The 144,179-nt window shown below is 44.9% G+C and overlaps 1 protein-coding gene across 1 annotated transcript; it reads right to left on the reverse strand.

Moving 5' to 3' along the window:
* Positions 1–18,263: 18,263 nt before the first annotated feature.
* EFHC2 (EF-hand domain containing 2) lies at positions 18,264–119,490 on the reverse strand. Its single transcript, XM_074983402.1, has 15 exons — positions 119,395–119,490; positions 108,232–108,420; positions 104,063–104,213; positions 86,707–86,930; positions 78,802–79,053; positions 76,954–77,064; positions 75,968–76,106; positions 60,239–60,404; positions 57,326–57,468; positions 45,526–45,722; positions 39,171–39,304; positions 31,057–31,254; positions 30,265–30,357; positions 21,786–21,891; positions 18,264–18,743 (listed from the first exon to the last, which is right to left on the reverse strand). Exons 1-15 carry the CDS (start codon positions 119,434–119,436, stop codon positions 18,648–18,650), a joined length of 2,241 nt encoding a protein of 746 aa, XP_074839503.1. The 5' UTR covers positions 119,437–119,490; the 3' UTR covers positions 18,264–18,647.
* Positions 119,491–144,179: the final 24,689 nt, after the last annotated feature.

The raw sequence follows: 144,179 nt of genomic DNA on the forward strand, positions 1-144,179 counted from the left end.
AAAGGAAGACATTCCACCCAGCTGTTCCCTTCAAAGGCTTTACCCCTTATTTTCCCCTATAGCTGCCCTAGTGATCCCACAGGGATATAGTGTTATGTAGGATGCTGAATGCTGACTATTTATCATGGCCCTACTCTCCAAGGGCCCATCTACCTTGAATCATTTTTCACTTGGTGTTATACATGTTGCTGCAGAAATAAATCAGAACAGAGAACACCAGATGCTCCTGCATCACATAGCTCTGTCTTAATTTATTGAAGGTGTTTTTTTTTATTCAGCATAAAGAGAAGCAGTGTGGTTCTCACTAGACACAGAGCAGCAGGGAGAATGATTTAGCTCCACTGAATAAAAGTGGGAATAACTTTCCAAAAGAGGAATTTAAAAGTAAAAAGCACGTGAGCTTGGAAACGCCCACGGGGTGACCAAGCGGTCAGTTTTCCAATTAAAGCCAGTGGGGAGCAAGCGCCAAGAAAAACACATTTTGTGCTTAAGTGTGTGTCTTTTGTTCTGGGCACATAATATCGTTTTGTTTCTTGGACTAGGTCTTGCTCCCGGCTAGAATAACTAAATATCAAGCTATAAATCATAGGGCTCTGGCTTGCTTTTCTTTCTTCGAGGTTGCATTATATAATAAAAAGGTCAAGCCAATGCAAAGCGAGTTGTAAGCTGCAGAGTAACAAAGTACAAAAGGCTGTAGGTCTTTTCTAAATACCCTTCAAGAAAGATAGGGTGAGTGCTAATGTGAAGATCTCCTTTCATTAGAGACCACACAAATCCTCTCAAGGGTAGCAAGAGTTTCTCCTGTCCTTGTTTTACATAACACTCTTGGAATAGTATGGCACTAACAACACTCTCTCTCTCTCTCTCTCTCTCACACACACACACACACACACAAAACCCCTTAATCTGACCTCCCTCTCTTGTGCATGCATAGGCATTAGGAAAGTCTTTTCCATCATCATATGGGAATCTGTTGCAGTGCCAGCACTAAAAGACCTCAGCTCTTCCTGTCCAGAGCCTTTAACCCATAACATCCTTTTTTCTTCTTGCAACTCTCTGTCTCATTCGCTGTCCCTCTTGTCCACTGAGGCTATGAAGTTGTGCCATTCAAGTAAAGGGGAGCTTCAGAAGTGAGTTGAAGGTGTGCAGGGTCAGTCCCTGAAGGAGGCAGGGACCCTCTAGACCAAATACTACATGGTTGCTTAGTTGAGGACTGGCCAAATCAGTGTCTCATGGACAACCTTAATCTGGTATCTCTTAACTGTCGGATGCTTAACTTTGCCTTCTTCATATTCTTGTAATCTAATATAATGTCCTTCCTATTGAAAATTATAAGTGGAAGAGATGAACTAAGAACTCATGATTGCCTCTTGCTCCTAAGCCTTTCCTTCTGTCAGGGGAGAAAGTAAGAGTAGGACCAACTGCGATCATTCACTTGATTTAGCAGCCTAGTTTTGTGCTTACTAGTTAGTTAGTTAAAGCTTATGACACCTTCTGGCATGTAGGGCAGCAACAAGGTCCTCCACTTCTGTCTCTCTTTGGCCATTTTCTCCAGTGTGTCCCAGTTGTAGTTCATTCTCTTCATGTCTTTCTCAACACTATGCCACCATGTTATCTTGGGCCTCCCACTTTTCCGTCATTCTTCAGGAGTCCAGTGAAACGCTATCTTTACAATGACACCGGTCTCCCTTCTCATCACATGCCCTATCCATCTCCAGAGTCTTCTTTTGATGATAGTGGTCATGTCCTCCTGGTGGCGTTGCAGGAGCAGCTCATGGTTGGAGATTGTCTTAGGCCAAAAGAAGTGAAGTATCTTGCAAAGGCTAGTGGTGTAAAAGAACGAGAGCTTGGCAAGGTCACACCATCATCCGTCAGCACTCTGAGCCAAATAGTAGTGCTGATATGGCACAGCTCCGGTACAGCTTAAGCTTGATAGGGACACTGCACTGTGTAGATCTCCATAAACTGCTCCTACTTCTGAGGACATTTCCGACCTTGCTTGGTCTGCTCTGGTTGACATTCTTGGTGCCTCCATCAGGGCAGATGATGCTGCCTAAGTACGTAAAGCTGTCTGTGCTGGGTAAATCTGCATCATCTGTCTTGATTAGTGCTGGTGAATCTATGTCCAGAGTCAAAATCTTTGTTTTTTTTTTCTTTTCGTTAACTCTTAGTCCACCCTGGCATCCAATGGTGCATAGGCGTGATTGCACTTACCAGGGAGGCGTTTTAATGGGGAGTTAGAGGCATACTCAGGGCAGCTGGTATGTAGAAAGCTCAGAGGTGCAAGAACATGATTAGTGCTGATGGACTGCTCTGGTAATTTAGCATCTTGTCTCTAACAAGCTCTGGACACTCACAAACGCCAGATTACAGAGTTTGCCAGCTGAGAGAGTTCCCGATTAGAGAGGTTCAACCTGTAGTTGGACTAAATCTGCAGATGTTATCACAGAGTTGGATATCTGCTCTAAATGCTGTGGGTGGGGCCCCCAGTTAGGAACTTGTCTATGCAGGGGGAATTACGAGTATAACTGTAACGCTATAATTATACAGTTATAACTTTTTTAGTGAACACGCTTATTTGGAATGACGGTGGCCTTTTTTGGCTTGTTTATGTTGCTTGAACACAACTGTTCAGGGTGATAACGATCTGCAGGCACATCATTAGTATCTAATTCAGACTCTTTTAAAATGTGGTCTGATGTATAGTGAGTGAGCGAGACAGCACAAGCAGTCAGTAAACACAGAGCTGGCCCAGAGGTGGGGTCCAGCAGGTGGACGGAGGATAAGGTGGCACATTGACAGCAGGGCCCAGCTGCCGGGTGGTGGATGCTATAGAGTACGAGGCCCTGAATCTGCAGGGCCCAACACAATTGCCTTGCTCACCTTGCCTTAAGACTGGGCCTGAGTAAACTAATTCTAATAAAGGCCTAGTTCCATCAAGGAGCTTAAGCACATGCCTAACTTTAAGTGCCAGAGCAGCACCGTTGAACTCAGTGCATCCAGTCTTGCACTTAAAGCGAGACATATGGTTATATGTTTTGCAGAGTGGGGGCTTTACCAGAACCATCACAGATACCACTTAGGCACAGTTTCATTTGTGGTTTGGTTTACAGGACTGCTCCGCATTGCTTTGCCATTCTCTCAGCTGCTGCATTTCACTCACTGGAAGAATACTCTTACCCCTTAAGAGGAATGCCAAGCACAGTGGTGCCAATTCAGTTATTTCTTGGGGGCAGATTCTGTTCCAGGTCCCCATCCAGCAGGGATTCCATTCTGGTCCCCTACTCATACTTATCCTCACGAAGGGCCTGGGTCTCTCTTGGCCTTGCCTTTTCTTAACCACGCATTGCATAAGCTGGTGTCACCAAGAAACCAAGCTCTTAGTAGACTCTCCTGCACTCCACTGTAAAGGCACAGACTCCCCCGCGCCAGGCCATACAGTCACATGGCCCAGCCAACCCTCTGTCTGCAGACGAGGCAGAAGGCCAAATCTGAGTGGCACTGTGACCCCAAGTGCAAGATCTCAATGTCACTCACTGAAATTTGGCTCCATCTCTATGGAGGGGTGGCTGGGTCAAATTTCACTGGCTTTGCAACCACACGGCCAAAATGACGTTTCAAAACCACTCCAGCAGCAGCCGTACACTGATTTACTCTGGGACCACTGCTTGTCCCCAAGCATCCGGGCCACACACCTCTCTACAACCCCAGCTTTGCTGCCTACAGGACTTCATGTAAACGACAAAAATCTCAGGAGATGGGGTGGGGGGACATTTACTCCCCTTCATTGGTCAGACTGCCCAAATGTGATGATTTATAAATGAAGACTAGAATTACACAGGTTACTTTGCAGCCAATTAAAACAAGTGTTAAGCAAAGGACTAGAGAACATGAGCTATGAGGGAAGACTGAAAGAACTGGGCTTGTTTAGTTTAGAAAAGAGAAGACTTAGAGGGGACATGGTAGCAGTTTTCAAGTACTGAAAAGAGTGGTTTAAGGAGGAGGGAGAAAATTGTTCTCCTGGGCCTCTGAGGCTAGGACAAGAAACAATGGGCTTAAATGGCTGCAAGGGAGGTTTAGGTTGGATAGCAGGAAAAACTTCCCGGCAGGGTGGTCAAACACTGGACTAAGTTGCCTAGGGAGGTTGTGGAATCTCCATCACTGGAAATATTTAAGATCAGATTACCTAGACATCTATCAGGGATGGTCTAGAAACTCTGGTGCTTGGTCCTGCGGTGAGCGTAGGGTACTGGGCTTGTTGACCAGTAAAGGTCCTTTCCTGTTCTAGTGTTCTATGATTCTATGACCCTTTTAAGGCTGTGATAAATTACTGTAGTGTGCATGGTTCAAACATTTATCCTGTGCCCTTGTTTTCTTCTCCTTGGTCATTTTAATTAAGATGAGTCCCTTTGGCTTATACTTTTGTAAGGTGTGTTGTTGTCTTTGCCCAAGAGAGATGCCATTTATTTTCAATGAATATATGAAGATTTGTGTCCCTTCAGCTTATGAACGTAAATGTGATTTAAAATATGTGCTTGGTTTGCTTGAAGTCTTGAGCATGGTTTGTTTTTTAAAGGCCTGATGCTGGAAGTACAGCTGAGCATAGTTTATATGATGATGAGTTAGTTCCCATTAATTTCCTTTGACAGGAAAAAAAGGAGAAGTAAAATAACTGTAACATTTTCTCAGAGGAAGGGGAGAAGAGCCATCTTGGAATCAGCCTTCTCTCCAATCTCACAGACTTCCACATCACCCCCTTAAAACACCTTTTATCTGGTGATATGTGTCTTCAAAGGGAGAAGCCAGGGCAAAGAGGGGACTCAGGCCTGATTACAAAAGCTTGCTGCAGTTTCACCCCTCAAACCTCTGAGGTTTGGCCCACACGGATTAGTATGATCTGATGCCCATAACCACCCAGCACTCTTTGCCCTCACTGCTGGCTCAGGTGCCTTAAGGAAACCGATGGCAGTTAGGCTCCTGCATGGCAGACTGCCTGTGTGAAATCCAGTGTGTACCCTGAGGCACTGAGATTGGTGGGGATTCCTCTGGGTTCTCAAGCACTCTGTGGCTTGGATGAGCCATGCTCACTGCCCATTCTGTAACGGACAGTAAGACTCTAAATAATCCGACTGCAGCTGATGAAGTGGGTCTGTGCCCAGGACAGCTTATGTTCCAATCACTCTGCTAATCTATAACGTGCCACAGGACTTCTCGTTGTTTTTCCTCTGAATAATGGGCATTATTGCCACTATATAAATCCATGGTTTGCTTGTATCCTGAATACTGTGTGAAGGTGTGGTCAACTCATCTCAATACAGGTATATTGCCATTGGAAAAAGTTCAGAAAAAGTTAACAAACTTGATTAGGGATTTGGAATGGCAGCCATATGAGAAGAGATTAATAAGACTGGGACTTTTCAGTGTGGATACGTGACCGCTAAGAGGAGAACTATAAAATCATGACTGATGCAGAAAGCCTGAGTAAAGAAGAGTTATTTATGGTTTCTCATAACAAAAGGAAGCATTTCTTCACACAACACACAATCAACCCTTTGCCAGAGGATCTTGTGAAGTCCAAGACTATGACAGGGTTAGGAAAAGAGGATACGTCCATCAATGGCTATTAACCAAGATGGACAGGAATAGTGTTCTTGGCTTCTGTCAGAAGCTGGGAATGGGAGACCAGGGATGGATCACTTGATGATTACACCAGTTCTGCTCATTCTGTTTGGGGCCCCTGGCATTGGCCGCTGTCAGAAGACAGGATACTGGGGTAGATGGACCTTTGATCTCACCCAGTATGACTGTTCTTACGGTCAGGGGATGGAACATGAACCATGAGTCCACTCCAACCCTCATTTGCAGGGTGTGGTGGACTCTCCATGCGTCAAGGACACAGAGGAAGTGAAATTATCTTAAAACACAAACCATTTGTGATGCCTGACACAACATGTGAGTTCAGAGAGAAAATGGTCTCTTGCACTGTTTCTGAAGATGACAAATTAAGTCCATAGTCAGAGGCAGGGTTATCCACGGGTTAGATCACTGAAGTGGAACTCAGGAGTCCTGGCTTTATTCCCAGAATGACCAGCGTGACCTTGTGTAAATCACTTCACCTCTCTAGTTCCTCTTTCTGCCCTTGTCTTGTTAATTTAGACTGTGAGGTATCTGGGGCACAGACCGTCTCTCACTTTGTGTCTTAGAGCTCAGTGGAGTCCCTAGGAATACAAGTAGTAAATCATAACAAACCTGCAACTTCTGTCTTTGCACAAAATGTGTTCTCAGAATTGGGTGGCAGAACACTAAAGTTATGCCTACACTCACCCAGAAGCTCAATGGCTGATACGCAATTTTAGGTATGCCAGCTGCATACCTAAAATCAGTTTTTGAGCCGTTGACTTTCATCCATGGCAGATGTTGACCCCATGAAGTCATGCGTGAAACGGCACCCTAGAAGAGCATACCTTCGCGGTTGATCTTCCATAATCAGTGTAGATGGAACCTAAGGCTCAGTTCAAGAGGTGTGAGCCTCTTTACATGCCTGAGTTTTCCACAGAATGGTGTCATTTCTCCCAATGAGTGTTCACAGGTACAAAGACTTGGGAGACCTGTCCATCTTTAGACTGTCACACATTCACAAGTTTTCAGCACACAAGTTGAACAATTCCTTTTGCTGCTTCACTGATAAAGGACAAACACAATGTTCCTCATGGTCAAATGCTAATAAAAGACTACATCATTTGAGTTCCTCTTTAAAGGAACTTCTTTTCAGTCAAGACAGAAGTAATGTGTCAATAACACTTGTTGCAATTTCTTTCATTACTGAGCCCATCAATATACTGTGCTCAGCCTCATTCATAAATAAAGTATTTCACTGCTGACTATGAGGTCACCAGGTATATATCCATAACAAAGCTTCTGAAGCACACAAGATTGACTTGAATCACTGCTGGTGATTCATGCAGCTGACCTCTGGTCAGATCTCGAGGGACTTTCTTTGCACTTTTACAGCACACTGTGCAGCTTTGCTAAACTGCAATTCTAACTCCCCAGCTCCAACACCTGCAGAAACACCTTGTATTGGGCCTGGACTCCCTGTAAGGTTCATTTAAGAACATTCACAGTCAATGCCAGGCATGCACTGACTCCTGTTTTAACTGGGATGTCCTTGCTGTGAAGTCAAGCAAAGTCCTTGGTGAAATCAGGCCCACTGTCTAAGGAAATTCATTGGGAACAAGGGGGACCCTGTCTTTTGTGTTGGACTATAGTGTTTTTTCAGCTCCAGTATTTCACTTTTATTCTGTCTCAACTTTCCATGTTCGAAATCACCCTGTTGCAATGTTATGGCCCCTTTAAATGATTATACTGTGCAGAATGTTCTGTAGGGGGTTAAATACTACAATGTTTAAATGTAAATCCATTTGAGTTGGTGTAGCATTCAACTTATTGTTAGCACTAGATGAATACAAGCAACATAATAAAAAGGAGGTGCAATAATGACTTACACTGTATATTGTGCCGTAAACTGAAGACATGGTTGAAGTTTTATTTTCATGCTTTGGTTATGAAAATACAGTCTGCTTCCACAACAATGGCAGATTGTTTGCTATCCTTAAGTGATACCATATATATGCAGAGCATTCTAATAATGTTCTCTGGTGGATAGGAATTATTGTTTTTGAATATTCTTGTATAGTTTTTTCTAAAGTTACTGAAAACACTCTTTCAGTTTTAAGCTCTGACATTCACCGGGGTCACAATCCATTGTTATGTCACATCTGGTGTGTGATCCTGTGTCTGAGGGTGAAGGGAGGCAGTAAAATAACACTCATTTACACTGAATGAAGGTCAGATCCTGTTCCCACTGAAATCAGTAATAAGGCTGGCACGGACCAGAATGCTGCAGGATCAACTCCTAATGACCATTGGGTTTGTCTTTTCTGACAAAGCCCTTTGCTCCAAGAGGATGCTTGTTTTTCTACTCAGAACAACTTATTTTTGCCTCAGTGGGTTTTCTTTTCCTCATTTCGTATTTTCCTACTGGGAATCAGTGGGTGCAGCTCTGAATCTGCTGAATGGCCAAAAAATGTTAGTGAGTGTGCCATGTGGAAAGCATTGAAATGTATTTGCCTGTTTGTCTAGAGATTGCACCACTGTTAGAGACAATTATGCATGAATCAAAATCCAAACGCAAAATAAAAAGGACAGTTAAGTTTAAACAGCTCTAAAGATAACAGAGAATACATTTGCTTTCTGCTAGTTGCACTTGAACAGAAAAATGTTTGATGGAGATCTTTGTGGAGGCTCTGTTTGCACGATAACTAGCTCTTCGAAACCCTTAAACACCAACCCCACCCCATAGATGTAAAGATCACAAATGCCAAATAGCACTGATGTCAAAAAACTTGCATCTCAATGGCCATTTGAGACACAATCCCACAATGTTACCAACTTTCACAAAAAGTGGCAAAATAGGAGCAAAAAAAAAATTGGGGGGGATGAATAAAATCAAGGGTTACATAAGCAGGACAAGTTGTATGTGAGGTGGGGGGATGGAGGGAAATTGATCCATTGCATATACTCTGGCTTTTCATGTGGAAATGGGTTAATTCAACTGCAGAGGTCAAAACCTTTAGCTATTTTGATGAATTCAAAACATATACACAACATGAAAGTACTTTAGCAAAAAAAACGCCCCAGTTACAGTTTGTCTCATTGAACAACTGATTAGTTAATGGAATGGAGTCTTGGCATCTTGCAAAATAAATTTCAGTGCATTTGTTTTTTAGAAAAAGGCAAAGCGTTGGTGTTGTTCGCAAATGACTTCATTAATCACTCCCTTAGTTCCAGATCCAAAGGAATCCCGATTGCAAAAGGTTTGCCTGTATTAACCTTCAGGTTGCCATCAGTGCCCACAGACTTTTCCATCAGATTCGTCTGTCTGCCAAATAGGAAAAAGCCAGCAGCAAAAAGGTTAAAGAGATGTAAAATTCCAGACACTGGTACTGCTGTTTTTTAATGCACTACTTGAATAATCATAGTGCAGGCGATTTTTGTTCCCACTTTCCACAAAGGGGAAAGACAAGGTGAAGAAGTCTCCAGAGCTTTTAAAATTAAGCCTCTTGCTTTTATTTAGAAAGGATGGTTTTTCTTTTGACTGTAGACAAATTCAGAATGCATCACTATTGCCAGACCACCTGGGACATGGGGAGGATGCGAGATTTCCAGATGGGTTTTAAGACAATTCATTTATATTTATATAGCCAGAATAAATGTTTTTCCTGAGATAGCATTTCCTTCTGCTGTATCTAGACCACCAACAAAAGAGGGAGGCATAGAAATTCTACTGCATTAATAGTCCTGGTGTTTACAGCTTTGGCATTTATTAACTTGTGGGAGCTGTTTATTGAGTCATAAACAGTACTAATGGGGATATTATCTCTGAATTATAGAAGCATGACAGTATTTGGGGTAGTTAAGAGAAAGGTTTAAAGCAGTTATATAGTTTCAATTTATAACAATTACCACCATGATCCCAAAATGGGAATTTAATTGCTAATTGTTGGCTATGAAAAAAACTACAGCAATAACTTGACACACAGCACATGCACGAGTGCATAAACAGGCATGCTCATGCTGCTATAATGCCTCCTTTCTATCCTACCTTCTAATGTAGTGTATTTCTATTACAGTGACTAAATTCATCACGTCCTCCATTCAGAAGTGAAATTTAAAAACACTAGAGGACACATTGCAGCTCTGCTTGCATGCAGAAGTTGGGCTGGAAGAAAGTTGTAGACAGAAGATTGTTGTAATACACATCTAAAGTTTATTTATCATCACGATGCCAGGAAACTGATGCTTGGAGAAGTTAGAAAGCGGTGCTCATAAAACTTCATGATAGATGCGTTCTGAGTCTTATTGTCTACGCTGTGACATAGTGCAAAGTGAATGTTGTCTCGATTGTCAACGCTGGAGTTGTTCATGTGTGAAGATAGGGTCCTGTAGGTAGACGCCAACTCTCTGTAGTGCCTGGCCCAACCTTTGTGGATGGTCATGGTGTATGCAAGTTGGACAGGGAACTGACATCTCTGCCACACAAATGGAAACATATGGTTACTAGGTTGGAGTGTGGTGCATGGAATAAGCATGATATGATTTGTTCCTGCAATAGTTGCCTCCAGGAGCTGTCCATTTACCACCTGATTCACCAAGAGACACGTGCTGTCGCAAAGACCATTATGTGGAGCTAAGTTCCATAACAGCATGATCATCATCCCTGATTTGAGATGTAGGACGTTCCAGAACACTGAAGAATTTAGCAGACCCCTGTAGAGTTTTGTAGAATGTCGTAGAACACGACAGAGCCTTGCCCAGACAGACGGATGAGCGCAGCACAAATAATAGATATGATGCTTAAATTGTTTTGCTAAATAGGGCTGGGCTTAAGATCATGCTTTGATGAGCTGGAGCCGAGAAGTGCAGCATGGATGAGGAGAAATCTTGGCTCCCCTAAAGTTAATGTGAGTTTTGTGGTTGACTTCAATAGCTCAGGAATTGCATCTGTGGTATCTGAGCCCAAATCCACTTCAAAGCTCTTTAAAGGCAAGTATTCCTGTTGGCCTTGGTGAGCTTATGGATCCTGGAGACCATACTGAGAGTCCTGAGTTTCCTCTAATATGTGCAAGTGGAAAGTTTCTACCACAGAACCTTCAAGATGTCTTTCTTCTAAAGCTGCATCTACGCTATGAGATAAAATCAAATTTATTTATACCAATTTTCTAATACTGGAATTTATAAGATTGATTTTGACCATCCTCTCTTCCACTGTGCTCCCCACAAAGTCGAGTCATTGCTGCCACACACAAATTGGCTAACATTGACTTTAAATGCTTGACACCATCTCCCCCCGTTGCATTGTTGTCGTTCCCCACCTGATCCCTGAAAATATGTCGATCCCTGGAAATAATGCGGAGACCCTCAAAATTAGAAGAAAGACTTTTTGGTTCTCCCCCACATTACTTTGCCAACACGGGTGCAATGAGTGTATTCTCAACTGGCCATCCACTTGTCCCACCTCCCATCATTGCATGCATGTGATCCCTGACAATAATGTGGGGTCCCAGACTGTCTTGTAAAGTGAGAAGAAAGGATAGGAAAATGCAAGGAAAAAGAATTTTCAGTTTTCGCCCAGCATCACCAAGCCCTGGTATGGGCGAGGTGGGGCTGCAGTGGGGGACCAGTTGAAGTGGTCCTTCCCTGGCAGCAGCAAGCCCTTTAGCAGCTGTCAGAGATGTTTCCCTGGCAGCAGCAGCAAGCCCTTTAGCCTCCAGGGGAGGCTTTTCCCTGGTGGCAGCGAGGGCAGGTATGGGCCAAGGTGGGTGTCAGTAGTTGTGGGGCCAGTTGAGGTGGTCCTTCTCCACAGCGGCAGCAAAGCCCAGAATATCTTTCCCGCCCTTGGAGCCCTAAACGCGATTGGCAGCATGGGCAGCACCAAACGGCAGGCACATCCTTTTATTGGGTTGGGTAGGGGGCTACCCATGTGATGTGGCTGAGTGTGAGAAAGACCCAGATTGTGTGGTGCCTGTGGGGGAGGGACAAATGTCAACCACTGAGAAGAAGTTTCTCGGTGTGTTATGCAAGCACGAACCCCTGCACAGCCTTGTTGACACGTGGTATGGTGGATCGGGGCTGGCACCAGGCAGCGCAGAAAAAAATAGCAAGTGTACAGACAGAGCCGTGAACTCCCTGCAGGGGCTATCTGAATAGGCAGATGCACTCACAGTGCTAATAGCATGGAAAGAAAGCAAGGCATTTCTCAGGCTCTCATACTAACATGAGCCCCCAGCTAAAGGCTCGCTGCTCCTGCTTGGAAATTCAGCCTCTTCCTGTTACTGGAGAGCAGCAGCTAGAGCAGAGCAGTGAGGGGCACTGTGGGTTACATACAGGAAACCTCTGGAGGCAAATAAATTCGATTTTAAGACATGGCACTTCCACACTGGCTTTTAATCGAACTTCTGAATTCGAGCTTGACGCTACACCCGTCAGGTAACTGCGAGTTTGTAATCTTGAGATAAGTGCACCCAAAATCGAGCTAAAGGTCTTTACAGTGAAGACAGTCATGTGGTAAAATTGAGCTCACTGATTTAAATTCAAATTTATCTCTTAGTGTAGACGCAGCCTCAGTTTTCTCTTTTAATGAGGAAATTTTCTCAACTACCCTCGATAAGACTGTGAATTTGTACTATTAAGGGATATTTCCACCAAGTTGCTTGCTGTTGGCTTACACTGTGGGCTGAGAACTGGCTTCTCCACATTTTTACTGATGCTAATTCTCAATGTAAGACTATTACGCTTGGTCTAAGCTCGGAAAGTAAGTCAATTGCAGATACACAATTCTAGCTACAGAAATTGCATTGGTAGAATCGACTTATTTGAAATCAATTTACCTGGCTGTCCTCACCAAAACAGTGAGAAGTGCAGGAGTCAACTGCCAACTGCTGATCTGTCAACTTCATGTATCCCTACCAGGCATGTGAAGTTGAAGCCCAGAAGAACAACCCTGACTGGGTCGATCTTCCTGGTAATGTAGGCATAGCCTTAGCTAAAGAAAGGGAACAGGAAGAGCACATACATCTCAGCTGAAGGGCTGTTAAGGACAGTCTATTTATTTATTGATAGCACATACCGAAACAAAACAGAAATTCCAGATGTTTCAACCAGTCAGCTGTGCACAGCAAAAGCCTATATAATCTATAATCTTAACATGCTCTACCTGGAAATTCTCTATCTTCCTTCCTTCTGTTTGTTAAACTCCCTCATTGTCTTGTTTTGCTTTATGCCAAAGTCTTTTGAGGCAAAGATGATTTCTTCCTATGTGTGTTACAGTGACTCACCCAATGAAGGCTGGCTTCTAATTAGAGTTTTGGGGGGCACAATCATAATAAGTAAGAAGAAAATAATATCCTTTCAGTTACTCTCCAATGACCTTTTGTCGCTAAAATTTCTTTTTTTATTTTCAAAATTTGTGATACTGAATATGGACCATCTTTTTTTTAAATCTTGATAAACCCAACTTGGCTTAAGGTGCTATTTTTCCTTCCTGTGTTTTGAACTACAGTAAACCCTGGAGATACACACAATCAAGTTGTGCATGTCTCTGGTTAATGCGACTGCCATCCCTGACAGGAGCAGGTAAACAGCTCCTGTCAGGGGCAGCTGCCTGACTCTTTCCGCCCCTGACAGGAGCAGTTTCCTGCTTCTCTCAGGTGTGGCAACCGCTCCTGTCAAGGGCAGCAGCTGAAAGTCAGGCTACCATCCCTGACAGGAGCAGAGAGAAACTACTCCTGGCAGGGGTGGCAGCCACAACTCAGACTGCTGTCCCAGACAGACAGCGGCTTGCAGCGCTGGTTCTCCCAGCTGGGGAACCTGGCATACACCGTGCCGCAAGCTTCTGTCTGTGTACCCAGCGCACAGACAGCTGCTTGTGACACTGGTTCTCCCAGGTGGGGGGCACACAGCTGGGAGAAGCTGGGGACCATGTGACTGCCCCCTCAGTTCCCCAATTTACGCAGAATTCCATTTAGGTAGAGGTTGCCCAGAACTCAATCACCGCATAAATTGAGGGATTACCGTACTGTATTAATGACCCTCGTGATAAATGCCAATATTTATCCCCAAATGTTCCAAGTGTGGCTCTGAACCCTGCCTCAAAGAGAGGGCTGGAACAATGGGCAGAGGAAGCAGCTTTCTAGGACTGAGGGGACGTGCAGCACCTGCTACCATTGATATGGGGCCCTACCCCCACCAAGATACTAGTTTTATTCTCCTGAATAAATAAATATATAAAATTGGAGACACACATCTCCTAGAACTGGAAGGGACCTTGGGAGGTCAACTAGCCCAGTCCCCTGCCCTCTTGGCAGGACCAAGCACCAGCCCAGACAGCTATTTGCCCCCATCCTGAAATGGTCTCCTCAAGGATTGAATTTGCAACCGTGGGTTTAGCAGGCTGATGCTCAAACCACTGAGCTATCCCTCCACCCTGGATGACTTAACTGAGAAAATAGTCACAGATGGGGAGCTGTGTTAGTCTGTAGATTCACAAATAATAAACAGTCCTGTGGCACCTTACAGACTAACACATTCCTTAGGTCATGAGCATTTGTGGGTAAAACCCACTTCCCCAGGTGAAAAAAAATGGAGTGGAAAAACAGTTCATGCGGCAAGGAGGGGAGATTCATTTACACATTTGACATGTTGAACCTTGGTGTGAACAAGTATCAGAGGGGTAGCCGTGTTAGTCTGGATCTGTAGCAGCAACGAAGGGTCCTGTGGCACCTTATAGACTAACAGAAAAGTTTAGAGCATGAGCTTTCGTGAGTTAACTCACTTCTTCAGATGCTGGTCCAGCATCTGAAGAAGTGAGTTAACTCACGAAAGCTCATGCTCTAAACTTTTCTGTTAGTCTATAAGGTGCCACAGGACCCTTCGTTGGTGTGAACAGAGATTTTAACTATTTCATTCATTACAAGGACAATTTTCCCACCTCTGATAGCTGCAGAAATGGGACACATCCTACTTAAATTGCTTCATCAACTGCTCCTACTAGTGACAGGTAACCCCTTTCTCTCCTTCCTTCCCTCCCCCAGACTCCCGCTACATAAACCTGAGATTCTGTTTTTGCACTCTATTTCTTTTTTAAATCTGAGGAAGTGGAGTTTACCCATGACAACTTTACTTATGGCTCTGCAATTCCGTTAGCAACTGTGAGAGAACTGAGGAGGGTGTTCACCAGAAATGAGCGAGCAAGTTGTTATTGGGGAATGAGGGACATTGCTCTCCTGCTGTTGTTAAGTGACTGAAGCTTCAGCTATCCTTGCATTAAGATCTTTGCAGGGTCGCCATGGGAAGTTTGTACCCGGGGATACTGAATTACATTCTGAGCTAACAGGCATATCAAAAAGAGGGTCTACCCATTTATTTAGGTGGGGAAGGATGTTCCTTGGCAGGAGGGGGAATAGGATACTGCAGGGGAGTCCAGTGAAGGTGGTTGGGGCTCAGGGGCAGGAAAGATAGGGAGAATGGGATGTGGGGGGTCAGCTGGTTGGGGGTCTGAGTGTGGAGGGGCTGCTGATGCAGGGGGTGAGACTCAGCATGGGAGTTTGGGGGGCTTGGAGAGGGTGTTCTGGGTGTGAGGTTGGGGCTCCTGAGATGAAGGAAGCTCAGTGCAGCGTGCCAGGTGTCTGAGCTGGGAGAGGTGTATGGCTGTGATCTTCAAAAAGAAGTTTTTTCTAAAGAGATCTTCTGAACGAACGTCTTTCAAAGGAGCGCTGTAGCGGAACCCTAGCCCACCGGTATCCCTGCAAGCCGGATGCTTTCGTAGCTGCTCAGGAGCAATTCAGATGCTGCCCAGATGATTAGCAGAGCCCCCACAGCTAGGCTTTGGTTTCTACTGGTGGTGCACATCTGCACATGCACATAAAAATTTATTCTGCACATGGATGGAAAAGGTTAGAGGGAATACTGGACCCCAACGAGCATAAAGATTCCCACTGTCTGATCCTTTGCCAGAGGAACTAGTTGCCAGGTCTGCTGCTGACCAGACTGCTGTTATCACGGTCCTGCCACTGTACCCTGAGGCTTGGTCCTAGTTCCTGCCTCTTCTGACAATTTCCACTCCTTCCTCCTGCTTCCTCACCCCAATTACAAAGCCCAGCCCTCAGCGTGAATTCTGGCTTAGCCCTTGGTGGGGCTCTACTGTGGCCCTAACCCTCGGCTCCTGACTTTGACCCTGTCTTGGCTTATGAAGCTGCCCCATTGTGGCACATTGAGACACATTCTCAGGTACTGAGATGTTCTAGTGAGTCAACAGAGGGTACTTTACAAGCTCCAGTCAGCACAGTAGAGGGGCCAGTAGCTCAGCACGCATCACTTCTTAGCTTCAGCCCTGCAAAGCTAGGATAGCTATAAATACAAGCTATATTTAAGGTATGACAAAGGCTCCTGTCCAGACACTGTCCGTTAAGATCAATAGCACGGATTGCCTTCCCCTTCATGCAATAAGTACTTCAAAGTTGTGGCCTTACACCCTCTGCAAACATAAGCTTATGGTAACAGTCGTCATTCAGGCATCTCGTGAGCAATATGAAGATAGAGAGGGAGCTGGGGGCAGGATTAGAGAAGGAGTGGAAATTGTCAGAGGAGTATGCTTTATGTTACATTATACAAGCAATAAGGCTGGCTGACGATTGTTAGGGGCCTTTTCATGGCCACTTGTGAACAGAAGATCTGGTGAAAATTATTTGTACTGTGTAGTTCCATACAACTTTGTTGAGAGCATCATGAACATAATGAGAAGGAATGAAAATCCTTCCAAGAACCGTTTCTGTAGTTATCAGTGCTGCCTACGGCATGAGAGTGAAATGAAGGCACAAAAAGAAGTGGAGAGGAAATGCATTGAGTATACACAGAACAGCACTACAGAACAGTCAAAAAGCTGGTCGTTCTCTATCTCTTTCCAACAAAAACAAGCTTCATGAGTTATCTACACAGAGATCTTGTCAAACACACGGTAAGATTTTTCATGTCTAAAAGAGATTAATGAGAGATTTGATTGCAGTGCATAAATAAGTACCTACGTAGGGAACAAAAATTTGGTAATAGAGGGCTGCTCAATCTATCAGATAAAGTATCAGAAAAAGGGCAAGAGCTCTAGATGAAGAAGCTACATAATTTCAGACTGGAAAAAAGGTACACCTTTTTAATGATGAGGCTAATTAACTCTTGGAAGAACTTACTATGGGTTGTGGTGGATTTTCCATTACTGGCAATTTTCAAGTGAAAACTGGATGTTTTGCTGTAAGATGTGTAAGTTTGAACAGGAATTAATTCTGGGAGGCTCTGGGGCCTGTACCACACAGGGGTGAATGCAATTGCCACGACTTACTGGTATGCTGGGGTCCTTGGCAAAGTGGAGCGGAGGGCAGCTGCGGGCTGCCAGAAGAGGCAGGGCCTCCAACAGAAGAGGTGGGTTGGGGCCAGCCCTTGCTCTTAATGGTCACTGCTGTCATGGTTGCCAGGACCCCCAGGGCTGCCACAGCAGCAGCAGCAACAGCTGGGAGCCCTGCAGCTCTGGTGGCAATTTGGAGGGCCTGAGCTCTCAGCTGCCACTGCTGCAGTCATAGTGGCTGGGAGCCCAGAGACCTTTTAAATTACTAGGCTTCAGGGCAACTGCCCCATTTGCTGCTCCCTGTTGATGGCCCTGCTGCACCCTATCATCAGGGCTGTTAAGAGGGAGGTGGGAGGGAAATGCAAAAGGCCAGTGGCGTTAAAGCACCGCAGCAGCTTTGTATGGGCCAGTACCTATGGCTGGCTCTTACCAGTATGGCGCACTGGCCTACTTTTGCCTCTGGTACAACACTGGCTGCATGGTCACCATCTCCCCTTTTGGCTTAGGAATCTATGGGATTATGGAATGTAACCTATGTTTAAAATGTATTACTGCAAAGCACAAATCTGATTTAAATAATCTGTTTAATTTACTGTTGTTTCTAATACAGAGCCATATTTTTCTGCCTATGTCCAATACTCGTCTTTCTCCCTGAATTGCAATTCAACATAAAACCATGTAATCAGCAGTCAAACAACTGAAAAATACTGGCACAGAACTGGGAGTCAGGCCTTCTGAGCTCTAATCCCATGCCTTCTGCTGACTCACTGTTGCCTCAGGCAAGTACCTCCACATTTCCGTCACAGCCTTCCAGGCCTTCCTACACTGGGATAGTACATACCAACTCCCAGGGGTGTAGTGATAATGAAGTCATCTAAACATGGCTTTGAACTTGTACAGTGCTATATTCCTGCAAAGGACTGCTAGGAACTCCACTTAATCATCACCATCATGAACAATGGGCAGGGTAGCTATTAGTTTCAATTAGGAAAGTGCTGTTTTATACCAAGGCAGCCCATTTACTAAGACTAAAAATACCAATTCATTTCACACAGATTGCCCAAAAAGTTTTGATGTCTATCAATGGATGTAAAGCAAAAATCAAGAGCTCAGATTTTCTGTCCTGCACTGTCAAGATATTTACTTCTATATTGGTAGGCTGTAAATATCTCTGATACCAGGGAAATATTATGCTATATGAGAACCCCTCCATAAACTAACAGGCTTTGATATAAACAACACTTAAGATTCATCAGAGATACTCTGATATAAAAATAAGCAGCATAAAATAACAGGTGTACACAGTGTTTAATTGTTGAGCTGATACAGTCTGACAATGTTGTCAATGATCATTTTTGTTTGTTTGCAGATGAGAATGTTTTAGAGTCAGTCACATTTTGCTACATTTGATTCTCCCTGTAAGATTCCTGATTATTTGTGCAGTCTACATTTCACCAAACGTGAAGGTCAGTTTAAAGGATATTTTTAATTGTGCTCATGTACCGACAGTACAGTATTTTGTATTTTCAAAGAATTACAAAAATACATGAACTATATTTCTATACCGCAGTAAGATATTTAAATTCAATAAAATCTGTATCTATGATTCTTTTATTTTTAAGGAAAGTTTATCTGTCAAGATACTCCTGGTGAAGTTGCAACAGTAATTCAAAAGAAGTGACCTGCACAGATCATATTATTCTTCAGTGCCAAAAACATCCTCTATTAGGGGTAAATATTTGATCCTTTTCACTGGAAGGGATGGTGGCTGCCCACTCCAGTCATCTTCATACTGAAACAAGAGAACAAACTTAGAACTGCATTTTGAAAACAAAAATTAACTAGAAATGTCACAGAATGATGTTAAACAAGTTATTCATTTCTACATAGAAATCACCTGTGACAGAAACCAAAGCATATCCCTCTGAAGAAAATGGTATTGTTGATTTTGGTTAATTCTGCTAATGTTTTAATTAAAAATGTTCCCTCACTTTCACTTCTGCACAATTTTTTTTAATTATCTACTACTTTTACTTCAAAGACATGCAGCTCAGCTAAGAGAACAAGACATTTTTGTAGGATTTGTCAGCTTTCAAACTAGCTGACAACATACAAAAGAAATGTAAATCCAAAGATCAAAAGATCAAAAAATAATTGAGAAAGAATACAAACTGAAATTTTTGTTTGTCAAAAATAATCATCTTACACTGTCATGTATTAAAACACACTGAGATACAGATTCAGCTGAGAAACTTAAAGAATCACTAAAAGCATTTAAATTTCTTTTGGTATCTTCTCTTCCTTTCTCTTTCTTCTTTTGTTACTCACCTTTTCATTAAAATGCGCTCATCTAAAATAAATTCAGTATTATATGTTACAGCTAACCGGCAAAATAATACTTGGAACAAATAATGCCACCACAGCCAATCTGGACATAATTTACTAACTTACTTCTTAATGTCCTATGGTACAGGATATCACACAGAGTTTTGGAATGCACAACTTTGTTTTGTTTAGAACAACTGCAGAAGTGATTCTTTATCTAGCAGATAATGAATACACCTCAGTGTCTTGAAGCAGAGAATGTTGTTTTTTTGTTGTTTTCCATTTTGTCTTGTGTTTGCACACTGCCTAGCACAGTGGAGTCCTGGTCCCTGCCTGAGGCTCCCTGGCATTATGGTAATGCATATATAACACTTTCTATCTTTTTGACCTTGCCTGCAACCTTGCTCCCCTCAAGTCCATTCACTGTGCTGCTGGTAAGATAGTCTTCCTGGTCTGTAGTTCTAAGTCAGCTTGCTTTCTGTAAGACCATTCCACTGGCTCTACTCCAAAAACAGATTTCTTTTCCTGACCATTACTGTGTAACCCTACCTAAATTAGTCCTGGTATTTTATTATATTTATCACAACCTTTGCTCCACTAAAGATGCCAACCATGAGCTACTGTGTGGTTCCCAAGTCCTTTTGCTTTTTCTTCTTTGCTGTCTCAATCTGAGTGGAAAAAAATACCTGCCACAATCCAGAAAACCAGTCCTACCTCAAATCATGTCTGCCATGATGTCTACAAAACACGGTCATCTGACAACAGTGAGGCACGTGGCAAGCTGCGATCACAGCCACTGGCTGGCTTATTATGATTATAAACTGAAAACACTGCCTCTCCTCACTACCACCACCCTTTATGCCAGCCTCACTTCAGGCACACCACCTACAAGAAATCGGTCAATCCTTAATGGCTAGCCTGAAGCCATTGGGCAGGCAGACAACATATATGAAATAAATAACAAGCCTCATATTTTTCTGCCTCTTTCACCTTCCTCCCCTTCATATGGTGCTTGTCTTCTTAGTTTCGTTAGTGCTTGGGGTCAGAGACTACATCTACCTCTGTGTGCACAGCACCTAGTACAACAGTGCCCTAAGCCTAATGAGCATCAGGAGGTGCTATCACAACACAATCAACGAGTAATATCTTTGGGTAGGATTCTTAACACTCTAATGACTGTATCTGAAAAGTATGCTCGTCAAAACATGCAGGACACAATTTTTAAATCTGAAATATACCCTGTATAACGTGGGTGTTGCAAAAATATGTTCAGAATCTTGCTTCGGTGCACACAAAGAAGAAAATTCTTCCAAATTAGAGTCCAAGAAAATGACACTGAGAAAAGTTTAGCAACTCTGAAACATTCTGCCCTCCCTAGATCCTACAGACAATTTTATATGCTCCAGAAGAGTGAGCAAGTAGCGAAGCCACTATGTTGTCCAGTATTAAAACAAAGCACTTGCCTATCACTGTGAAAGAATATGCAGCTGCTGAATTTAAAATGCAGTGAACCCTACACTTCCAAGGGTGTGTTTACACTAGGTGCTAACTTTGAAGTTAGGCACTACTGCAAAGTAGCCAGCAGAGAGTCTACACCCATTTTTCCCTTACTTCAAAGCCCAACTTCAAAGTCCTTACTCCATTCCCAGGAATGGAGTAGTGCCCTACTTTGAAGTTATTTTTGTAGTGTAGCACAGCCTATGCCAGCAAAAATGGAGGAGATTAAATTAAATACATTCAATATCTGCAGTCAATGGCTGGGTCAGAAGAGTGACGTTATATTATACTCTAACACTTGGTATTTCTTTGAGATGACATTTATTAACAATCAGTTTGACTGGATTATGCGCAATTCTACTTTAAATCCTTCTATTCTACAGCAACACAAGACAGCAAGGTCACATGTATCTTCACAGTTTGTTGAAATGCCGTTTCAGCTACCCTAAGTACTAGGCTAACAAAGACTTATCAGTTGATTTCTCCATGCTATTTCGATTACCTACCATGGAAGTTGCGTATTCTGTGCAAGGTTCCTCAGAGTTATAGACAATTGTAGCTACGTTTTGCAGGATGAGTGGCGCTTTTAGACGCTCCTGATAATTGTCACTTCTGAACACAAGTTTTGTGTAACAGAAAGCATAAGCACCAGATAGCCATGCCCTTGTTCATAGGAGAAGAGAGCCATCTTCCTGCCCATATTTCCCTAGAAATCCATTAGAGATGTGGCATCCACTGTGCACAAGAGTTCATAGATTTCCCCTGCCTTACACTGGTTCTCTACTTCACCCAGTTCCTCACAGCAGAAATAAAATGTTGGAAAAAACTTGGCAGACAAGTCCCATAAAGATCAAGTCCCAGATATTCTTTGCTGGATAAACCAATGATGTTAATATGTTTTGGCTGAATGACATTAGCTGTAGCATGAAAGAGACTCTTGGGTTTTGTGCTCTTCTTTTTTTTTGTTTTGTTTTGTTTTGGTTTTTGTTTTTTTTAAACATCTTAACCTTACCTTCAGAGGAATCTTTATTGTCTGGAAAGTAGGAATTGGATTCTCTCTCCAGTTCAGCCCATTGACAAACTTCTTATAATCTACTTGTTCCTTGCTGTCTTCAAACCTAAAAACAAAATATTTACATATAATGTTGACTCCACTATTACATATTTTAATATATGTTGCCATATTTTACATCACACAAAAATAAGTTAAATTTTTATAATTTAATTTAAAAAATATAGAAAAAGAACAGTTCAAGGAGAAGACTGCAGAATATATGTTTCTATTATGCTATATATCACACTGCATGCAAAATTTTACTTTTCATTATTGTCTGTCGCATAGGAATTTTCATTGTCCTTAAAGTTTATGAGTGTTCAACTCATTTTATTTTTAAAACATTACTAATAATCAATTTTTCTTCCCTATATGATTATAGTGATCAGTGGCTGCCTTACAGTTTTGGGATAAGACATGAACATACTCTTGGAAGCAGCCTGTAAAATCCTGTCTTTGGCTATGTCTACACGTGCACACCACATCGAAATAGCTTATTTCGATGAATAATGTCTACACGTCCTCCAGGGCTGGCAACGTCGACGTTCAACTTCGACGGTGGGCAGCACCACATCGAAATAGGCGCTGCGAGGGAACGTCTACACGCCAAAATAGCACACATCGAAATAAGGGTGCCAGGAACAGCTGCAGACAGGGTCACAGGGCGGACTCAACAGCAAGCCGCTCCCTTAAAGGGCCCCTCCCAGACACAGTTGCACTAAACAACACAAGATCCACAGAGCCGACAACTGGTTGCAGACCCTGTGCATGCAGCATGGATCCCCAGCTGCGGCAGCAGCAGCCAGAAGCCCTGGGCTAAGGGCTGCTGCACACGGTGACCATAGAGCCCCACAGGGGCTGGAGAGAGAGTGTCTCGCAACCCCTCAGCTGATGGCCGCCATGGCTGACCCCGCTATTTCGATGTTGCGGGACCCGGATCGTCTACACGTGCCCTACTTCGACGTTCAACTTCGAAGTAGGGCGCTATTCCCATCCCCTCATGGGGTTAGCGACTTCGACGTCTCGCCGCCTAACGTCGATTTCAACTTCGAAATAGCACCCAGCAGGTGTAGCCGTGACGGGCGCTATTTCAAAGTTGGTGCCGCTACTTCGAAGTAGCGTGCACGTGTGGACGCGGCCTTTATGTATAGAAGAGAACCTACTGGTACTACAGACACAAGAGAATACCATACACAAGATCTGATTTATTTTGCAACTTTGATTTTAAATTCTTTCATAAAAATAAGCACCCATCCACAAAACTCTGGGCATCCATTTTGCGATCATCAGTGCTGAGTAGAGGACAAACTTCCTACATTTTGATTAAGAAGCAAGCATATGCCATAAAAGTTAACTAGCATTAGCCTTTGATTGCACATATATCTTAATATGGCATCTGGTGCACACACACTGAATTTCATAAGTCTTATGATTTGTGATTTGTTTTTACTGGCAACTTGTAGTATTGCTTTCACCCCTAGATTATGTTGACATTCTACAGTTTCATTAGTTAGAACCTTCGAGGTTTGTATGTTCTCAGTACACAGGTTGCCCTTGGCTGGTTTGTGAAAGTCAAGCAGCACAGACTTAAGAGTGGGACAAGTTAACTGAGAAGGCTTTTTACACAGGAAAAGTGGAAGAATGTAACAACTTAAACTTATTCTTTCATCTAAGGGTCCACACAGGTGCGATATTGTGACACTCACTGACTTTAAAAAACATTCAGTGGAGACCAAAGTCCTTTCATCTGAATGTGAAAGCACACTGAACAGCTAAGAAAGCTATCTTTGAATTAGTACTCTTAATAGGAGCTAAAGTTTTAAAGCCTGGGTACTGATAAGTAGGCTGCTAAATCCATATTTAAGGAGCTATGTAAAAGTAGCTTGTACTTATTTCAGACTCATTTTGGTACATGGGTGGGGCACACAACACAACTCCACTGAGTCTCCCGGACTGCAGGTGAAGTTGAATAAGGAGATGCCCTACTTCTGAGCTATGAGCTGGGAACCAAAGGTACTAGATGGACTAAAAAGAGATGTCCTACACTTGTATGATCAGAGTTAATGAGTAGACACTATAATGCTTTTCAATAATAGAGGAAGATCGACTTGCCTCATCTCAAAGAGCTAAGATCACTTGAAACTTTATTCATCTTTAGTTTATTTCTACAACCTCTCAGGTTACAATACAGTGTAAGAATTGGAGAACGATTTTCTTTTTCTTGGCGGAAGTCAGATGATTCTTACTTGTCGCCCATGCAAATTATGTTCACCTTTGATTACCCCAACGTGTAGAAGCCTGCTACATGGATTTATGAGACTGTTGTGACCCAACCCATCAAAAAAAGTTACCTTTCCATCAAGGAAAGTTGCAACCCAAGAGTTCTTTTTCTAGATAGTAATATTTACAGAACTTGAGTTCCTGTGTTGTAAAAGAACACTTTATTAAAATGTTGATCTGATAGCTGTAGAAAGTGCCATGTCACTCTGACTTAACACAGTATTTGTCAAATGTGCTATGCTGCCAAATTAGTTTGTTTGATAGTGTGTGTATATTCTGGATATTATTAAATGTTTAATTTGGCTACAGGAAAAGGCTAAAGGGACTAACAAAAGCTGGCCTGTACAACTGGTCATTCTGACCTACCCGGCGGTAAATATATTGATGAGCATGTACCCAACAAATGTAAACTGCTTGACCAAGTCTGTCACCGTTCACTGAAAAAATCAAGAAAATGTTTACAAAAAGTAAAGTTCTAAATATTGATACCTGGAGTTCCCCACGGTCACAATGTAAACAAGGGTGTCTAAGATGCCAGACATGTTGAGCTAGAGAGAGTATAGCAGGATAACAGGTGAGCCTTTCAATGTCCTGCTCCCTGCCTCCAGATCTTTTTTGTTGTGGGTGGGAAATTATGCTCACCCTTACTGAAGGGAGCATCTCACCCCATACATATGGGTTTGCAGGGTAGGTTGTTGTGTAAAAGACACCAAGACACACACTCCAAAAGAGAGAAAAAAGGCAGGGTCCTAGCTTGTGATGGGAGGGATATCCTAGGGACAGAATTATTGTGACCCATATCTTATTGTTCTGGACCTTCTGAGGATCAAAGATGCCTGTGGGTCTTGTTCGCCTTTCTTGCTAAGGCAGACGAGATGAAGCGCTCAGAGTGCTCAGTGTGAGACTCTCAGGGTGGTACCATGTAAAACCAAATTAACATTCTTGCATTGTTCATATTAAAACTGAAGCACAATATGGTAGTTTCACCTTGTGTGGGCTCATATACACAAGGAAACTTGGGAGCTGTTTGATGGAACAAAAAAATAAAAAACATCTAGCAAACAGCTGCATTTGTTGCTGCATTTTCTATTCAACACGCACGTGATGTAGTCCACATAAAATTTGGCTTTATCTGCCTAGATGCATGTGCTGTCTTGTTCATCACTGTAGGAATAGGTGTAACTTTTGCAAAAACCTGAACATTTCCATGAGTGGATAATGTCTCATTTATCCACACATCCGTAATGAATTTTGAACATGTGCATATACACTACAGAGGGCTGGACTTGATAATTCCTCATTTGGGCTCTGCATTTCTATGATACATCTGAGTTAGTCTAATTGAACAGCGATTCAGTGAGTGTCAGCTTCTCTGGCATAAGGAGCAACCACTTGGAACATCAGGTTCCAGAGGCACTCCAGCCACAGCCCTCCCCAACTGGCAGCTGCCCCGCGGGCTTTGCCAAGTCGCAGCTGCCGAGTCTCTCACTGCCCTAAAAGCCCACCACTATCACCTCACAGTCGCAGGGCTGAGAAAGAAATCACAAAGATGTGTCCATTGCAATTATTTAGCATAACATTTAGAATATTGTTAAAAGCCAGGAGATGTGTGCAGTACAGATGAATTAAATCATGGTTTTATATTTGAAACCTTTTTCATACATTCTCGTTAGTTGCTTCCTTTCCTCCATTTTTCCTTTCTTCATCTGCCATGTCTCTATTTAGTTTGTAAGCCCTTTCAGGTGGGGATTATGTCGTTTTAATTGTCCGTTAGCGTGTGGCTATGTGCACACTGAAGCCGCATCACACGGCCCCTTCCTTTCAGAAGGGGGCGTGCAAAGGAAGGAGATCAGAAATGCAAATAAGGCACAGATTTAAATCTCTCATGTCTCATTTGCATATTCCCACATGATCTGGCTTCTGGAAGAGCCATTTTTGGAAGCCAAAGCAGCTATGTGGATGGGTTCCTCTGAAAGGAAACCCCCCTCTTTCAAAAGCACCCTTATTCCTGAAAAAAAAAATAGGATGAAGGGTGCTTTCAAAAGAGTGGTTTCCTTTCAAAGGAATCCTCTCCACACAGCTTCTCTGACTTCCAGAAATGACTTCTCTGGAAGTCAGATCATGTGGGAATATGCAAATGAGGCATGAGATATTTAAATCTGTGCCTCATTTGCATTTCTGATCTTGTGCATTTGCATGACCCTTCTGAAAGAGAAGGGCTGTGAAGACACAGCTTGAATAATGGGATCAAAAGAAAATACCATGTACGTTTTTATTTTTCAAGCATTTTAATTGTGCCTGTGTATTATACAAGCTAATTGTTCCTTGCATGTTTGCATAAACTTAAAAAATACATAAACTTAAATAAATGCTGCATTTTATGGGTAGACAGAAATGGGAAGCCTCTGCACATCTTAAAATATCATGACAAAAAGTTGCACTTGCTCTCTAATTTTTTTTTAATTATGTTTACTCGCTGGATGCTAAGAATTGCCTTAGTTCTTTCTTCATATTACTGGCCAGGGTTCTCCCTCCACTTGCTTAGGGCACATCTATACTTGCTGCAAGCCCGACGAGCTGTGGTTCATCTTCCAGAGTTCAGTTTTGCATGTCTCGTTAAGATGTGACAAAATTAAGCCCTCTGGACTCGGACATCAACCCCTATGCTCCATGCTATCACATGGAGTAAGGGACATTGACCTGAGACTGAGGAGGCTTGGACTATACTAGGCATTACAGTAGATTCTGATACATCGATTCTAGCTACGCAAATGGCATGGCTAGCATTGCGTATCTGAAATTGACTGTGGTGCCTAGTGTAGACCTACCCTCAGATTGAGATGTTCCTTGGAACAGAACCCTGGGTGAAGTCTTGGATTTATTTAAGCTAGTAATAAAACTCCTATTTACTTTAATGTGGCCTAAATCCTTACTCTGTGTGGTAATTTGTCATGGATACTTGTGGCATTATTTACAACTGTTTAATAACAGCTATCTATAGGTATGTCTTTTTTTAAATAGAAAATTAAAAATTCTCAATATATTATTTATTGTGTAACCTTGGGAAAAAACCTGCAAGTTGAAGAAGTTACATATAGAATGTTCCTTCAACTATTCAACTAATATTCATTCACATGATTCAGGACACTTTTGTCACTGAAGAGCTAATGCATTAGAGTTAAAGCTGGTGGTGCCATGGAATTTGCACCATTTTCCACCTGAATGCATTTAATCAATTCAGAATTTTTCATTAGCAATAATCATAGAAGCAAAAATCAAATTCTTCTTCATCCATAAAAACTGGTGAAGAGACATCAGTGAAAAGCAACAGTGTCTTAGATTGAATTGTGGACTTTCGAAAAGTGAAACTGGCTTATCACCAGTAATGCTGCTGTAGTAGACGTTCCATGGCTTTTTAACCTTCCTGAGAAATGGTGGATGGGGAAAAAATATACTGAATCTCCTTCAACCACTCCTATTCCAAGGTACAGTTTGACGTCTCCCAATAAACTGGAAATTAATTCCAATTAAATCCACCACAGGAAACATCTTCTCAACCATGAACCCCAGATAAACAAAAGTCCCCATTAAATATACATCCTTACTGCACAAGCCTTTGTTTAAGCATTTAAATACTCTCCTCTTATCTAAAATGTAAAGACTTACTGCATATACTGAGATCTTTTAATGCAATGAATCTTTATCTTATCACAGAAACTACTCACAGTCCCATATCATATAAAGCAATATTTAGAATGAAAATCTTCCAGATTTTAAGCATACTCCTTGTCTTCTATGTTCTTATATAATTTTAACAATAATTTTAAATGAAAGGAGCTCAATGGATTTTTGAAGCTGTGTCCTTTCAGCCAGAGAATATCAACTTTCAAAAGGTCTCCCTAATAACCAAACCAAATATATAGATAGATAGATGTATGCACACATGCACACACACACATATACACACACAGTGAAGCCTACAATGTATCATATCTGCCTGTTGTTCTTCAGCATGAGTAAATAAAAGAAAAGTCCATTTCATCCTTCCTCAGATTGCATCTATTCAATCACACCTTTCAGGCTATGGGAATTCTAGTTCTAAATCCCGGTTGTCCTGGTGCACTTTTTGTGCTGAACAACTTTCTGAGAGTAACAGACAGAAAGCCGTGCTAGTCTATATACTATCAAAACAAAAAAGCAGTCAAGTAGCACTTTAAAGACTAACCAAATAACTTATTTGGTGAGCTTTCATGGGACAGACCCACTTCTTCAGACCATAGCCAGACCAGAACAGACTGGAAGTTGCATACAGAATGCTACTTCAACTATTCAACTAATATTCATTCACATGATTCAGGGCGCTTTTGTCACTGAAGAGAGTCCAGCTAATGCATTAGAGTTAAAGCTGGTGGTGTCATGGGATTTGCACCATCTTCCACCTGAATGCATTTAATCAATTCAGAATTTGTCATTAGCAATAGTCATAGAAGCAAAAATCAAATTCTTCTTCATCCATAAAAACTGGTGAAGAGACATCAGTGATAAGGAGCAATAAGTGATAAGACTAGTCTGTTCTGGTATGGCTATGGTCTGAAGAAGTGGGTCTGTCCCACAAAAGCTCACTAAATAAATTATTTTGTTAGTCTTTAAAGTGCTACTTGACTGCTTTTTTTAACTTTCTGAGAGCTCTTTAAAAATTAATTTTATACCTCTTTTGACTAATGCTTGTGACTCAACAGTCAGAAGTGATGAATGGCCAGCAAATTGCAGAAGTCATCCATCTGGCTACCACAGGAAACACTTCAAAATGCTTTTGGTCTATAGACAAACTGGGCTTAGAATCAATGGTGCCATAGGTTTTTAAGGCAAACTTTCAGGTAATAATTGACGTTAAAAGATGTCTCCCCCACGCAATGTCCTGTGAGTTTAGTGAAGGACTGGAGGGATAGATTTGGGCATTAAGGATAAAGGATTAAGGATAAAGGTGGCAACTTTCCCTCACCTTCCTGTTTGAAGAGAATCCTGACATTCAACAACGTATCTCTGAAGCATATATTGAACCTCTGCTAAAAGCTAGAAGCTTGCATGCATGAAAACATCTATTTCTGACAAGAAATAAGACCTCCTGCTGCCTTTGGCATAAAGTTAAGAGGTCTCCATAGCCTCAAATTAATCTTCTTCATGATTTCTAGTAGGGGAAAAGAAGAGACCAAAGACCATATTGCAAAACTCATAAACTAGGCTGGTGGCTGGTTGGCTTAGCACTGCTTTAAGGCAGGGCACTGGACATGATGACTTCTCAAGGACCCTTCCAGCCCAGTATTTCTATGATTCTCCGGAGGCCTACCAACGTGTGATAAATGTTCAGATCACCAACTGGTATATCTTTTTATGGTCGGCTCAGTCCCCTAGAATCCTGACACAAGGGCACTGACCATTTGTACTTTCCTATTCTTGTTCTCACCAGCGTCACTGGTCAAGGATTATACCACAAAGCCTACACGTGTGGCCAGATTACACACTCCAAGAAAAAGTACTGAGACTGTTATATAAATTCTGAATCTGCCAATAATTTCTCTCTCCTTTCCTAGACAACCGTAAAACAGGTATTTCAGGTAAAGACAACAAGAAGAGTAAAACAGAGGTAACAACAAAGGACTCTTGTACCTAGAGATACCATCTACTTGATTCATTAACTTTTCCACATTATTCATAATGGCATCTTTCTCAGATCATATACAAGGTACCTTCCTGAGATACTGTGTTTTTTCACCAAACCAATACATGGAGAAAGTGAATGTAAAAACATGAATCCTCCACCCTTTTATCCCAGACAATAAACATTAGTTGTTAATTCCTGCAAGATTATTCAATTATAGTGTACATGCACAAACTAGGAAAATTTTTCTGCCAATCAAAAATGACCATAATGCTGCAATTCTTTTTGTTCTTAATTCCAAATGTTTAGCAGTACAAAGACTCAAAAAAGTGCATGAGAAGAATCTGCACAATAGCACATACACAACTGCATGAACTGCTGAAATTCTTAGCAAATCTTTCTATTTCTTTTCAAGAGTCACCTGCCATTAAAAATACCTTACATTATAGAGCAAGTGACTTTTACTCACAAACAGCATTTTGGCTGGCTATGACTTACATGGTCAGTAAAGCTCGCAGAAGATCATCAGCCAATGGCAACCGGAAGGACTTGCAAATAGTCCTGCATTTTTCATGGGGCAATAATCCACATCTGCACAAATACAAAATGAAGTGGGAAAAAATGTACTTCCTGTCTCGTATCTTTACAGATTTAACAAAATGGAAGTAAAACATATATTTTAAATGCATGTATAAGGAAATGATACAAAAATTGTTGAAAATCTAAAGGTAAAAATGAAAATCGTATTTCATAACATTTCACTTTTGCATCATAGGAAAAACACCAACAATTTACACACATAGACCGCTTCCCCTAAAGTATTTAAAACACATGTATACTTAGGCTGCAGGTACCAATTTACAGATTTTTAATTCTAAATCTGTGATCCCACAAAACCAGAAGGACAAAAAATTCATGTAAGCTATTATCACCTAAAACTACTAGATTTTTTTTATTTTGTGGCAAAAGTCTACTTTTCTTCCAAGATTAAAAAAAAATTTTTTTCTATACTGACAGACTCTGGGACCTAACTATTTCACAGGCTACTCAATACACTTGAAATGATGTAGATTCCATCAGCAAATCAGAAAGAGGACAAAGAAACAGTCTAGTTCTCATCTATCCTCAAGTGGCTCCTACCAGAAAACAAATTGTTTGACTGTATTCATATGATATGGAAGACAAGAGGGAGATAGATCCCAGGTCTCCAAGTAGAGTTATATCAAACTGTGAACCAACTAAATATAAAAGTAGTCAATTATTAGCTTGAATAAAATATAGAAACCTTACTTTTCACGGTCACCGTACACAAAGGTAGCAGACAGTTGTCCAAAATTCTCAAAGCTATTTTTCTTTAGCTGTTCTTGAGCCACTGCAAGAAGGAAGTTGATGTCCATTTCAAACCCATCTCGCTCACTGTAATAACGTCCAATAGTCATAATTTCATGTTCTGACAATTTTCCACCAGTGATATTTGCTATCAAATTTCTGTTAGCAAGAGACAAATAAATAATATAGGCAAAACAGTTTAAAGTAGAGTATTAATGTAATTAAGAGTTCAGTGAAATTAGGTGATGTGCTATATTGAACTTATGATGCTGATATTAAGTCCATAAGCTTAACATGAATTCAGCACGACCCCAGAAGGTGTTTTAGAAACTAAATTTTAACTCTTTAGGGAAAAGATCATTGCTTCCTACCAGTCTTGTAAAACACCTAGCAAAATACAGGTACTGTACAAATCTTTGTAATCTTTCAACATTTATTGTGCTGTTTTGTCTACCTACTGTATCAAATCTTATTTCTTCTAATTAATTATAAAATACCTTCCACCATATTTGATCAGATATTATGAGCTAGTATTGAAACCGCACTTACGTAACACAAAACAGAAGAACACACAAAAGAGAGGAACAAGAGAGGACAGTGACCAACGAATAGAGTGGTAGAATCAGGCATGCAAATAGAGTCCCAGTGTGAAGTCCCACTGCCCTGCACTGTGAAAACTGGCCCCACCCTCAAACCTTTGCAGAGGGATGAAGAAATAAGGAGCTGAGCAGAGAGATGTTAAGGAAATTTCACTCTGACTTCTAGATGCAAAATTTCTTGGGAAGGAGGAGGCAGAGCAGACAGCATCGAGAGAACTGGGTGGCTCTTGTAGGGACACAGCTGGTGAAAACTCAGCTCTGGCTGGAGAACAAGCACAGGAGGTATCCTGCATGTGTTGCCCCATATGCCTAGATTATAATGCATTTAAGAATCAGCCAGAGGCCAATGGAGGTGCCCTGACCCAGACCAGACAGCCTGATGTGCTACTGGGACTGTTGCTGATCAAGGTGACTTATCAATGAAACTGAGTGTTACTGACAACAGTGTTGGAGTGATGTATGAGTGAATCTTTGCCTCTGCAAACACGCTAGGAGGGTGACAGTGCTTGGAGGTCACTACTAGCAAACAGGAATCCCCAGCACAGAGGAAACAGGACTTGTAACATGACTGAGTTTAATTTAGAATCCCTGCTGTAACAAATTCATTTATTTCCTTCTTTTAAAACTGTTTATTCCTTGGAGAAGGCTCTGAGCACGTTCTGTGTGCTACCAGAATAGAAAAGCAACGCTGTGGCATCAGTGAGGTATGCAAAGAACTTCCCAATCCCCAGGACAGAAACAACTGAGGGCCACAACTAGAATATGGATTTTTATAAAATTTCTCATATCTCATGCAGTCTAACTAGATCATGGCACTAAACTTACAAGTACCTGAGTTGAAATCATACTTAATCCCACTTAAGTTTTTTTAAATGGCAAGAATCAAATGGTTTAAATAGGTTCATATCAGATAGTGAAAGTTGGGTTGTCTATGACATTTTTAAACTGCTAATGAACCTTTTTTTCACTTTTTAAACCTTTTTTAATAGCTAATGAACCGTGCCATAATCTTTTGATGCAATGTTAAGTTCTACCGCATAGCTTCCTTGAGGCATTGGTGATAAAGTTGGAATTTCCTTGACTGGGTACATTGCCCTCTGAAAACAAATTTAGGGTACATTATCAGTTACACATTGGATTTTAAGTCACAAAAGTCTCAAAAATTGATGGCTGGTGCATGGCTAAACCTTGCACAGTTCTCTGATAACGTACCCCTTAACAGTCAACAATTCATAGCACAAATATATACTGGCTTTTCCCCCCACATAAACAACTTTTATCACAACTTAAATGATTTTTATCTGTTTCTTTTAAATGATCTGCTTTTTGGCAGTCCCGCACAAACAAAAGTGTCAGCCCAGAGCCTATAAAGTCTAAATTTTCAGAGCTGTTCACTAAAGAATACAGAACACAACGTACTCTCACATTTGAGTCAGCTGATTCACAGTGAGCTGGACTTGCACTAAGTAACACAGACTCTTTATTGACAGTGTCAGGAAATGTATATCAGTAGAAAACAAAGTGCACATGGCCCAAATAAATCTTACTGCCAGACACAGGCAAATTCAGCATTTGCATTTCAAGAGAAGGACCATCGAGAAATACAACGCTATACCAAAGCTTGGTCCCTACTTTGTTATGAGTTTTACAGTAATACTCAGAGGCTCCCACTCAAAACTGAAGACCTTTTTGTGCTGGGCACCATACAGACATTGTAGAAACTATCTACATCTCAAAGAACTTACAACGAAGACCTTGATCCTTCAATGACTTATGCATGTGCATAAACTTATAAATCTCACTAGTCACCTTGACTTCCCGGAGCCTATTCACATGTGTAACTTTACATCCATGCAGGATCAGGGTGTAAGCAGTCTTTCCATGGCTACAGTTACACTGACCTGAAGTGCTGGCAGCAGTATGCAAATGGATGGTCTTGAAAATGCAAGGTCTTGAAAATGCAAATAGATGCTCATTTGCATATTCACTCGCCATCGGAGGCTGCTGCCAGCAGAAAGAAAGCAGTGTAAATGGGGTTCTGCCAGTCATACCCGCCTTTTGTCGGCAGCCTCTTATTCCTGGAAAAAATTGGCATAAGAGGCTGCCGACAAAGTGGGGGAGTGGCCGGCAGAACCACATTTACACTGTTATTTTTTTTTTTGGCAGCAGCAGCCTCTGATGGGCTACGTCTACACGTGAAGCCAACATCGAAATAGCTTATTTCGATGTAGCAACATCGAAATAGGCTATTTTGATGAATAACGTCTACACGTCCTCCAGGGCTGGCAACGTCGATGTTCAACTTCGACGTTGCGCGGCACCACATCGAAATAGGCGCTGCGAGGGTACGTCTACACGCCAAAGCAGCACACATCGAAATAAGGGTGCCAGGAACAGCTGCAGACAGGGTCACAGGGCGGACTCAACAGCAAGCCGCTCCCTTAAAGGGCCCCTCCCAGACACAGTTGCACTAAACAACACAAGATACACAGAGCTGACAACTGGTTGCAGACCCTGTGCCTGCAGCATAGATCCCCAGCTGCCGCAGAAGCAGCCAGAAGCCCTGGGCTAAGGGCTGCTGCCCACGGTGACCATAGAGCCCCGCAGGGGCTGGAGAGAGAGCATCTCTCAACCCCCCAGCTGATGGCCGCCATGGAGGACCCAGCACTTTCGACATTGCGGGACGCGGATCGTCTACACAGTCCCTACTTCGACGTTGAACGTCGAAGTAGGGCGCTATTCCGATCCCCTCATGAGGTTAGCGACTTCGACGTCTCGCCGCCTAAATTCGAAGTTAACTTCGAAATAGCGCCCGACGCGTGTAGCCGCGACGGGCACTATTTCGAAGTTGGTGCCACTACTTCGAAGTAGCGTGCACGTGTAGACACACCTATGGTAAGCAAATATGCAAATAAGCATCTATTTGCATTTTTGAGATTGCCTATTTGCATACTGCTGCCAGCAGTTCAGTCAGTGTAACCATAGCCCTTGTGTTTTCTCAACTCAGACAATGACAATCAGAGCACTAAAGATCTCCTCAGATTTAAGCCGCGTCTACACGTGCCGGCTACTTCGAAGTAGCCGCGCCAACTTCGAAATAGCGCCCGCCACGTCTACACGTGGCGAGCGCTATTTCGAAGTTGAAATCGACGTAAGGCAGTGAGACGTCGAAGTCGCTATCCCCAACAGGAGATGGGAATAGCGCCCTACTTCGACGTTGAACGTCAAAGTAGGGCACGTGTAGACGATCCACATCCCGCAACATCAAAATAGCGGGGTCCGCCATGGCGGCCATCAGCTGAGGGGTTGAGAGACGCTCTCTCTCCAGCCCCTGCGGGGCTCTATGGTCAGCGTGTACAGCAGCCCTTAGCCCAGGGCTTCTGGCTGCTGCTGCTGCAGCTGGGGATCCATGCTGCATGCACAGGGTCTGCAACCAGTTGTCGGCTCTGTGGATCTTGTGCTGTTTAGTGCAAGTGTGTCTGGGAGGGGCCCTTTAAGAGAGCAGCTAGCTGTTGCCCGGGAAATGCTAGTCCACCCTGTGACCCTGTCTGCAGCTGTTCCTGGCACCCTTATTTCGATGTGGGCCGTTTTGGCATGTAGATGCTCCCCTGCAGCGCCTACTTCGATGTGATGCTGCCCAACGTCGACACTGAACGTCGACGGCACCAGCCCTGGAGGATGTGTAGATGCTATTCATCGAAATAGCTTATTTCGATTTTGCTACATCAAAATAAGCTATTTCGATGTAGCATATACATGTAGACGTAGCTTAAATTATTTTTTCTTTGGGAATTTAAGGGACTTTCTGGGGTTGCTATGATCTGAACACTGTTGAAGAGCCAAAATTCCAGCTCAGAACTGTACTGACTTCTGCCAAGAAACAAGGGCAAGCAACACAAATCTTCTCTGTGCAGTACAGTTGTAGCCCTGTGAATCCCAGGAAATTAGAGAAACAAGATAAGTGAAGTAGCATCTTTTACTGGATCAACTTCTATTGGTGAGAGGGACAAGTTTCCAAGCCACAGGGAGGCTCAAAAATTTGTCTCTCCCAACAAACAGAAATTGGTCCAATAAAGGATATTACTGCATCCACTTTGTCTCATGAATTTTCCCTGTAACTTAATTTTCTTTTGTTTTATTTTTTTTTTTAGTCTACAAAAGTGAAACAGATTGCTATCTGAAATTAGGAGGGTCAGAGAAGAAATAATAATTAACCACTCAAGGAAACTGTTTCACCAGATGGATGAAAGAGCAGCATCTTCATAAAGTTCATGTGATCCCGCTTTTTTTTTTTTCACTCCCAGTGACTGGATCTCTGTGTAATTCTGAAAGCCAGAGGGCAGGATAGGACTAAGACACAGGTGTTTAAGTTTTCAGATTGATCTTTTCCCTCTTTAACAAAGCTTCTCAATAGCACAGGGCCATGCTTAGAATTTACGGGGGCCAAAGCAAACTCACCCCCGTGCCATCCATGTGACTTGGACCCACCCCAGCCTGGAATCCCTCCATGCTCTCCACAGCCCCTCCCTATGGAACCTTACCTGGGAGAATCTAGCAGGGAGGGAATTGAACGCCTGGCTACTGAGGAGGCTGCTACTCAGCATAGCTGCTCCAGGCTTCAGGGAGCAGGGATCCTGGTTTAAGCAGCCTCCAGCCAGGAGAGATAAGCAGTGGTAGTAGCAGGTAACTTCCGCCCCCCACCCCATCAGTATTTGCGTGCATGCTCATGTCACCGTAATTTGGGGCAGCACCCGGGCAGCACAGGCATCAACCCGCTCTTCCCTGCTGTCCCAATCACGTGCCAAATTTACTGGTGCCTTTGCAGGTGCATATTCTGTGTACACATAGGGACGGCCCTGCAACAGCATGAACAACATCTCAGCAGATATGCTCTGTGTGTTCCATTTATTTATTCCCTGTTTTCTATGTGGTCTGATTTTGGTTTGTAAACACTGAACAGAATAACTAAAAGCTATCATTACAATTTGCTTCACTGCATCATATTTAAGAGTGTATCTTCTCAGCATAACTGGAGGAAAATCACACAAGACAGGATTTGTGCATTATGAAGAAAGCTATTTTGACTCATTAACTGGGCCGACAAGAGTATATTTTAACTGCAAACTTCAAAGCATATTGAAACTCTTGTCTCATCGTGAGATAAGCCAGAGAGACTGTAGTAATGTGGCATAAACTTAAGTGTCCCTTACAGCTTCAGGCTGTCATGCAGATGTCTGCATGTACTAAAATATGCATTTCATAAAGGTCTATACCTGTGAAAGGCCACAAAAAATGTAAAGCAATAATAACGTATGAGATAAAATAAGAAAATAAAAACCACATGTTCCCTCAATTTTTTTTTATTTTTTATAAGAGAGAGAGTTTCTGTTTGCTTTGGCACAAAAATACTTTTTTTTTCCCTGAATGGCAGAAATATTTCTGGGAAGTTCTGTAGTAATGCATATATTGCAAACTGGAACAAGATGACATGGTCATGATATTTCAAATAAATTGCTGTGTTCTCTGGCTTTAATACCCTAGGAACAGGAAAGCATAAAAGTCAAATGTGCTTTAGTTGCCCCTGCAGCTCTGGATACTCCCGTGTCAGAACTAGTGGGAATCCACCACACAAGAGGGTACAGAAAGCCAGCAGTTGCAGGTGATGGATATATTTTCTTAGGTAGAGCTCATCCTCACAGGAGCCCTCTGTGCCTTAGCACACAGGAGGTGTAAGGAAGTAGGACTGTGGTGGTCCATGTGAGAGGTAAGACTAGAAGATCCACTGCTTTGTGAATCCTTCTCTCTTCCCACAGTGGTGGAGTTGGCTACTGAACCTTCATTACTTAAAGAGTGGGCCACAGAGTGGCTCCTCAGGCTAGGGGAGAGAATGCATATCATTCCAGCTCCCTCTGACACATGCACACACATAAGCACTCCGGCTGTTCACAGCTGCCCAGAATCTGGGCTTCAAAAAATACAGGGTAACTTATATGTCACAAAGGCTACATCTCAAACTAAAAATCTTTCCCCACCCTACAGAAACGCAGTCAAGTCTTCTAAAAAGTCGGTCCCTCCAATTTGGTAGCACAAGTGCTAAAGACTTGGACATATTCTAAATGCATATCAGGGAACAAAAAATATTTCAGATGATCAATTTATAATTTGGACCACAGCAAATTTTTAACGATCATGTTATTTGGTCTTTGTAAGCAGATTAGCGGGCATGTGCAATAAACTGCTTCCTCCGATAGTAAGGTTTTTCAACATACACTGGCAACTTGGTTTTATGCCCTTTCTTACTGTAGTAGTAAGACTACTTATTTCAAAACATTTAATTGTCTAATATCTTGACTTTGATCACAGACTGACAAATATTTGATCTCAATAAAACTTCAAACCCTGATCCTTAAGAACCCTAAGCAAAAATAAGGTGGTACTGGATCCTCCAGGTATGAATCTTACCTCTCTAGATACTTAATTTTCATTACTAGAGATGGGTTTTCTTTCTTTCTTTGATATCTCCACTATGAAGGGTTACAAAGACATGCCCTTGGCCTTTTGCTTCACACCTATATATTTTCTAATTTATTTCTTCAGCAGATTTTGAGTTAACTTTTCTACACAGATGACAACCCACATTATATTTCTTTATTTCCCATTTACTCACACATCTTATCTCTGAAGCTCCCAAATAAATCATCATATAACACTACTCAAAGTTTGAAAACTGAAGTCTGAAGTAAAACCATCCTCCTTACCTCAGACCCCTCCTTGACCTCCAAAGCCAGAAGTCTTGAAGCTAGACTTGACCTTGAATTTAATTTCCCCTTCCATATACAGTTTTCCTATAAATTTGCTCATTACCACCTATGGATCATTGCCAGAATCCAGGCTTCCATTAATGTTGCCTCTGCTCAAATACTTTTTCATACTTTAATCACTGTCTGAGTGAACTATTACATTTTCCTCTTTTAAAGTCTTCCTACTTTGTTTCCTATACTTCTAGGGGGTCTGGATCCTGCTCAGAGAATTAACTCAGTTCTCTGTTACTGTTTCCTATTCAACTCCAAATAGCCTTCTTGCTTTTCAGAACTCCCATCTGACTTGGCTGACGCTATCTGCCTGCCCTTGTATTCACCTATTCCCCCGCCTAGGCAGTTGTGATCTCATTCTCCTGTAGCCATACTGCTAGCTCCATAGAGAACAGCCACATTCATTCCTGCTGTCCAAGCAACTCAAAAAAACTCTCTCATCCTAAGCCAAGACCACTTCCCTTTCTTTAGATTTCATCTGAAAGCCTTTCTTTGTACTGCATTTTGCACAATGTCCTAAAACTAGGTGAAATCAAATACAGGCCATTGGTCACTAACACTGAATACACTGCCATGCAAAGAGCTTCAAGAAATAGCAATGTTCTATACGTTTCTTGGAAATCATCTGCAGCAAACACTAAAACTAAGGCTTTCTCCTTCTTACCTGAAAGGGTTATATTCAATCACCTTGGTGCGTTCCGGGTCAGTAGCTGCAAAAATCTGCTTGATCTCTCTGGAACTAGGTTCTCCTATAGCCTTTAATTTGTTCAGGATGAGGTTGATATTGGCCATTGGGAACTTAAGCAGAGGGACAAAAAATGAAAATGATGCCTAGTTTTGCTTTGATGCAATGTAAAAGCAGGTAAAGATAGAATTTAAAGCACAAGTTTAAAAATTATCCTTCCCCCTCACAGTCCACTACTGCACCCCACTTAATCCTCACTTAATACATACAATCACTTTAAAATAAATCTTTTCATCCTTTCTTTCAGTGAACAGTTTACGGAAGTCGCCATGTTTATGCTCAGCCATATAAACTTGGCATTCACTCTGAGCTCAGCACAGACTGTATTATCAGAAACCAATTTTTCCCAGAAAGTAAGATGAACATTTATTTCAACAAGTCGTATTTTTCCCTGTTAGGCTGTTCTATTTAGACTTGAGGAGTTAAACTTCAAATCCAGTATTCAGCTTTGCTATGTTGAACCCCTGCACAAAATTTATTTGCTACTCTTAAAAGTTTGTAATCAACAAGAATAAAACTTTGGCTTTTATTTTTTTGAATAAATGATTAATCATTTAAAAGATGCTGTTCTAGACAGTCAGACATACTCTGCTGCAGAACATAAAATACAATGAAACAAACTGAAAATTAGTTTCTCCCATTCAATAAACAAAGTTGTTTTGAGTAGCATATATTGAAATTAGATCAGGCTGGCGATTGAGGCTCTAAACATAAAAGCTGTGCACTCAGTTAACTCAGCACAACCGAGAGTTAGGCCTTGTTGTGCTAATGGCACTGAAAGTGGGTGTACCTTAATACACTTATATCATTGCCTGATCAGCACAAAGGGGCCTAAGTGTTATTAAAAATCACCCTTAATCTACTTGCTGGACAGGACCAGCGCACTTTGTCACTTAGGACTACTCTACATGAGTACTTGTTCTGCGGCAAGCTGGTGTGTGAATCTAGTCTGCCACACACTAATAGAAAGTATGTGTCAGTGTGTACCCTGTCAACATGCATTAACAGTTCCTTAATGTGCTCTGATCTCATCTCTCCAACTTCAGTAAAATATGTAAAATTTCTAATTTGTGGGAAATTTCTATCTTATCCAAATTTGTTTTCATTCTGAATCAGAACAAGCCGAACATTTTCAAAATTTCACACAACACTTTTGAAAATAATTCATTTTGGATCAATCAAAATGTTCCTTTGATTATGACTTTTTATATTTTTATTTTTATAATATAAAAATCAAATATATTTCAAAATGAAAATCAAAACACTCTGTTCCAAAAGTATAAAAATGGAACTATCAAAATGACTTTTTACACAATCTAAACAAAACTGTTTCTGTTCTGGCACAATGGCATTTTGTGATGGAAAAATGGTCAGCTGGAACTTTATTAATGAAGTCTAACAGCAGATTTGGCTGAGGAAGGTGATAAAAGCAAAGGAAGGAAACTGAGAACTAAAGACTAAAGAAATATTGAGTTTACAAATAAAAGGATTAAGAACAATCTTATAATTCTCTTCCCTCTAGAATGTACATTATTTTGCATCTACTTATCTCCAACTTTTATCAGAATTCCTTACATTTGCTCAAATAAGTGAAGAACAGCACTCCACCTGAAGATGATTTATGAAGTGCTCTCACTGGACCACTGTAATGAACAAGTACACCTAATCCTAATAATCAGTATTCAAATCCCATGCACAAATCACCGAGGCATTGATATAACAATACAGCTTATTCTCACCATCTGTTTTAAAATCTTATCTGCCTTAATAATAGTTTTCAAAATTCATTTTCAAAGCACTGTTTTCCCCAATGTTTCTTGTTCACAGTCTGAAGATTGTAATGCTGATGTGAGCATTCACTTAGCCTGAAAAACCAGAGTCTCATTTATTTGCTTAGTGATTAATCACAGGAAAACAGCAGCTCCAACAAACATTTGTAGTTTAATGGTGTACTGTATATTTTGGAACATAATTTGGTTATGACACTTGGAGTACACAAAAACTGCAAGGAATAAGAGGTGTACATAACTTTATTTTTATTAATACATAATAGTCTGAACACTTCATGTCAACAAGCATTCTACAAACCAATTATCCTTACTACACACCAAGTAAGGTAGACAATGTTAGTACAGGTTGTACCTCCCTGGTCTGGCACCCTCCAAACCAGAGTCATCCTGAACAAGGGATTTTGCGGGATCAGAGGAAGTCAGTTCTCTGGGCTCACCTTGCGAACTGCCAGCCGGCTGGCTGGGCCCCCCTGCTGGACACTGCCCTGCTCTCTGCCCCAAGGCTGCTTGTGGAGGGGGGTGTCCTGTGGCGGTGGGAGGGGGCCTCCACACCACAGGCCTGCTGTGGGAAGGAGGGTTCCACTCCCTGCCCACTAGTCAGACTCCCTTTGATGGCAATGGGATTCTCTGCTCCCCTGCCCTGGCCAAACTCCCTGCTACTGCAGGGCTCCCCACCCCTAGCTGGGCTCCCCACAGTGGGGCTGCTGGCAGGCCCCCTGTCGCTAGTAGGACTCCCTGCCACCAGCTCACCCGCAGGGGTCCACTCCCAGTTCCCCAGCCAGACAGCATCTGGAGCTCTCTGATCCAGGCCCTCTCTGGTCCAGCAATTTCAAAGGTGCATGTTTATTTTACAAAGAAACAGAGGCTGAAAACCCGTTTGTCTCACACAGATGAGTAGTGCATGGGGCCCAAAGACAATAATGGCTGGACTGTGTTTACTCTACAATGAGTGGGTAGTGGAATAAGGATTTCCACTTTCTCAAGTGAAACAGTGTTAGGCCTACACACCTCTTGGATCCGGATCTTTGCCACAGCAGCATCCTTGAATGGCTGTTTCTCCGGTCCAGTGAGCAGGCAGATAGGGAACAGGCAAAGACTTCATAAATACACGTGATGGCAGGACACAAGGCTGGAGTGCAATCCCATTTCTTGCTAAGGACTGAGTCTGTCTATTCTTTGCCCTTCCCACCAGCCTGCTGTGTGAAAGGGAAGGTTTGGAGTACCTATGACTCAGACCGAATGAACCTGAAATGCATTGCCTGCTGTAGCACCATCACAAGCATTGCAACTTACACTTTACCGAGAACTGTGCCTCAGGATACAACCTGGCCCTAAGCAAGGTGCTCAAGGTGAGGATGGAAGAAAAGAAGTAAGTAATCAGGAGTTGCTGATTTCACCTATTCTTCAAATGCATTTTAACTTAATTTCAGAATGTTTTCAAAACTCCAGAGAAAAGACTTCCTGACTAGGTACACATATAGTTAGGCTATGTCTACACTAGCACGCTACGTCGAAGTGGCAAGACCAACTTCAAAATAGTGAGCACCACATCTACACATGGCACAGGCTACTTCAAAGTTGAAACCGAAGTTAGACGGCGAGACATCGAAATCGCTATTCCGATCAGTAGATGGGAATAGCACCCTACATCGACGTCTAACACCAATGTAGGACGAGTGTAGATGTTCCGCATCCCACTACTTCGAAACAGCGGGGGCCTCGCCAGGGACCCTGGCTGAGGGGGGGACCAGCCACCTGGACACGGTGGGGATCATGCCCGTCCAGCCCCGCCCCAGAGTGATAGGTCGATGGCTGGCCTGGCCACGTCCCCCTGTGTATATAGTTGTCCCTCCGTGTATATAGTTGTCCCCCTCTGTATATAGTTGTCTCCCTTCCATGTACATAGTTATTTATGATGCTGTTTGTTATAGTTTTATGCACAGAGGTGAGGTTTTTGGTTATTTAACAAGGAAGCAGTTTTATTATCCAAAAACCCCTGTGTTCCATGTGCTTTCAGTAGGGGCAGTGTGCAAGTGGTAGGGGTGGTGTGCAGGGGACTCGCCGGGGTGGCCTGGGTGGCGCTCACTAGGCCCCCTGGTCAAAATACTCCTGCAGGGCCTCCCGGACCTGGACCCTGTCCCAATGGGCCTGGCGGCTAGGGTCAGCAGCCGGCTGGGGGTAGCCTGTTCCGGCCTCCAGTGCCCAGCCCTGCACGAAGGCCTCCCCCTTGCTTTCCACCAGGTTGTGGAGCATGCTGCAAGCACCCACAACCTGGGGGATGTTTGAGAAGCCCACATCCAGGTGGGCCAGGAGGCAGCACCACCAGCCCTTCAGGTGCCCGAAGACCCCCTCGACCACTTGGCGGGCATGGTTCAGTCGGGTGTTGTAGCACTCCTGGCTGGCACTGAGGTGGCCTGTATGGGGCGCATAAGCCAGGGCTGGAGGCGGTAGGCTGCATCCACCATGAAGCAGAGGGGTACAGTTGTGTCCCCCAGAGAGCTCTCTGGGGGATGTAGGTCCCTGCCTCCAGCCAGCGGCATAGTCCCAAATTGCGGAACACACGAGCATCATGGATACAGCCGGGCCAGCCCACATATGCATCCTAGAAGCAGCCACAGCTGTCCACCATGGCCTGCAGGACCACCGAGCGATAGCCCTTCCTGTTGATATAGTGCACGCTACTGTGGTCCGGGGCACAGATGGGGATGTGGGTCCCATCAAGGACCCCAAAGCAGTTAGGGAACCCCATGGCAGAGAATCCCGCAACGGATGCATCCAGGTCCCCGACTCGGATGACCCTCTGCAGCAGCAGGGCATTGAGCACATGCACCACCTGTGGGGAGGGGACATGGACACCCGTGAGGGTATGCAGAGTGTCCCCCGGCCCCCCACCAAGGCCCCCCTCCCCCCCAGACCACCAACCCGGGCCCCACTCCCCCCCAGGCTCTCCCTCAGGCCCCTCACCTGGGCCCTCCTCCCCAGGCTCCCCTTCCTAACCCCCCACCCCCCCAGTGGGTGCAGGCCAGGCCTCCTTACCTCCATCACAACAGCCCCAACTGTGGCCTTGCCAATGCCAAACTGATGGCCCACAGAGCTGTAGCTGTCTGGAGTGGCCAGCTTCCAGACAGCTATTGCAACCCTTTTCTCGACGGGGAGGGCGCACCACATTCATGTGTCCTGGTGTTTCAGTGCAGGGGTGAGCCACTGGCAGAGCTCCATGAAGGTCTGCCAGCTCATGCAGAAGTTCCACAGCCACTGGTAGTCATCCCATTCCCCCATGACAAGGTGCTCCCACCACTCGGTGCTGGAGGGGTCGCTCCAGAGCCGGCGGGGCACCTTGCAGTGGGGGGAGCAGGAGGGTCTGATGGTCCGGGGCATCCACTTGTGCCCCCAGGGTGGGCTCCCCTCCCAGGGGCTGCTGGGTGGCCACCCGTGCAGCATCTAGCTGGGCACCTGCCCCGCAGGAGGCGGCTTGGAGGGCTTCCATCTGCTGCTGGATGTCCATGTCTGCAGGCTCGAGGTCTGCGAGGCTTGTGTCACCAACACAGGGCTCGTGCAGTGCAGGCCAAGTGTGTCTGGGAGGGGTCCTTTAAGGGAGCAGCCTGCTGTTCCCCTAGAAGGGCTAGTCTGCCCTGTGGCCCTGTCCGCAGGCTTTCTTGGCCCCTTATTTCAAAGGGGGATGCTTGTACATGTGGATGCTCCCTTTCTGCGTCCGGGGTGGCCCCTTTCGACATAGTGTGGTGCTACTTCAACGTTCAATGTTGACATTGCTGGGCCCAGAGGATGTGGAGACGCTATGCATCAAAACAGCATATTTTGATGTTGCTACTTCGAAATACACTACTTCAACATAGCATGCTAGTGTAGATATAGCCTTAGAGTTATTTCATCAAAAATCTCCATAATTTCATGCTTCTGCACAACATAGCCAGTCTAGTAGTCCAAAAACCCACCCTTATAACACTCCACTATGCTTTTTAGCTATTTGTTTTTAATCTTTTCCTCCAAGTTAGTTTCTGCTAGAGGCTCATGTGACAACTGCTGTGGGAAAATGCAGCCAGAACAACTATGAGATACCCTGGAGGCTTTGGTTAACACTGACTCTGTTACCAGGACCATGTATATATTAATTGGCACAGTAAAGTATATATCATCAATTTTTCCCCTCCCTCTGCTAAATATTGCTTTCCTTTCTGAAAACAATGCCAGTGTCAGCAGACTACAATCTCAATGTAACTGAGAGCTTGAATCCCCAGCTGTGAAGCAAACGTGTGCTATTTGTGACAAAGCAGATGATCAGATAAGCCAGAGAGAGAAAAATAGATGATGAAATGACTAAATTGTTGAGATAAATAACGATAGTTCAGTATGCATTTTAGTGTGAAGAAACATGGTAAACTTGGTTTTGAGAAAAATATTATATAGCTAAAATACTCAATGCATAGTCCTGAAAGGAAGAATAAAATAGCAAAAGTCCAGTTCACCTCATCTGCATGCTTCTCCATATAGTTGAAGGCATACTCGTCAGCATCCACCAAAAGAAAGTTGTGACCATGGAAACAAACTTTGGCCCCAACAAACAAATCCTGAGCTTTGAAGCATTCAGATATCTCACTTTTAAAGAGCTCTTGCCCAGGCTTCCTAATACGACTTCTTTCCAGGAACTTCCCACCAAGTATCCCTGGAGGAACAGAATTGTAAATAATTAGCTGTACTTTGTTCTTAAATATTAGTTTTCATCTTCAAGTTCATCTCCGATAACATTTCCCTCTCTCTCATTCCTAAAAGGGCCATGTATACCAGTGCCCATAGGAACAGTTACACTGTGCACATTCTACGAGGTGCTCCTTTTAATGCCTGCCAAACGCTTTCCTTTTTTCATGAAAATGTGACAGAAGTTTGCGTCTTCTAATGCTTCCACAACCTAGACATCAGCACTGGGATCCTTGGAAGGTGGAGTAGCACAAGCAATTGCACTTTAACTGCTAAAGGCAAATACAACTCCAAATAAGAAGGAAGTCCCATGAGTACTAGCCTGCTAAACCTGAGGTTGTGAGTTCAATCTTCGAGGGGGCCAGTTAGGGATCTGAGCCAAAATAAGGGGTGGGGAAAGGAGGATGGTGCTTGGTCCTGCCAACAGGGCAGGGGACTGGACTCAATGATCTCCTGAGAGCCCTTCCAGTTCTAGGAGATGTGAGCGTGCATATCTCCATGTCTATTGAATTTTTGGTTTACCATTTTTTCCAAGTTCTGAAGAGATTATGGATATTAAAAACATAGGAATGTGGTAGCTCTAGCATTCTCATGTAGCTCTTCCAATGAAATTTAATTCTGATTGTTTTCCATTATAAATCTGATGTCCTTATGGTAATTTTTTTTTCATAGACAATAATTTAATTCACATCATGGGAATTGGGCATGTGGTTGAAAGGAAACGTGTGACTCATACCATATAAAATTATTAAAATATAAATTTAATTAAGTGCCAACTTCGAGCACAAGATGGGCAGAATGGGTACCCTGGTTTGTAAAGCTAAAGTGACTAGCCTGTAAAACACTAGAAGGAATCAGCTTTCTTCTTATTGGAGTTACTATAGTTTTACAATGCACAGCAAATCTGCATCACATTTACCAAGCTCTAGAAAACAGTTTGTCAAGTGTTGCGTTTTATCAAGCTACGTTACTGTGTTAAATGTGCATTACGCCAATTCTACAATGCCTCGGCTCCATTTCCTGTTTACAGCTGACCTTTCAAACCAAAGCCAAAAAGCATACTTTTGTAACTTTTTATGATGTCTTACATATTCTGTAATGATGTAAGTCCAATAAAAAGCTGATGGACAGTGTAATAAAATGCCATTTATAGTCAAAACTGTAAGTGAATGTGAAACCCAACCACTTATTATACAAGAGTTTGGATCAGATGTCTTACTTAATTGCTTTACTAACATCATAAAAGTGAAAGAAAAAACACGTTAAGGTAATGATCAGGGTCTAGCTCAAAACCAAAAAGCACGAAAAATCAAAGTTAAGGATGGAACTATGAACTTAACACATTTCTTCCTACATAAACATTGCAGCATAGTAGATCATACACTTTCAGAAGATGTATTTAATATGTAAGCACAACTATGTGTTTAATTAGAAACGTATTAATGTATTTTTTTGATTTTTTAATGTTCAAGAGTAGTGCTTTTCTAGCAGTGTACGGAAAAAATTAAAATAACAATAAAGAACACCATTAGCTTAAGGGTCTCATGTTGAGATCAGATGAACAATTTCAGTGGAAATCTAAAAGGAGCATATTCAAAAATAAACATCAAACAGAAAAAGTCTTTCACTGAGATGAGATCAGCCCATGCAGGGGTTTGTACAGCTGGTAGATTAGTATTAACACAAGGTGAAAAATGAGATATAGTGTCCCATATGGTGATCTATAGGTCTTAGCTATTGCCCATCCCCCTTTCCTACAGAAGTTTCAAAACATCAAAAAATTAAATTTCTCTTCCAATTTGCAAAAAAATGATGAGTTGCTTCTCCTCTTGTGATTATCAGGATACTGTACTGAGAAAAATGAGAAAAACTTGAAGGTTTTAATATTAGTTTTGCAATGCCAAATAGTTTAACTTGCCTATTAACATCAATTTTTGGAATTAAAATAGGAGTGATAAGTATTGCGACCGGGTGCTTGCGAACAGGAGGGAGTTTTGAGAGGCTCTCCTGGAGGAGGAGAAGGAAGGAGCAAACTAAAGCACCTTGGGGTAAGTGGCTGCTTGTGTTTGGGGGTTCTGGGCTTGTGTTTGCTTGTTTGTTTGGAGTTTGGAGTGCTGAGCTGAGTGTTTGTTTGAAAGGCCGTGTGCTCAGGCAGGCAGTTGGAAGCTGTGAGTCTTGATTAGGTTTGAATTGAAACACCGTGTGCTGATTGGCTGAGCTGTAGGCAGAGGGAGGAGCTCTCAGGGAGGCCGAGCACTTAAAGCCCGCTAGTAAGCAACCAGGGAGCTTTGTGACTGGGTGCTTGCGAACAGGGTGAGTGCTAACAGGAGGGAGTTTTGAGAGGGGAGTTTAGAGGGGGAGCTTGGAGGGAGCCAGTGACTTCTATTGCCCTTAAACTTAAATCCTTTATAACATCCTCTATCTGCAACATTTAATTAAACCCTCATATATAATTAGAGTAGGAAATGGAGACAGAAGCCCAGCAGCAGAGTGGGGGCTATCCTGTTTATTGTGTCGAGTGCAATATGTATGACTACCTACCCTGTGGGCGGGTGGCGTATGTGTGCGCTCGATGCAAGGAGCTCCTAGCCCTCAGAGACCGAGTGCATGCTTTGGAGGCCAGGGTGGCTGAACTGGAGGAGCTAAGGAAGGCAGAGGTGTTTGTTGATGAGACTTTCCGGCACATAGTAGGGCTGTCCCACCTCCAATCTGACAGTCCTGACGCTGTTACGGAGGATGAAAGGCTCGGGGAAGGAGAGCAGTCAATGGGAGCAGAGGGAAACCATCCCATAGTTGGGACCCTCCTTCCAGAGGGTGCTATGGTATCCTCTCACACCGAGGATACTTCTCCGGGGGAGGGAGCACCAGCTGTTAGGAAGAAGCAGGTTTTAGTAGTGGGGGATTCGATCATTAGAAATATAGATAGTTGGGTTTGTGATGACTGGGAGAACCGTATGGTGATTTGCCTGCCTGGTGCGAAGGCTGCGGATCTCTCAAGGCATCTAGACAGACTTATGGGCAGTGCTGAGGAGGAGCCGGTGGTCGTGGTACATGTCGGTACCAATGACATAGGGAAGGGTAGAAGAGATGTTCTGGAGGCCAAATTTAGGTTACTAGGAAAGAGACTGAAATCCAGAACATCTATGGTGGCATTCTCTGAAATGCTTCCAGTTCCACGTGCAGGGCCAGGTAGATAGGCAGAACTTCAGAGTCTCAATGCGTGGATGAGATGATGGTGTAGGGAAGAGGGGTTTAGATTTATTAGGAACTGGGGACACTTTTGGGGTAGGGGGAGCCTATACAGGAATGATGGGCTCCACCTAAATCAAGGTGGATCCAGACTGCTGGCATTAAACATTAAAAAGGTCCTAGAGCAGTTTTTAAACTAAGAGGTGGGGGAAAGCCGATTGGTGCGGGGGAGCACATGGATCGGACGGAGACTTCTCTTACACGAGGCTCCAGAGATAGGGATTCCCTAGAAGTTAGTCAGATAGGGAACGTGGGAAATAATATATGGGCAAGATCAGATGTGAAACGATCGCATATAAAAAAATCCAAGGCGTCTGTGAAAGGCGGACATATAAATAGTGGTAGTTTTTTAAAGTGCTTTTACACAAATGCTAGGAGTCTGTCTAATAAGATGGGTGAACTAGAGTACCTCATATCAAAGGAGGAAGTTGACATAATAGGCATCACAGAAACATGGTGGAATGAGGACAATCAGTGGGACACTATCATACCGGGATATAAATTATATCGGAAAGACAGAACAGGTTGTGCGGTTGGCGGAGTGGTACTATATGTGAAGGATAATATAGAATCAAATGAAACAAAAATCCTAAAGGAATCAAAATGTTCCATAGAATCATTATGGATAACAATTCATTCCTCTAATATGAATATGGCATTAGGAATATATTACCGACCACCTAACCAGGACAGTGATAGTGATGCTGAAATGTTAAGGGAGATTAAAGAGGCTATCACAATAAAAAACACAGTAATAATAGGAGATTTCAATTATCCCCATATTGATTGGGTACATGTCACCTCAGGACGGGATTCAGAGATTAAATTTCTTGATGCCTTAAATGACTGCTTCTTGGAGCAGCTAGTACAGGAACCCACAAGGGGAGAGTCAATTCTTGATCTAGTCCTGACTGGAACGCAGAATCTGGTCCAAGAAGTAACTGTTACTGGACCGCTTGGAAATAGTGACCACAATATAATAACTTTTAATATTCCTGTGTGGGGAAGAACACCGCAGCGGTCAAACACTCCAGCATTTAATTTCAAAAAGGGGAATTACACTAAAATGAGGAAGCTAGTTAAACAGAAACTAAAAGGTAGAGTAACTAAACTAAAATCCCTGGAAGCTGCATGGAAACTGTTTAAAGACACCATACTAGAGGCCCAACTTAAATGTATACCCCAAATAAAAAAACACAGTAAGAGACCTAACAAAGAACCACCATGGCTTAACAGCCATGTTAAAAAGGCAGTGAGAGAGAAGAGGGCAGCTTTTAAAAAGTGGAAGTCAAATCCTAGTGAGGAAAATAGAAAGGAACATAAACACTCCCAAATTAAGTGTCATAATGTAGTTAAGAAAAGCCAAAAAAGATTTTGAGGAACAGCTAGCCAAAAATTCAAAAAATGATAGTAAAATGTTTTTTAAATACATTAGAAGCAGGAAGCCCGCTAAAAAAGCAGTGGGGCCCTTGGACGATAAAGATATAAAAGGAGCGATCAAGGAAGACAGTGCCATTGCGGAGCGATTAAATGATTTCTCTGCTTCAGTCTTCACGGCTGAGGATGTTAAAGAGGTTCCTAAATCTGAGCCAGCCTTTTTAGGCGACAAATCTGAGGAACTCTCCCAGATTGAAGTGACATTAGAGGAGATTTTGGAGTTAATTGATAAGCTGAATAGTAACAAGTCTCCAGGACCAGACAGTATTCACCTAAGGGTTCTGAAAGAACTCAAATGTGAAATTGCGGGGTTATTAACAGTGGCTTGTAACCTATCCTTTAAATCCGCTTCGGTACCCAATGACTGGAAGACGGCCAATATAACTCCAATATTTAAAAAAGGCTCCAGAGGAGACCCTGGCAATTATAGACTGATAAGTCTAACATCAGTACCAGGCAAATTAGTAGAAACAATAGTAAAGAATAAAATTGCAAGGCACGTAGAAGAGCACAAATTGTTGGGCAAAAGTCAGCATGGTTTCTGCAGAGGGAAGTCGTGTCTAATTAATCTATTAGAATTCTTTGAAGGGGTTAATAAACACGTGGACAAGGGGCACCCAGTGGACATAATATACCTAGATTTCCAGAAAGCCTATGACACGGTCCCACACCAAAGGCTTTTATGTAAATTAGGCGGTCATGGGATAGGAGGAAAGATCCTTTCATGGATCGGGAATTGGTTAAAAGACAGAAAACAAAGGGCTGGAATAAATGGTAAATTTTCACAATGGAGGGGGGTAAGTAGTGGTGTTCCCCAGGCGTCAGTCCTGGGACCGATCCTGTTCAACTTGTTCATCAATGATCTAGAAAATGAGGTAAGCAGTGAGGTGGCAAAGTTTGCAGATGACACCAAGTTGTTCAGGACAGTCAAAACCAAAAGGGATTGTGAAGAACTACAAAAAGATCTCAGCAAACTGAGTGATTGGGCAGCAAAATGGCAAATGAAATTTTATGTGGGTAAGTGTAAGGTAATGCACATTGGAAAAAATAACCCAAATTACACGTACTACATGATGGGGTCAAATTTAGCTACGACAGATCAGGAAAGGGATCTTGGAATTATAGTGGATAGTTCTCTGAAGACATCCACGCAGTGTGCAGCGGCAGTTAGTAAAGCAAATAGGATGTTAGGAATTATTAAAAAAGGGATAGATAATAAGACAAAAGATATCATACTTCCCCTATATAAAACTATGGTACGCCCACATCTTGAGTACTGTGTGCAGATGTGGTCTCCTCACCTCAAAAAAGATATATTGGCATTAGAAAAGGTTCAGAAAAGGGCGACTAAGATAATTAGGGGTTTGGAACGGGTCCCATATGGGGAGAAGCTAGAGAGACTGGGACTTTTCAGTCTGGAAAAGAGGCGATTGAGGGGCGATATGATAGAGGTATATAAAATCATGAATGGTGTGGAGAAAGTGAATATAGAAAAATTATTTCCCTTTTCCCATAATACAAGAACTAGAGGACACCAAATGAAATTGATGGGTAGTAGGTTCAAAACTAATAAAAGGAAATTTTTCTTCACACAGCGCACAGTCAACCTGTGGAACTCCATGCCGTAGGAGGCTGTGAAGGCCAGGACTCTATTAGGGTTTAAAAAAGAGCTCGATAAATTTTTGCAGGTTAGGTCCATAAATGGCTATTAGCCAGGGGTAAAGTATGGTGCCCTAGCCTTCAGTACAAGGGCAGGAGATGGATGGCAGGAGATAAATCACTTGATCATTGTCTTCTGTTCTCCTTCTCTGGGGCACCTGGCATTGGCCACTGTCGGCAGACGGGATACTGGGCTGGATGGACCTTTGGTCTGACCCAGTATGGCCATTCTTATGTTCTTATGTTCTTATTTTTATGTGAGTAAAAGGGGGATGAACAAGTTTTCATTTTTTTTTAAGGGACAGTTTACCATTACTGCCTGAGTCTCATCTGGTCTGAGCTTATCATTATTTTCCCCTACTTAGACCCATTCCAGCCCCTCCTAGCTGTCTCTGCCAAAGTGTCCCTCCAGTTCTCTTCCTCCCATCTTTGTTCCTCTGCCTCATCCCAGGGGTGGGCAAGATCCAGCCCACCTAACACTGGCCCACACACTATTATATTCCGCTTTCACGGTAGCAGTGGGGTCCGGGAGCTGGGGACTTTTAAATAGCTGCAGGAAGCTCAGGTGGCCAGACAGTGCAATAGCAGTGGGGGCTGGGAGCCAAGCCCAGAGCTCTTTAAACTGCTGCTTCATAATGGGCTTCCAACTGCCAACCCCTACAGCGCCTCCTGGCCACTGCTTGAGGTTTCTGTGGCCATGTAAAGGTTCGCAGCACCCAGCCCCATTGTTGCCGGGACAGTGGCAGGAGTGCAGGCTTTTCAAATAGCCACAGATACCACAAGCAGCGGCCAGGCAGAGCAGAGCAGTGCAAGCTGAGAGCTCCTAAAATAACAGCAATTTAAAGGGCTCCTGGCTCAGCTCCCAGCCCAACCACTACTTCCTGGGCTTCCTGCAGCTACTTAAAAAGCCCCCAGCTCATGGCCACCACTGCTACCCAAGCACTGGGATACAAACAGTATCTGGGACTGATGCAGCCCCTGGGCTGGATCCAGTCTGCAGGATCTTGCCAGCCGCTGCAACTGAGGGTGTTTCTTTTTGACTAATTACTCGCTGCAGGACTTGCACACCTGCACCTGCTCCCCTCCCCCACCAGGTGCACAGGTGGCTCTGGGGACACCACACCCGTTCTGACTGGTGGGACCGGCTGGTCACGGAGCAGTGAGACAACCAGCAGCTGCTCCAAAACTTCTGCATGTGGAAGGCCACCTTCCTGGAGCTCTGTGCCTGGCTTGCCCCGCCCTCTGGAGACACAACACCCAGCTGTGGCCCGCCATCCCCGTGGAATAGTGGGTCGCCATCACCCTGTGGAAGCTCGCCACCCCAAGCTACCGGTCAGTGGAAAACCACCACTGTGGTTGTCGCCTCCTCCTCCTCCTCAGGGGGCTCCTGCTGCACTGGGTGGGGGGGGGTCTTGACCCCCATCTCAAGGCTCAGGAGAAGGGGTAAGGACAACTGTGAAGAAGTCTATAGTTGGGGTCCTCCTCACTCAGGTAAGGCACTCTCGGGCAATTGTACCCACCTGGGAAGGGTGGAGGACATCCTGCCACAGGGGTCAGGAGTGTGAGGAATGGAGTTAGGGTTGGGGGAAGCCCCATCTCCGGGGGATCATGTCGTCCCGCCCTCATACAGCCCAGCTACCGGGGGGGCAGCCTCACAGGGGGGCTCCCAGAGAGATCAAGGGGGAGCAGATGGGAAGGGGCCAGGACCCTCCAATGGCCCAGGTACTCCCTCCCTCAGTCCCTATTGTGTGTGTTCAGTCAACCCCTCTGCAGGCCGTGAGAGCCATCAACACAGTCCTGCCATGGAGGGTCATCTGTGTGGGAGACCTTGACCAGGTCATGGCTGAATTCGCTGCCCTGGGGTTCCCAAACTGCTTCGAGACCATCTATGGGATCCACATCCCAATCTGTGCCCCAGAGCATAGTGTGGCCAAATACATCAACCAGAAGGGCTACTTCTCCATGGTGCTGCAGGCCCTGATTGACCACCTCGGATAGTTCATGGACATTTACATCAGGTGGTCAGGCTGGGCACATGACGCCCGTGTGTTTCACAACTCCAGCCTGTGCTGGAGGCAGGCACATTTGCTCTCTGCCAGGAGCCGGTGGTTGGGGGCATGCAAATGTCACTCTGCATCGTGGGAGATGTGACCTATCCCCTCATGTTGTGGCTGATGAAGCTCTATTCTGGCCAGCTGGACCCCAGCTGAGAACTATTCAACACATGCCTGAACCATGCCAGCGTGCAGGCCATGCACGCCTGGGGCCACCTCAAGGCACAGTTCAGGTGCCTGCTCACCCGCCCCAGGTTGTGGGGGCTTGTTGTGCCCTCCACAAAATTGTGGAGAGGAAGGGGGAAGGCCTTCCTCCCAGGGTGGGTGGCAGATGCAGCTAACATTATGCTAATTGTATAAGTTTTTAATTTTTGTATGGGGAGTATTAGGGGTATAGATTTTCTTGGGAAGGGACTGGGCAAAGGAAAAGAAAAAGGAAGGTGAGGACTCTAACAGGAGAAGCATGAGGGAGACAAGGTAAGGGGTCAGAGATGAAGAGCCGCTGCGATGAAAAGAATAGGAGGGAGGGAGGGAGAGAGGTGTGTAGGGACAAACAGCGATTTAAATACAGGGCAGAGAAAGTCCACTGAAAACTGGAGAAAATTCTCTGAGTGTCCAGAGGTCTCTGCATTGGCCATTTCTGCTCCTGCTCACTGGGGACTCTGGTCAGCTAAGGCACATGGCATGAGACTAAGGGAGGCCACTGTCGGAAGATAGGATGCTGGGCTAGATAGACCTTCGGTCTGACCCAGACTGGCTGTTCTTATGTTATATAGGTACCACCTGGGTCCTAGTTACTCCAGAGTAGGGGAGGAGCCTCCCCTGAACAGTTCAGGGATCACGAATACGCTGGAGTGAGAGATGGTCCCATGGGGCCCCGTTTTCTCTCACCCTTACTGCAGCATTTCCTAGTTTGACTGCTTCTGCTCTCACTTTGTCATTATTAGTTAAGGAGGCAGCCAGAACACTCTCAGAAACTGCTGCTCCAGGTGTCTTGGTGTTTGGTTTGAAAAGGGATGCACTGATCTCTCCAGGGCGAATATTTTCAGAGAACACTCCCTAGCTCCTTGGTTCTCAGAGGAAATCATTTACAGATGGTATGTGATTCTGTTATGTGCACCTCACCCAGACCCAGCAAGCATCTGGTGGGCCTATCCCTGGAAGGCACTACGGCTTTGCAGGAAGAATTTTTGAAGCCATGAGATTTCTGCTCACTTGTAATAACCGATATCCTTACAAGAGCTAATTCACAGCAAAACAAAAAGAGTGAATTGCCTTCCACAAAGAAAAAGGGAATTGCTATAAAAAAATCTGTAGAAATAGCACTATTAGCTAACTAACTATTAAGTATCTAACTATGCAGAACTATTTACATACTAAAGAACAGGCCACACACTGAGCAAAGAAGCTTGAACACTGCAAGTTCCAACCCATATCCACAGGAAGAGAGAAGGAAATGGCAGGGTCACTCTCCCCTTTTGCCCTCACAGGCACAGGAACACTCAAGCCACAGGCAGGTCTCCAAAGGACATTGCTGGCCAAAAGAATCTGTACTTAATTGTATCAGACGCATGCTCACCAACAGTGAAATACATATGGACAAGAACTTGAAGTACAGCCCGTGCATCACTAGAAAGGCTGGATGAGCCGTCTCCTGGAATTCAAATCAATGTCACTGTAGCAGGTCACTAGGAGAGCTGCTGGCACAAGACCAAATTTACCCTTCAAATTCCAATAAACTGTATAGTATCTAAGAAATTGTTATGTACATTAAAATAGATTACAACTTTGTTTTCATACTGTGCCTCTATATATTGGAAAACATATAGGTAGCACAATAATATTGGTCCTGCAAAACATACAGAAAATACTGTATGACTTCCAGGCTACGTCTACCCGAGCCCCAAACTTCGAAATGGCCATGCAAATGGCCATTTCGAAGTTTACTAAAGAAGCGCTGAAATGCATATTCAGCACTTCATTAGCATGCGGGCGGCTGAGGCACTTCGAAATTGACACGGTTTGCCGCCGTGCGTCTCGTCCCGACAGGGCTCCTTTTCGAAAGGACCCCGCCTATTTCAAAGTCCCCTTATTCCCATGAGCTGATGGGAATAAGGGGACTTCGAAGTAGGCGGGGTCCTTTCGAAAAGGAGCCCCATTGGGATGAGCCGCGCGGCCACGAGGCACATCAATTTCGAAGTGCCGTGGCCATCTGCATGCTAATGAAGCACTGAATATGCATTTCAACGCTTCATTAGTAAACTTCGAAATGGCCATTTGCGTGGCCATTTCGAAGTTTGGGGCTCGGGTAGACACGGCCCCAGTGTCCTAAATTTCCTGTGGGTTTATCCCTGTTCACCATCAGTTACAGCGACACAGTTTCCATACGTTACCTATAGCAAAAGCAAATTACCATGAGTAAGATTTGCAAATAGATTGTGTGCCATCATCTTTAGGAGCCAACATCTTTAAATGCTGTGAAGTGCTGTCTTAAAACAAACAGTTTTATTCTAAGTCTGTGGCCACACTAGCCCCTCCTGTTGGCGGGACTATGGTAGTATGGCACTTTGGGATACGCTAATGAGATGCTGCTATGAATATGTAATACATCATTAGCATAATAGCAGCTGCGCATGCTTCAAAACTGCCAGTTTTGAAATGTATGCCACCCATGTAGCCGGGGGGCCTTTTGAAACGAGCCTCTGATTTCAAAAGCCCCTTATTCCCATTTGGTTTTGGGAAGAACGTGCTTTTGAAATCAGGGGGTTCGTTTTGGAAGGCCCCGGTCTACACAGGTGGCATGCGTTTCAAAACTGGCAGCTTCGAAGCACGTGGGGCTGTCATTGTGCTAATGAGGGGCTGCATATTCATAGCAGCCCCTCATTAGCATATCCCAAAGTGCTGCATTACCATAGCCCCTCCAAAAGGAGAGGCTAGTGTGGCCACAGCCTAAGTGTCATCAATTATAAATTAGCATAGCAAATTATTGTTAGGGTAAAACAACAGATCACAGTCAAGCCTGCAAGAAGTGGATGCAGATCACACTGAATTCAAAAGGATTTGCATAGGCTTCCATTAGGACTATGTTCAGCCATAGAGTTTAATGATCACGACGTTTCAATGAGAGCAGCAGAGCTCTTGGAACTGCTTGCAGAGGTTTACTCTCACTTACCTGTATTTCGCTGGGGGGTCTCAAACACTGAAATTGCGTCATCACTCAGAAAATAAGAAATAATGAACTGCCGATCCTTGTCAATGGGATTGTCGGTAATAAGTTTTGCAAGAAAGCGTAGTACATTACTTTCAAGGCCTTTTCTAAGAGGACAGAAGAAGTGGCAAGGAATTCAGTACATGGTGAGACGAAATTTTTCATCCATTAGAGACCCATTTTGTGAAATAAACTGTGTTATTCTTGATCTGAAGAAAATGGAATGAAGTTCTATAGTTTTTCAAAAACAGTTTTCATCTTCGATGAACAAAGCAAATAGGGTCAGCCAGCTAGAAAGGCATTATTATTCAGGGCACAGTTGTTTCTCTGATTACATTTGTATTCAATCTTAATTGGAAATCAGTCTCAAAGTTTATTTCCAGAAATGTAATTTGGGGAAAAACATGTTTGGGAGGGATTCATTTTCAGATCTGAATACCAATCAATGTACATGTCAGGACTTTCTCCAGAAAATGTCGCCAGATTCTTTTTCCAGGTGGTTATTATTTGTGAAAAGTTTTAGACAGTAATTGTTTAAAAATATCCATTAGTTTTTTAAAATATTACTAAGTCTTCAGATAGTATTCTCCTGTTTTGAAGGCTTTACCGATGGGTTAACGCAGGGGTGAGCAAAGTCAGGGGGGCGTGAAATTTCAAAAGGCAGGTACCTCACGATTGGCTGCTAAGTCTCAGGTTCATCTAGCTCATTAAAATGTTGAAATAAGTTACTGTCTTTATATCTGTGTATTCACATTTATGTACTGATTAATAAAGTTTGTACATTCTACGTACTACTTTTCTTTCACTTGTGGAAAGTTGCCTTTTTTTTTCCATATTAACATAACGAAAATTTCCGTCTGTTTGAATTACATTAGACAGGTTGTGTGGGGCCCCTTGTAATTGCAGGAATGAAAAGTGGAGCCTGACATAAAAAGTTTGCTCACCCCTTGGTTAACGGACCTCAGATCCGCCATGCAGCTTTGCCTTTCACTTGGAACTCACAAATAATGGCACAATCCCCAATGGAAATGAAAGGTGCTAATGTTTGCATGTTAACTACAGCATAACCATGCGTGAAAACCAGCCAGCAAAGAAAGGAACTGTCAGGAAATATCCAGATATCATGTCTGCGGATCTTTTGAAATTCTTTTTAGTTGCCTACACTTGGAGCTGAGGTGGAGGGCAGGAGTGTGAATCCTAGCTCAAGTAGACGTACTCACACTAACTCTCACTGATCTACGTACTACAAATATCAAAACAAAAAGCAGTCAAGTAGCACTTTAAAGACGAGCAAAATAGTTTATTAGGTGAGCTTTCGTGGGGCAGACCCACTTCTTCAGACCATAGCCAGACCAGAACAGACTCAACATTTAAGGCACAGAGAACCAAAAACAGTAAGCAAGGAGGACAAATCAGAAAAAGATAATCAAGGTGAGCAAATCAGAGAGTGGAGGGGTAGGGGGGGAGGTCAAGAATTAGATTAAGCCAAGTATGCAGAGGAGCCCTTATAGTGACTCAGAAAGTTCCCGTCCCGGTTTAAACCATGTGTTAATGTGTGGCATCCTGATTAAGGATAGGTTGTAGGTCTTTAATAATTCGTTGCAGTGGTCTGAGTTGGGGGCTGTAGGTGATGACCAGTGGTGTTATGTGCCATCATGTGCCAACAACAGAGACCAAAACTACAAGATCTTTACCAAATATTCACAAACCTGAATTACCCACCAGGAGAAGTAAAAAAACAAATCGACAGGGCCAGACGAATACCCAGAGACCAGCTACTCCAAGATCGACCCAAAAAAGCCAATGGCACAAGATCGGCCCAAAAAAAGCCAATGGCTGGGGGCTTTTTAAGTAGCTGCAGGAAGCCCAGGAGGTAGTGGTGGGTCTGTCCCACAAAAACTCACCTAATAAACTATTTTGCTAGTCTTTAAAGTGCTACTTGACTGCTTTTTGTTTTGGTAGTGTATAGACTAGCACGGCTTCCTCTCTGGTACTCTGCTACAAATAGTAGTGGAGCCCTGGTAGAATGGGGAGCAGCAGCATGGGTTAGTCAGGCCAACTATGTACCCACAGGAGCATCGGCTGGGTCATAGTTGGGGCAACTAGCCCCAAACATCCTTAGCCACTGCCTGTGCTACCACAGCTATATAAACTTTTTTTAGTAGGATAGCTCAATGAGTGCTAGCAGAACCATGTCCACTTCAGCTAAGAATCACAACACTAGTTCCAAGTGTAGGTCTTCCGTCAGAGTCTGATACAACTCCACGGCTACAGGTACACTTAGCAAAAACTTTGAAATGGCCATGCTAATGGCTAGATTGAAGAATACTAATGAGGCACTGAAATGAGGCACATATTCAGCGCCTCTTTAGCGTGCCACCGGCTGCTGCACTTCAAAATTGCCATGTTTCGCTCCCATGTGGCTCATCTACATGGGGGACCTTTTCGAAAGGACCCCAATAAGGGGATTTCAATGTTGGTGGGGTCTTTTCGAAAAGGACTCCCATGTAGCCGAGCTGCACGGGAGTGAAACACGCCAATTTTGAAGTGTCGCGGCCAGCGACATGCTAATGAGGTGCTGAATATGCATTTCAGCACCTCATTAGTATTCTTCGATCTGGCCATTAGCATGGCCATTTTGAAGTTTTTGGTAAGTGTAAACACAGCCCACAGGAAGTCAATGGGGTCTGCATTTATTTTAATGGGAACTTGATCAGACTCTAACTTCTCAGAAGACAGTATCTGTCTACTTCATAGAAATGCTAAATGGAGTCTTGCTAACCAACTCTTACGGATTAGGTAGCATTTCACTTAATATCCCTCTCCTCTGCAACCAGGAAGTAAAACAATGACTGGAATTATCTTTCACTAAAATACCTATCTTTCTCCATAAATTTCTTGAAATCTTTCTGGGGAGGTTGGGGAAGAAGGCTCAAGCAGGAGCACAGAGAATCCTCTTCAGAGCCAAATCCAGTGTACGGTGGATTCTTCCTTTCTATTTTTGGAGGAGCTGGAGCCTTGAATGGAATTGGAGTAAAATCCTCTATTAAAAAGAAAAAAAATAGCAAACATTTTTAGACCATGTTATTCTATTGAAGATATTGTATTTTCAGTATAGAGGCCCATTAACATATTCATATAACAGAGAGGAACCTCTCTCTTTAAATCATGCTTGCTTCACTGTTTAGAGTGCAGAATTCAGGTCTTATTGAAATCAATGGCAAAACTGCTATCATAATTTTAATGGAGTCAGGACTACAACCATGTCCTAAAATGTGTGGCAGAAATCAGTCAATAGTAAAGGAAATATTATCTCCAAATAGAAGAACAATTGGGGGCAAAAAAAAACACTTTTCAACTCCTATTCCTTGGGATCATTCCATAATTTAAACTCCTGGATTATGATATTTTTCTGCTTTTTGTCAATTTCTATGTTTGTATTAGAAAAACTCACGTTGGTTGGTCTCGGCAAGTTACCAATAAAGTCAGTCCTGTCCCAAAGATATCCAAATTTTCAGAAACTTTCCTATTATAATCCCGTCCCTGCCTACTCTTACCTCCAGACTCACTCATCAACACTATTCCATAACTGTGAACCCTTTCTCAATATGAACATAACCAGTAACCAGTCAAACCTCTTTTCAATTCACCAAACTCACCATCCTGATCCTGATATCTAGCAAACACCCTGCTGCCCCAACGTTGGCATCTGCTCTAGTATGTCATGGTTGCTCCCCGAACATGTGTTTTGTGGTGTTACTATACTTGCAACAGCTATTGAAGCTTGCAGCTGACATCAGAACACAGATAGATACTGTCTTGATTATTTTCCATGTAAATAAAGTTTATTAAACTAGAAGCAACACTGACATATGTTTGCTGTTGAAAAGTACAACAAAAATGCAGACATCCGAGTTTTCCTGAGTACAAGTTCTAAAGCACCTTCATGCTTCCTTCAGCAGTCATTTCTAGTGTTACACAGTCAGTGGAGAATGGACAAGCTAACACCACCTCTAGGACCAGTGAAGATGAGTTTCTATAAAAACAAAGCAGCCAATGTATTTCCTTCAAAAGTTACACATTCCCTTTCTATGCTATGATGTAATTACTCCAGGAGGCTCATATCCTACACCAATATGTAAAAAGAAATTTCCTTCTTGGAAATTTACCAATTTTACAACAAAAAATACCACTGCAGCAGAACTCATTCTTTTTAGCATCATAATCTAAAAACATTTCACTTACTATCCCTCTCCTTTGCAACCAGGAAGCAAAAAACATGATACAACATTACCTTCTCAACATTACTTCTGGCAATATTGGCCATCTAGAAACTTTCTGTGTAATGTAGGTGAAATTATATGTGCAATTCTAATAAAAACCACAGTATGTAACTGTCTGAATACTGAGACTGAGAAAAAAATTACGAGTGTATGTTGCATTACATGATGATCACGTGTATTTTCTATTTTAAAAAGAGCTATCATATTTATAATGCTGATTATTCTCAACTATAATATCCTAAATGTGTGGGACTGATGTAACAAATGGAACACTGATTAAGATCTTTCTTGCACCGCAACAGTGCCACCTAGTGCATATCTATTGGACAAGACAAAGGTAACTATTCACTTTAGTGAACAACAAGAAGTCTCGTGGCACTTACTCTTGGTACTCAACACTTGTATGTTTGTCTTAATGTGTCAGTCCTACCTGTACTCAACCGGTAACAAGCTTAATACAGCAGTAATAAGCCATGACATCAACAAAATGCCATAGCGTTACATTGTTCATGTATTTAAGTGCCCACTTCTTTGATTTCCTGGGTCCCATCACATAAAGCCAGTGTAGCCAGAAGTCTGTGCAATTACACAATATTCTGGGTTGATATTTAACTTTGGCCCTCAGAACCAATTCCCAACAATTAAATTGTTATCCCTGACCTCATATTTTATCTCTATGAATGCCCTGAAAGTATGTAGCAAAACAGTTTAGCAGGTTTTTTCCCCCCCAACATTTGTAAATATGTCTCTTGCTGTAATAATCTGAAAAGTAAACCAATATTCTTTTATGGTGCTCACAAAAAATATGTTGCAAATCATTAGGGACCAAAGCAAAAGATAACGTAAGCAAAGTCCATTTGTTCATGTCTGAGTACTAGTGATATAGCAGCATTTTTGGAAGCCTTCTCAATCTATAGCTTACTTTGCATATGCAGCAGTTGACCTCCCAGTGACCTACTCCACAATTATCCATCTCCTTGCTGTTCACCCCCTACTACAATGACCTTTTACCATTCCTCCAATAACAACTTTATCAAGGTTATTTTCATTTCAATGCCTATTATGACCAAAGTACCTAAATTTGTGCCTCCTGATTTCCAAAAGCAGAGCCTACTTCTCTCGAGTAACGTTTCTAACATAAGTGTTTGTTTTCTTTTTCATATAGGAGATACAGAAGAGTCTTCAACAGCACCAGATAACAAATACTTCAGTTTTCTTCTGATCAGCCCCATCAGTATGGCAGGATTCATACGCATATGTTGCTATGGAAATTAAGCTTTTCACCAGTCAAATCTTCGTACATTTCAAAATGCCACCACTTTTTCCCCCACACTTTTGAAGGGAAGCCATTGGTAAGTGACCCATCTATAGTATTCTTCACAAGACAAGGGATGCAGAAGATGCTTCTTAAGAGATTCTGAAAGAGGCATTGTATAGCTCTTTATATGATTGAGTCTCACTTTGTAAACTAAGAGGGGACTCAAATACAAAAGTGAAAACTGGATTTACCCCAATGCAACCTCCACAAATCAAATTGTGGGGAGAATTCAGCATAGAAATAAGTTAACTGATTGTGTTTCCCCATCCCTCAATATGAAAGTCTCTTTGGTATGTCTTCATTCACTAAAGAGAGCACACAATGGGACATGATAAATAAAAAGTCTCATTACAGCCTAGATATTCAGGATTATTTTTGGTGAATGAGAAAATTCTACAATTTTGTCTTCATTTTCACTGCGAAGTGGGCTGGTTCTAGCCTAAGTGAGCAGACTCTCACCCAGACTTCCAGAAAAGTAAAGCTGATGGAATGGGGCAGCTGCCCCACTCTGGCACGGAAGGGATTAAAGCAGGCCAGGGAGGATGAGCAGAACCCATCCAACACAGAAAACGGCTTATGGAGAACCAATCAAAGTGGAGATTCAAAGCAGCCAATCAGGGCCAGGGTGGGACCTATAAGAAGGCTGTGGGGTAGAGAGGACTTGTTTTCTCCTTGAAGTCGACAGGAAAAGGAAAAGAACTGGCTCTTGGAAAAGGCAGAGCAATGCTGGGCAGGGTCAGCAGAGGCTAGGAGAACTCTTGGCTGATGACTGTAAGACTGGGCCCTTGATCCAGAGGGCAAAGAAAGTGCAGGGTCTGCAGGGAAGTGGCCCAGGGAAGCAGGCAGCAGAGAACTCTAAAAGGGTAATAATGGAGCTGTTAAGAGGTCCCTGGATTGGGGCCCAGAGTAGCCTTCCACTTGCCTGTGATGAGAGTAGCTAAGCTAGACTGCAGTTCGCCCTTGGAGGAAAGGCCAGACTGAGGACTGTAGCGAGCCACTAAGGTGAGTGATTAAGCCAGAAGCTGACAGTCCTCTGAAGCAGTGGGGCAAGTACAGCCAGAGGGCAGAGTCACAAGTGGATGCCATAGTGCAGAAGTGACATGGGTCTAACTGTGAAGATGGAGAAGGTAGTGAGTGAGACACCACTAGGATGGTGCACTGCTGAAAGAGTTAATTCCTAAAACAAAGCAGTTTCTCCTCTCTTGATGTTCACATGTCCAGGTTAGCTACTTATCATGGGCCACATCTTCTGTGGTTGAACTGACCTTGCCAACTCTGGCCCTCCTCTTGACTGGGACTCCCTCCTTTTCATGAGCCTCTATATTTAGACCCTCCTCTGGAACCCCCACTCATGCATCTGACAAAGGAGGTCTTTGCCCACGAAAGCTTATGCTTCAAAATATATGTGAGTCTATAAGGTGACACAGGACTTCTTGTTGTTTTGAAAACACAGACTAACTCGGCTACCTCTCTGATATCTGTAGCGAGTGTGACCCTGTTACGCATGGGTTTAAAGCACCCTCAAATCTGAGGCAGAGAATTTTCTATCCAGATATTAGGGAAATTGAGCTAAAATCCAGGTGAGAGCCTAGGTTATGTGCGTAGCAAAGACAAACTGTACAGGAGAGCACAATTCAGTCCAGAGCAATTCAAGGAAAATAACTGTGGTGCTGGTTTTTGTGAACAGAACACCTGTCCAATGACACCATCAAATTCATTTAATGCAGTACACCAAAGAGTCACTACATTCTAACAACTTTCTATCACACAAACGCTATCTGAACAAGATGTGATCCTCAGATTCCAATCCAGTCCCCCTTAAAAATAAAAATAACTTGAATAGTATGTAGTCTTCTCAATAGCAAGAAAGAAATTAGCAGGCAAGAAGTCAGCTTTCAAATCTGAGATTTCATCTCTTCCTTCCAATTTCAGTAGGGTTCTCAAAGTACTACTGAAGAGGTATTTGCAATTCCCTTGAACTGAAAATGGATGATTAGAGCTGAAGATAATATTTGGTTCATGCATTTGCCAACAGCTAACAGGTAGAGAAGAGGCCTCTCATAGTTTCCAGCTTTATCACTGAAATGGCACCCTGGTTCGCTGTTCACTTACCAAATAAAGGAAAAAGGCAACATCTCATTTTCTCCTGCTTTCCGAAAAGCATATTTGCAAGAGCACCTATTTGTCACATGGTTGGCACTGCACCCAAAAATGTGACACTGCTTACTTAGGCTCACAAGAAATCCTTCTTTCCCTCCTTATACGTTTCTATTATTTGTTAAATATTATTTAAAGACATTTCTTACTCTACTTTTGTGCTGAGACATTAAATAAAAGCATAAATATAGCTTTAAGCATACATATTTCTCCTCAGAGACATACTCATTTCATCTGGACATTTATTGCTGATAATGGATATATGGCCACTGCTGCATTCAGATCATCCTTCTCTTTCTACACAGCTGTCTTAGCAAAATACATACAGACTACATCGTACATGACGGTACCCTTTCCTTGCATTCAGAGCAGTGCTGCATGCATCCACAATAATGACAGGCTTCCGGATGAAGGGCATTATCTATCATTTACAAAGCCACAGTCCTTTGAAAAAAATCCCTTTGCATTCACCAATATTACGCAGAGAAAAACAAGCAGAAACATTGGAAATATATTGATTATCATATGCTCCGCACGTCCAAAGCAAGCACCTCCTCCTCCTAAAAGGCAATTCTAATAGCACGCAACTCCTGCTGAAGGCCCAGAGGCAAAGAAATGCTGCGGAAGGAACAGCAAGGGGAAAAGTGAGTAACTCAAAAATCACAAAAGCAACTGTCAACTCGGTCCTGCAAGGTGCTGCACGCTCTGCTCCCAATTTAACAAAGCACTTAAGCAGGTGCTCAACCTTTGCCAACGGCACAGTCCTACTGAAGACAACTTAAAGTCAAGCACCGCTTAAGCACTTTACTGGATCAGGGACAGTGTGTCCGTACATAGTACATGGTATTTCTGCCCACTCCAAATACCATTCGCACAAGCTCCAAGAGGACAAACACCCTATTCCTGGGGTTTGAATTTACTGGTAACTCCCAAACAAACCCCAAATCTGAGCTTTCTCATGCAACCCTAACTGTTACAAGGTTAACAATAGCATCTCCTAGTCCTCTGTGACAAGAAGGTCTCACCGGCCATGTCTACATTGTCCATTAGCACAGTGCTGCAAATGGAGGGCCATTTGCAAACTCATGTGGCTAATTAGCATAGCTACACGAGATTCCGCTGTCAGCAGGGGGGTGCCAGCAGTACAGAGGCTGTGCAAACATGCCTGTGCCAGCTAACGCCCCCGCCCCTTTCGCCAGCCCCTTATGCCTAAAAGGGACTGGCTACAGGGCCAGGGGGGAAGGTATTAGGTGGCAAAGGCACATCCACACGGCATCTGTACTGCCGGCACACCCCCCCATCTCCCGCCAACAGCGAAATCTCGCACGGCTATGTTAATTAGCCCCATGAGTTTGCAAATGATCCTCCATTTGCAATTTCTTGAACTGTCATTGGCATAGCGCCGCTGGCAGCAGCACTGTGCTAAAGGGCCGTGTAGACGTGGTTACCTTGTTATATTCTAAACTAGCAGATTTACCCAGTGTTGTTTAGGTCCTTAGCTCAATTACTTTCTTCTATTTTTTGGAATATACGAGGGAAATGTACATGCTGTAGTTCAATTACTGTATTTTTGTATGGGGTTATTTTTATGAAGTTGACTTACATTTCGGACTTCTTAAAAAATGGGTTGTTAATTTTTTGGGGGGAGGGTAGTATTTTAATGGGAATTCAATCAAATGTATTTTTTTCTTCATCCCTATAAAACTCTTACCATTGACTGTATTTTAAGAAAAAGGGCTTTAGTCTATCTGGTTTCCAATAATATTTTCTTCTAGTTTTCAAACCCTATGCAATGATTTAACTGTGGAAAAACAAAGCACTACTCCAAATTTCTCTATGTTATCCTCTTTCTGTGGTGTTAATTGAGAAGCAATCCTATTCCAGGTTCATCCTATTTTTCTTGCTCATCTTGGTTCAGCCTCTTTCGACATTCTCTCAGTTCTGTCAGTTTTAAGGACTTGATTATACTTGATTTGTCGATTCTGTCTTTTTTCTGATTGGTGTTATGAGAAGCAATCCTATTCCAAGCACATCCCATTTACTGGCACAGCCAAACCTTTATGTTGCTTTAAGTTATGATAGGAGAAAGCTGTATTCTGAAGTTGGTAGTCCTAACTCTTATCATTTTTGAGGCACCTGCATGGCCCCACAGTATGCTACCATTTTTATGGCTGACCTACAATAATGTTTCCTCAGCTATCATCTCCTATTATCCCTATCACCCTTTACTTACACTATATCAATTATATCTTTATCATTTGGACCTATTGTAAAGAGACTCTTGAAGAATTCCACCGATATTTTGCAAACCTGCACCCCACCATCAATCTCAGCCTTGACCATTGCACACAAGAGATCCATTTCCTGGACACCATAGTACAAATCCCTGATGGCCAAATCAATACCACTCTCTACCGGAAACCTACTGACCACTACACTTACCTACATGCCTCCAGCTTCCATCCAGCACACATCACACGATCCATCATTTAGAGTCAAGCCCTTAGATAAAACTGCATCTGCTCCAATTCTACTGACAGAGACCAAAAACTTCAAGATCTATGCCAGGCATTCGTAAAACTTAACTTCCCACCAGGAGAAGCAGTAAAACAGTTTGACAAGGCCAGACAAATACCCAGAAACCAGCTACTCCTAGATAGGCCCAAGAAGGTCAATAATAGAACTCCACTTGTCATCACCTATAGCCCCCAACTCAAGCTCCTCCAGTGCATTATCAACAATCTACAAACCTATACTGGAACAGGATGCTACACTTTGGCTATGTCTACACTAGCGTTCCTCTTTCAAAAGAGGCATGCAAATGAAAGACATTGAAAATGCAAATGAGGAATAGATTTACATATCTGGCAGTTCATTTACATATTCTTCTTTAGAAAGAGCTTTTTTCAGAAGAAGAAAAGCAGTGTAGATACAGTTCTTTCAAAAGTAAACCCCATCTTTGAAAGAAGCCTTCTTCCCTGAAAAAAAAAAAAATAGGAAGAAGGGCTCTTTCAAAGATGGGGATTAATTTTGAAAGAGCTGCGTCTCCACTGCTTCTCTTCTTTCAAAAGAAGCTCTTTTGAAAGTATATGCAAATGAGGTGCCAGATATGTAAATATGTGCCTCATTTGCATTATGATTGTCTTAATTTGCATGCATCTTTCGAAAGAGGAATGCTAGTGTAGACGTAGCCTCTGAGAAGCTCTTGGTGAAAGGCCTGGGCTCTCCTACAGAACACTATCTAACCTCAAGAAAATGCCCACTAACAACCACATGCCATACCACAGAAATACTAAGCCTGGAACCTTTCCCTGCAACAAATCCCGCTGCCAACTGTGTCTACATATTACTCTGGAGACGCCATCACTGGACCTATCCACGTCAGTTACACAATCAGTGTCTCATATTCATGTACTTCCACTAATGTTATATATGTCATCATGTGCCAACAGTGCCCCTCTGCTATGTATATTGGACAGATTAGACAATCACTTCACCAAAGAATGAATGGACACAACTCAGACCCATTAGGAATCTGAATACACATAAACCTGACAATGAACATTTCAATGGAGCAGGCCATAGTATTAGAGACCTGAAAATCTGCATCCTAAAACAAAGAGACTATAACAACAGATTATAAAGGGAAATATCGGAACTGGAGTTTATTCTCAAGTTTGACACTTTGCAGCTTGGTCTTAATAGAGATAGCAATTACCTTATGCATTACAAAGACAGCTTCCCCATCTTTGATATTCCTAGTGATCTCAGGAAAGTCACTTAACTTAATAGACACCTGCAATAAGTAATTTTCCTTGCCCTCTTCCCCTCATATCACTCTCCCTTCTGTAGCTGATTTGTCAGTTTTCATTTTATTTTTTCTATCTCTGCTATATTTTCATCATGCCAGTTTACTTTCATCAGAATTTCCAGATCTGAAGAAGTGGGTCTGTCCCACGAAAGCTCATCACCTGATGAATTATTTTGTTAGTCTTTAAAGTGCTACATGACTGCTTTTTTGTTTTGTGAAGATACAGACTAACACAGCTACCTCTCTGTGACCCTTTTGGAAGAATTCTTGATCAAACAGGCAAACAGACAAACTCTCTAAATATATAGCAGATATGGTATCAAGGGGGTTAAAACAAGGTTTATGCAAGGTTATAATCCTGCTAGCAAGGTGGGTTACATTAAGATGCCTGCATTTTTACATAGAATCATAGATCCTACCACCCTATTAAACATTATTTTTCTGATACATGTGGGGAGAACAGCATGCCATTCTGCCTTCTCATAAACTTGCCCAACCAGCTGAAATTAATATGTATGAAGTCATACCAGCAATCAAGCAGCCACCATTACACGAGAGAAACAACCCTTGCAGTGGTGACATTTAGCTGTATTTCCTGGTGGGCAGATATTGATTATTTGTGTTCCATTTATCATGCCACTCCAGCTGGGAAAGCCTTATTCACCATTCAACTAATCACAATACAGACAGACAGTCTTAATTTTAACGTGGTCTGATAGGATCTTGTTTAATGCCTGACATATTTGCACCAGTATTGCTCCAACTACTTTCTTTTCATACCAACAATTGAGACAAGAAGCAGTATTCAATAGTTGTAGTTAGCTTCAATAAAGCTTCTGCTGTGACACTGGGCCAAGCACCAGAAAAATAAAAAGGTGACCTTCCTCCTTCTAATGTTGTTCAGCCATTCATCAGGTGTCACAATTCTAGAGCACGACTGCACCTCATTCCATCACATGATTCATTGACTCTCTCTAGATCGTCCCCTTATCATGGTGAGTGGACTTGTGTGTTCCAATGAACTCGAGAGCACAGGGAGTCTCGTACTCCCAGCAGGGTCACCCATGCCGGCAAAGTCAAAGGGGAAAGTACAGATGAAGAATGATCCTGGCAGAACAGGCGGAGGATGGCAAGGGTAATGCTACAATGGCTGTGAAGATGGAGGAAGGCTGCAGCAGACAGGAGGCTCCCAGTCATCATGGATCCCATGCCACTGGACCTGACCCTTCTACGTATCAAGAACCTTGTGATGGCTGCAGTGCAACAGTCCCCCATGTTAAAAGAAGTCCCCCATGTTAAAAGAAGTCCCATACAGGTGTCTTCCTCTACACACCACTCTCCTAAACTTAAGCCCTACGGCAACTGGCAAATGGCAACAGGAGGATTGTGAAATCCGGAAGCTTTTAATCATGGAGCAGCACGTAGATGGTGGACGTACATATCAGTCGTTCTGTTTTGAGGACTGAAGTAATAGAATTGTGTCCGGCTGCTGCATCCATGACTGAGCAGCCCCATTTAGGATCAGCTCTGCTCACCCCACATGGAGAGGGCTAGAAAAGGTGCCCAAAACATACTCCTCCTTAACCCCCCTGACTGCATAACCACATCCAGTGGGTTCACCTCTATGCAGTCGAAATAAAACAGTAAACTTTGGAACATGGAATATTCGGATGCTAACAGACAACCCAGACAGCGAGCAGCCTGACAGACGCACAGCAATTATTGCCCACGAGCTTGATGATTCAATATCAACATAGCTGCCCTGGCAGCAACACATAGACCCTAAGTAGGACAGCTAAGAGAAGAAGGCGACGGATACACATTTTTCTGGAAAGGAACTCACAGGTAGAAAAACGAATTCACAGAGCTGGACTTGCCATGAAAAACAAACTGACAAAGATCTTGTCTCAAGTCCCTCATGGCATCCCTGAGCATCTCATGACTCTCCTCTTGAAGCTTGCCAAAAACCAAGAGTCATTTGTGCTTATGCACCAACTCTAGGTGCCGGAGGTGGTGTGAAGCAGAAGTTCTACACCCACTTGGACACAGTCCTGAAAGATATCCCCAAAGATTGTTTCCCAGATCTCAATGCTCCAGTTTGCAACTCTTGAGGCACTAAAGAACAGCTGTTGTGATGCTCCAGAATGCACAGGTATTGTATACTAGAGAGTATTAAGTATAGATTTACCAGCATCATTGTGCAAGAAAACACAATTATTTTGAGGATGTACTCAATCATCTCAAGGACAAAAAACATGTAAACTCAGCATCAGTTTTCAGACAACATATCATCTGACATCTTTACAAAAATGAATGTAGACCATGTGACGGGAAGAATATGAAAATAATGTACACACATGTTGAGATGTACAGTCCTGTAAATACTTCAGCTGAAGGTAGGGCTATTGGAATAGGAACCTAGAAGAATCAGCTCCCTTTATATATGAACATTTTTTGTCCTGGCTTTGAAATGAAAATAGTGCAAGGCACAACATTCATATCTGGGTTGGTCTCAAATAGATAATGATTGATGACCAATCTTCAAGAATTTAAACTGCACATATAGAAAAGGGTTATGGGGATGATGAAAGGAATGGATGGCCTATCTTACCAGAAGAGGCTAAAAGATCTTGGTTTCTTTAACTGAGCAAAATAAAGGCTGGTGGTGGATATAATTGTTCTCTCTAAATATGGGGTGAAGAAATATTTAAGCTAAAGGACAATGTTGGCACAAGAACAAATGTTTATATAGTAAACTCTGTCTGAACCAGCTTTCTATCAACCAGCATTCTATCATTCAGAAGAAAAAATGGCATTTCAACCATAAGTAATTTTAGTTATGTTTCCCATAAGTACAGTACAGTGAAAGTGAATACAAATAAATGCAGCAAATACAGCGTAGCTGTGTCTACACGTGCACAAAACATCAAAATGAGCAGCCCTCTTTTGAAAGAGAGGGAAGAGAGTCCACATGTGTAACGCTTTCTTTCGAAAGGAAATCAAAAGAAGGGGCACAGACGTCGAAATCCGAACCCCAATCTCAGATCACGAAGATCGGCCCCTTACAAAATACTAACTCAAAAGAGTACACATGTATACGCTCCTCAGTCCACTTTTTTGAAATACAGGTCCACCATGGCACCGGTCAGCTGGAGCGCAGGGCCACTCCAGCCAGCAGCAGGAGGGCTCTATGGTCGCTATGTCCGGCTGCCTTAAAGCTGCACGCACGCAGGAAACCCACGACAGGAAGCTGACAGCGTGCTAGGAGCAGCCTCCACACGTGTTCCAGCCCCACACTCCAGCACCACAGTATGGCCAGCAGCCAGCCCCACCCGCAAGCCCCATGGCCCCACCTCCGAGCCCCCACAGGGCTCCCAGGGGGAGGAAAAAAAAAGGGCCCCCTCCTGGACGGAGAGGGAGCTGCGGGACCTCCTCAGCCTGTGGAAGGAGGAGGAGGTCCTGCACCACATGGGGGTCAACCAGTGCAATGCCGCTGCCTTCGGCCACCTAGCTCAGGGCCTCCAGAGCAGGGGCCACCCGGAGCATACTGTGGAGCAGGCATGCTCCAAGGTAAAGGAGCTGCAGCAGGTCTGTGCTCGGGACAGGGACCAGGCCAGTCACTTTGGGGTAGCTCCAGCCACATGCCCCTTCTTCCAGGAGCTCTGGGACATCCTGGGGCCCCGGGACAGCTCCCCACCCCTGGCGTTCCTGGACACCTTGGCCAAGGAGCTGCAGCTGGAGGAGGAGGAGGAGCAGCCTGGATCAGGGACCCAGGAGGGCGAGGGAACCACCAAGTGGTCAAGTGAGGAGGGGGACCTCACCATCGTCATCCCCTCCCACTCCTCCAGGCGGGCAACCGGGAGCTGGATATCCCCAGACATCACCAAGGGACCCTCCGGTACGTGCATGGAGGGGCGCACACCTGCTCCACAGGGTGGGGGTAATGCAACGGCTAGTCGCCCGCACACAGGACCAGTGGTCCCAGGCCACACACAGCCCAGCCCCCACATGGGATGTGGCACCCCGCGATGGCTCACCAGCGATGCCCAGCAACCACCTTCAGCGGACAGCTCTGCAAGCCGCACAGGGGCGGCTACCAGTCAGTGCTGGACAGCACCTGGGGCCTGCACACTGCAGGCCGGGAAGGGCCACCTGCATGAGAGACCCCTGGATGCACCCCCAGGCCGGGAGGCCCAGCCCGTGGGGGGCGGGTCAGTGTACTTTGGGGGAGCAGGGGCCTCATGGGATGGGCTTGGGTGGATGGGCCACAACCAGGTCCCCTCTGTCCAGGGCACATTACTGAGATGCTGTCCCCCTCTCCATACAGCCGCACCATCCATGGGCCAGGACAGCCCTGCGCCGTCCCTTATCCTATGGGGCCCATGGCCACTCCTGCCTCAGAATGAGCACCCCGCCCCCCTCCATGTTAGGTTCCTCTCATCCCCCTTCATGTTAGGTCTCCCCCCCGCCCCCGTATATAGCTACTGAGAATGGTCTAGATAAATGTTTATTTTAATGTTCACCAGTCTGTGCTGTGCTCCTCAGGGGGATGGTGGGTGTTGGATGTGCAGGTGTGGTGCTGGGGGGGGTGGGGGTGGCAGGGACGGTGGGTGGCAGTTGTGCATGGAATATGGGTGTGCATTCAGGTCAGAGGTGGCTGTCGGCAAAGGCCTGCCTGAGGGCCATCCCGGGGCATAGGCATCCCCCTTTCCCTCCACATCATTGTGGAGGCACCTGGGACACGTTGAGGACCCTGACCTCCAGCTGCGTGTGGAGGCACCTCCACCACCCCTTTAGGCGCTCGAAGGCCCACTCCACGACGTTGCAGTTGTGGTTGAGGCACTGACTGAATGCCTCCCGGGTGGGGTCGACGTGTCCTGTGTATGGCCTCATGAGACATGGCTGCAGGGGGTACACATCTGCCACCCTGCAGAGCAGCATGGTGACATCCTCCGCCACCGAGATCTGCTGGGGGATGAACGTGCCGGCCCTCATGCGCCAGCAGAGGCCGGAGTTCCGGAAGACCCGGGCATCGTGAGTACGGCTGGCCCAGCCCACATAGATGTCAGTGAACTGGACCCTCATGTCCACCAGAGCTTGGAGCACCACCGAATGGTAGCCTGTCCTGTTGATGTACTGTCCAGCGCTGTGTGGTGGTGTGCGGATGGGGATGCATGTGCCATCCAAAGCACCGACGCACTTCAGAAAGCCCAGGCCCTGGAAGCTAGCAACAGAGTTGCCCAGATCCCCTAGGTGGATGACCCTATGGAGCAGCATCGCATTGATGGCTCTGATGACCTGCATGGGGGGCGGGGAGGAGGGGCACATGTTCTAGTGCAGGTGTGGCAGCCATCTCCACCCCAGCTTCGGGCCCTTTCTGCCCCCATCCCATCTGGCCCCCGCCCCATCCAGCCCCCTGCCTGCCTCCCATCCGGACCGTTGCAGCAGTGGGTTCCCCTCACCCCAGCCCCGTCACCCACCTGTGGGGGATGCGTGACCCAGCCCCACCTTACCTCCATAAGTACAGTCCCAACAGTGGCCTTGCCCACCCTGAACTGCTGTCCCCCGGAGCAGTAGGAGTCCGGGGTGGCCAGCTCCCAGATGGCGATCATGACCCGTTTCTCCAGGGTGAGGGCTGGCCTGGTGCCGGAGTGCGGGGGTGAGCCAGTGGCAGATCTCGTCGAAGGTCTGCCTCGACATGCAAAAGTTCCGCAGCCACCCTTCCTCACCCCACTCCCCCAGCACCAGGCGCTCCCACCAGTCGGTGCTGCTGGAGTGGGTCCAGAGGCGTCAGGGCACCCAGGGGGGCGCCCAGCGGTGTCCCAGGTGTGGGAGCCCCACAGCCCCAGGGGGACTGTTCAGCCACCTGATGAGATCGGGTGCAGCTGCAGCGATGGTGCACAGCAGTCAGCAGGGTGTTCATAATGAGGGTGTCCTCCTGCAGGAGCTGTTGCTGTGCCTCCATCATGGATATGAGTGGGCTCTGCCAGGCTGGGAAAAGCTGGGCAGCACTTGGCTCACGCGGAGTGGAGGGTGGCGGGAGGGGCCCTTAAAGGAGGCGGCTGGCTGCAGCCCCGGAAGGGCTTGTCGGCCATGGGACCCTGTCCGTGGTGCTTCCTGCCTCCCTTCTTTTGAAAGAGGGCTTGGAGCCACGTGGACGCTCTCTTTCAAAAGACCTCGACGGCACTTCGACAGAGCAGAGCGAAATGCTGATCTGCTAATGGGATCGGGTGCTCCATTTCGACCGCTGAACTTCGATTTTCGCCCTTTCAAAAGGGTGCTCACGTGTAGACCCCGCTTGTAAGTTTACAGTGTACAGTACTACGGTTGGTAAATAAAGTACTCTGCATGCATTTTTGTTTGTTTCTTAATATCTAACCTTGTTTTTCTTTAGTTTTATGCATTGCTAGGTATACCTCTCAGTTATCCAGAATATTTGAATCCTGGTCCCAGAGCTGCCAGATATAAAAGATTTTACTGTAAATTGACCATGAATAAATTTAGGCAGGAAATCTGAAGAGGGTTTCTAAGGAGGATCTGGAATAGCTTCCCAACTGGAACTGGGGAGGCAAACAACTTGATTACCTATAAGATAATTTATGGAGTAGGGCTGTATGACAAGGTTGCCTGCACTGATGGAGGACCGGGAAAGGCACCTCTGGTCATCTCATACAGTTCTTCAGACCATAACCAGATTCAATATTTAAGGCACAGAGAACCAAAAACAGTAAGCAAGGAGGACAAACCAGAAAAAGATAATCAAAGTTTTTCTGATTTGTCCTCCTTGTTTACTGTTTTTGGTTCTCTGTGCCTTAAATATTGAGTCTGTTCTGGTCTGGCTATGGTCTGAAGAAGTGGGTCTGTCCCACGAAAGCTCACCTAATAAACTATTTTGTTAGTCTTTAAAGTGTTACTTGACTGCTTTTTATTTTTATATTATAATAGGTTTTTAATTTTTTTTAAAAGGGGTTTCTATTAATCAAGACTAAACTTTAAAATTAAAAATTGGCAAAAAAAAAATAAATATAACTACTTACTGATTCCATACTTTGTCCTATAATATTCTTTAGTAAATTCATCACAATCACAGAGCATTACCCTCCTTCCCCAAACATTGATCACCGCCCCTATTGTCAGGTCAGAGTCTTTGTAAAATTCCTGATGCACAGTTCCTGTCTAATAAACAAGAAAAAAAAAAGATTTAAGAATTACCTTTATAAACCTCAGAATAAAATGGAACTTTCTAAAAAAAGCTCACCTGTTTAAAATTTTACACAAATATTTGCTGTTTAATAAAAAATCCCTTTATATTTCCCTTTTTAGATTTTCTACCCACATTCTAAGACAAAGCTTTTCTAAACATTTTCACAAGCACTGCTTGTTAAATTTCAACACTGCTAGGCAGTTCTGCAGCGATAGTACAAGTTGTACCTCCCTGGTTCAGCGTGGTTAGGACCTGATGGGTCCCAAACAACAGAATTTGCCAGACCAGGGGCGGTCCAGGCTTCCTTCCCCAGACAAACCCAGCCCCTGCTCCCTAGGGACTCTGGACTTCCCAGGGCTCGAGCCCCATGCTGCAGGGAGCTACAGAGGAGGTGGAGGGGATGGCTCTGACCCCAGCCCCATGTTCTGGAAGGGGTTCCGGCCCCAACCACGCACTATGGTGGGGTTCCCCACTATCCTCCAGTGGGAGCTCTTTCCCTCTCCCCACCAATGCTGCAGCAGGGCAGGCAGGGGCTCCAGCTCCACCCTGGGCAAGGCTGCCAGTCACTGCTCCAGCCCCAGCCCCAGCCCCAGCCCCATGGATGTGGATCTGGCCCCAGCCCCAGAACTCTCTGGTCTCGCAACATCTATTGTTCTGTCAGACCACAAATGTTGCCAGATGAGAGAATACTGGATTTAGGAGGCTCAACCTGTACCATTCTAACATATAACTTTTTTTGTTTTAGAGAAGTAGGAGGTTAAAAGTCATAAAGCAACTGCAATTCCATTAGATGACCTGAGGTATTCAAAAATATCTGACCTTACGATTGTCCAGAATGTAGCGACCTTTGTTTCCTACCAAGCCTCCAAACACATTGAGAACTGTACGATCTGTAATTACGCCAGGCTGATACAGCCCTGTGGGAGCATACTGCCGGGAAAGAGAAGAGACTCTTACAAATCGCATCTCATTAAGCAAAAAACAGAGACTTCGATGGCCAAACGACCAGTGGTTGCATGAGACAATTTTTTTATGGCTGTTTTCATGTGAATATTTTTGCTGACCACAATGAGGTGTATTTGTGCTACTAACCTCCAATGCCACTAAGCTGCTCAAACTGTACAGTCAGAGCCCTACACTATACCCAAGGGCATAGTCTCCTTCTGTGAAGCAACTGGAAAGCAAAGGTTAGCCCAACTAAAATATTGCCTCCCTATAAAATTCTGCTCTGAGGACTATTATAATTGGTAGTTTTGATTATATTATTGTAGCCTGGAAAAGCTGCAATCAGGATGGGTTCTCTTCATGCTGGGTGATATACAAATACAAAAAAGAACAAGTCAGCGTATCCTATTGTGATGAATGTTAGAATTAAGGTTGCAGTGGGTTTAAATTTATACTGGTAATTTAGTCTAGTTATATAAACAAAAATAAGTACAAAACATTTTAAAACAAAGACGCAACTAGATGTGCACATAACTAAAACAGATCTCATTACCTTTTAACGCAACCTCAGTGCCTCCTGTATACCATCCCTGTTTGGGTAACCTTGTGCTGCACTTCTTCTAACTTCTCTTGACTTCAGAGAGAAGTGGGCCCTGGATTCCGATCCTTCAATAGACAGTGCATGGGTATAGAGTCTGCTCGGTCAGAGCTCATTGAAAGACCAGAGTCCCAGACTGTTAGGTCTTTAAGGCAGAGATCTGTTTCTTATTTCAATTAGCCTGTTAACATCTATGGCTTACAGAATTAAATATTATTACAAATATTTAAAGCAAAGGAGGGGGAGAACAACTCATGACTGCATTATTCCAGATTTACAATGGTGCAAATCTATCAGCAGTATATCAACTGACACACAGCTTATTCACACTCCTTGTATTCAAACTCTAAAACGCTAAGTTATGGAGGACCTAAACTAATTAGTAGATGCTCTCTAAGGGCCTGATCTAATATCCCATGAAGTCAGTGGAAGAACTCACATTGACTTCAGTTGGCTTTGGATCAGGCCCTAATTCTAAGAATCCTAGTTACAGCAATGATATTATAGCTTCTAGCAACAATTTAAGTCACTGACTCCTAAAAGTGGACTTTTCCTTGGGATCTGGGAAAAAATATGGCCCGATTCTGAATTCACACCAGTTTTACAATAAGTGACTCAGAGGGATAGCTGTGTCAGTCTGTAGTTTCACAAATAATACACAGTCCTGTAGCATTGTAAGGACCAAGAAATTTATCTATTAGGTAGTAAAAACATGGAACACTTCACGAATTTGTGTGTCATTTATCATGATGTCACTCCAATGATTTCAATGGACTTAATGTTCATGCTGGAGTATTGATCTATTAAGCTTAAACTTCCCCACTGATATGCCAGTATGGGGGAGAAGAAATTGTAGAACACAAACCTATTAGTACCTCCATCTGAGTTTTCTCTCTTTTTAACTATAGTGTGTCCAAACCTAATTATGTTTTTATAACCTTTTTGCCTATTTTGTGAGCAAATACATGGGCAAGAAAAAAAACTTATAATTGTGGTTATTCTCAATCCTTTTGTTTATATACTGCAATTATCATTTTCCTCCTAATAGAGAAACTTCAGAATAATTCATTCACGCTTTTAGTTGGCAAAGAAACTTAAAATATTGTGTATTTTTTATTCTTCACCTTTGGTAGCTTTTTTCTATTGAGGAAAAGTGGAACAGCATCTCGGCCACAATTTACGGGTATTACTTCTTTTATTTCAACAGTATCATCAGCCAAAAAGTAGTGCAGAATAAGTTCTCTTGGGTCACCAAATGTGGATTCTGTATCATCCCATATACAGTAAAAGCGTAAAACGTGTCCATCATGCTCTAGAAACTGTCTCAGAGTATCAAAGCGTTCATAAGGGCGCAAGGGCTTCATACGATCCACCATCTGCAGATCAAGGAGAAATGAAAAATCTTTTTAAAAATAACAAGGTATATTCTCTTCTCAGCATGCACCTTATATATTTATTGATATACATACAAATTACATGTATTCTTCAAACAAAAATATATCTACATTAGGAGAACGTCTGAAAAGCTGCACTTTGCAGTCAGAGAAAGTTCCAGGATGGAGAAGTGTTGCATTAAATTTTATCCTGGGTTAAAATTTTAGCCTCCAATTTAAGACATTGGGAAAATACATCTTATGAGTGTTTACACACATGTAGTCTAAAGAGTCAGTTTTAAAGGGATAGGCTCAATACCTAGAGACGTGATGAGTTCACAATTTCTGTTTTCATTCAATAAAAAAAAAAGAAGTTTCTAGGCCTTGTGCTTATGGTGAAAAGCTTGAAAATATCAAGGAAGGAAAACTAAAGCACAGCTCTCTGCTTAAGAATGCAGACAGCCTGATGCAGTTTCCAAGATGTGCAAACTGACTGCTGCATCTTAAAGGAGTGCTAAATCCCATTGTTACTGCTGGTCACTGTCATGGAGGAGCCGCAAAAACAAGCTTAAAATGGGGTCTGAACTAATTAGTAATTTCAGTTGTGCTGGCTGTAGTAAGAGGAAAGTCTAAGCCCATACAGCACAGGCCTAGTTTGAGGCCTAAAGCCTAGTAACAGTGGACAAAACATGGCTAAAAGCAAAGCTACGCTTTGAGCAACAGGCAGGCCTATGCTCAGACATGGCTGAGAGTACAAAACACTGATTGACAATTGGTCCAGGGGCAGAACAGTAATTAGTACAGTCCATAAGTTGAAGTCACAAGGTTCCACTAGCTCTTTAAAAAAGACCTTGTAACCTACTCCTCACAGATACAGACCTCGGTCCAGGAAGAGGTCTAAAACGACAGCATGCTGGATAAGAGATGACCTAACCAAACCACAAGGTACAGGGCAATTGGTGGTAACCTGACAACATCAGAAGTTGGAAACCTGATACATCAGCAGTGAGGAGTGCTTTGTTTGTACCTGTACATTATGGGGTGTCTTGGGGAGACTGTCTTTGTCTGACCGAGGGGGCAGTGGAATTCCCACTGGTTGCATCAGTCCATCGCGGCAGGTGCATATGCTCAGTGCATCAGTACAGCATGCTATATTTGACAACTGTTGCTTGTACCTTGCTTGACAATAAATCCTGGCCGGGTGCCTTCAATCCTTACCTTGTCTATGGTCTTTGGGGGACCTTTGCTATGGTCATCATTGAAAACACACACACACACACACACACACACACAAAGCAGCCTTCTGGTTCGGGGATAGTTGTTTCAATTGAATTGCTTTTTCAATCTGAGCAGCAGATCCCATTGGGATCAGAGCCTCATCACCAGTACCCTTCGTTGCAGTAAGAATTTGTCTAATACACATATTTGTAAAACCTAAAATTATTCCCAATTGTTTTATAGTTTCTGCCTCAGTAAAGTTCTCTCTCTCTGCAACAGCACGTCTGCTGAATGGTGGGTGCATCAAGCTGCAGGGGCAGCATTTTAACATCATGGTTACGACTACGCTAGCACACTACGTTGAAGTAGCCTATTTCGACGTAAGAACATCGAAATAGGCTACTTCAACGCATGTCGTCTACACGTCCTCTGGGTGCCGTTGACGTTCACATCAAAGTAGCAACGGGGAATGTCAAAAGGAGCCACCTCGGAAGAAAATGCAGAGCGTCCACACATACAAGCACTCCCTGCCCAAATAAGGGGCCAAGAAAGCCCGCGGACCGGGTCACAGGTTGGACTAGCCCTTCTGAGTCAACAGCAAGCCGCTCCTTTAAAGGGGCCCTCCCAGACACACCCGGCCTGCACAGCATGAGGTCCACAGGGTACTCTCCACACTCTCGCAGAACAAGTCACAGGAAATATGGACCCCCAGCAGCAGCAGCAGCAGCAGCAGGAAGAGGAGGCCCTCCAGGTAGTCATCCAGGGGGCAAGTGTCCTGCTAGATGCTGCCTGGGAGGCCGCCCACTAGTTCCTGCCAGAGGAGCCCTCCCCAGGGGCAGACGGGGACGCCCCTGACAACCGGGCTCTCCTCTTCCTCCCCTGCCGGCTGCTCCCCCGCCTCTGGAGCTACTCCACCAGCTCCGAGTGGTGGCAGCAGCTGGTTATGGGGGAGTGGGAGGACAATATGTGGCTGTGGAACTTCCGCATGCGCCGGCAGACCTTTCTCGAGCTCTGCCAGTGGCTCACCCCCGCACTGAGGCACCACGACACCCGGATGCGACACGCCCTCCCCGTCGAGAGGAGGGTCGCAATAGCCGTCTGGAAGCTGGCCACTCCAGCCAGCTACCGCTCCGTGGGACACCAGTTTGGAATGTGAAAGGCCACGGTCGGGGTCATTGTCACGGAGGTAAGGAGGCCTGGGCATGCACCCACTGGGGGGCGGGGGGACCGGGTGTGGGGCTGGGGAGGGAGGGACACCAGGGAGTGAGGAGCTGGGCGGGGGCGTACCTGGGGAGGTGCCTGGAATGGGGGCCTGGGGGCAGGGCCCTGAGGCATCCTCATGGGTGCCTGTGTTCCCCCCCCACAGGTGGTCCATGTGCTCAATGCCATGCTGCTCCAGAGGGTTGTCCGACTCGGGGACCTGGACACAGCTGTCGCCGGATTCGCCACCATGGGGTTCCCCAACTGCTTCGGGGCCCTGGACGGGACCCACATCCCCATCCGCGCCCCGGACCACAGTGGAGGAAGATACATAAACCGCAGGGGCTACCACTCCGTGGTCCTGCAGGCCATGGTGGACAGCTGGGGCCACTTGCAGGACGTGTACGTGGGCTGGCCCAGCTGCACACATGATGCCCGTGTTTTTAGGAACTCTGACTTCTTCCCCACCACACAAGCTTGCAGCTGCACTGTAGTTTCTCACTCCCTCCTTTTAGCTTCACATTCGCCTCCGCTCATTCTTTCGACTCACTCCTTGGCCTCTTGCCATTCCATGACCTCTCCAACCCCAGCCACGGCCAGTGGGAGAGTATCCTGGTCCCTCTAGTCATTCCAAGGTATATATTTACCCCCATCCTCACACCATGGATTCATCCTTTCCATCACTCCTAGGGGCGGTGCTTCCAGCACCATATGCTTTAAATCCTCAGTATCAATTTCCCCCATTGTTATCCAAAGGTATGTTTCAATCCTGTCTGCCAGTTTATCAGGAACTTCTCCTGGCAGCCTTGCTATTTCTTTAACAGTAGTGATGGCACCAGATAATTTAAAATGCTTTTGAGCTACATGTTTAACCATCTGAGCAACATTATTGTCAAAACACAGAGTATGGCTGCTTAATGGTCCCAATAAAGTCTATAGTAACACTGGTTCGTGGGCAATGTTAATTCCTACTGCCTTTAATAGTTGTACACACTTATGAAACCATGCCAAAAACTCATTAAAATTCTCAGAAGCAGGAGGACCAACAGCCCCTGCTAGAGCAGTTAATTCATTAATTTTTAAAGCATCGAGCCTGTTCATCAACCCCCTGGCTCGAGCTGCTCTGGACTTATTTTCGTATACTTTGTTACTGCATTTTACTTTTTTAAGCAACATTCTTTAAAGACATCCCCTGTCTCTTGCACAGTATGTTATATATCTTTTAACGGTCTATTTATGGGGGAACCCTCAGGAGTAAGTTGGGATGGCAACTGCGAAGGGGCAGTCTCCTCTTCACTAGAGTGCTGACTCTCTCCTTCACCAGGTGTGCTTCCCATTTTAACAGGAATTGGTCTAGGTTTTGACAAATAACATGCAATTGTGCAGCACTTTAGAGATTAACAAATATTTTTGAAGTCATGAGTGTTTGTGGGTAAGACCTACTTCTTCACAGTGAGTCTTACCCATGAAAGCTCATGACCTATTAAATTTGTTAGTCTCTGAAGTGCCAGATGATTGCAACTTCTGTTGATAAGACAGACATGCATTCAAGTTAATCAGAGCTCTTCTTCAGGTCTGGGAAATGGACTCCGAATGTCAAAGTTAAATATAAAATGCACCAGATTGCTAAGCATAAGTGGTTAACATATATTTCAAGGGACAAGTAAAAGTTAAGTGGCTCATTACCACCCCTCTAGTCAGAGGGGCAAAGGAAATGGCGGAGGGAGGGGCAGGCAGCTGTGATGGTTGTTGGTGGATTACAGATAAGTGTAATAAGTCATCAACCCAATGGTGCTATTCAGTCCATGATTTTTAGTGTCTACCAAAGTTCTGAACATAAGCTCCCAGGCTTGTCTTTTGAACATGTTGTGCAGGTTTCCTTAGATGAGGAGGGCTAATAGGTTTATTAGTAATCATTCACCTAAGCAATATCATAAGCAAGTTGTTGTGGCTGGGTGTACGAACCCCAGACTGGACAACAAAGGGTTAAAGACATGCTTGGGGCTCAGGCAGCTCTGCCCCCTTATATAGTTGCCAAGCATGCACAGGCTGCAGGAGGAACTGAAAAGCAGCTCACTTGTGGGCATACACAGGAAAGAGGACAGATTGCCAATCTTCAGCCCCTGAGGAAAGGACTCACTGAAGACAGGTGCTTCCCCTACAACCACCACCTGAAGCCTCTCTGGGGAATGGCAGGGCCAGACTGGACACACACTGAAATGGAGTCATTCCCCTCTGCCATGTGTTAATTCAGTTTATTGGCATTAGTTCCCTTAGTTTTTTGCTCAGGGACCACCTCAGAAGGGAAGAGACTTTGAAGTGGGCTGGCTGGAGGACCAACTCAGAGGGAACGGATCACCAGAGAGGAGCAATCATCACCAGGTGAGAGCCAGCAGAGAGAGGGCTATTATGCCATGCCTCACCACAAGGAGGCACCATCAATGAGTCCACCCCTTCACAAACGATACAGATCACAGGAGTTCCTACCACTGGAGAGGGTGAAGCATGACTGACCCAGATGGTCAAATACCTACGGCCAGAGGTGTGCGTTGGTAGGTCAGATGACATGGATCTCAAACATCTTCTCAAGTGCATAAGAGAGAACCAGCTGCTGCAACACCTGCAGCAAGCAGCAGCCCACAACAATAGCAAAGGTTGGTCCAATAATTAAGGGTCCTGATGCAGCCTTGGGTTTCCCAGTGGTTTCCCTTCCAGAGCCTGTAAGCCACACTTGCCAGTGAAACTCACTAAGATGAAACCTGAGGATAACTCAGAAGCTTTCCTGGTAATGGGTCTGTGAGCAGCAATGCTAATCCACAGATCAGTGAGCCACCATGCTGGTACCTGACCTGGTGGGACCAGCACAGCTGCATACTGGGAGCTGGACACAGCATCTGCCCAAGACCATACAGAAGTGAAAGCAACTATACTCAACTACCCTGATATCATGGAAGAGCCGTTCTGGCAGAGGTCCCATGGGAAGAAAGCCACCCCCCAAAAGCCTGGATTTGAATGGCTGCCCAGAAATTGAGAGCTATAGTGAAGGAAGTTAAAGCTAGAGCTTTGGATAGGAGATGAGGTGGTCAAGCTCATCCTGAATGGAGCAGTTTGCCCACATATTTCAAGCTCAGGGTAGTGACAGAGCTCAAACACTTCCCAGAGTCTCTAGCTAATGCTGTCTGGCTGATGGTAGGTTACCTAGCTGCTGAAGTGGGACTGGCAGCATAAGCCAAGCACCTCCCTTGATGCAATGGGGCCCCTCAACTTACTGGGGTATCACTGATCTGGCAGTATGACCGCAGCAGCACCAGCCTCATAGGTCCCCAGACCAGCCCTGATGGGAAACCCCAGCATCTCATGCCCTAGTCCCAGTAAAGGTGGTTGTTCCAGACCCTCATGGACCCCTTTGAGGGAAACGCAGGGATGGGAACAGACAAGCCATATAGGGAAAGGCTACTCCAAACTGTAGGCTTACAGCCAGTGCCCAACCAGCCAGCAGGGAGAGTTTGCTTTTCAGATGGGCACTCAGAGTCATCAGGCTCACAACTGCCACGATCTGGAGCTTGGTTACAGACAGCTATAGAAGGCAGAAAGCTGAGCCCATAAACAAGCCCTGGCTAAAGTAATGGTCTCAGAGATGCTAGATCTGATGGATTACCAACATGGGCAGCCCTAGTCCAGGATGACTTGGTTCGAAACTCAGAGGCAAGAATCAGAGGGAAGGATTATGACCAGCTGCCAACGGTGAACAGGGAGATGACAGAACCTGAGTGAGCAGAGCAAGCAGACTAACTGTACCAGCTGAAGAAAACAGACTGAAGTTGAAGTTCAGCTGCAACTTCTCTTTCCCTGGCTTCAAGGTGCAAGATTCTGCCACTGCCCTCTCTGCGGGTTACCCAAATCATGAGAAGACCCTGTCGGGGTGCTAGATTGCTCTTTTTGGCTCTGAATTCATGAAGAAGTTACAGGTTCCTGCCCTAAATGCAAAAAAGTAGAACCAAAAGGAGTGACAAAAGCTCCTCTGGTGTGACTCCCAGTAGTAAGGATCCCACATGAAAGGATCAGGAAGGCACTCACGGGAACTTCAGAAAAAGCACAGCTGGGTGCACATGTGTTAATTATAGCTGATTATGCCACCCACTATCCTGAGGCAATTCCACTGCATCCCCCCAATGCAAAGAGGCTGGTGTCCCTGACCTGTGTGCCAGAAGTTGAGAATAAGCAACACGGAATGATCACTTATATTTTAAAGATTATTACAGCAGAACTGCTAAAAATCTTTGCCAAGTAAGGGGTACCTAAGGAAAGCCTCATTGATCAAGGCACCAACTTCACATCTTGGTTACTGAAGGAGGTGGACTTAACTGCTAAAGTGAAAGGTTATTTATACATTTGTCTCTTATCCACAAATGGATGGTGGGGTTGAACAATTCAACCACACCCTGAAAAGGATGCTAACGTTTATTGCTGAGGGCCTGCATCACTGGGATCTTCTGGTCCCTCCCCTGCATGCTATTTGAGAAGTTCCTGAATCATCTACTGGATTCTCCCCATTTGAGCACTTATGTGGGAAATAACCACAAGGAATTCTTGCTACTATGCAGCAGAGGAAAGGCATCTGGGGAATTGCTAGCACAGTATTACAGTTAATACCTATATTAAAAGAGTTGCTTCCAACCCCACATGTGGTGAATCAGATTTATTAGAAACAATCTCATTCTTTATACTTTGTCTCTAGTAAATCCGATTCACCACATGTGGGGCTGAAAGTAACTCACAGATATTAAATGTAATATAGTGCAGTTACATGCACACAAACACTGAAGACAATTTCACTCCTCTGTTCTTGCAATTTTAACTAACAGATAAGAATAGTTCTCTAAAGCAAGAACACACAACTGATATTGCTTTTATTGTAAAAATTTCTCACGCTGGCCATTCCCCAAATGTTTCGCCTCTGCTTCAAAGTAGATGTGCACATCAACAAGAAAATTGACCTGTACTATGTACTATTATTATTGCTTTTGACAGTGAGTCTAAGTATACCAAATGAGTATTTTCTTTTCTGCTTCATTCATTTTGTACTCACTCCAAATTTCAATAAGACATATTAAAAGTTAGTTGGATACATTTTTAATTTTCTTCAACACAATCATTCTTTTATAATATACATTATACGTGAATAAGCAAAAGCGTTTCTGTTTATCAAATTAGATATTCACCATCATCTTGCCTTACCTTTTGCCGTTCTCTGGTGTATGGGTCTTCTGGTTGATATGCTGGATGATTTAATCTGACTCCCAGCTTCCTCAAAAAATTTTTTGTGAATTGATCACAATCTACAATTTTATACCTTCGGCCATAAAAGATTACTTCTGTATCGATGTTGAAATAATCTACAGTGTAAAACTGATCTTCATTAGGAGGTGGAAGTGGAATCCGATGACGCCGGACAATAGTTCCTGTATCAAAATGATAAGGTGAGTATCTTCTTCTCTAAGGATAAAATTTCACATTAACCAAGTAGGCTGATTTGATTTTTTTAAAAACAGAAGAATCCCCATTGTACGTAATTACGTAAAGGGGGATCTTTTTTCTTCTTACTGTAACAGTAATACTTTGCATTTATCACATTCAGACGTTCACAAATCATTCCTTAAACTCCGAAGTGAAGCACACCACTGTGATGCAGGAAAAGAAAATCACTATCTTCTGAGACCAAACTTACAGGTATGTTATTGGAACTGAATCCCAGCTTGTGGGTCCTTAGATCCCAGAACACGACTGGCAGATATTCTCTTAGCTAGCATGCAAAACTGGTTGACTATCCAAAAAGGCAGGAGGTCTTTGCCACTTCTATCGAGAAGCTATGGCAGTCCTTACTACCTTGTACCACCAGTTACTTTGTAAAAAGAAAAGTCACAAAAATTACTGAAATGCTATGGAGGTACACAGCTGGATGACGCAGTCTGGGAAACAGAGAATGACAGAGATGAGAGGCCCTGTACAACTCTCTGCAGGGTGAGAACAGTAATCCTCCACTCTGATAAGAGGACACAATTGTTCTGCCCAGGAGACTCAACCTAAACTTCCGTGTGTGGAACAAGGAGCCTTCAGCCGAAGATCATTAAGAAATAATTTGAAAGCAGGGGCAATAGTGGACTGGTTGGCTTCCAGTGGCAAAATGCAGGTCACTGACTTGGAGAGGCGGTTCATGGCTTACCAACCTGACAAGGGCCAGAACCCTAACAGGACAAAAAGAAAAAAAAATAACTTTCATTTTGAGCTGAGACACTCTTGGAACTTGCTTTATTTTTTTCTTTACAATCCCTGAAGGAAAGAACCAGCTCTCTGGGAGCAAAGATTTCCCAAACACAATTATTTGCATAAACCGTATACATTTTCCTTTTGTTTTGTAAATGGGGAGGGGCAGGGAGGGAATCCTTACTTTACTCAGATACCTGAGCAACACCTGGTTAGTTTGCTAGTAGTCTATAACAAGAGCTAGAACTCCTGTGCAGCAGCCATAAGACAAGGAAATAAAGGGTATTCATTGACTTATACAATGCCAGAAGGACTGGGGTCATGAAGCATTGTAATCTTTCCAGAGGTTCTGAACATTATTAAACCTTATTAATCTTCAGACTGCTTGTTGCCCTATTTCTTGTTACCCAGAGCCAGTCAAAATCAACTGATTTCCCAATTATCCATTACTATCCATATTATGTAGTACACAGAGTCCCCGAAGAGGAAACAGGACTCCACTGTGATAGGCACTCTTCAGATACATAACAAGGAAATGGTCCCTGCCTCAGTGAACTTACCATCTAAAATGGAATAAGCGATAACAAGTGCAACCAGCCACCAGGTAGGGGAAGCACCAGGTAATGAGAAAATTAAGTACATGATAAGCAGTGGTTACACAGCACACCAGCTGCCTAATCATCATTGGCCCATCCACAGCAGTTTTAGTTTTGTTTTAACAAGTCAAATCTCCTTTCTCCGCCCCCAAAATAAACTCAGAGTCATATTTCAGCATTTTTCTATACCCCTGAGAGTCTCAAAGTATCTATCTTAGCAACAGATGCTCTTCATTCTGAATCCTGGAAGTCAAAACCAGATATAACTGATGATAGACCATGCACTCTCCAAGCCCTCACAGACAGTGTTTTTAAATGTGTGCACATGTAAGTATAGGAAGAGAACCGATGAAATAGCACCCGTTCTTCCATTTTTTGACTGTACACTTGTGCTTCTACCCTCAACAGTGAGTCTACATCTACAACTGGCGTTTTTGTCGACAAAACCCGCAGAGCATCCACATTCCCAAGGCATTCTGTCAACAGCAAATCAACAGAATGTGGCACTTTTGGTGACAGTGCCCTGCCCTTCCTCCATGAGGCAGAACACCTCTCTCAACAGAGATCTGTCAACAACAAGCCAGTCTGCACATTCTGGCTGGGTCTACACTAGAGAGTTTTGTCGACAGAAGGGGCCTTCTGTCAACATAACTCAGGGACCGTCTACATACTTAAAACATTCTATTGACAAAGTCTTGACAGAACTCTGCATTTTCCTCAACAGTATTATCCCTCAAAAATTTGTGGCCTAACAATCTCTGGATAGACTACTGTTAACAAAAGTGCAGTATAGACACTTCTGTTGACAGAGAGGGTTTCCGGTTGCCCGGCAGCCCTCTTTGCAGAGCTGCCATTCTGCTTTCCAGCATCAGAGGGCAGTGCAGTCTGGCAGTTCTCTGTCAACAGAGCAAGTTGTGTGTAGATTCAATCTGTTGACAGAGGTTCTGTCAAGATTTCCCTGTCAACAGTAACTTCTGTCGACAGATGTTTCTAGTGTAGATATAGGTTCTGGCTATACCTCTGTAGTGTAGACCGAGCCTCTGAGGGGCCTTCTGTTGACCAAAAAGGCCTCCAGGGTGCCAGCCAGCTGCTCCAGGAGAGCTCCTGTCCACAGCAATGAGCGCTCGATGGTCCCTGCCTCCAGACAGTCTCAGAGCTGCAGGGAGACCCTGGAAACGCCATGGCAGGAAGCTGAGAGCGTGGAAGCAGCAGAGCCGCAGGCTGCTTGTCCCCACACCCTCACAGCCACTCCTTCCTGATGATTCCTCGAAGACGGCAGTGAGCCAGCCACCCCACAAACCCCCGGGCCTCCTAGGGACTGACCAGAGGGGTCTCAGGAGCCACCCTGGGGCACAAAATGTCAGGCCCCCTCCTAGCTCAGGCCTGATGTCCAGGACTTACTGGGCATGTGGGCTGAGGAAGAGACCCTCCTCGACCCCTCGGCAAAGCAGAGGAACGCCCCAGCATACACCCAGCTGGCCACTGCCCGGGTGCCCCCTCACGTGCACCATGGAGCAGGTGTGGGCAAAGGTTAAAGAACTCTGCCAGGGGCACAACCGGGCCCTCAACACCAGGTGGAGCTCTGGGGCATGACTCCTGTAGGGGAAACAACACCTCCCCACCACCCTCCCCCATTGACACAGCTGAGAAGCCCCTTCCCCAGAGCCTGAGGAGCACCAGCAGCACTCCAGGACCCAACCCCTGCAGGAGCCACACATGGACACAGGGTCCAAGGCGAGCAGCAGCACCCTGGTTATCAACCTGGACTCAGGCCCCTCCAGCCAGGCCACCTCCAGGGCATTCCAATAGCTGTTCGAGGGACCCTCCAGTAACTACCCTACACATCACACCCCCAGGAAGTGGGAGGCGGGCACGGGGGGGGGGGGGTGTTGTGAAATTCGCCAGGCCAGCTTGGGCAGGACCTCGCGCTGAGGTCCCAGCACTCAAAACCATATACAAGGCACTGTGTCCCACCTGGACCCAGCAGGCAGCCCCCAGGCACAGGTGCCAACCCACTGCCAGCCTCATGGGAGCACAGACAAGTCCCAGGGCCTGGGGGAAGGGGAACCCACCAGCCTCTGACGCAGCTGGAAGTGGACCAGCCACACGGGTGCCGGCCTGACCCCAGACGCACCAAGTGCAGCTCCCAGAACGCAGGCATGCCTGCAGGCAAGAGTCAGCACCTGGTTCCACAGACAGTGCCGAGAGCAGCATGTGTGGGGAGGGAGGGCCAGGCTGCACCCGACTCAGCCACCATCCATGCGGGGACCCCTCTGTGGCCAGGGACCCCCCATCAGGCTGCTAGCTAGTTAAGTGGGGGGTGAGCAATGCTCAGCCGGGTGCCCAAGATGCCATGGAGTCCCTGTGTGGCAGGGCCTGCTGTGCAGGCCACACAGGCCCGTGTTCCCAGGACATCCCCATCTCATGGCCCAGGGGTGCTGACTGGTGCTCACTGTGGTGGGTAGGGCCTCAAGGGTTGTGTTGCGTAAATAACTTACTGTCCCCCCTCCTTGTCTTCCTTACAGCTGGACCCACACTGAGCGAGGGCTGAGCCAGCCCTGAAGCAGCAACAGGGTGAGCTGGCATTCCCTCCCTCCCCCTCAAGAAGGCAGGCCTGCGGCAGGAGGGGATGTGTGCAAGGACCTCCAGAGGGCTCACATTTCCACCCTCTGGGGCCTGACTGACCTCCTCAAGCAGTGGCTGTGAGATGACTGGGAGTAGCAGTTGCAGGCCTGGGACCAACTGATGTCCAGCCTTGATGCTGCCATCAGTATCTGGCAGGACCCGTTGGCCCAGCCACCCATGGCTGCCACCTCTACCCCTGCTCTCCGCCAGCCACCCCCCAAGGCTTCCTCGATTTTTGACAATTGACAAGGGCCATGCCCACCTCCCCCTGCTCCCCAGGCCCTCTCCCCGCTCCCCCTGCCAACCCAGACCCCACCGCAGCACCACCACTCCCATACCTCTCCCTGCTCCCACCCCAACCCAGCACCGATGGGGACCCTGAAACCATAGTAAAGGAAATCCCAAGGCCAATGCTACTCAGGATCCCACTCCCACACATGGTCATGGCCCCCCACCATCTCCATGGCTTGTTACCCCCAACCCTCTTTCCCAAGCCCCCGCCCACCATATGTAGTTCACTGTTTTTGCACTGTATGTAAATAGTTTTTATTACACCATTTGTTTTCAAAACATTTATCTTTGTTGTAGTTAAAAGTTATTCAACCACCACCCACGTCCTTCTATATTGGGGAGGGGTGAGGGAGCATGAGGGGGCAAAGGGAGGGATCATGGTGGGGACAGGGTAGGGCTGTGGGCTGGGGTCCCTGTAAGTTGTAGGAGAAGCTCTCCCTTAAGGCATTGTGGATGTGCAGCCAGTCCTTATGGGCCTGGTGGATCAGCCAGCATCCATCCCCTGCACAACATGCCACCACTACCTGGGAGACGCTGGGTGACGTTGTGCTCCCCGATGTCCAGGTGGGCCAGGAGGGACCTGAAGTATGCCTTCAGGCAGCCAAAGGCGCACTCAGCCTACATTCAGGCCTGGCTGAGCTGGGCATTGAAGAGTTCTTGGCTTAGGTCCAGAGGCCCGGTGTAGGGTTTCATAAGCAGGGCAGGAGGGGGTCAGCGGCATCCCCCACAATGCTCAGGGTGATGTGCATACCCTGACCACCAGCTCCCAGAGAGGGACATAGGTGCTCGCCTCCATCTTCCAGCACAAGCTGGAGTTGCAGAACACCCACATGTATGTGCCCGGCCTGACCACCCAACATAAACATCGAGGAACTGTTCACTGTGGTCATACAGGGCCTGCAGCACGATGGAGGAATATCCTTTGTGGTTGATGTACTTTGCTGCACTGTGGCCTAGGGCACAGATGGGAACGTGGGGATTTTGGTCCCATCAATCACCCCGAAGTAACTGGTGAACCCCTGGGTGATGAATCCGGCCACGACCATGTCCACATCTGCCAGATGGATGACCCTCCATAGCAGGAGCATGTTTATGGCCATCATCACCTTCAAAGGGAGTAGACCAAACGCACAGGGACAGCAGGCTGCAGCCAAGTGTCCTGCCTCCAGAGGGCAGGGCAAGCCAGGCACAGAGCTCCAGAAAGATGTCCTTCCACATGTGGAGGTTCTGAAGCCATTTCTGGTCATGCGGTCCTACCAGCTGGAACTGGTGCTGTGCCTCCAGACCTGCCTGTGCAACCAGGAGGAGGGGTAAGTGCAGGTGGGCCCATGTGGCAGCAAGGGCATGCTCTTCAAAGGTGGTGCAAAGGTTGCCTTCCCTGTGGGGGAGGATGGCTGTGAGGATGGGCAGCAGATGCACTTGTCCCACAAAGAGAGGGGTGCTCCAGCAAGCCCAGGGGCTGCTCTGGTACCAGGGCTGATACCAGAAAATGCTGTGTCTTTCTCAGAAAGCCTGGGAGCCCTGCTGTACCAGCTGTGCTGTCCCTCATGGAGGTAGGCAAGCCTCAGCAAGAGCAGGATATGGGCATCCCGGGTGGGGGCCCTTTAAAGGTGCACCTCGCCTGGGCTCCCAGAAGGGATTGCCAGCCACAAAACCCTGTCTGATGGTGGCCATTCTGTCGAGAGAACGGACGAGCAGTCTGGCTGCTCTCTGTTGACAAAGCAGATCGAAAGACCAATCCCTTTTCGTGTCTGGCTGCAATCTGTCAACACAAGTTGTGTCAGAAGATCTCTTCTGATAGAAACATCTGTCAACAGATCGCTCTAGCCTAGATATAGCTTGAGAATGACAAATTTTATGTCCCGTCACTCTGAAAGTCTTGTGCTGTTTTTTCCTTTTTGGTAACTTTGTCTGGACAAACAGACTCACAGGGCATGGGTGAAATGAACAGCAGATGGAGTCCTGTGCTAGAAGAGTCTCATTTACACAAACACACAGTTAAGCTATTAGCAGTGCAAAAGAACGACAAAGAGGGCATAAATTGACTTTAACCAGGAGCAGTCCCACTGAAGTTGGCATGTGCTTATGTATGTTTGCATTGGGCTCCATGCATGGCAGCTACAAATACTTTAAAAATACGTATTATGCACAGTACTTCAGAAGCAGTCTATAGCCCACTGTTTAAGTAATAGGCTGGAGTTAAACATGTATATGTTAGTACCTACAATTATTTTTTTCTCTTCTGAGTGAATTTAGTATTTATAAAAAATGGTGAAAAAACAGGAGAGGACTTTAGTCCAAGGGTTTATCCACATAGGAACACAAAAATGGGCAACAGTAATGTTTTTCAACTCACTATAGAGAAACCATCTCTAGGGAATGAGAAGGTATTTGAACCTTTGTGTCCTTTCAATCTCTGTCCCCCTCAGGAGCCTACAAATAAAGGTACCATGTTGTGCTAATAATTTTGTAATGAAGACATTTATTGGCTAGGACTGGAGTAATATCACCAACTGACTCAATCAAAAATTCCACACAGTTATAATAACCCCCCACAGCTACACCACTAACAGTTGCCAATGCGCCTTACGAACTACATCACTAGTAAAGCTGTAACAATATTCAAACAGTTCTCGTACTAAGTTAGAACCATGTAAATGCGAGTCATATACATTAGTATGTTAGAGTGGTTTTGTCCCCACTCTCCACACTAGTAGGAGGTCTCTTCCAAATGCCTTTTAACTGTGCATCTTGTAGTCTATTTTTTACCACCTGAATCCCCACCATAGTGAGAGGTGGAAATTTTGCTGGGATTTCTCTTGTGTATTACGGTTCGATGTACGAACTCCCTTGTTTCTTAGTTGGTCCATGGAAATTCTTTACTGAATATCTTATTTCCCCTAAGGAATTATCTAGGTGGGTTAAATTCTGTATTCTGACATACCTGTCAAATACTCACACCCATTCTGAAAATATTCCTATTTATTCTAATTTTCAGAGCTGTTAACCAAATAAATAAATTTTGAACAGTGTTTGTTTCTTAATTTCATGCTACAGTTCTTAAACTAGATTAAGTCTCTCATGTATCTTATCTGTGTCACTGACCTCACATTGGCAAATAATTACGAGCTACGATCTGTCCAGTCCAACTACAGGTTTGGATAACTACTCTAAACATAGTCAGCTCTATGGCATCAGACAATGAGTTGCAAAGATCCTCTTCTGGGTTTATGATGTATCAATGTACATTTAGACCCTGTCTCCACTCAGAGGATGAACCAAAGCACTTGTTATAACTAACATCAGTGTGTTAGCCGGTCCTGGCTAACACCTGAGGTTTGTAACGTAATCCCTCAGACATGGTCTGCAATGACTCAGGTGTGCCACAGCAGCCAATGCACAGGACGCAACCAGGTCAAATGACACCTTCCCCACCTCCCAACCCCACGAGTTGCAAGGCTCTGTGCCTGTGAACATTCAAGCAAACAGTCTGGTGCCCGCCAGCAGCTAACACAAACAAACCATGTGTGGCAAGTGCGCTGGAGGTTCCCCACCCCTGCTTTAGACCAATGAAGCTGAGATTTCAGAGAACTTGTTCAGGACAGTTTAGGCTTTTATTAGGGTGGAAAACATTCTGCACCACAAAATTTGCCATAAGAATCCATTATAAGAGGACTGGTGTATGCATGCTCAACCAATTACCTCTTTCTTTTTAAGCAGCTGTCACTTCATACAGTGGAGAGCATCCAACAGGCTATTCCAACCCATTGATTTTATTTTTTTTAAAAATCTCCTTCTGGTCAGTAGGGCCAACCCCCTTCTTCATTATACTCCTGTTTTGCATCTGGAGTATAACTTCTCTCCTGTGCAATTCTACGGTGCTAGGATTTATTTTCATTACGTGCTTAGCCCAGAGGCCAGAACACCCAAACTTACTCAGCATGACTGGGGGAGGGGGAGGCTGACTCTCCTTGATCCTTATCAGTCTAGCTGACAGATAGCTATCAGTATATTTATAGAGCACCCTGCTTTTGTCTCTTCAAAGTGTGCTTTTATTTTTGATTTGGACAAGTCCAAAAACAGCTTGCAAGAGATCTTTAATTCCAAAATGGATGCGAGGAAGCCTCAAGGTTAGCTTGCAATCTTAGTGAGATGTGAAAGGGACAAACTATTCCAAAACTGAGCTTCCCTTCCCTTCTGACTCCATAGGGAAAGGGAACAGCACCAGCACTCTCCCTTGCGTATCTTATGTTCCCTTCCACACTGGCTCAGCTGTGTTGGCCTACGCACCGAACAAAAGGATGGGGGAGGGAAATTAGTGAAGTCTTCACCCTACTAACACAAAGCCCATCAACACAGTACAGGGGAGTAACATGCAAGGAGCCAATGTTTTCCACCGACAAAAAAAAAACAGAACACCAAGTATGGAGGGTAAGGGGACTCCTTACATCCCCTCGCCAGTCTGAGCATGCAGCAAGGGCATGGCCTGGCCCTTAATAAACATGACAGAACCCTAATTATCTAAAAGTTCCAGGAAACATAGTAAACCTTCAGATAATCAGTGATTTGGTTAAACTGGAGCTAACTGCAACCTAACTTGCCTGACTGCACTTTCTTCTCCAGCCATCTGGCCTTGGGAAAGCCAGCCAGCAGGCAGCTCCCTTTGCTCCTTTTCAGCAGGATGACCTTGGGGAAGCCAGCCAGCTGCTTAACTGTGCTTTGGGTTGTGGGGCCTAGGCTGCACTGAAAACTACAGTTAACCCCATGGGATATAAATGACTTTCACAACAGAGAGCATCAGCTAGCCAGGGTTTCGTTAGCTGCCGATTATGAAGGCATATGAGAATCACCCTAACGTGTCTCCTTTGGATGTGGGGGGCTTTTTTTTGCTGCTCAGCAGTACCATTGTGATCATGGAAAGATTTAGGTGGAATTTATATGGATTTTTAAGGTTATTGATCTCCCCTTCATTCTGTGCTCGCATAACCTGACTTAGTTTTGTGTATTTCAAGTGTCCTGTCATCTTTGGAGAAACTGGAACCAAAGCTAAAACAATTTCAAATTAGACTCACAAAACATGAATGAGTGCATTTGTCTGTTTGGATAGCTTTCTTCAAATGCTTCTAATGGCTTGTGTACATGGTCGGGTAACACACTCTACAGGAGCAAGATTTCTAAAGAACGCTAATATGTTGCATATTAATAACTTCGCATAGACCCTTCTGGGGTACCCTAAAGGTTCCCTTTAATGTAGTTCTGTTTCAAATGAGAGAGCATCATTAATATGCAAGTGTTAGCGAGCTTTAAAACTGACACACACACCCCAAGTCCATTACCCCACTATTTATGACAAAGCCCTACTTTTTTTTCCCTCCTTTAACAATTCATCTTCCAGCATTAAATCTTGTTCACAATTTTAGTTCCTTCACAGTAGCTTTACTTACACACAGTACAACCCCCAATTATCCAAACCCCCATTATCCAGCACTCCATTTCATCTGACACCACCCCACTCCCCCGTGCAGCAGCAACCAGCCCAGTCCCCCAGTCCTGCTGCAACCAGCCCTGCTCTGCCAGACAGCCCCACAGCAGCCGCGCACCATCCCCCCCTGCAATTATCTGAAAATTCTGGTTATCTGACCATCCATCCATCTGGTATATGTCAGATAATTGGGGTTCTACTCTATATACACATCCATGTACTGTTGCCAATTCCACAGAAACTTTTCTCAACTCTCTGAAAATCATTTCTGGCTTCTTTTACTCTTAGGGGGTTTTGATTACTGGTAAACACACACTTTCTTCAGCTTTAATTTTGTTTGCAAGCCAATTCTTTTCGCATTTGTAAACTCATTACTTTTGCTTCAGAATACCTTCTTTTTCAATTGTGTCTATCTTAGTATCTTCTCTCAGTATATAGGTCTACATAAGGCTCCTTCCCTAAGCAGTGAGTACCAGCTACAACTGAGAGCACAGTGGGTAACTCACAAGCTTCCCATGACCCCACTATGCTCTGAGAAGCACATACAAAAGACACTACCCCTATATACACCACATGGGATACAGCAGTAGCTGGAAAGATCTCACCGGGAGCAGACAATGAGAAACACAACCCTCTTCACTGAAGCAACCATTTGCAGTTGAAAGTGCAGAGTGTGGGGAGTCACTGGCCTCCAGCTACCCCAGAAGTACTACACACAGAAAGACCCTTCGGATCAGCAAGCCCAGCTGTCTCCCTCCTATATCCTCACCTCATGAAAAAGGGAATCAGTCAGCAGGAGCCTTCTCAACCTCTTACAACCATTTCATCAACCATGAAACTTGGCCAGAGGATTTATTTCCACTCATTTACTCTAGTGCCATTCTTCACTGTTTCTCCCCCATTTTGCCCCATTCCTACCATTGTAACCCGTTAGCTACCCAACCCAATTCTCCATGTCTATTCTTCTTCGTACAGCCACTCTGCTTTCCTTCCCCTTCCAACTGCCTCCCCACCCCCATTCAGCTGTCCTCTCATTTAATCCACTCTCCTTACTTCAACAATAACTCCTCCTGCAATTCAACCTTGAGTGCTGTTCGCCCTCCTCAATAAGTCCATACATTTCAGTGATAGTTAAATACCTTTCCAAAAAAACACCAGAAGGATGTTCTTATTGTTAAGACACTGGACTAGGATTTAGGAGGGATGGGTTCACTTCCTGGTTCTTCCAGACTTCTTGTGTGACTTTGCACAAGATGCAATCCCTGTGCCTCAACTTCCCAACTGTATGAGGATCATTTTACCTGCCTTTTTAACAGAGGTTTTGAGAAGTTAAACCAGTAACACTGGAAGTCCTCTGGAGGTGGGGACAGAACCTGATGAGAGTGGCCATTTTCCTAGGAGTGCTGGCTGAGCTTTTGCAAGAAAATGAAAACAACTCACTTGTATTTTACTAACCCCTGCCTCAAAGAGTTGTCTTTCCCATAAATGAAGCCTTGCTAGAGCTGGTGAAAACCCTGGCAGAACCTCTCTTCTATACCTACCACAACTGAAATAATGGACAAATGTTGTCAAGATCCTCAGCAAGACTTCAATTACTTTTTTACACAACTAGTTCCCAATTCCATGGTGGTCATGGCTGCTCAAGAAAGGCCCTTCCTAAAGCCACTCCCAAAGACAAGCAATTCAAGAGACTGAATTTACACAGCTGGAAGGCTTATTCTACCAGTAATTTACAAATGAGAGTGGCCAATTACTAAGCTCTGTATCAATGTTTCCAAAGTTTCTAAATGTGCTAGCAAGTTGCCAGAAGAACATAGGGCACCATTCCTGGCTCTGGTATCAAAAGAACACCTCACACTCTGAATGGCCTATGGCCACCAACATTTCCATATGGTGCTTTCCCTGGCTGTGGGATTCTGCCATTCCAAAGAGCTGCAAAACACAAGCAAGATCCTGACCTTCTTAGGGTCAAAGCTATTTCCCTCAAAACTCACACTGAAAGAATCCCATTTATTTAACGCTTCCTTTGCTAACAGCTTATACCTCAGTGACTGAAGAAACAATTACAACCTCACCCTTACTGTAAGATTCATGAAGGTTACTGTATTCCATGAAGAGACAATTTAGATCTCCTCAATGCTGTCAGTCGGTGTTGATTGGTGGTAAACATCTTCGACTTTCAAGCATTCATTTTGACAGCTTGATCATGGAGACGCTGACTGTTTCTCCACCCTCCAGAAGATAACCTTTCTTTCAGTGTGCTTGGAAATACATCATGTCAGACAAATAGGTGCCCTGCACTAGAAAGGAGGGTTATGCTACCTTCTTCACCCTGCCTTCAAGAATCAGGGCAGCCCATCCTCCAGCCTCTTCACTTCAAGGATGATCCCTGATTGAACATTCATGAGAGGTCATGCTTCCAAAATGGTCAGGCCTTCTTATTACAGAACAAGAAAGGGTCCACTAAAACCATGTGCGCAGCAAAGTTCAGGTTTAGGAATCAATTTACAGCTTTGGGCAGTCACAACATTTACTGCTCCATCAAACAGAATTTAGACATGTCGCAACTGAAATCAAGTGGTCTTTCAATTAGCTTGGTGAAAGTTTACCTGGTTCCCATATTTGTGCTAAAACCAACAGTAGATGGATTTTTTTTATTTTCTTTTGTCCTTCTGGTTTCCACATACCTATACAGTCTGCTCAATGTTTACCCACATATGTCTAATCCACTATCTGTATAAAATTTCAGTCTAGTCCTCTCCAAAGTAATGGGATCCTCCCAAAAACCTACAACAATCACCTCACTACTTCCCTCTAGGAAGAGGGCATTTATGGTGCTCATCATTGATGGAAGGAGAGTTTCAAAATGCCAGGCTCTTCTGAATGACCCTCCTTTCACAGTTTTTCATAAAAAAATTGGGTTTCCCTTAGGCTATGGCCATGCGTCTGCCAAAGGTAGTCCAAACTTTCCACTTGAACCAAACTGTTCATCTTCTGGTGTTCTTCCCAAAACCCCCTTCTACTCCAGAGCAGAAAAGAAGACTCCACACCTTCAGTGTTGATTCTGCCTAGACTATATTAGGTCCTTCAGAGCCTCTCTCAGGCTTTTTGTCATCTCCACTGTGAGAGCAAAAGGCCAATTAGGGCATGCCTGCACGACAATTAAAATTACAGCTGGTTTATGCCTGCTGACTCATGCTCAGAGTTAGGGGCTCTTTTATCACAGCACACCATTTTGGCACAAGGTGGAACTTGAGTTCTATGGGTCCCAGAGCCGGAAATGGGTAACAGGGGAGAGATCACTTGATTACCTGTTTGGTTCATTCTCCCTGGGGCACCTGACATTGGCCACTGTCAGAAGACAGGATGCAGGGCTAGATGGAACAATGGGTCTGGCCCAGTATGGCCATTTCTATGTTCTGTTAGTTGGCATGGGCCAACCATAGGTCTCTAACCACAGCATAGACATACCTTTCGTGTCAGCTCATTGACTGTTTCAGTGGATTTCCGAATGCACTGTACTCTGCTGCAATCTTGCTAACATCTGTCCTCCACTGAGAGTAATGGCTTACTCTACCAAGGCACAGTCCAATTCTTCAACCCTCCCAAGAATGTCCCAATAGCAGACTTCTACAAAGCACCAATGTGGTTGTCTGTTCCAGATATTGCACCACCACTCAAGCCTCTTATGGGTCAGTATTACAGTCTGTACTCAGGTCATCCGAATTTGCTCCATCTGCATGCGAGCTGCAGATGAGTCATCTGCAGCGGAATTTACATGGGCACAATCGCTCGAAAGAAAAAAAAAAAGGGTTACTTACATTGATAGTAAATGTTCTTTGAGCTGTGTCATGCACATGTACATTCCACGACCCTGCTACCTTTTTCACCACTTTAGACATTAGATAGCAGCATGAAGGAATGGAGAGCGAGGCAGCAGTCAAGCTTGTTTTATGCCCTCCATCAGGTACATGAGGAGTGCAGGGGCTCATGTGTTACCTAATGGTCCTACTGGCAAAAGTCTCTGACCTGAATGTTTTGGGCATACATACACCATAGTGGAAAGTATTAGTGCACAAGACATTTCAAAGAAAAACTGTTAACGTACCGGTAAATAATTGTTTTGCCCTTTTATGGTAAAAATGCAGATAGCATTCACAGAGCCAAAGACAATGAGTCACCCCAACTGGAGGTGGGTAAAGTCTGGTAAGTGGAGGCACAGAAAATTTCCCTTGCCGATGGAAACGCCTGTGGGGTCAACAGGACTGAAACAAGTAAGTCTTCAACTGGGAAAGAGGGAGGGCTAGCAGCACCTGTAGGGTCTGAGTCAGCTGTACTTGAAGTAGCAAGTAAGGATGAAGACTCTGGTCTCAGGGGCCCCAAAGGAGCTGAAGTTGACAGTGTCACCTCAAATGGCACCAGTAAGAGATTATGCTAGTGACACCTCAACCCAGCACTGGAGTGCTCCCTTCAAGCCTTCTTCTGAGGTGAGAGTCTAAGTTCTGGGCATGCTCTGAGAAGGCTGTGGAAGAGGGTGAAGAGCAGTGTTCCTAACAGGCTGTGCGCTTGTGCAGCCGCTCAAGAGAGAGACTCAAGTGCTACCCAGCTGATCTGCAGACCACCCACAGCTAGGTTTTCTGTTTCTACAGGTGGTGCACATTTGCACACGCCTCGGCGCACATAAAAATTATTCCACACGAGGCTGGGAAAAAAGTCTGCAAAGGGATGGAAAAGATTAGAGGGAACACTGATGAAGAGCTGTTTTCCCCCACAGAGCTGTGGCTTGGGGTCCTAGGTAGCAGAAGCAGCACTTCTGTTGACTTGATTTCATTATTCTATTGTGGGACCCAGTTGGAAAAAGGGGGACCTCATCTGCTTCATCAGATGGGTTTTGAGGCAGAAGTGCCTCCGTCTCTTAGTCCTGGTAGGAAAGGAAGCATAAGTTCTGCATTTATCCCCTCAACAAATCAAAGCAAGAAACACTTATGCTTGTCTGGCACAGTGAAAATGGCCCTGCACATGATATGTTGCTTGAATCCTGATGATTTTTCTTCATTACAAATAACCATTTTTTTCCCTGAACTAGAACTATGGGAAGCTCCAGTTCTCACCACAGATTGCAAGAAGGCCCTGAGAGGGAGGCAACGGACCAGCCCTTCACATGCCCTCAGCTAGATGCACAAAGAGAGACAAGGTGCATGCAGCACTTGCAGGCACTGCTGGCAAAAATCTCTGACTCAGGTATGGTTGGTGCACATACACCTGCAATGTAACATGTAAAGGCACAATTGCTTGAAGGAGAACCTATAAGTATGAATGAAGATAAATGTATAAACATGACTATAGGAAGCTAATGTATGTGCCACTGTCACCCTGAGTGCTTCATGTATATGCTGCTGTTATTTCCCACACCCTTGGTCTGTTCTCTCACCCTCCTCTTCTTCAAGGATAAATCTCTTCTAGGTAACGACTGCATTTTCCCATATCTATACAGTACCCTACTCCTGAATGGGACGTCTAAGTGTAACTCTTCTGCCGGAAGGAGTCGGCAGCAACCAGGGCTGGGTTCAACATCTAGGGGTTCCTTTTCATCCATCTCACACAGAACCGGCTCAAGCCCCCACATAGTAGCCTGGGAAATGCACACACTCCGGGGCACCTCGGAGAGGCAATGCTTCCTCACTCGCAAGCCCAGAGTCTGAGTGTAGAAAAGAAACTTTTAATGAAAGAGGAAAAAAAGTCAGTTGGCATAAGCTTGGGAAAATACCACACCCAGAGTTCATAACTAACCCTCAAGTAACTGCCCCAGCTCAAATTGCTTGAGCAGTGTCTTTTGGATCCTTACAGTATTGGACTGGTGAGCCTGAGAGGCAACCCACACACACAAACTTTCTCCAAACCCCCCCTTTAAATGCCCCACTTACAACCGGAAGGTACGTCACGTGTGCAGCTCTGAAGAGCCACATACAGCTCCAGAGCCATATTTGCCACACTGCAGCATCCTGGTTGCCACATGAGGTGAGTGGCCAATGTACTGGACATCGTGGATATAAATAATATTAACATTAGACCACTACTGATTCTCCAACTGAACGTACTTCACAACTAGTGATTTTGGATTTTTCTTTTTTAAAGCAACAGCGATATCAAATGTTCTCTTCGCTTCTGTACTTTTAATGTGTTCCGGATACGCAATATACCAGTAACAGAAGTTCACTGTCAATTACTGTGTTCAGCCAACTATGTGAATTTGTTAAAAATATTCTGTAAAATGTAGCACAACGGGTTTCAGAGAGGTTGCTGTGTTAGTGTGCTTCAGCAAAAATGACAAGGTCTTCAGATCACACAGTTTTTATGTAAAACCAATCCATTAGATTTAGAGTGTATTCCAAAAAAAAAAAAAAATCAACTCACTAGCCCTCCTGCAAAAGGCTGTCCCAAAAAGGCTGTGTATTAGTGTGAACCTTGTGCACTAAAGCCAATTAATTTTGGGGGCATAAAAAAAAATTAGTTAGCAGGCACCAGCAAAAAATATTAAAACCAGTCCTATTAATAATGGAAATGAAAGCTGCTGTACCTCATCACCAGAGGCAGAAACACGCTACCAAGGGAGCAATAAACAGAAATTTGGAATTCCATGGCAAATTTAACTACCAGTTCTAAGGTAGCAGCAGGGAGACCAGAGTGGAAATCTCTAATACACAACTTGCCTTTGAAAAACCAAGAATTTACACATCTGTGATAACAGACCCATAATTGTGTAATTTCAATCATAGCTGTGTAAAAAGAGACATTTTGACCATTGGCTTGTTCACAGAATGTTCTACTGAAAACAGGAAGCTCAGCTACTAGAACTGGATTCTCTAAACTGAAACCTATCAGAAAGTTTTCAGTAAAGGCCACGGCAAGAAAAGAAATTCTGTCTGTACTTCATCATAGATTTGTACTTAACATTGGCTACACTATGGACTCGTCTGCATTACAAGGACTTGGCCAGCATTGGTACACCAGCAGAGCCTCCTAGTGTAGATGTGGTATAAGCCAGCCCAAGTTCTGCCAGCAAATTTGCACCACCTCCACAAACATTAACTCTGCTGACAGAAGCACTCCTCTGTTGGCACAGAAGTGAGGATTTTGTCCAGACAGCTATGTCAGCTCTGGGGTGTAATTTTTCCCCCCACACTACTAGTGAACATAACTAAACTGGCAAAACTTTGTAGTGTGGAACAGTCCTGTGTAAGCGGATGCTTTAGATACCCTTTTAGATGGACAAAGACTTCAATGTGGAAAAGATCAGAGGTAAAGAAACAAAGGAAAGCCTACTATAAACAGGTACCTTGTGGTATTCCACTATTTTTGACTTGGGGTTCAACCACTTGAATTGTGTCATCTTCAAGATAGAAGTATATTTTGCAATGTCTTATTCTATATAGCTCTTGATTTTTTTCAGGCACTTCTTCATCAAAATAGGCATCAAAAGACAATACCTATAAAAAACATAAATAAAGATATATAAAGAAGCAAAGTCTTCATCTAGTGTGTTTACACACTACAAGGCATCAATAAAGGGACCTTATACAGATGTACAATTAATTATGACTAGTAACAGAGAAGTAGTTGTGTTAGTCTGTATTCAAACAAAACAGCAGTAATGTAGCACTTTAAACACTAACAAAATGATTAATAAATTTAATAATTGGTAAATACAATAAAATAATTAAATTATTGAATATAATTAAATAATTATTTTGTTAGTCTTTAAAGTGCTACGTGACTGCTGTCTTGTTTAATTATGAAGATAACAACTGTGTAGATTTCAGCAGGCAGATTTGTTTTTCAGAAATATAACAATAGGAGCCCACGAGAAAATCACATATATTTGTATTCTTTTGGATAACATTTTTACCATCACACCTGAGAAGGGGACAAAAAATACTAAAATCAAGTAAAATGCTATCAACAAGCTACTGTGACAGAAAAGGCCCATATCAGCTTCCTATAACTGGGTGCCATTTAAGGCTGTACAAAACAATCGCTTCAAAATGTACTTGATTTTGTGGTTTAGTGAGTGTGTGAACCTCAAGAAAGGCTGGGATCTGCTGCCCCAAACACAAACCTAGAATCTTCTCATCCTTTAACTTACCATAGCAGTACTCCTAGAAAAAAATGTTTGTGGGTGAACTGCTCCATAGTTTACTACAGCTTTCAACTCTGGAGACCCTGACAACTTCCACATGGCTACATGTATTAGTGAGCTTTGCTCTCACATATTAATATTTATCTGTGAACATAGCAAAACTACTAAAAATTTGGCAGCAATTGGTCAGAGCTCTGGGCCCCTTTGAAACATCACAACAGTACGGCTCTGCTACCCTGCACAGCTTTAGGGGGTAGGAAAGAAGGCAGCATCATGGTCCAGGTGGCGCTAAGGGTGGACTACCTTAAGCCCCGCCCCTTCTGCCTTTGGCCCCAACCCTCTTAGGCTGCGGAGCTGGGCCCCCTCCCACCTTGCCCCAGGCCCCACAGTGTCTGTCGGCCCTGTTCTCTGGGACACATCATGGCCCCATAATGATGAGATGCATTATGTGCTGACACAACTCTACACACTAATGCCCTGATCTGCACAGGATTACATGCAGTTGGTCCCTTCTGCCCAAACAGAATCTCACTGATCCCCATAAGAATATGTCTAGGTGGAAGAGCTCTTCATCTAAGCGTAAGGAGCTCTCCGAAAGATCAGTTTCTAAATAATGATTCGCTACCATTCAGTATACTCAGTGCCCAACTGCTTTTTACTTCATTAGAAGAGTTTGATCAATTAAGCTTTCTGTTCCAAACTGTTTCGCTTGTATATGAATATGCCCATGCTTTGGAAGACTGAAGTATATGTAATTGTTAAGTCATCCATTTCAATCATGCAAAATCAGTTAGAAAGGATGGGATAGAAGGGAAGAGAAAAGAAGATTGCCTTAAAATGAAAAATGACAAGTTATGTTTTAATACAAAGAGTCACATAAGCACTCTAAGAATAAATGTAATTTAGGGTGACAAATCAAATAACTCATTTCTTCTATTGGATAGTAAAGGCCTTAAAATATTTTGGTAGTCATTCTATCAACTGTGATACACATAGTAGCTGTAAAATGAACTACAAATCTGCAGTTGCAGCATGAAATTCATAATGAGTGACACACATACTATTTTAACCATTAACTAGGATGCAGTTTCAGTTTACTTAACGCACTGTGCTTAAGCAAAGCATTTTGCAAGTAACGAAGAAATGGAACTATACAGCTGATAATATCTGCCATGACCCACGGGTCTTTGCAAGGTTTATGGGAGTGGTCATGCTCTGACACTTCACTTTGCAGTCTGCTGGAAACAGGTTACCTGGGAGTAAGGAAGACCAGTCCACTGGTCCTAGCAAGCTAGCAGCGGGAACAGAAAGCTGCCTGAACTGGGTTCTTAACTTCCTACAGACTATGTCTCTTCTGCTCCTACTGCCCTAGCTTGATTTCCTGGCATCCTGACCCACCTTGACTCCTGTGGTATCAGACTTGTGGTTCTTGACTTCCATTTTATCTCTGACTTCTCACTGCCTGGTATCCTGACCTGGCCTGACTCTAGTTCCTCGCCTGTGGTTCTCACATCTCCTTTGTCTCTTACTTCAGGCCTCACAGTATCGTGACCCAACTAATCCCTGTCTCATGACTGTGGACACTGACTCTGACTACTAGGTCTGGCTGTGCATGACCTGGCTGTAACAATATTAAAGGAAAAAGGAAAATCACAAACATATTCTTCTCCAAATCCCTCAACTCTGGGGAATTTGATAGCAATGTAATAAAAGACTCCTGTAACTGTAAAAACCTGTTTCTTCAGTAGCACATTGTTTAAATGAAATATTACACATTCTCTTTCTTCAATTATAATTGCATTATTAAATCTTAAGGAAAGCTACAAAACAAGAAGAAATGGGTAAGAGTGAATAATGTCGAAACAAGAAAATCAAAATTAAAAATGCAAATAACTTAAGTTTATTGAACCACATATCTGAAAACGGTGCAGTGCTAACCCTGCATGTAAGCTACAGTGCAATATGGTTTACAGGTTTACAGACTTATTTCATAAGGTTGTTTCTCAATCCAACCTACATGCACACGCAGCGGTAGTATCAGTAAAATCATGTAAACTAATCACATAAACTAAGTTAATTTTGTGCATATGTGTTTGCACTATTGACTGAGGCCTAAGTACTTTCACAAATTAGGGGGTCAATAGATTCTTCTACATATTACAGTTTGAACCTCTTTTAGTCCAGCACTCTCTCATCTGGCAAAATCCGTAATCCAGAATGATTTCAGTTAGTCAGGTGTCCACTTATCATGGGTGTGGCCAAATTTCTCATGTCCCATAAAGTTTGTTTACAGCCACTAGTCCTGGCTTTTAGTGTTCCGTGCTGTTATTTAGCTGTAATTTACCCGTAAATGTCTTCTAAGAGTCCATCAAGCAGTGGAAGTACTGGAAGTGCTGCTAGACAATATTGACCTTCTGTGGTCCGGCAAATTCTCTGGTCTGTCACCTGTCAGATCCTGAGGGTGTCAGACCAGAGAGGTTCAACCTGTAGTATATTTACTCGTGAGCAGTGGTACTGACTTCAGAGGAATAGCTAATGTGAACAAGGTGCAGTTACTTGTATGACTTATTTAAAGCAGAAATTGAGAGATGAGAAATTCCTCCAAGTACTTAACCATCACAATAATTTTGTCATACAATATTTTGTGAAATTTGTTTTCAAAGTGAACAAAATGCTGAACAATGACCTTTATCATTAGAACCTAACATAACTTCAGACATCAACTGTAATGATAGTTTAATTTTGTAACATAGCCAGATATTAATGGCTCTTCAATAACTTGCTAATTTGAAAGATGTCACTACTCCATTACAACACAAAAAACAATAATAGTGTAACCCACAAGATCTACAAAGGGGTCAATCCAACTTGACCTTTGCACCATTCTGGACTACTAGAGGGTTTCACACATACATAAAGGTCTAGACAGGTGGATTATTTTGTGGAATAAGAGTCTCAATCTGTTCCAGTGGGTCTGAGCTCACACACAGTTCACAACTGGACAGAGAGATAAGTTATCAATCACATTTTGTAACTCTTCAACTGATTTTCCTTAAGACTGCCATAAAATGTCATGGTTCCCACATACTTCATAAAAAAACCTAGACTATCCTTATACTTTACGTCCTGCTGAAATCAAAGTATGCCTTCAAATCCCCAGTTAAGAGCTCTGTGGTGGACTATTTAGATAGCTTCAGTAAGCATATTGATCAAAGTAGCTATACTTAATAATATGGAAAAATAAATGTTAACCATTGCTGCATGTAACATATGTTTGTTTAACTGGGTTCTACCCATCCTAAAGTTTTTTTAGCACAATTAACCGTTCACAAAAATACTTTTTGTAACAGAGGTAGATTTCAACATACCTGTTTATCAAATGCTACCCAGGAAGGAGCATCACTTCCCACACCTCTAGGAAACACACTATATTTAGGTTTCAGCTTTTGTCCATGCAGGGGTTCACCTCCTATTCCAGGTTTATCTTCTCCCACCAACATAGCAATTTTATTGCAGTAACCCCAATGTTGAGACTTATGGAATTTTTCTTTCCCTAGCTGTTAAACAAATGGGGGAAGGGGGAAAAAGAGTAAAAGCCATTACTAAGTAATCATAAAAACATGCATTTAAAACAATATCTTAAAAACTTTCCTCAAATTAATTTTAACATAATTGAAAATTCTGAAGCTACATCAGCACCAGAATGCTGACAGTCAAGTGAACTAATTCAGCTGGTCAATTCACAAGGCCCATCTGACAGATAAGGATTTCATACTCTTGATACATTTGATCACGCAGGCAGAGATGTGCATGTGTCTGCACACACACTTACGGGATAAATATAAGATACAGTACTTGTAAGGGGGGTTGAAAAGAGAGGAGAGTGTGTTAATTTGTGGAACAAGATTCATCTTTCACCCAACTGTTGGATAATATTTACTCCACTGGTCTTCCCTCATTTTTTTTGTGTGCAATTGTACCTATGCCTGCAGAAGATGAAAAAAGATTTCTTCTTTCCATTCTCTCCCAGTCTCTGGCAATAGAAAGTTACACCCATCTGTTCAGTGAAAAGTGAAGTGTTATTTAAGAACACAAGGAGTGTGTTCATCATGAAGGATACATAATGAAAGCAACTAAAGTACTATTCACTAACAGTGTGTCTTCCTCTGGAGTACTACTCCATAACACGGTGCATCTTCCTTCAGAAACAGAACACTAGATCAGATGGGCCACCGGTCCGATACAGTAGGGCAATGTGTGTGTAAAAAGTTTGGAGTTGAAAGGTTCCTACTTTAGCTCTCCATTGTTTTTCTGATGCTGGTCAACTGCTCTCTTGTTCTGTTTCCTTGTTTTGTTGCCTTTGCTCTTCAACACACTGAGAAAGATGGCAAGGAGAAGGCATAGCAGGAGAAAGCTTTCTACATCTGAATTTAAATGGGAAATAAATTTAATAAAGTTGAATTTTAAAAGGGAAATTTGCAGGCAGATGGGATGATTTATATCGAAGCACTCTTCAGAATAACTCAGCCATGAAGTCTCTATGAGCTCCACGCCAGTCCCACGCCTGGATGACGGAGGAAGGTTGGTCAGATGCGTGTCGATGCGCCGATCATCAAACAACAATACAAATGAAATCTGATGCCAGTACAACTAAATGATAAAAGGTGCCAGCTCGGATGTCGCCTGGATAAACAAGGTCTGTGATACCAATCGAATGATCGGGGTTGGGTCAATAAGTTGGCTACCGAAAGAAAATTACAACTAATACATATGCTATCCATTGGAATATGGAGTGTCCAAACACTGTGGGCAACTGGAAAATTAGAGCTGCTTCGGAAGGAGACTGAGAGATACCGCGGCAATATACTTGGACTGGCAGAGATGCGTTGGACGGGATCAGGAGAGATATGTGGTTGCAAAGTCATCTGGTCAGGAAACAAAACAAAACATGAAGCGAGTTGGATTCCTTCTTAGCAAAACAGCTAGAAGAGCATTATTAAGATACGAATTGGTGAGTGCAAGAATGATGGTGGCGAGATTCAAAGCAAAACCGTTCAACATCTCAGTCATTAAAGTGTATGCACCCACATTGGACAGTACGGAGGAAGAGATTGGGCCCTTCTATAAAGGCCTGACAAAGACGGTGGAGGAGATTCCAAAGAAAGATGTGTTGATCATCAGAGGAGACTGGAATGTGAAAGTTGGAACAGATAACGAAGGTTGGGAGAGAGTCATGGGAAGGTTTGGATATGGAGAAAGAACGAATGAGGTGAGAAACTACTAGAGTTTGCTACAGAGCATGGGATGGTGATCTGCAACGCGAGATTCTTACAAAAGGACTGTAGGAAGTGGACGTGGCAATCGAATGACAGGAAGTCCAAGAACATGATAGATATGATTTTGATAAAAAGATGGATAACATCAGTACAGCAGTGCCGAACTTTCCAACGAGTAGGTATAGACTCAGACCACAGTCTAGTGATCGCAAACATCAAGATAAAACTCAAAAGAAAATGTAAGACACAGTTTAAGAAAAGAAGAGAGGTGGCGAGGCTACGTGAGGAAGAAACAGGAAATGCATACAGAGCAGCACTCGAACAGAAGATAAAGAATATTGCCACAGAGAAAGACCTAGATAACAGAGTCGCACGGACAGCCATCACTACAGAAGAGGCAATTAAGCAGACTGTTCCAGAAGAAGAAAAGAGCAATAAGAAGTGGATTACACAGGAGACACTGAAGTTGGTTCAAGAGAAGAGAGCGTTGAAGATCAGAAGAGATGTCTCTGAGATGGCAGAACAGCAATACAGGGTGAAATGCAATGAGGTAAGGAAAGCAGCCAGAAAGGATAAGAAGAAATGGTGAGAGGAGCAATGTGAAGATATAGAGAGATATTATGGTGAATGTACGACCAGGGAGGTGTATAAGACTATTAGGAATATTAATAGGAAATGGCAATCAAAGCAGATGGCGATCAAAGATGAGAATGAAGAAGTGCTCGCGAACAGGGAGAAGATTGTGCAGAGATGGACAAGATATTGCACTGATCTATACAAAGCACAGTTGGACCCGAGTGTCTCAGAGAGACTGACTGAAGAACTGAAAGAGATATCTCCCCCGAGCAGCAACAGCGAGACTGATATTTCGAAGGAGGAAATAGAAAAAGCAGTGGAACGACTAAAGAACAACAAGAGCCCTGGAAATGATAAGATCATGGGAGAGATGATCAAATACGGCAGAGAAAGCATGATTCTGGAAATACACCTACTATGTAATATAGCATAGAAAAAAGGGAAGGAGCCTAAGGAATGGACAAGATCTGTGCTAGTAACAATACCCAGGAAAGGAAATACACTGGAGTGCAAAAACTACAGAACAATTGCCCTCACGAGTCATCTAGGCAAGGTGCTGATGATGATACTGGCGGAGAGACTAAGATCACAGACAGAAGAACATATAGCAGACGAGCAAGCGGGGTTCAGAAAAGATAGAAGTACCATACAGCAGATATTGGCATTAAGACTGATAGCAGAAAAAGCTCGACAAAAAAACAAGAACATATACACTTGCTTTGTCGATTTTCAAAAGGCATTTGACAGTTTAGATTAGAAAGTGACTTGGGTGGTGTTGGAGTCATACGGAGTGGATAGCAGACTGATACCGTTGTTGAAGGATGTCAAGGACAATGCGGAGGCAGCGGTGAGAACATGCGGAGAGTTCAGAAGTTGGTTTAAAACAAGTAGAGGTACGAGACAAGGAGATCCAATATCGCCAAGTGTCTTCTTTGCATATCTGGAGAGAGTGATGGACGAGATCAAGGAAGAGGTAGAAGGGTATCTGTGCATGGGAAAAGAATTAACAACTTGTGGTTCGCAGATGATATAGTTATCATTGAGGAAGATGAGGAGAAGCTAGCAAAAATGGTGCAGGTGTTAAACGAAGAAGGGAAGCAGTACAGACTGATTATGAACATCGATAAAACAAAAACAATGGTATCTGGAGATAAGGAAATAGGAAGAAAGATCAGCGTGGATGGTATTGAACTAGAAAATGTAGAGAAGTTCACATATTTGGGGAGCAACATAACGTATGATCTAGAATGTAAGAAGGAAATAGCAACTAGAATAGCAAAAGCAAGAGCGAGTTTGAAGGTGATGGATAAGATCTGGAAAAGCAAAGCAATTAGCTTAAGAATGAAGCTGAGCATCTTGAAAACGTGTGTATTCAGCAGCATGTTGTATGGACGTGAGACATGGGTGATAACGAAAGACTCGAAAAGAAGAATATTGGCATTCAAAAAGAGTTCTTATAGAAAGATTCTGAGAATAGGATGGATGCAGAAGTTCACCAATGAGGAATTACAGAGAAAGATACAACCGAAAGAGAACCTGCTGCAGAAGCTCATAAAACGGAAGCTACAACTATTTGGGCATATTTGCAGAATGAACGACCAAAGAAAAATCAAGACCCTGGTATTCACCATAATGGACAGTTCAAACAGGACAGGCAGACCCCCCAGAGAATGAGCAGATGATATAGTAGATTGGTGTGGAGCTAGTCTACAGAAACTAAGCCACTCTGCACCGGACAGGGAAAGATGGAAGAAAATAGTGAGAGAGGCATCAGACACCAATGGGCACTGAGCCCACGGTTATTGATGACGATGATGATGATGACTCTTCAGAATAGCAACACTTTTGGCACACCTAATATGTCTTATTTTTTTCTCCATCTATTACTGAAGCACCGGCTGGAGAAAAAGGGGTAGTTGTCCAAAGTGTGGACAATAAGCAAGGGAAGCATTTTATCCAAGTAAAGGAAAGCTCTCAGAGCCAGAAATGGTGTATCTCAAGCCTGACCTGAGACAGCTTTCCTATTGTTCTGGGGTTTTTTATTATTATTATTGTGTGTAGGCATGTCTTAAATTGTTAACTTAAGTGATCAAGACTTGCTCTTATAGGAATTCTTCCAGAAATGAAAACCAAACAGCTCAATCACTAAATTCCATCCAGAATCTTCCACTGTTGGTGACAAAATCTTATAGGATTCTACCTAAAAAGCACTTAAAATGCTTATACATGAAGTCCAGCAGATTTGCTTCTGTGGGTTCCTCACAGGTCTTTGGATCCATTAGTGAAGATAACCAGAAGGCTGCTTGTTTGTGTGCATGTGTTCAATGATGTGGGCCCACTGACCACAGCAGAGATCCAAAGACCACAGACAAGGTAAGGATCAAAGGCACCCAGCCAGGATCTATTGCCAAGCAAGGTACAAATAACAGTCAGCAAGTATAGTATAGTGTACTGATACCCTGTACATATGCACCTGCCGCAATGGACTGATACAGTCCATGGGAATTCCACTGCGCCCTAGATCAGACAAAGATTGTCTCCAAGACACCCCGTTATGCACAGGTACAAACAAAGCACACCTCACCACTGACGCACCAGGTTGCCACCATCTCCCTGTACCTTGTGCTTCGGTTAGGTCATCTCTTATCCATCATATTGTCATTTTAGACCCCTTCCTGAACCTAGGTCTGTAACTGTGAGGAGTAGGTACCAAGGTCTTTTTTAATGAGCTGGTAGTACCTTGTGATTTCAACTTATGAACTGTACCAATTATTGTTCTGCACCTGGACCAATTATAAATTAGTGCTTTGTACTCTTAGCCCTGTCTGTGCCAACTTCTGTTAGCAGAGATTTACCTCTTGCTCAGAGCTTAGCTTTGCTGTGAGCCATGTTTTGTCCATTGTTAGCTAAGCCTCAGGCATCAAACCAGGCCTGCGCTGTATGGGCTTATGCCTTCATCTTACTACAATACATAGAATCATTATTAGAAGCACACTAACCTAAAAAGGTTCTGCAAAACAATAAACTTTTCAAATCATGTGTATGTGCCAGCAAGTTCCTTTAATTAAGAAGAGAAGGATAAAGGTCTCACTACATGCATAGCTTGTTGGTTACTTTGAACAAACACTGAAAGTGAAGTCCTGTGATATATGCAGAAAGTCACTCTGATCTTCAGCTTCTCTCTGGAAATAATGGATGACCAGGAAATTGAGGGATGAGCAAAGCAACATAACTTGCAATAGTATTTATTGGCAATTTCTCTAATGATATTCCAATTTATGGCTGTAACAGAAAAGTTAAATTTAAGTTAAGCGTTCTTCTAGTCACAGACCACCCAAGACTTCCTGCAGCCTATCCAATATTTTTATGGATGTACAGTACTGTTGAGGAGAATCACATGAACAAACAGTGATGTGCTAGTTCTGGTGGCAATAAGTAGCAGAAAATGCATGAGGCAGCAATTGTCATGTAAACAATAGCAACAATGGCACAGCTGAGGGTATTTCCACAAAACTGTTGAAGTCTGGGACACACGCATGCAATTTCAGCTGTTCAAATATTAGCAGCACAGCAGCACATATTAGCAGCTGTTCCAAATATTAGCAGCCCTTTCTTCTTAGGTAGTGGTGGGCAATCTGCAGTCTGCCTACTCCCTGTCTCCCCCCGCTACACACATCATTCACTCAGAGGAGCATTAGAGCCCTTATGCCTCTTCTGCGCCCCCAGCACTTTTGGAGGAGCAGCGAATCACCTGCTTAATGCTCTATCCCTGCTCCTCCCTCCCTCCCAGAGCTGGAATGCCACAAATCAGCTGTTTGCAGAGTTCCAGCTCTGGGAGGAAGGAGGAGGAACAGGAATGAACCATGAATGAGGCGATTCGTTGCTCCTCCAAAAGTGCTGGGAGGGAAAGGGAGGAGCAGGTAAGTGTGGAGTCCCAGTGCATGAGAGATGCATGGGGGCAAGGGGCACACGGGGCAGGCAGGGGGCAAGGAGCTGCTGTGGCCCACTGTGGTAAAGGTGGTCCACCCAGTATCTGTTGTTGCCTATCCCTGTTCTAAAGGTCTGTAAACTCACTTTCAGATCTTCTGAAAAGTATGAGGCAGAACTGTTTGAGAAAATGTGCATCTCAATAAGATCTCAAACTTTTGGAACAAAAGTCAGCTAAAAGCCAACATTCACCCCCTCACCCCGCTAATTTTAAAAGGCTTCATGCCCATGGTTGTCAGCTCCGCTGTGTGATCTGCTGCACGGTGGGATGAAAGGAACCACGTTTGGTCTTGGTACTAAAGCACTGCATGATTGAAACAGTAAGAGGCACTCATGCTGCCATCAGAGATTTAGGTTGGGGTTTTTATTGATTTTTTTCTGGCTGCTAGCCCCCACTTAAGGAGAGAACACAACTGATGGTACTGCTACCTTTTATGAGTGGAGGCACACGGGACACTGCCAACAGCAGGAGAGCAGGATGACAGAGGAGGAAAAGAGAGCCTAGTGCCAGGCATGCATACATACCACCAACATCACTTTCCTTATTCAGTCTGGACTCAAAACATCTTGTGTATTCTTTTTTGCTGTACTTGAGCATCTCTCTCATGCGCTAAACTGGGACATCCATTACAGACATGATTCAACAGATGGACCATAGCTGTCAGGCTTCACAAGTTTCTGACTTAACGAACACCATTCTTACAGTGTATGCCTATAGCTTGTGCGGCACTGACTATATGCAGCGGAATATGCATGGATTAAAAATCATCTACCACCTTAACAACGACAGTTGGCCTTGGAGACTTCATAGTGCTAAAGCTGCACTTGCTCTTCTTGTCACTGTAACCACTGCTAAAACACCACTGGCTCTCAATTAATGCTAGCCTCAATGACAGGCTCTGGAAAAAGGAACTGCATGATATATTTTTGCATGTTTTTCAATGGAGCTTGATAAGCGCCTTAAAGAAAAAGCAGAAGAAAGAGGGGTCACGGAAAAGAGTTGCTTCCTTTTCCCTTTGCATATCTGCAAATTTTCCAAACTTCTGATGCCTCCTGATCCATTTCTGTCAGAAACCATCCTACCTCTGCAGCAAATGAAACCTCAAAACCATGGCACTGTTTCTATTATTTCTGCTATTTCATTCAGGCTGTGTCTACACTTGCATCTCTCTTTCAAAAAAGGCATGCAAATGTGGGAAAACAGAAGTGCAAATGAGATGCAGATTTACATATCTGGCACTTCATTTGCATATTCTTCTTTGAAAGAGCTTCTTTTGAAAGAAGAAAAGCAGTGTAGACATGGCTCTTTTGAAAGTAAACCCCATCTTCAAAAGAGCCTTTCTTTCCGTAAAAAAAGAAGGGGGAAAAAGGGTTCTTTCGAAGATGGGGTTTAATTTCGAAACAGCCATGTCTGCACTGCTTTTCTTCTTTCGAAAGAAGACTATGCAAATGAGGTGCCACATATGTGAATCTGCACCTCATTTGCTTTTTCAATTTCCCTCATTTGCATGCCTCTTTTGAAAGAGGAATGCAAGTGTAGATGCAGCCTCAATGAAAGGGGGACATTACGTAGAACACAAGAAAATCTATTCCAGGTATTTATAAGGTGTATATATAAGGCTTTATATATCATCTTCGAGTCTAATTAAGTGGTCAGACTCTAGTCCTGATCAAATAGTATGACTAGCAGAACAAGCCATTTCAGTAAGAATATTGATTTTTGGGGTGCTGCCAAGTTGGGAGGAGGCACTATTTGCAGTATGACAGGGATGGAGCCTGCTACCAGGGCCAGCAACCAGGGCAGCCGTAAGACGTCCATCTCAGCAGTCTATTGTGTACAGTTGATACAGAAAGAGAAAACCAGCAGAGATGAAACTTTCTGGATATATCATTGCTAAGGAGAGCTTGAACACTGCCGGTAGATACATTTTGGCAAATACAGAACTAGAATGAGACTAAGATGTACACAAAGAACGAAGCATCATGAAATCATTTTATAAGTCCCAGTCTAAACAAAATCATTATCCCCGCTGAACTAGAAACACTGTCATAAGGTATCACAAAGTTCAAGCAGGGCCCGAAAGAGACATCCCAATTAGGAAAATTTCCTGATTAGACGTGTATAGATAAAGTAAAATGGCTACATTCACCCTTCCATACACACTTCTTGCCCTTTACGTGGGCACAGTAACCAGCATATGAGTAGGAGTAAGAACAGAAGAAAACTGTGGCTATAGTAGTAGCGACAACAACATCCGGAAGCACAATGATGGAATTAACAGTAGGAAAAAAAAAAAAAGCCAAGAGCTAACAGACAGCAATGGCCAGACCACTAACCCTTCTTGCTTTGTCAGTGCTATTGCTGGAATTGGATTTCTCCACAAAAGATTAAGTTCCTAGTAGAAACAAAACCAATGTGCTTTTTGTTTTTCCAGTATAGTATATGAAAGCAGCAACTACCATAACACACAGAACATTTGCCGCTGCTCTGCATCTGTTGATCTCATGGTAAAGATAGAGAAGGTAAGGCAGCAGTGGTAGGAATGGTCCAAATCTTTTTGTTTGTCTGAACATGGTCTCTCTGGATCTCTTATTTGTGAAACTATGTGAATTCCAAATTAAGCTTGACAGCCAACCACTGAAAGGTTGGGTAGAACTGCCTCTCAGCAAAACTGAGCATCCTTACTACAGTAAGCATAGCTTTGGAAGACCACCTCCATGCTGTGAGCATGGTACAGTCTGGTTCTGTTGTGTTTAACTCTATCATTTTGTACTAACCGTGACTTCATTTTTGAAAATGAGGCACATAATCAGATCTCTCTGGATTCTATGTGTGTGCATGTCCATTTTATATGTATATATTTGGTGAATTCTAACTAAAAATCCATATATATGCAATCCTTATATTGATCTCTAATATATAGATACGGTACTTGTCTTTAATCTGTAATTGAGTAGCACCTTCTTGTTCAATCCTATCTTGCAGTATTACAGTATTCACAAACAGGAGAAGCATTAAAACTAGTTTGAGTATGACAGTCAGTCCTCCCATCACTGACTCACAAGGACAACGTGCTTGCTTTTCAGCTGTGTGTGAAATATTATTAATACTATGGACAACGTAGTACACCACTTATATGTGGGCCAAGACTAATATTTTAATCTCACAGTATATAATTCTCCAGTACAGACAAGGCCAGACAGAGTAAGTATTAGAAACAAAGAGGAAAAGAAAAAAAACTTGTTGCTGACAGTGTGTGTTAGCAACAGGTCTACCTAAAATACAGTTTACCTGCAAATATTGACAAGGACAAACTGTTTTTGATCTCAACTACACTTGCTTCTAGACCACATTCATAGCAACATTTCATAAGGTGCAAACACTCCCAATGCTTGATGTCGTCAGTAAACAATTTTTTGAACTATTTTCCAAAAATTATACCTACCTCCTTTCTCCCCTGGGATAAGTGCACTCTTAAACTGTAAGATGTTTCTAGACATGTGATAAGTATAGATGATAATCTGAAGCAATCACATTCTGAGTTCAATCAAGAGCTATACATGTGTATATTGAGAGAGCATACTGGAAGAAATAATGCTAAGAAAGATATGTTGTGGGGGAATTCAGCGGAGAACTGGGTCCATTCGGTGCACTTGAGAGGTACACTGCAGGGGAGCAACACCACCACTTGGGTCTTTCACAGAACTTCTCATCTGTATATCTCAAAAGCCTTTTACTACAGGATCCAAGTATCATTATCCTTATTTCCCCACAATGGAAAAGCAAAGGCACCAGATACCTGCAGAGGAGATTAAGTGGTATACAAGGGAGATACACAGGGGACCACATAATAGAGGGGAACTAAGAGGAGCTGAGAGTGTTTAGATAAGTGGGGAGGTAATTAGAAAGGATATCAGGATGGTGTTGGATTTATGGGGTAGGTGCCTGAAATGAGTGGAGGTATCTGAGGGCACCCAAAGACAGAAGCAGTGCAGATGGTGCTTTGGTGTAAACTGAGAAGTCTGTGCAGTTGCCAGGTGCAAGATGTTCAGAAGACCAGGAGCAGAGACTCTCTGAAGGATAGGCATGATGGGTAAAGCATACAGAAGGAGGACTTACATGGGGGCTGGTAGGTGCTGGCACAGGGGCTGAGTAGGACTGCTGGATACAAGGGGCTCTGGTGCAGGTGTTGATAAGTGCAAGGGGCACAAGGGAAAGTGGTGCAGGAAAGGGGCTCTACAGTGTGATAGGTGCTGGAAGGTTGCCAAGGGCTAGAGGGGCTATGCAGCATGACAGGCAGCAGCATTCCCTGTGAGCTGTGCAATTTGGTGGTACCCAGGAGAGATTCAGGGGCTGCACAGCTGATTAGCAGAGTGCCCACAGTGGGCAGCATGGGTTTCTATTGGTGGTGCACATGTGCACATGCCTTGGTGCACATAACAAAATTTATTCCACCTAGGGATGGAAAAAGTTAGAGGGAACCCTGGTGGAAGTTGCAAGAAGGTTACCAGGGTTAGAGGGGCCGTGGAGGTGCACGAAGGTTATCAGGACAGCTTGGGGAAGATGATCCAAGGGTCAGGTGGGGTGGCTGAGAGTTCACGAGGGCAGCTGGTGAAGACGGTGGAGGCACGCCCAGGGTTGCTACGGGAGTAGACGGGGGTTACAGGGGCGGGGCTGCGGCTCTCACTCACGCTGCGGTTGAAGGAGTTCCCGGGCAGGAGCGGTAGCGCCATGCTCGTGCCGGTCTCGAGCCCGGAGCCGCCCCGGGGCTGGTGTTTCTGCCCGGACCCCGGCCGCTCGCGCCCCACGCGCCGCCTGGCAGCGAGGGAACGTCCACGCGCTGTTTGGGGGTTCGTTGCCTAGCGACCTGCGTCTGACATCACAGGGGGCGGCCTCGTGGCGCCGGTCCGGGGTCTGTCCTGCTCTGCGCTGCCCCCTGGAGGCGCGGCGCCGTACCTGCACGTGCGCCTGCGGTGCCGCCCGAGCACGGGCTGGGCGCTGGCTGCTTCCCCAGGGACTGGCGGGCGGGACGCTTCTCGTAAAGCTCCAGCTGCGGGGCGCAGGGCGACCTTAGGGGCCCGCAGTGCCCAGGCCTGGTGCCTGTGGCGGAAAGCCTGAAACGTGTCACAGCCCCCGCCCCGCCCCCGGCGGGCCGAGCCCGGGCTCTTCCGTTCGCTCCGGCCTGTTGCACCACTCCGACGCCAGCACTGAACTCAGCGCGGCTCACTGTCTTGTCTTCTTCCCTGTGCGCCTTTGCTCCTCACAGGGCAGTGGGGGAGCACGCTCGGTGCGTCCGCCGGGTGTTCATCGCAGTGGGAAGGAGCAAGTCATGAGGGTGGTGTAACTGCCAACAGGTGGCCTGAGGCCGCTGGAGCGTAGCGCGGGAACCTTTGAATTAAAAGCCCGCAGGCTCTCAGCTAAGGCTGCAGAGGAGACTCATTCTGGCTGGGTCTGCACTCGCCAGGGCAGAGCGAAGGCTTATGTGCCGTCTTCCTGGATGCTGTTTTGCGCATCTGCAAACTGACTATTCCAGGGTCAACGCCAGCCCTGGATCTTCTTTTGATTGGCATGGTATTAAGCAAGAAGGTTGACAGGAGGAGCACTCCCCTTGACATTCTGCCAAGAGGACAGGCATGGAAGTCGCCAGCTTCAAAGTCGATTTTTGGTACGCAGTTGGCATACCAAAAATTGCATAGCAGCCATCGACTTTCCAGGTAAATGTAGATGCAGCCTTTCTCTCTCTCTGTAAGTGGTCTAGATGCCACTACATGGGACGGTAAACCATGCTCAGTAGGCATGTGTGTTACAATGGTTTACTCAAGTTCACACAGGGCGTGTCTATACAGCGAGTTGTTTTGGAAGTCATTTACATAATTTGCACTTTGTAAATTGGTTCAAAATCCCTTATTCCGAAAGCTCCGTTACTCCTTGTACGACGAGGGGTACTGGAACTGGAATACTGTGCTCAAAACAGCAATGCTACTTCAAGTGCAGGGAAGAGTTGTGACATTGCTGTTTTGGGATACATTTGTACCCTGAAATAGCAATCACCATGCAGACATACCGGCTGGGTCTATACGAGCCCCTTCCTTATCTGGTGTTAGGAAGAAGGAGCTTTCGAAAACTGGGGGGTCCTTTTGGAAGGTCCCATCTCCAAGGGCGGCACGTGAAAAACCACACTTTCGAATTGCTGCGAACTCCATTATGCTAATGAGGCGCTGCATATTCATTGCAGCGCCTCATTAGCATCTTTCGAACCTGCTCATTAATATGCCCCTTCCAAAAGGAAGGGGTTCGTGTAGACACAGGGACCTACAATAAATAGTGGCCATCAGGGCTGTGAGCACAAACGAAACTGATAGTTTCCAGGGGAGATTTAATCTTTCCCTAGAAATAAAAAGACACCCTCTTCTTGGCATTTTGGATACTCGGTGCACCTCTACATCATATTCCAGAAAAAGCAACAGCTGAATAGCTTCTCTGTCATTGGGTTTCCTATATGGAGGGTCAATAACTTTTTTCTCAAACCCTTTTTTCCACAGAAGATTGGGTTTTTTTAACTTTTTCCAGATTTCAATTTTTAATTAAAAATATCTGGACAGCCTAAAACAAAAAAGATTCTGGTTTTTGGCCAATAGCTGAAATCTTTTCAGGAACAAAGTTTGTTTTGTTTTGGTTTGGTTTGGGTTTTTTGATACTGCTATGTCCTCCCAGTGCCTCACGTACAATGTAGTTCAGTTTCCATGTGCCCAACTCCCCAGCCAGATTTCAGTTCCATGGTGCACCACAGCTGTATGACTCCTGTTATGCACTGCCTCTCTTTACCAGGAGGGAGGAAGAGCCTGCTGCATCTCAGAAGATATTGTGTGATTAGGGAGCGCAGTATTTAGAGAAAACTTGGAACATGAGGCAGCCAGACAACAACTCAATCCATTGCCCAGCATTTCCCCAGTCAAATAATTTTGGTTGGGTAGAAATGCTGACATTTTCCTTGGAGGGAAATAATCTCTTTTCTGACCAGCTTGTCTTTCACTGAAGTTTTGCAAAGACGTGCAAATTGTCCCCTGTAGCAGTCAAATACCTAACCCCTTCTGTGCTGACTGAAGTTCTAAGGACATCCCTAAGGACTCGTGCATCTGACGAAGCGGGTCTTTGCCCATGAAAGCTTATGCTCCAAAATATCTGTTAGTCTATAAGGTGCCACAGGACTTCTTGTTGTTTTTTAAGGACATCCCTGAGGTACATGTTCCTTCTATAACCATTTCAACATGGCTTTACCTTTTATTTTCCTGTATAGTCCTCAAGAAACATGTTGCCAATTCAGGCAGTAAACCTTTCCATTCTAATAGCTTTCATTTGAAAGCGAGGGTCGGAGGTCATGGACATAAAGCATATTGGAATGCTAATGTGCTGTAGTGGGGTGAGTGCCATACTACTGCAAGGAAGGGGTTAAGGCAGGCTGGAGGGAGCTTTTGCAGCACCCCGGACAATGGATGAAGGGCTCGTGTGGGGGAAGCCTATCAGAGAGCAGCTTGCTGGAGCAGCTTTGAATGTAAGGAGCTGCTCCAGCAGAGCTGAAGTGGTTAGATCCTGACAAAGGAAGGTGTAGGACCAGTTCCCAGTGAGACCAAGCACATCTGTGGAGGCACTCCTGGGCAGGCTGAGGGGAATCTTAGAATCATAGGGCTGGAAGGGACCTCAGGAGGTATCTAGTCCAGCCCCCTGCTTCAAGCAGGATCAACCTCCACTAAGTCATCCCAGCCAGGACCTGGTCCAGCTGGGACTTCAAAACCTCCAGGGATGGAAAATCCACAGCCTCTTCATGCAACGCATTCCAGTGCTTCACCACCCTCCTGGTAAAGTAGTTTTTCCTAATCCAACCTGCTCCTTTCATGCTGTAACTTGCTTCTTGTTCTGCCATCTGTCACCACTGAGAACAATTTCTCTCCATCCTCTTTAGAGCTCCTCTTCAGGAAGTTGAAGGCTGCTTTTAAATCACCCCTAGGATCCCCCTAAGAACCAGGGAGGGGCTTGACCCTGATGCCTATCAGGCTGCTGGCCCTGACAGGGAGGCCGGGAAGGTGCAAGCGGTCAGATGGGAAGTGGCTCAGGGAATAGGGCAGTGAAGTGGAGAGAAGAGATGGGCAGGACAAGGCTGCCACCATAGGATCCCTGGACTGGGATTCAGAGTAGTGGGCGGGCCTGAGTCCCTTCCCTCCCCCCTTGCAACTGCACCTAGCCACACCAGCAGGGGCTAATATGGGCTGTGGCTTGCGCCGAGGAAGGGGGCAAGTTAGAGGCTGCAAATGGCAATACTGGTGGGCACCCTGAACAAGGACTCCTGAGACCCCTGGAAGGGGGCACGGGATTCTAACGGGCAAGTGCGAGAGGACAATGTCCTGAAGAGGACCCAATAATCCTGTGAGTGACGTGAGTCCTAAGCAGAGCACAGGCTAGAGTGAAGAGCAGTGATGGATAACACACTGGGCAGAGGAAGGTACTGAGCTGAGGCAAACAAGTTAATTCCCTCCTCTACCAGATGGAGGTGCTGTGGTGGTGAGTTTGTCCTGTGACGTGCCAATATGCTCACATTCTTTGTACCATTATTGACCTAGCACGGAAGTTTCTTGACACTTCTGTAGGTACCGCATCCTAATACCTGTTTGAAAATAAGAGAGACACTGAAAAGTAGGCTCAGTGATACCCATTAAAAGTTCTATTCTCAAATACGTTTCACTTGTAATTCATTATGAGAAATTGATTCTCCTTTTTTAAAATTCTGAACAAGATAGTTTTGTGTTCAGTCTCTTGCAGTTATGACCCCTAGTCCATGCTACACAAGAAGGTCCAGAAAAGAGCAACAAGAATGATTAAAGGTCGAGAGAACGTGAGCTATGAGGGAAGACTGAAAGAACTGGGCTTGCTTAGCTTAGAAAAGAGAAGACTTAGAGGGGACGTGATAGCAATTTTAAAGTACCTAAAAGAGGGTTATAAGGAGGAGGGAGAAAAATTGTTCTTGGCCTCTGAGGATAGGACATGGAGCAATGGGCTTAAACTGCAGCAAGGGAGGTTTAGGCTGGACATCAGGAAAAAATGTCCTGTCAGGGTGGTTAAACACTGGAATAAATTGCCTAGCAAGGCTGTGGAATCTGCATCACAGGAGATATTTAAGAGCAGGTTAGATATACATCTATCAGGGATGGTCTAGACAGTGCTTGGTCCTGCCATGTGGACAGGGAACTGAACTCAATGACCTCTTGCGGTCCCTTCCAGTCTAGTGTGCTAGGATTATGATTCTATAAGCTGAACACAAGGAAATCTTAAATGGACTAGTGCTGTTTCATAATAACTGCTTGTGGACAATAGGCCAATGAAACAATATTATTACGTTAGTAAAATATCTCTTAATACCTCAGTTTAAAACTCAGAGCTGAGAATGTACTGCAGAGTGTATTGTAAATTAGTGAGGGACAATTAAATACAGGTTTGAAAATGGATTTTCCATCAGCCTGGACTCTTACTATTGTTAAAGCCCTATCAGATCTGAGACAAACAAGCAGAAATGTCAGCTTGCTTCCCATGTACCTTATTTTTGAAATAACGTCCTTAACTTGGGCATCAAAAATCAGACTGTAAAATGTTTTGAAATTGCAAAAAAATCAATTTCCTCTCTGTAGCTGGAGGAATGTGTGCTTTCATCTGTCACAAGCAAAAAGGGGTCATTTTATACTATTATCAGTATCCTACCAAAAATAATAAGTAAATTCCAAGTGAGGTTTTGAAAGCCATACTTAGCGCAATTAGCATTCTGCAAAAACATGTTATTCACTGTGGGCCATATGCTTCTCTTCCTGTATAAAAATGCACAGAATGGAAAAATAGCCACCAAAGTTGCAGGATTTAAAAAAAAAAAAAAACTGCCAGCCCACACTCTCCTCTGAATAGATCAGGAGTATGTAGCTTTCCCCGCCCCGACCCTTTACCCAGAGACCTACAAAAATACCCAGGGAAGTCCCTTCATGTTTCACGCAGTATATGGATTTCCTTGTTGCTTTTGTGGGCTTGTCCTCATTAAAAACTTACATCATGTTAGAACTCAACTGTGAGGTGATGTTAACTAACATGATGACAAATAGATGTTGCCACCACTATAGGGAGGGGCTGCTATCTTTAATATTGTGTCAGATGATCATGAAACTATACAGTTAATCACATCCAGCTCACGTGTTCCTGAACACAAAACTACACTAGTTGCAAAATTGTGTTTAACATCCCACTCCTTAACACGAGTCCACAAGTTTGGGTTTAACTTGTTCTGAATCGCCAGTGAGGATGAGACCTCTGTTACTCTTGACCTCCAGGCAGCAATGTCAGGCTGACTCGCAAGGTACAGCCCCAAAGGCACTATCACTTCTTCCTACTTTTGTGCTTCCAGCCATAATTCACTGTTGCTGTAGCTTCATCAGAGGTAGCAAGAGCAGAAGTCAGAGTATTGACAGGACTCAAACCTTTTTGCTACCAAGTCATCTAATGCGACACAAAGCAAGGTTAGACAGCATGGTGATAAAAATGCCTTTGTCCATACTATTATATTTAATGACACCATTATAAAGTACAAGTCACTAACAAGGGAAAATCACGGTAAACAGTCCCATGGCTTCTTGCCCCCATTCTGGCCAAGTTTTTCTTACCTGCATGGAAATTAGCTCCTCCATAGTGGCCTTGGAAAGGCCAGAGACAGCTGTGGAGGGGGAACGTGCACAGAACTGCTGCTTTGCCTCCAGATCGTTCCTCCTCCCAGCACAGTTCCTCAGCACAGTTAGGATTTTTCTCTTGGCATACACTTTGTAACAGGTGAGAGAGGCATATGGCTTTGTTTCAGGGGTTCTCAGGCTTCATTGCACTGTGACTCCAGCCAGCCAATTTCTGCTAGCAAGGGCTACAATACGCCTGGGCAGTGGGGAGATGGGGATGGGCTCGGTCTTTGGCTTGGGCTTTGTCCATGGATCCCAGCAAGTCTGATGCCGTCACGTGTGACCCCATTCTAAGGTGTTTCTGACCTACTTTTGGGTGCTGCCCCACAGTTTGAGAACCACTGATAGGTAATTTTTGTGTAAGAAAAAAACACACCATTGCAAACATCTTCCATCCACTCTTCAGTCGCATGTTGCTTTCAGAAGTGAAGGATCAATATAACCTGTCTAGAACCATTGGTTCTGTTACCACATCACATTTTCCTTGAGGTCAATTTATCATGGCTATCTCTTGTTCTGCACTACTTACATTCTTTCTAGAATATGACCAAAACAAAACCAAATTCATCTGTACCATTACTGAAAGTCTTACAAAACGAATTTCAATTAAATCTTTATTTAAAAAAAAAGCTTCTAACGACAACAAAGGCTGATAATATTTATACATCCTGACAGTGACAGAGTTAAAATGGCAAAAGTATATCAGACACTGCCTCAGTTCTAGAGAACGAGGAGGAAGAAGGCAGAAAGGAAGCCAAAGGGTTAAAAAATACAATAAATTATTACCAGTGAAAAAAAAGGAACTGTAGAGATTTGAATCTGTACTAGGATTGTTCTCAGGCAAATGTCAAATCAATGAGGATGTTATGATCACCTAATCTATTTTGAACAAAATTGCTCAGCACTGGGCATTTCTTAAAAAAGGTCTGGTTTTCCTCTTAGTTTTTATCGGTTTTACTCAGAAGTACTGTAATACTATTCCCTTCAGTGAAGGTACACTTGATACAAACCAGTGTATATCAATGGCAAACTAAATCCAAAGTGTAATTTATATATTTATTAATCTATATGTCCTGCTGTTTTGTGACATCTTCAAGTAGCTGGAGTGTCTACAAGATGGTGGCCAGAAAGAGTCATGGCATGTGTCCACTGTCTCCTTCTCCCATCCATGCTGTCTGCGAGAGTTGCAGACAATGGAATGGTTTAAGAGCTTTTATGCCAACTCAGTGCTACTGAAAGATTCCTCTACGTTATAATAACCTTCCTGAGCCTAGTTTTGTTCTGGCCAAGCTACCCTAACATGGGAGAAGCTGAGCTCAATATTTTAAGAACTTCATAATATAAACTTACCATTTCATATCATTGAGCATATAAAATAGCTACATGAGGTACAGCGGCTACAGGTTTTGAAGTTCTTACCAGTTTGATTAACATACCCTGTACATATTGGCTACGTCCACACGTGAAGCCAACATCGAAATAGCTTATTTCGATGTTGCGACATCGAAATAGCCTATTTCGATGAATAACGTCTACACGTCCTCCAGGGCCGGCAACGTCGATGTTCAACTTCGACGTTGCTCAGCCCAACATCGAAATAGGTGCAGCGAGGGAACGTCTACACGTCAAAGTAGCACACATCGAAATAGGGATGCCAGGCCCAGCTGCAGACAGGGTCAACGGGCGGACTAGCGCTTCCGGGGCAACAGCTAGCCGCTCCCTTAAAGGGCCCCTCCCACATACACTCAGCCTGCACAGCATGCGGTCTGAGGAGCCATAGGCACACAGACCCCAGGCGCCGCAGTCATGGACCCCCAGCAGCAGCAGCAGCAGCAGCAGCAGCAGCTAGAGGTCCACCCAGCCCTCCCGGCAGGAGCAGGGCTTGCCCTGGCCCATGCCATGTGGGAGGCAGCTGAGTACCTTCTTGCCCCAGGGGAGGAGATGCCCCCAGGGCAGCAGGGCTCAACCCCTACCCCTGCAGCACCCCGCTCCACCCCCCGCCTCACACGCCGGCGGCTGTGGAGCTACCCCACCAGCACCGACTGGTGGGAGCGGCTGGTGCTTGGGGAGTGGGACGACGACCACTGGCTCAGGAACTTCAGGATGACCCGGCAGACATTCCTGGAGCTGTGCCAGTGCCTCACCCCCGCACTCAGGCACCGGGACACTGCCATGCGGCGTGCCCTCCCTGTGGAGAAACGGGTCGGCATCGCTGTCTGGAAGCTGGCCACTCCGGACAGCTACCGATCCGTGGGACAGCAGTTTGGTGTCGGAAAGGCCACCGTCGGGGCTGTCTTCATGGAGGTAAGAGAACCCACAGGGGGAGGCCAGGGCAGGGCAGGGGGGCCAGGCCAGGGCAGGGGGGCCAGGGCAGAGCAGGGGGGCCAGGGAAGGGCAGGGGGGCCAGGGCAGGGCAGGGCCACGCACACCCTGCTGACCCCTCATTGGGGCTGTCCCATGTGCTTTCTCTGCAGGTCATGCGTGCCATCAACGCCATGCTCCTGCACAGGCTCGTGAGGCTGGGGGACCCACATGCCACTGTCGCCGCCTTTGCCACCCTGGGCTTCCCCAACTGCTTCGGGGCTCTGGATGGGACTCACGTCCCCATCTGCGCCCCGCACCACAGTGGAGGACGATACCTCAATCGGAAGGGCTACCATTCTGTCGTCCTGCAGGCCTTGGTGGACAGCCGGGGACGTTTCCAGGACATTTACGTGGCCTGGCCTGGCAGCACCCACGACGCCCGGGTTTTTCAGAACTCGGGCCTGTGCCACCGGCTGGAGGCGGGGACCTACATCCCCCAGCAGGAGATCCCTCTGGGGGACACCACCATGCCCTTCTGCGTCATCGCAGATGCGGCCTACCCCCTCCGGCCGTGGCTCATGCACCCCTACACGGGCCATCTCTCCGCTAGCCAGGAGCGCTTCAACGAGCGCCTGAACCGTGCGCGCCAGGTGGTGGAGCGCTCATTTGGCCGCCTCAAGGGACGCTGGCGATGTCTCCTGACCCGCCTGGATGCGGGCCCCAACAACATCCCCCAGATTGTGGGTGCCTGCTGCGCCCTGCACAACCTCATGGAGAGCAAGGGGGAGACCTTTCTGCAGGGCTGGGCTGCGGAGGCCAGCAGGGCACACGTGCAGCCACCTGCTGCCCCCAGTCGGCAGGTGGACCCCGAGGGGACCCGGGTCCAGGAGGCCCTGCGAGCCCACTTCGACCAACAGGCCGCGGGGTGAACTCTGCCCAGGCCCCCTACTGCCCGCCCCTTCCTCCCCAACACTCCTGCCCCAATGCCCACACCATGGAGCACCCCACCACCACCCCCTCCCACTTGTCCTGGACAAATGACAGCACGAACTTGTGGCTGAACGTAAACTTATTTTTTGTCTTTCAGAAACTTTTTTTTTTTTTCAATAAATATGTCAAACACAAACCAAAAAGTAGGGACAAACGTTCAACAAAAGCAAGATGTGCACAAATAAAACAATACAACAACAAAGCAAACAAGTGTGCGCCATCAACCAAAAAGAAAACCAGGGAGGAGAACGGGGAGAACTATTTACATGGGGGGGACGGGGCAAACGGGGGCACCAAAAAAAAACAGTCCAACTATATACACAACAACAAGGCGGGGGCCACGTCCCGGGCCCCTCGCCCCTAGAGCCCAGCACTGGGCGTGCCCGGCCGGGAGCCCCGCCGTGCCTGCAGTCTGGTCCGCGGCTGGGTGGGAGCGGGCTGGACTGGAAGGTATCGGTGCCGGCGAGTCTCAGGTGGCTCCAGGGGTCCCTTGGCGCTGTGGCCCTTGCGGGTGGGTGGTGGGGCGACGGCGGACGGCCCGGCGATGGCCGGAGCAGCTGGTGGTGGGGCTGCAGGAGCGGGCGGGGCGGGCGATGGCTGGGCCGGCGCGGCATGGGGGGCCAGGTATTCAACCAGGCGATTAAATGTCTGGATATAGGCCCCCCATGCCTCCTGGCGCCAGGCCAGGGCCCGCTCCTGCAGCTGGAGGTGCTGCTCCGACACCTCCAGCTGCCGGCGGAGGATGGCCAGCAGCTGGGGGTCCGTGGCCGTCGCCGGTAGTAGGCGCGGGGTCCGCCGTCTTGCCCTCCGCGGGGCCGGTGGTTCCTCGGCTGAGGGGCTGCCCTGGAGCGATGGTCCCGGAGGGCTCTCCGGGACAACTGAGGCCTCGCCGGCGCTCTCTTCCGGTCCTTTGGATGGTGCAGGTGCAGATGCAGGACACAGGAGAGGAGGGGGGAAAGAAGAATGGAGACAGGCGTTAGTGTGGGCCCCGAGCCGTGGCCTCTGTCCCCCCAGCCCTGTGCTGCAGGTTCCCCATCCCCGTCCCCGGGAGATGCTGCTGTGATGGACGGGGTTCAGGGGTCCCCCTGCCCTGCACCCCGTCCCCTGGTGGGAGCGACTCTCACTTCAGCCCGCAGGATCTGAGAGCAGGAGAGGTTTCTTAGGCCACAGATGGCCAGTTTCTGGCAGGAGTGACAGCACCAGCTGTCGGGAGAGACAGTCCTTCCAACCCGTCGTGGGGAGAAGACCCCAAGGGGGGGCCCCTCTGGGATGCAGCTTTCCCCCTCCTCTGGCTGGCTGCCTACCAGCTCTCCCTTCCCCTTGCCTCTACCTGTGGCCCCTGCCCTCGCCCCCCAATTCCAAGCCAGCTCGGCTCCTCCCTCCTGTTTGTTCAGGGCAGAGGTATCACCTGCCAGCTGTAGCGCCAGGATCCTCCTTTGGCCCTGGGAGCTATTCGGCTCTTGTGGCTCATATGTAGCCTGAGTCTCCCTTTGGCACTCCCCCCACTCCATCACATGCTGCTGCTGCGAGGTGTCCCACCCCCTCCGGCTGGGGGCCCCTCGAGGTTCTGCTCCCCCCTGGCCCGGGGATGGGGCATGGCACTGTCATGCAGGGTGCGGGGGGGGCAGGGGCTGATGGCTGCAGTGCTGTGAGGGCCATGGCCCTGGTGTCCTTGGGGCCATGGCCATGTGAGCGTGTGGGGGGCCCTGGACACATCTCTATTACCCCCGCCCCTCAAGCCTAGGGGTGTCCACCAGAGAGGGGTACCTACCTGTGGGTCCGCTCCACTGGTCCGGAGATCCCCGGGGGTCGGAGGCCCTGCTGCTGCTCCGGGATGGCAGGAGGAGGATCTGCAGGCTGGATTCTGCGGAGGAGGAGCCCCGCTCCTCCTCCTCCTCCTCCTCCTGCTGCGATGTCCCGGGGGTGGCCTCCGGGGGGGGCCCCCGGGGTGCAGGGCTTGCCTCCGGGGCGGACTCCGTCTGCAGCGCCTGCTGGGCCTCGTCAGCCGAGGTGTCAAGGGTGGCCGGAGGGGAGGAGGTGTGCCGGGAGCCCAGGATGTCCCTGAGCTCCCTGTAAAAGGGGCAAGTGACGGGGGCGGCCCCAGATCGGCTGGCCGCATCCCGGGCCCAGGCATAACCCTGCCGCAGCTCCTTGACTTTACTCGGGACATGGTCCGGAGTGCGGGCAGGGTGACCCCGGGCAGCCAGGCCCTCGGCCAGCCGAGTGAACGCATCCGTGTTCCGCCTCTTGCTCCCCATTACCTGGAGCACCTCCTCCTCGCTCCAGAGCCCCAGCAGGTCCCGCAGCTCGGCCTCCGTCCAGGAGGGGCCCCGCTGCCGCTTCCCAGACTGCCTGGCCCTCTGGCTGGGCTGGCTGCCCTGGCTCCCCTTGGGGGGAGTCCCCTGGGGGTGCTGGGGGGGCTGCTGGGCAGTCATCGCCGCTGTGGGGGGGGCTGAGGGCTGTGCAGGCTGCCCGCCTGTGCAGGCTGCAGCCTGCACGTTGCCTCAGCTTCCTGCAGAGTCAGGGTGGGGGAGGGGACCTTTAAGGGGCCGCTCCACGCGGCCACCAGTGAGCTGAGGGGCTGGAGAGAGCGTCTCTCAACCCCCCAGCTGATGGCCGCCATGGAGGACCCAGCAATTTCGACGTTGCGGGACGCGGATCGTCTACACTGTCCCTACTTCGACGTTGAACGTCGAAGTAGGGCGCTATTCCTATCCCCTCATGAGGTTAGCGACTTCGACGTCTCGCCGCCTAACGTCGAAGTTAACTTCGAAATAGCGCCCGACGCGTGTAGCCGCGACGGGCGCTATTTCGAAGTTAGTGCCGCTACTTCGAAGTAGCATGCACGTGTAGACACAGCTATTGGGAGAGGTGATCAGAAGTCAACATGGCTGCCATTGAAATCAGTAGGAATTTCATCACTGACTTCAAAAGAAGCAGAGTTAGGCCTACCCAGGGCAATTTTGAAAATCAGACCCATACAGGGCAACATCAAAGCAGCAAAAAATCTGCTACTGATGGAAGCTTTTAAAGTGCAACCACTGTACATATTCAGTGTGACCTGGGATATGCTATAACTGTGCAGCTCTTACTCACCCCCTGCATTAGGGGCCAATGTGGGATGCATCTGAAAGTAAAGCCTGTGAAGTAGTATATAGGTGGAAATAAGCATCTGATTAAACTTAGAGCTGAAACAGATTTTTCACAAAAACTGTACACACATTTTCACTGAAACATGCAACAGCTACTAAGAAGACTAGGAAGGCCACAGCTTCAGGGTGACATGACATATCCAAGCACAGAAAGAAAGTGAAATGTCTCATCATTGCATTGCAGACAACTTCTTATTCCAAAATGTTGAAAAAGCTACCGGGGGGAAGCTGTTCTAGATTTGATTTTAACAAATAGGGAGGAAATTATTGAGAATTTGAAAGTGGAAGGATGCTTGGGTGAAAGTGATCATGAAATCATAGAGTTCACAATTCTAAGGAAGGGTAGAAGGGAAAACAGTACAATAGAGAGAATGGATTTCAGGAAGGCAGATTTTGGTAAACTCAGACAGCTGGTAGGTAAGGTCCCATGGGAAGCTAAACTGAGGGGAAAAACGGCAGAGGAGAGTTGGCAGTTTTTCAAAGGGACATTATTAAGGGCCCAAAAGCAAGCTATCCCGCTGTGTAGGAAAGATAGAAAACATGGCAAAAGACTGCCTTGGCTTAACCAGGAGATCTTGAATGATCTCAAAATAAAAAAGGAATCGTATAAGAAATGGAAACTAGGAGAAATTACAAAGGATGAATATAGGCAAACAACACGAGCGTGCAGGAGCAAGATTAGAAAGGCTAAGGCACAAAATGAGCTCAAACTAGCTACAAGCATAAAGGGAAACAAGAAGGCTTTTTACAAATACATTGGTAACAAGAGGAAGACCAAGGAGAGGGTAGGGCCATTGGTCAGTGAGGAGGGAGAAACAGTAACAGGGAATTTGGAAATGGCAGAGATGTTTAATGATTTCTCTGTTTCGGTCTTCACTGAGAAATCTGAAGGAATGCCTGACAGAGAATGCTAGTGAAAAAGGGGTAGGTTTAGAAGTTGAAATAAGAAAAGAACAAATTAAAATTTACTTAGAAAAATTAGATGTCTGCAAATCATCAGGGCCTGATGAAATGCATCCTAGAATCCTCAAGGAGCTGATAGAAGAGGTATCTGAACCTTTAGCAATTATTTTTCGAAAATCATGGGAGACGGGAGAGATTCCAGAAGACTGGAAAAGGGCAAATATAGTACCCATTTATAAAAAGAGGAACAAGAATAACCTGGGAAACTACAGGCCAGTCAGCTTAACTTCTGTGCCAGGAAAGATAATGGAGTAGGTCATTAAAGAAATCATCTGCAAGCAATTGGAAGGTGGTAAGGTGATAGGGAACAGCCAGCATGGTTTTGTTAAAAACAGATCATGTCAAACCAATGTGATAGCTTTCTTTGATAGAATAATGAGCCTTGTGGATAAGGGAGAAGAGGTGGATGTGGTATACCTAGACTTCAGTAAAGCATTTGACACTGTCTCACATAATATACTTATCAATAAACTACGCAAATGCAACTTAGATGGGGCTACTATAAGGTGGGTGAACAACTGGCTGGATAACCATAGCCAGAGAGTAGTTATTAATGGTTTTAAATCCTGCTGGAAAAGTATAACTAGTGGGATTCCGCAGGGGTCTGTTTTAGGACCGGTTCTGTTCAATATCTTCATTAATGATTTAGATATTGGCATAGAAAGTACACTTATTAAGTTTGCAGATGATACCAAGCTGGGAGGGGTTGCAACTTCTTTGGAGGATAGGGTCATAATTCAAAAGGATCTGGATAAACTGGAGAAATGGGCTGAGGTAAACAGCATGAAGTTTAATAAGGACAAATGCAAAGTGCTCCACTTAGGAAGGAACAATCAGTGTCACACATACAGAATGGGAAAGGACTGCCTAGGAATGAGTACAGCAGAAAGGGATCTAGGGGTTATAGTGGACCACAAGCTAAATATGAGTCAACAGTGTGATGCTGTTGCAAAAAAAGCAAACATGATTCTAGGATGCGTAAACAGGTGTGTTGTGAACAAGACACGAGAAGTCATTCTCCCGCTCTACTCTGCGCTGGTTAGGCCTCAGCTGGAGTATTATGTCCAGTTCTGGGCACCGCAGTTCAGGAAGGATGTGGAAAAATTGGAGAGGGTCCAGAGGAGAGCAACGAGAATGATCAAAGGTCTAGAGAACATGACCTATGAAGAAAGGCTGAAAGAATTGGGCTTGTTTAGTTTGGAAAAGAGAAGACTGAGGGGGGACATGATAGCAGTTTTCAGGTATCTAAAAGGGTGTCATAAGGCAGAGGGAGAGAACTTGTTCTTCCTTGCCTCTGAGGATAGAACAAGAGGCAATGGACTGAAATTGCAGCAGGGGAGGTTCAGGTTGGACATTGGGAAAAAGTTCCTAACTGTCAGGGTGATCAAACACTGGAACGAATTGCCAAGGGAGGTGGTAGAATCTCCATCACTGGAGATATTTGAGAAGAGGTTAGATAGATGGCTTTCAGGGATGGTCTAGAAAGTGCTTGGTCCTGCCATGAGGGCAGGGGGCTGGACTCGATGGCCTCTCGAGGTCCCTTCCAGTTCTACCCTTCTATGATTCTATGATTTACAGAGACCTCCCTGTTAGATTTTCTCATACACAAAACATGTATTTCTCAGTCTAGGTGACACTGATTTTAACACTTATCAACTGCACCCAAAGAACAAATATAAAATCACCATGAGGTGGGAGAGACCTGTGACTCCCTCTGTCACATTCTGCAATTGAATTAAAATTCAAAATACCATGTATCTGTCCTCCAGCCAATTCCACACCTGCCATGGAGATGCCTCTGTATGTAAAGGGGCAGTATGTAGCTAAAAAGACAGAATAGCAACATCAGAGTTTAGACTAGAATGAAAGAGGAGGAGGAACTCTTACTGCATGGACTGAGGGGTGGAGGTGCTGTATCGTATTTATATAGGTTCCCTTTTACTTTAATCTCTGGGTAATGTTTCCCTTAAGTCACGGTACAGAACTATACACAGAACATGCAACTTCCGAATTTCTGCTTTGTGGGTATGCTATGCCCAGGTAACAAAATTTACAGATTTGACACAGAGGAAGTGCCCAAAGGAAATTTTTTCTTGTCTGCAGCCTGAAAACTCTTTTGAAAATACTATCAAATATTACAATTTTAATATAGTGTGTTGCATAATCGCCCAGTTACTGTTTCTGCTCATCAGGGGTTGTTAACCTGCTGCTTACTGCCTTTGCAAATTCACCAGGCATTTTTCCAAGTTTCCCCTGAAGGCTGCCTTGAAGCTTTCACATCAATTGAAGCTGCATGAAGGAATTACCAGTTCCCCTCTTTCCTCCACGTTCTGCATTTTCAAGCTTAATCTGTTAGGCTGCTGGATAATAACAAAGGCCGTTTAAAAAATTCCCAAACCTATGTTTAAGCTTTTTTTTCCAGTCAATCTTGAGACTTAAATATTGATCAAGGCTTTTCTAAGGATGTACTTGTACTCCATCCTCATGCTACTGGTACACTGTGTCCTAGATTCAGCATCTATTTCAATTAAGAAAATAGAGGAGGAAATGCCATTTATTTTTTAAATAAAAAGCTTTCAAGTTACCCTTGCAGGCTGCTTTGAGGATCTGGTATTGATCAAAGTTGCTTTGAGGAATCATCTATTTTGCCTGGAATAGGATATAGCACATTGTCCATACAGAACATTAATGGAGTGAAAGATAGTGAAACAGCTGGTACATTTTTGCACTAAAAGCAATGCTGGGAGAAATTCTAAGAGTTCTAAATCTCTGAACACCACAGAGATCCGAATAAAATCAGATGTTTTGTAACCCCATATCTTTTCACTTTCTGCCTTTCCTTTCTCATCTTTTGGTTTCACTTTTTTCTTATGTGTGTTTCTTCCTGTCTTTGTCCTCTTCTGACTTGTATTTTTGTTGGTTCTTTTAGGTTCCCTTCTTCTCACCTACTTCATACCTTTCCTGGCGTCTGTTTTCTCTTTTTGATCGACTGTACTCTTTTGGCCTCTTTTATGTCTTCCCATTGACCATCCTTATCTCTTCATCCTAGTTAATGTTTTTGCTTGTATGTGTGAGTCATCCTCATACCTTTTGCCAAGCCACCTGTTCCTGTTTCTGAATCAGTCCTTCCACAAGCAGTGCTGCCTGCCTTTCAGTGACTGACTGACAAGATGTCTGGGCCTACCTGTCCTCTCACTTAACTTCACTGAAGTCAGTAGACTTAGGCTATGTCTAGCCTGCCGGGTTTTGTTGACAAAAAGCAAGCCCACAGGTGTGTGCGTGGGCCCCAGGGAGGGCTCAGCTGCTTCCGGCCCACTTGCCACCCATGAGGGGACCCCAATTGGCTGCTAGCCCATTGAGCAGGTAGGTGGGTGCACAGCAGTTAACATGGTCCTGGAGGCAACATGGAGCCCCCATGCAGCAGGGCCTGCTGCACAGGCCACACATGGCTTTGCTGCCAGGACATCCCTGTCCTTGGTACAGGGGGTGTTGGTCACTGCTCATAGTGAGGGGCAGGGTTGTAGGGTCTGTGTTGCATGAATGACTCAACATCTGTCCTTGTTTTCCTTACAGATGGACCCACGCCATCTGAGAACCGGGCCACCGCACCTCACCACCAGGCCAAGACCATGGCTTCAGCCTCAGGAGCCAGTGGCACTTGCACAAGGAGCTGATAAACCATCCAGGGCACCACAGAGCACCAGATCAGGGCCAACATGGAGTGGCGGTCGTGGGCTTCGGACCAGCTCATGTCCTGCTTTGATGCTGTCATCAGGGTCTGGCGGGACATGCTGACTGTCACAGCCAACTGTGGCCATCCCCACCACCCTGCACCCCCCAGCCCTCCGACATGGCACCCTGGATGCCCGCCTGATCCCCTGCATGATGGCCAACGCCTCTCCTGCAGTTCCTAGGTTCTCTCTGCTCCTTCTGTCCACCCAGACCATGCTGCAGCCCCTCCACTCCCATACCTCCCCTTGGTCCCGGCCCCAGCTGATGGGAGCCCTGAAACCATGGCAGGAAGGGATCCTGTGGCTGAAACCACATGGGGTCCCGCCCCCTCTCAGGTGTGTGGCCCCCCACTTCCTCCATGTTCTGAGGCTCCCCACCCCTGATCCCAAGCCCACCCCCTACTGTAAATAGCTCTTTACATGTTGCTTTAATGTAAATAGTTATGTGCAGCACAGTTTCTTTCCTTTGCACAAGTCCTTTTTTGTTCATTAAAACACATTTATTTGTTCACCACACCCACATCCCTCTAAATTGGGCAGAGAGTGAGGAGGTGTGAGGGGGCAAAGGGAGAGGTTGTGGTAGAGTTGGGATAGGGCTGTCTGCCTAAGTTCCCACTGGGGGTGGGCCTGGAGAGGATTACTGGGGCCCTTGGAAGAAGATCTCCTTCATGGCCTCCCAGATCTGTAGCCTGTCCTGATGGGCCTGGTGGATGGTGGCTGTGCCCAGCTGCTCATAGGCACACCTCTCATGGCAGCATCCACTCTCCACCTGGGAAGAAGGCCTCCGCCTGTCCCTCCACAATGTTATGCAGGACATAACAAGCCCCCACAACCTGATGGATGTTGCAGTCCCTCACATCGAAGCAGGTGAGCAGGCACCTGAACCAGGTTTTGAGGCAGCCAAAGGCGCACTCAGCCTGCATCCTGGCGTGGTTAGGAAGGTGTTGAAAAGTTCCTGGCTGGGGTCCAGCTGGCTGGCATAGGGCTTCATCAGCCATGGCATGAGGGGGTAAGCTGCATCCCCCACATTGCGGGGTGGCTTCTGCATGTCCCTAAGTGCCAGCTGACAGTGTGGGACAAATGTACCCACCTCCAGCCTTCAGCACAGACTGGAGTTGTGGAATATGTGGGCATTGTGTAAATGTCCATGAGCTCTCCATGGTGGTCAACTGGGGCCTGCAGCACCATGGAGAAGAAGCCTGTTTGGTTGATGTACTTGGCTGTGCTATGCTCTGGGACACAGATCAAGATGTGGATCACATCTGATGGCCCCCATGCAGTCTGAGAACCCCAGGGCAGCAAATCTAGCCATGACTTCATCAGGGTCTCCCAGGTGGATGTCACTCTGCAGCAGGATTGTGTTGATGGCTCTCACAGCCTGCAGAGGGAGGCAACCAGATACGCGCCACAGGGTCTGCGGCAGGAAGTACCTGGACCTTGGGGGGGTCCCCGGCCCCCTCTTCTTCCTCCTCCCCAAGCTCTTGGGGAGCACCCCCCCATAAGGCCATCCTCACCTCCAGCAGCAGGGCTGTGAGAGGGCAGGATGGCATGATCCCCCCGGGTGGGGTTTCCCCACCACCCTCACCCCACCCCTTATACCCTCTGACTCCACTTCCCAAGGGTACCCCTTTAGCAGGACACACCCCACCCTGTGCAGTGACTGCAGCCCAAGAGTTCCTTACCTCCATGAGGAGGGCCCTGACAGTGGACTTCCCCATGCTCAATTGTGTACCTACCAAGTTGTAGCTGTCGGGGTGGCAAATGTCCATAGGGTGATTGTGACATGCTTCTCCATGGGATGGCAGGTGGGTGTCCTTTCTCTGGAGGGCGGGGCAAGCCAGGCATAGAGCTCCAGGAAGGTGGCCTTCTGCATGCAAAAGTTCTGGAGTGTGGGGTGTGGAGGTGTGAAAGTCCTGCAGCCAGGATCCCATACCCAAAGTTCCTTTTGGGCTCGCCCTCAGTGAAGAAGAGGAGAATGGCTGTCAGCAAGTTCAACACAAGCCGCAGCATGTCTGTGTGAGGCCATCACAAGCCCAGGGGTAGATTCAGCAGCATGGCATCCGGGGAACAGCTGTGTTGCCCGCAATGCAAGGCCAGGATAGCACGCGCTTGGAGAGCTCTGCTGTCCCTTGATGGGATAGGTGAACCTGCAGCAGAGTCAGTGTCCGGAGGGGTCCCTTTAAGTGGCCATCTCCATGGAGCTCTGGCTCCTGGAAAGAAGAGGTGACCTGAAACCCTGGTTGACCTGGTTCCAGGTGGCAGTTTTGTTGAGAAAGCAGCTGGGCTGTCTGGCCATTCTCTGTCAACAGAAGTTTTGTCACAAGGTATCTTCTGACATGAACTTCTGCCAACAGATCCCTGCAGTCTAGACATATCCTTACACTGGTAAAAAAGTAATGTAAGTGAGAAGAGACTCAGGCCTCTGAGTCCAAAGTGTTTTGGAAGCATGTTGTGCGTGTTAAAGGACAAATGGCCCTGCAGGAAATAGGAGAGGCTGTGCATGTTAGAGTTGTCAAACTGGAAGCTTCATTGGAAAATTCTGATTTGAATCAGAACGTTCAATCTTGTCAAGTGTGAGGAGAATTTGTGGTTGCTCAGCTGAATTTTCATTCCTCGGGTCACTGAGCTGGTTTGTTCAGTTCCAATTTAAAGACAGTGCTGCAAAGGTCTTTTGTATCATAGGGTGTAGTACATGTAAAAGGGTTAATGTGGAAATAAACAGCTAGGAGAACATGCCAGAAATGGTTTCCTGCCCTCAGAGAATGATTCGCCAATGTGAGCTTGTTCTGGTGATGTAATGCTGCTAACTTGTATTTCATTGGTGGAGGGTATTGTCTTGTGAATTGCTGTTCCGGAGTGGTTAGGTTTTTGTGCAGGGGAGGGGAAATGGAGTGGGTGAGTGTGAAAGATTAAAGAAGTTTCTTTCTCCAACTTGTAATTCAGTTCCAGTTCTTATTACATATCATTTTTGTAAGTCACCTACAGGCTGTTAATTGCTTCGGCTCAAAACTAAAAATGGGGCTGGCTCAAAATAATGTTAGTGAAAAGGATGGAGAGGATTAAAATGTCATCCTGGCACTTTAGCAAATACCAGGCTGCCTGCAGTCACCCCACAACACAATAGATCCAGACTGCTATTTTTTTCCTGTTGAATGCTGTGGCTAGGATAATTTTTTAAAAATGGGCAGAATCCTTAAGGGAATTGCAATTAACTGAAATAATAACTAATGTGAAAGTTAAGAACTTAACAAGCATGACAGTGTCCCTTTAAATTACACTTGTTTAGTTCAATGGGACTAAAGTGTTCTGTGATTATGCATATCTTTCTAGCAAATGAGTGCACAAATATTTGGCTCTTAACTATGAACTAAATGGTATGACATTTGCCTGCGAAAATTAATTACTTTAACATGTGTTGTATAAAATATGGGATAATCATGTACCGTATTTGGATGCTGTAGAGTGTTTCTCAGTTACCAAGTTATTACCAAAAGAAATTTATGAGAACTAAATAAGAAATACACATAGATGCTGTAAATGTCATGTTATGCTCAAGGGCCTTTTGCAGCTGAATAATTTTTATTTGGATGAGGAGGCCAGAATCATGCTGATCCTCAAGCCCAAGCAATAAGTCAGGTTATTACAAGTTACCTTTTACATTTACATGTAATTTTGTTGTTATATAATGTATCTGGGACATCTCTGTTTTAAGTTGTAGTGCCTGATTTATACAATGATGAAATATGCTTGTTACCGAATTTAAAACCATTTGGCTATGAGGGAAGGAAGCATTAAATAAGGTCACTACTGATATTATACTTGATGTGATAGACAAAGTGCTAGTTTCCTTCTGCGTGGAACAGAGGGTGAGTTTGTGTGAAAAATGTATGAGGAAGATTTCCCCAATAATAGGCCCCTCCCTGCAGGTCTGTCACATCTCCCAAGTGAAGAAGATTCAATCACTTCAACAACACTGACCTGCTGTCAGACTAAAATTCTGGAACAGTCTCTGTGTCTGAGGCTTTGTGCATGGGGAGTGGTTGAAAGAGAGCAGACTACAGGGAAAGGAATATCAGGCCCCCATGTATGGCGTAGGAGCTCCACTAAAAAGGTAATGGGATCAGTAGAGATTTACCATGGTTAATTGTGTGTTGCATGGAAAAGCATTTCCACCTGTCAATTAGAAATTTGTTGCCTTTCAGTTTCATTTAATGTTCCTTTGCTCTTGCATTATGAGAAAAATGTGACCTACTTTCTGTAGACCATTAATTATTTTGTATATTCCTCATATTCATCTCTTCTCTTGTACATTCCCTCTCTGGATGTTCTTACACACATACGGTCAAAACTTCCAGTTTCCACCTCAGAACCTTCTCTACCTATCCCATTAGTGCAAAGGTTGTGTGATCAGAACTAAACACGCTATATTGTACATATCATGCAATTGCAGTGTAGATGAAGTAATATCTCCTATTGGGCCAACTTCTGGACTTGGCCCAAACCTGAAGAAAAGCTGTGTAAGATTGAAAGCTTCTCTGTTGCAGCAGCAAAAGTTGGTCCAATAAAATCTATTGTGTCACCCACCTTGTCTCCCTAATAGGCTAAGACCCACATGGCTATAACAAAGCAAACATGAAATTATGACATTCTAATATTTTCAGTGTTTTCTATCACTTTCCTTACATTTCATAGAAGCTAGTTTGCTTTTTTTGACCACTAGCTTTCACTGAGCTATCCACAGTTCCTAAGGTTAGATAACCATTGGTGAGGGATGATATAGATGGCACTAGGTCCTGCTGTGAGGTCAGGAGAGTGGGCTCAATGACCCCTTGAAGTCCCTTCCAGTTCTATGATTCTATTTTCAAGTACAGTGATATTGGTCATTTTCCTAAGTTAATTAAAAATAGCAGCATTTATTACCGTTCAGGTTATTCCCTCCAGTGTGCATTACTTTGTGTATATCAAAATTGACATACTTTTGCCACTGTGTCTGCTAAGTTGGTTTGAACTTTCTGAAATCTCTCAGTCTTCTCTGGTGTTGAGTAACCTGAAAAATTTGGTGTCCTCAGCAAATTTTGCCACCTCGTCACTCACTCTTTTTTTCAGGTGATGACAATTGGCCCTTGCACGATAACTCATGGTATTTTCATTTTCATATTACATCCCAAAAAATGACATTAAAAGAATGTTCAAATACCAAAGTCAAGACTTCAATTTAGGAAATTCCAGAATGAAGCCTATCTGTGCCCTTTTGTATGTAGACATTATGACTGGTCTTTAATCACAAGATCCTATACTATTTTTCATCAGGACTTCTGCCTTATTTAGTGCCCTGGATAGATAGTGCTCACTGAATAGATAGCTATTGAATATTTCTAAGCCATGAAATATCCCAGGGTGCCTATTGTCTAACTACATGGACAACAAAAAATATACTAAAATAGACCTTATTGAAGGTTTTGTCTCAGCATTGTATGTGTTATGGTTTCAAGTCCATTTAGTATGGGCTGTGTCTACACTGGCACAAAACTTCTAAATGGCCATGCAAATGGTCAAATCGAAGATTACTAATGAAGAGCTGAAATGCATATTCAGCACCTCATTAGCATGCCACCGGACGCAGCTCTTTGAAACTGCCGCTTTTCACTCCTGTGCGGCTCATCCAGACGGGGGTCTGCTGATAGGAATAAGGGGATTTTGAAGTCGGCGGCATCCTTCCAAAAACGACCCGTGTTTGGACGAGCCACGTGACAGCAAAAAGTGGCAATTTCGAAGAGCGGTGGCCAGCGGCATGCTAATGAGGCACTGAGTATGCACTCACTTTCAAACACCCGTGGCTCGGCACGGCTAGACAGGGGTCCTTTTCGAAAGGACCCCGCACCTTTTGAAATCCCCTTATTCCGCTCAGCGGAGGGGAATAAGGGGATTTCGAAAGGTGTGGGATCCTTTTGAAAAGGACCCCTATGTAGCTGCACCGAACCACGAGCGTTTGAAAGCAGTGCTTTCGAAGCGCTGTGGCCAAAAGTATCCTAATGCTAATTAGGCACTGAATATTCAATTCAGCGCCTCATTATTAATCTTTGAAATGACCATGCAAATGGTCATTTTGAAGTTTTGGCCAAGTGTGACCACAGCCAACGTGTTTAATTTCTACATCTGCCGCAATTCAATTTTAGAAAAATGGAAGGCTTGACATTTTTCCTTTCTTAATTCCTATTGTACACTAGCTTGATGGTCAGACAGAGTACTATAAAGATAAAATGTATAGGGACTGCTGCAATTAGTCTTTCTTTTAACAATGACTGCTTTCTACTGTGGCAGGGCCAAGTCAGAGGGCTCCGTCAGAGGGAGAGAAAGGCAGCCCAACAGGCAGAAGGACTTGCTAAATGCAAGCAGGGCAGTTACAAGCAGCAGGGTGGGAGCTGGCTCAGCCAAACTGGGGCCAGCTGACTCCACTACTGGCTTGATAAGAGGCCTCTAAAACCCCTCCACAGTTGGAAGGAAGGTGGGACAGAGATGGAGGGCTTGAGGAGAGGTGTAGGGAAGACAGATTTAGAGAGCCTAAATGAGAACAAGGTAGACCAGCTTGAGGTCAAGACAGCAGAGGATGGAGCCCCTAGAGCAGTGACTGGGCTCTCTGCCCTGGAGACCGATGGCAAGCCCCACCCCCTGTTCTGGGGTGAGAAGCTGGAGAGACCAAATAAACTAAACTGAACTGTGGTCTGGGTAAGAGGAGCTGTTGCCACACTATCTAGATTATACAAATGTTAGTGTTCTATCCTCCTGGGAGTTATCTTCTGTAAGATAAGAACTGTAAACTATGAAGTATTTGTTGGATGTTTCCTGTGACGTAGCCTCTCCATATATTTATAGCCATTAAATTAAATTCCTTGTGATAGGTAAGATCAAAAGCTGAACTGAAATTGAAATTACTGTAAAACTTGCAATGAAGTTTTCCTAATTCAATAAAAATTGGCCCAAATGATGGGCTCAGATGTACACTCTGGATCCAACAACTATCTTACTGGTGTGTGAGTTTACATCCAAAACATGGCTTTAGTTATGGTTCCATCTCTGTAATGACCTATACTAAAACAAGAGATTTAAATACAACCAATATCTGGGAAAGATTGAATCCACAACCAAACTTTGTAGATAAAGGGATAAAGCCGTTCTCCTGGGTATCTCAAGAACTCACCTGATGGAGATGGTCAGAGTATGGAAGAACCTTCATGAGTTAACGTTGATTCTAATTGCAACTGTTCATTTACAAACCACCCTTCCATGTCTTCATTGAGGAGGGCATTTTTGTGCATGTGTCCAGCTAAGTCTGTTGCTCATGCTTATGTTGTGATTAACCACTGCAAGGATCACACTGGGGTGGGGAATCACTAGCCCACAGTCCAAATCAGGACCTGCAGGCTCAGGGCATCCCTCCATAGAATCTGGCCTGCAGCAGGGTGGAGAGTGTGGAGCCCTGAGCACGTCAGGTGAGCTCTGGTTGGGATTCAGACAGCAAACTCTATCAGGGCCAGAGGGTTTGGGGGGCAGGAAGTAGTTCTGGGCTCCAGTGCCGGTCACT

The sequence above is a fragment of the Carettochelys insculpta genome, chromosome 1, assembly GCF_033958435.1.
Source record: "Carettochelys insculpta isolate YL-2023 chromosome 1, ASM3395843v1, whole genome shotgun sequence".
NCBI lineage: Eukaryota > Metazoa > Chordata > Testudines > Carettochelyidae > Carettochelys > Carettochelys insculpta.

Coding starts and splice junctions, on each gene's coding strand:
- EFHC2 (XM_074983402.1), bottom strand. CDS start 119,436: ATGGCGCTACCGCTCCTGCCCGGGAACTCCTTCAACCGCAGC. Junction 108,421..119,394: donor GGAACTCCTTCAACCGCAGC/GTGAGTGAGAGC, acceptor TTTGTTTAACAG/CTAGGGAAAGAAAAATTCCA. Junction 79,054..86,706: donor ACACCAGAGAACGGCAAAAG/GTAAGGCAAGAT, acceptor CTTGATCTGCAG/ATGGTGGATCGTATGAAGCC.